Genomic DNA, 140,518 nt, shown 5'->3' on the forward strand with positions numbered 1-140,518 from the left:
TGATGGACGGATCCCAAAGGATCTCCTCTATGGAGAACTCGTGTAAGGAAAGCGCCCTCCAGGTAGACCACAGCTGCGATACAAGGACATCTGCAAGAGGGCCTTAGGAGTGGACCTCAACAAGTGGGAAACCCTGGCCTCTGAGCGGCCTGCTTGGAGGCAGGCTGTGCAGCATGGCCTTTCCCAGTTTGAAGAGACACTTGGCCAACAGTCTGAGGCAGAGAGGCAAAGAAGGAAGGCCCATAGCCAGGGAGACAGACCAGGGACAGACTGCACTTGCTCCCAGTGTGGAAGGGATTGTCACTCCCGAATCAGCCTTTACAGCCACACTAGACGCTGTTCCAGAACCACCATTCAGAGTGCGATACCATAGTCTTTCGAGACTGAAGGTTTGCCAACAGCAATCAAACGTTATGGCCAATTAACCAGAAAACAAAAACACAACTGCCTTAAGGAACAAAAAGTGGATTTCTTTAACTCAAAACTGACCTATGAGACTGACAGGCAGCCCAATCCTGAGCTGCCTGGAGCTCCCAGGCTCGGTGGCTCCGTACAGGGCTCCTGCTGGATCGTGTGCCTGCCACGCTACCGAAGGAGGCACCTTTGGAAAAGAGGACATTTGTCCCCTTCCCACGAGTAAGGGAAGCAGCCCCGCAATTGGGCTACTCTCTTTAGTGCCAATCAAAAGGTCGGCGCTAAAGTAAAGGCGCTTGTGTAGGGCGCGCAGCCCTGCACGAGTGCCTGGGATCCTGTGGAACTCAGCTTCGTGGATCCGTCTCTCTCCCTCCCCCCTGACACACCTCCTTCCCGCCCCCTGGCATGCCTCCCGCCGGCCTCCCCCACGCCCCTGCCTCCTGTTCTGCAGCCCAGTGGTCCAGGCGACCGCCAAGCTGCAGAACCCAGGCCACCACCGCGCACTAGCCCAGCTCTGGCTGGCGCTGGGCTAGCTCCAGTGGGAGCCCAGCAGTGAGCCCCGCAAACGTGCCTTACAGCACGTTTGCGACTGTGGTCCATGCGCGCGGAGCCGTGCCATGGACCTCAGGATTGGGCTCTGAGCCAATAAGCTGTTATTATGATACAGCATGGAACCAATAAGGTGTTGATGTGAGTCAGCTTTCATTTCCATGTATCATAATACAGCTACTCCCACTAATTGGTAAAGAGGCACTTTTTCGAGTGGTGCTCCTCTTATATTTAGCAGGAAGAGAATAACTGTTCTTCTTCACCCCAGCACAGTGTCTCTAACCAATAAGGGGTACATTTTTTATTTATTTGAATTAATTAAATTCGATTTTAATTTGTCAGGGAGGGGGGCTACAAAATCTTCTTTGATTCCAGGTAGCAGATAGATGCCTTAGCTATGCCACTGGCTGGGGGAAGTGGCAGATCAAGTGGTGGTGGTGGACTGCTGGGAGGAGGCTACAGGTTTCCCTCCAATCTGCACTTTTTAAAAAGCCCAAGTGTGATGTCACTTCCAGTTGTGACATCACTTCCAGGGCATCATTTTGAGCTCCGCACTGGGCTACATATTCATTAGCTACACCACTGATGGGACTTACTTCTGAGTAGACATGCATAGGATTGGGCTCTTCATCTTTGACTCATGCTGGCCTTCTTGCCTGTCCTTGTCATTTGTCTCCTCAGGGCCAGTGTTGGGGTTCTGCAACATTGGGCATATAGACTCAGCCGAAGCGGAACTGGCTCTGGAAATAGTACTGCCCCTCCTCCTTATTTGAGCATGTGTGAGCAGTGGGAATGGAAAAGGTGCAAGAGAGAGCGACTGAGATGATTACGGGGCTGGGGCACTTTCCTTATGAGCAAAGGCTACGGCGTTTGGGCCTCTTCAGCCTAGAAAAGAGGCGCCTGAGGGGGGACATGATTGAGACATACAAAATTATGCAGGGGATGGACAGAGTGGATAGGGAGATGCTCTTTACACTCTCACATAATACCAGAACCAGGGGACATCCACTAAAATTGAGTGTTGGGCGGGTTAGGACAGACAAAAGAAAATATTTCTTTACTCAGCGCGTGGTCGGTCTGTGGAACTCCTTGCCACAGGATGTGGTGCTGGCGTCTAGCCTAGACGCCTTTAAAAGGGGATTGGACGAGTTTCTGGAGGAAAAATCCATTATGGGGTACAAGCCATGATGTGTATGCGCAACCTCCTGATTTTAGAAATGGGCTATGTCAGAATGCCAGATGCTAGGGAGGGCACCAGGATGAGGTCTCTTGTTATCTGGTGTGCTCCCTGGGTCATTTGGTGGGCCGCTGTGAGATACAGGAAACTGGACTAGATGGGCCTAAGGCCTGATCCAGTGGGGCTGTTCTTATGTTCTTAGGCACCTTGCCCCACCTCTACCCCCCTTTTCAGCTCTCCTGATCCTGCTTCCAAGATTCTCCATGCTTGGCCTCTTTTGAAGAACCCACCAGGCAGTGGAGGAGGTCAGGAGGTGGAGGTAGAGATGGCAGAACTAGCTATGAAGATCTTCCCTCTTCCACCTGGCATGTCTTCAAAACTATAGAAGCTATCATTCAGGCCACTTGAAATGCTGGAAAGTTCAAGATAACATCTTGGAAAATAAATTACCAACCACCCAGTGCCTGATGACTGACTAGCTGAATGGGACCATATAAGGGGTTTCAGTCTATAAGTCTTACAGCATCCTTCCAGTTGTATTCTGTGACTATTTTTCTTTCTTTGGTGTGAGTCTTTCTTTTGCTACGTATCATTAAGATTCAGAAATCAAGCTCTCAGAAGTCAGTATAAACCTCAGCTTTGCTGCCCTTGGCCTGGTGCCATGGAATAGAATTTATTTTGTACACATTTATTGTTACTAATAATCTGCGCTACAGTAGTTGTTCGTGGGCCAAATCAGCTTTTATTGTGCTCTCTGCTATTCAAACACGGATATAGGTGTTGTCCTGGTTCAACATTTTAAAAATGTTATTACAAGGACATCTGCAAGAGGGATCTGAAGGCCTTAGGGATGGACCTCAACAAGTGGGAAACCCTGGCCTCTGAGCGGCCCGCTTGGAGGCAGGCTGTGCAGCATGGCCTTTCCCAGTTTGAAGAGACACTTTGCCAACAGTCTGAGGCTAAGAGGCAAAGAAGGAAGGCCCATAGCCAGGGAGACAGACCAGGGACAGACTGCACTTGCTCCCAGTGTGGAAGGGATTGTCACTCCCGGATTGGCCTTTTCAGCCACACTAGACGCTGTGCCAGAACCACCTTTCAGAGCGCGATACCATAGTCTTTCGAGACTGAAGGTTGCCAATACAAATAGTCAATGGGGCTTACTCCCAGGTAAGTGTGGATAGGATTGTGGCCCAAAGCCACTCTGAAAGGCGAAAGACAAGGCAGAGAGGGTCGCTTTGGGCAGCTGCAGGCAACTGTAGCAGGAAAGGGGACTTTCATGGACCATTTCGCCAGGCCAGAGTCTGGTGGCCTCAGCAGACACGCTCCCTTCCAACCTGCTTGCCTGCTCCTGCCTCCCTCGGGCGCGTCTCTGGCTGCCCAATCAGCTGCGGGGCGGACTTGATACCCAATCCTAGGCTGTCTACTCAGAAGTAAGCCCCATGAAAGTGAATGGGGCTTACTCCCAGGTAAATGAGGATCAGGTTGCCGCCCTGGCTGCTCCTTTTTCCCTGGCTGCTGACTGAGGGTCAAAGCAGCCGCTCTCCCTGCAGTCTGCTGCCGGTCTCCTCTGGCCCCTTGGCACATCTGAGACAGCCTTGTGGCAGACTGGTGTGCCATGGCACAGTGGTTGAAAACCGTTGTGCTAGAAGTTCAAGCTCATCTTTTATTTCCCATGCTCCGTGCATTTGTATGTATACAGCGTAAACCCTGCAGGTTGCGACTCAATGTCCCTTCCTCTTCTTTAGTTAAGATGGGCCTCTCCAAATATTCCCTAGTTACAGAGGCACCCCGAGAGTTCCCATCTGGAGCACTTAATTGTGTAGTAAGCTTCTGGCTGACGTCACCCTCTTCATTTAGTTTAAAGCCCTCGTGAACAGGTTCGCCATGCTTCAGCTGAAAACATTCTTCCCCCTCCTCATGAGATACAGTCCATCTCAAGCCAGTACCCCTCATTCAGGAAGTTCAATGAGCATAGCTCATTGTCCCTTTTTGTAATTGGCTTTTCATTTCATGCAATAGAAATGATGCAAAATACTGTATGCTCGATTGGCATAGAGCATGACACCAGGGGCTGTTTCTGAAGGTGGCAGAGATCATTGCATCTCATTGGGCAGCTACCGCCCACCAGTAAGGTGTTGCCTCGCCACGGTCTGTTAACCTCACGGGGTGTGTGGGGTTTAGGGTGAGACTGCACTTGCTCCCAGTGTGGAAGGGATTGTCACTCCCGAATTGGCCTTTTCAGCCACACTAGACGCTGTTCCAGAACCACCATTCAGAGCGCGATACCAGAGTCTTTCGAGACTGAAGGTTGCCAACAACTAACTTTTCATGCTATGTCATGCAAGTGTGGTTTGCAATTTCACAAGCCTGTGGCTGTAGCATGTAATTCCACAAATATTATTAGTGTGTTTAAAGCATTTCACAGTCTTTATGGTAATGATTGTGTTGTCTTCTCTGGAACAGTCCAGTTAATCTTTGGCTTGTAAAGGAGATTTGGCCTTTGTTTAAAGTTTCTGCTTCTGATATGGAAGTTTTCTTGCATGGAAGTTTCCCTGCAAGTTTCCTAAGTACCTTCCCATATCAGAAGGTGCATAGGACATGTACACTAGGCTTCTCCCTGGTGTGTTAGTTTTCCATATGCAGGACCATTTCTGCATGGCTTTTCGAGCAAGTGGTCCCTGTGTGCATTGTGAAGTGGTACAGGCATGAAACAGGGTCATACCATATGCCTTCCTGGGCATTCAAAGGGGCTCTTGAATTGGACCATAGTGGTAGATTCTCTGCATTAAGCTATGGTGACTATAGGGTTCAAAATCATGGCGTGCTTCCAGATAATGGGCTCTTAGCACTATCTGTTGGTCACTTTTCTCTGTGAAAGGGGCAGGAGGCTCTGGGGATTGGCTCCCTCTCCCTCCAGCCATCTTGGAGGGAGGGAGTAGGAGCTTATGCGCTGACAAATGCACAAGATTTTTTTAATTTGGGGGTGGCGGAGTAAAGTGGTATGTTGCAGCTGGCTCTGGTGTCACAGGAGTATTGGCCAGGCCCAATTAGGAAAAATTGTAGCCTCCCAAAGCAACAGAGAAAGGCACTGGGGCAATGGTCTGCCTCCCAGACCACTGTCTTTGAAAGAAGAGAACATCTGCCTCTGCATTTGTTAGTTTAGCCAGCGTCTTTCACTAGTGCTTAAGTTAGTGCACTAGAAACAGAAGAGACATGACATCCAGAAAAGCAGGAAAGGGTTTAGAAGGAAAGTGAAAGCAGGTAAGTAAAAGTTAGGATTAGGATGTTACTCAGCTGGAACTGTCAAAAAGGACCTGGAATAGCCCGAAGGCTTAGAGCTAAGAGCTGGTGTCAGGCAGTGGTGGTGCTACAAATCAAGAAACCCTGGTGCAAATCTTACTTCTTCCATTAATTCTCTAGTTGGCCTTGGGCAAGTATCAGCTTTCCCATCTACAGTATGGGGATAATAGTACTTATGTTAAGGTTGCTGTAAGGATCACAACAAGATGATACATGTGAAGCTTTACAAATGCTAAGTGTTGTTACTCAGCTTTTGACTCACCCAGTCACGTATTGCATGCAAGCAAGTAAGCAAGTGCCTGAGGGGGACATGATTGAGACATATATGTAAAATTATGTATGGGATGGATAGAGAGAGGTTCTTTTCCATCTAGCACAACACCGGAACCAGGGACCATCCACTAAAATCAATTGGTGGGAGAGTCAGAAAAGGAAATATTACTTTATCCAGCACATTATTAAACTGTGGAATGAATTGCCACAGGATGTTGTGATGGCACCTGGCCTAGATGCCTTTAACAGCGGATTGAACAGATTAATGGAGGAACCATCCATCAGGTTACAAGCCATGACTGACTATAAGTAACCTATATGTTTTAGAGGTCACATGTCTCTGAATGCCAGAGGCCAGGACATGGCAATAGGATGCAGGTCTCTTGTCTTGTGTGCTCCCAGAGGTATCTGGTGGGCCACTGTGTGATACAGGAAGCTGGGCCAGATGGCCTTTGGCTTGATCCAGCAGGGCCAAAGACTTAATTCTTATTAAGTCCTGATTTATCAGAGGACAAAATCTCATCAGTGAATGAATGAATGAATGAAATGCTACCCTATTTCTCAATCAAGGCTCCCAACCTGGCTGCATTAAGGTGCATAGGGAGGAAATCTCAGGAGTGAGTAAACAAAAACACCGAAATGCTTCAGCGGCAGAGTGCTTCTTAAATAAATATCGAAGAGAGCAAGCCTCTGAGCTCATGGAATGTTTTCTGTAGGTCTGGTGATTTATGTATGTATGATAAGGCTGTGGCCCTCTTCTTCTTCAGCCTTTGGTGGTGAAACATGTTAATCCCCTCTGAATGCCTCCCATTCCATTCACATTCTTCAGATGCATGAGGAAACTTGAAGGCAGGAACCAACTGAAAGCTCACCATAGAGTCTAGAAGCTGCAGCAGGAGAAAGCAACACATACTCTTTGGGACAGGGAAGCAGCAATGGTTGTCCTGGGAAGGCTCTTCTGATGTGCTGTTTCTGGAGAGCAGGTGCACAGGGCAACTTCCCTCCACCCTGCTCCCTCCCATCCCAACACCTCCTCACTGAATGACAACTCTGCAGACTCCACAGCTAAGGCTAGGTCTGTGCTGGTTCTTGTCACCCTCTTCAGGTGGACAGAGTGGAGGCTAGCAAGGGCCAAAACACCTTGCAAATCTATATTCAGCAGGAATTGGAGCCTCTGAATGGGTACCCAATTCCCAGATAAGATCCCTGCAGAAGTCCCTTGAGTCTTTTGGATGGAGCTCCACCAGTTCAGTCCTCTCAGGCCTGTTTTTAATTGATATTTGGTAGGCAAGAGACAGGGACAGTCAAGGATGATCCAAGACCTTTCAGAACCCAAGGTGGTGTGTCAGATGCCACCCTACACTGATGTACTGGTGCTACCTCTGCTGCTCCTTCCTTCTCTCCCCAATCCCTGGACTAAAAAAAAAAAGGCAGAGAAAAGGATGAAAGGGAAAGTGTAGAGGAGAGGTGAGTGGTGACTTCTGTACCATCTGAAGTGGTCCATACCAGAGGTGTGACACTGGACCTACAGCCCAGTCCTAAACAGCCTTTACACCACAGGTGGCAAGCAGCCAGGTCATGGTGGCCAACATTTCCTCAGAGAAAAGAGCATCAGAGTTCAGATACCTGAGTCTGCATGTAACATATCACTAGGCCAGTGGTTCCCACACTGTTAGCACTGGGGCACACTTTTTTAAAATGACACTCTGTCGGGGCCCACCTGGCTTTATGAAACTTTTAAAAAGTTTCACTTTACTAGCTGCTCAAGTCTTTGTTTTTATTCTTTTTGCTATGGCGGGGATCTTCCTTTCTGGAGCATTTGTTGAGCTCCATGTTCATCAGATTGGGACTGTTCTGGTGGCCTTGTGTTCCCTTTCACCTGGCCTTTGATAAGAGCCAAGCCACAGTCATCTACCTGAGAGTAAATGTGCATGTGTTGCTCAGTTTCACTTTTCATAGGGTTCAATTTTATTTGTCAGACTGGGGGGATACTTCCTTCTCCAGAGCTTTTAGGGACCTGTGTTCATCAGATTGGGATCATTCTGGTAGTGTTGTGTTCCACTTGGCCCGCCCTTCAAAGTGGATTGAGGCACAGTCACCTTTACATGAGTAAACAGCACATATGGCTCAGTTTCATGTTTCATAGTGCTCAATACATTTTCCTTTTCAGCTTTCAGCTTGTCAGTTTCATGACCCACCAACAATCAGGTCATGACTGACCCACCATTTGGGAAACACTACCCTAGGCCAGGGGTGGGCACATTTTGGCAGAAGAGTCACATCGTCTCTCTGACACTGTGTTGTGGACCTGGAAAAAAAAAAAAGAATTAATTTACATTTCAAATATGAAATTTTTTTTTATATAAATTTACATAAATGAATGCATATGAATGAATGGATTTTGCTGAGCTTATTTATAATGCTCATGAGAACTATAATACAGGCAAGTAGAACCACATGAGAACTATGAACTGTTTGCCACACACCTCTTGACAGTGAAGACATACAGACCAAGCCAGAAACACATGGAGACATAAGTTGTTCAGAGGCAATGAGGGGAAGGTGGGTTACAATAATGCCAAGGGAAAAGCAGAACACACATGGAGCCTATAAAAGTGCTTGCTCTAACTTGGCCCGCAGCTTGCCTCTGGCTGTCATGACCAGCAGTTGTGGGCCAGCACAGGCTCCAACAATCTATGATGGGCCAGAGGTTCATTGGAGACTGGGGGCTTCCTGCTGACCAGATTGGGGGTCCCCAAGGACAGCAAATGGTCCGTGGGCCGGGTTTGCCCACTCCTGCCCAAGGCCATCAGGGCTGGACATGACATGAAGCTGCAGTTGAAGACAAGGCCAGAGACAGGCAATTGTTTCTTCTCCAAACAGTGGTTTATCTGAAAGAGGGAATGTGGCTTGTGGTATGTACGTCTTTCTCACCTTGATTTCTAGTAAACAGGTTTTGTCTGCAATGTTTTCAAAACCTGTTTGAGCAAAAGTGACAGTGAGACAGAAGAAAGGAGTGGTGTACAGCATGGGAAGCAAAGCTTCTTTCAAACCACTCTGTTTCCTTAAAAAATTGTTTGTTTCCAGCTTAAGGTGTACTAACAATACTGGGATGGTTTGACGCTCCACAACAGATCAAAAGAGGAAACCACAAGGAAGGGAAAAGGCAGAGCCCAAAGATGAAAGCTGGAGTAATAGTGAGTACCATTAATCAGGTTTGGGGCTTTGGTTGGAGGCAGACAATAGTGAGGTGAAAGAGTAGTCTGAGAGCAGCTCTGCTCTTCAAGGCGTCCCCATATATGATTTCTGCCCCACTGTCACCTGTGGTCAAACTGATTGTTGTGTGTTTTTGAAACAATACAAAAGCCTGATGCAAACGTGGGATGAGTGTGCACAGTAATTCATTTTAAAATCACCTTCTACTCTTTGAAAATCACATGTACATTATTTGTCTCCCTTTTTCATGTATCTGTTTATCTACTACAGAAATTCTACTTAATTACAAATCTGGCCAAAGATGCCAGAACATTAAGGCCAAATATTCTTGTACACGATGCTGCAAGTTCCTACAATTTCAAGGGCCCTCCAGGCCAGGTGTGCTGGGGATCTGTTTGCCCAGGAACCTGACAATTGGGGGAAATGGTCCATGTTGTTCATCTCCATTGCCGTGTGCATTGCTGTTTGTTTCTGTCACCAATAGCAGGAAGTTTCAGGCAGTTAGTCACCCCCAGCTGCACTCAGCAAGAACAACACAGCTTATTTTTGTTGCTGAGACCTATAAGGTATATTTGGATTACAAATGGGGACAGCCTAGGTCAGCCTTGCCCCAGAGAATATCAAAATTGAAGGCAGGACTGATTAGGGACAAACTCCATAATACATTTTCTGCTCAACACAGGCATGCTGTAAAATACACTGCTATCAATGGGAGCTTTTCCCTTGGGGCAAATAATAGACCACAGGGCAGCATGATTTGATATACATGGAAAGGTTTTGTAGGTGTAAATTTATTTACAGAGATATATTGATACTCCCAACAATAGGACATCCTGAGTTATACATCTTATGGAGTCTGGGCAACACAGGTACTGTATAGAGTTGTTAATTTGTTTGTCAAACAAATGGCGCAATCCTAACCAACTTTCCAGCACTGGCATAGCTGTGCCAGTGGGGCACGTGCTACATCCTGTAGTTGGGAGGCAGTCATGGAGGCCTCCTCAAAGTAAGGCAATGTTTGTTCCCTTACCTTGGCGTTGCATTGCCCTTATGTCAGTGCTGGAAAGTTGGTTAGGATTGCGGCCTTACTCTGTACATTTGTGTCAGGCGGACTGTGTGCCTCACTTAGCCAGGTTAAAAGATAACAACCTTCATGGCCCCCTGCCAGTTGATTTTTTGGTGGATAAAGACTCCTTTATCCAAAGACTCCTTTGGTGGATAAAGTTGATTGACTGGTGGATAAAGACTCCTTATGAAGTTCCTAGGGCTCAGGTAGGTTTCCAGGTCCAGATCTGGAAAAAGCTCTTACACATTTAAGAGCTGCACAGGATGAAAATCTCCATCAGATGTAGGCTTGCCCATCACTACAACATTCTCCCCTTGTAGGATAAGAAGCTCCTGGTGAAATCCTGCCTTCTATAACACTTTTAAAGGTCTAGAAGTTCTATAGCTTTGGACCTGGTAGCCTTGGTCCCGAAGAAGGGTCACTTTTTACCACAACAATCACTGTAGGGTACTCATTGCCAAGAGCAGTTTGCAGTGCAGACAAAAATTTTATTGCCTGTTAATCTCCATGCTGTGATGAACTTCTTCACCAGCAGATATGTGCACTTAATGCTGCTATTAAGACACAATAGCAGGCCAGATTGGGAGAGGAGAGTGTTGATCCCCTCACTGCTGTCTTATACACCTTGGGCTCATCCCATGACTGGGATCTCAAAAAGATGTGGGGCAATGTCACAAGGAGAGTTTGCAGAAATCTCCCTGCTGTCTCTGACCAAGCAAGTCTCAGAACTGCAGCAGAGGAAGGTCTCTCACCATTATTGTGGACCCTGTGAATGGAGTTTGGCAGCCTGAGAAATTCTAGTTCCCATGGCAATTTGGCTTAATCGGCTGCAGAGTCCTGAGCCTGAACAAAAACAAACAGCAGGCTCCAGATGCCAGCTAGCAGAGCAGGGCTGTTACCACAGCAAGAGCAGACTGAGGGTGTCTGGCAGGACTCTGTTTGCAGTGCCGTCAAACACTGCATGCATGCACACACATCCTGCAGCATGTGCAGGAGGGCAGCTGTCACAGTGACGCACACAGGGAGCAATCCAAAGAGCAGCCAGGCTCTGCAAGGGATGGAGGGATTCCGCTTCACTAAGAAGTAAACAGGCATTCCTTTTCCCCAAATGATGCAGGTGCATGAAATTGAAGGATGTAAAAAACTCAGGGCTGAGAGTCCTCTGCACAAAAACATTAAAATGCTGTCTCTCTCCAAGTAGATCTCTGGCTTTGCACATTTCCCCCACATTTTGGACAGTGTAAATTGTGTAAATAATGCACATTGAACATATTGGCACAGTTTGTTTAGCATCATTCTGAAATGCTTGCTGATTGCATCATTTATTCTGGGTTCACTTGTCATGAGGAGCTCTGTGGGACACTGAAGTTCCATTCCCATCACTGGAAATTTTAGGCCATGCTACAGGTGACATTATATACATAGGTTGGTCCTATATTACTGTTTTCTAAAAGTTGTGGAGGGTCTCTCAGTCAGACACTGTGCCACATGGAGATGGTTCTGCTCAGGCTTAAATCTGGGAGATTCTCGTCCTGCCAAGTCCACTTGCCTATTCTGGGAGAGAGTTTGTTGTACAAAGGCCAGAGGGAGTACCTGCCATTTCTCCCTGACAATGTGGCTATTGTGTAGCTTCAAGAAAGCTCCCACCCAATGTGGGGAGAGAGCCAAGGATTATCCAAAAACTGATCTGAGTGAGTAGTGGGCACTGTGCACTAATCTGCCCTTTCCTTTTAATTCCTGCACCCACCCTTCCAGGTGGAAATAGTTGATATCCACTGTTTCTAGCCCAGGCTACAGAAACTCAATAGTCTTGTGCCCCCAATTTGGCACCTTTGTTTATCATATGCACGCAGCTGGCTTTAGCAGACATAATAATATTGACCCAGAACAAGATAACAGGGAATGTGTGCTAGAGGAAATTTGAAGGGATGTGGAAGGGGGAGCAAAGGGTGGGTGCAGGAATAGAAAGAACGATTTGAAGGGTACAGATTTACAGGGGGAAATACATTTTTATTTGAACAAAAAAAAAATCAAGAATGCATATTTGCTGTCAAATCTTGGTGGCCACAGTGTGTGCTTGGATCCTATCTTCCCTTTCCTGGCTCATCCCTGTCCCTGAGGCTCCTTGTACTTTCCAAAAGATGAGGGATCCCAAAATATTGTATTTTTCCTTCCGTAGGGGGAGGCATAAGCTTATTCTGCCATGCAAGTAGCCTGGCAGTCGGGGAATAGCTTCATTGCTGGTCTATGAGAAAGAAACACCTCCAAGAAGACATGCACTCAAAAGTCTTGTTCACACTTTACAATGAACTCACATGAGGGGAATGAGATCACACAACCCTGCCCTCTCTCCCACCCACCTTCTCCATGACTGTGCAGCATAAATTGTGAAAATCTTGCAGTATTTGTCTTGCATCATTGTGTGTGCATACAAGCTACACTGAGGAGCCCTTCAGTTGCCTGCTCCTGAAGACATTGTGAGGATGTGCCTTGCTACAACACAGCAAGCCTTTCCTCCAAAGACAGTTCCCTACTCCAGCATGTAGAGGTTATATCAGAAAGCATGTTACAGTGGGCAGCCAAAGCAGAGAGGAAGAGAGGGAGAGAGGAGGATGGACATGGAAAACTGAAAAGAGGAAGCAGAAACTTAGAAAATTACATCATGGAGATGATTTGTGGCACTTCCAGGAAAAAAAGTCTCATGTGGGACATCCATTTGTGAGACATCTGTTCAGTGGAACAGCCACAGCTGTATATAATGTGAATGGATCACTGTGTTTGCAATATAGCTGCTTGCATCACCCTATGTACCTCATGCCCTCTCTTCCTTCTCTCTGTCCCATCTTCGTTCCCTCCTGACATTCTTCCTGCTCTTCAGTAGCCTTTGGGCACAGGCTCTTGTGTAATACCCATTATGTCCTGAACGTCATTTCTTTCCCTAATAGTAGTTGGATGCTACTTGTGCCCAGAATGATCACTCTCTTATATAGTTAGACACTACTTCTAGGTGGTACTGCACTCCCCTTTAATGGAACAGTTAGATCTGGCCTTACTTATGGATGCAGAAGTGACATCTATGTCTTGGAGCACTTTTTCTAACTGGTTGCCCTAAGTTTGGCCCAAGCTCTTTTGTTGCCTAGCACTAGGCTCTGAAATGCAGTCATTTTCTTTTTCTAAGTCCTGGGCATACAAAGACACAGATCCCCCAGCTTTCTCTCCCTACCCCTTACTGATAGCTGACTTTTCTAGCAACCATGTTTCATGGCTCCTCCACAGGGTTCAATGCTAGGGCTGATCCAGCAGCTGCAGTGATGCTAAAGGGAGGAGGGGGCGGCTGTGATTTTCTTTCAGCTTGCTCTAAGCAAGTCAGAAGAGGATCAGAGCTCCTAGTGGAGCAGCAGGCTGGAGAGGGTGGTGGACAGGCAGGTTGGGGGCTCAACCATTTGTGGCCCTTCAAGAATGCTGCTCCCCATGACTCAGGTCACTTCATGGCAAGGCCAACCCTGCAGGACGAGTCCGTTTCAGTTCCCATTGATTCTTGCATACCATAACAATCTTGATTTTCATTACCTCTCTCGCAACTATATGCATGCAGCAGTTGCACTAGAACAAACATGTCCTATTCGTTTGGCTGAAGTGACAACATTTTGAGTCTTGATTGCTGGAAAAATGCAAGAGAATTGCAAGACTGGGGGGGGGAGCCACTCCTGGTGCACACAACGAATGACAAAAGATTTATTCCTTCTGTGCTTCCAACTGATTGGAAAGGACCTTGCAGTCTGGTATCTCTCCTTCTCTTGCCATTCATCTCTCAGTCAGTTCTGTTTATTTGATCAAAAAATAAACAAGCAGATAGGTGGGGAATCAAATTTTCCGATTTTCAATAACATTTTGGGTTTTTATTCCACAGGTGTAAATGATGGTGCATTGTGTGTGGCAGAAACTTCCCTGGTGGCTGTGGCAGAAATAGATGAAAGATTTAATGGCAGCATGGCATTATCTGGGTCACGGAGGAACTCAAGATCAACACCAAAGCCAGGCACATGCCCAGAGAAGCGCAGCAGCAAGTAGACCACACCAGCAATGTGGTCTAGCCAACCTAGCGATGCCACTTTCTGAGATTATTTTTTTCCATTCTGCAAACTCTGCCAGCACAGCAGATTACACAGCCTGGGAAAAGAGTGGGACCCACTTATAAACTGACCTTTACTGTTGTTGCCAATATAGCCAGTTAGCGGAAAGCTCTTGGGACACACAGGCTCCAACTCTGGGAAGGCAGCCTCTTGTGCAGTGGATAAAAAGGGCTGTCTAATTCAAGCTAAATCTCTGTTAAGGGAGGGTGATGGTGTGATTTCTGCAGAATAAAAATCCAATGAGTTTAGGAGCCTGAACTCATCTCAGCCCCTCATCAAATTTGAACTGAACTTCTCCTCATCTGTTTCCTGGCCACACTCCATATCTTTTCCTGAAGATGGTGGGTCTCTCTCTTTAACTGCACAAACTCCAGAGCCTTCAAATTGTTAGATGTTAGGTTTAAGTCTGAGCTTCCAGCCAAAGGAAATTGGATGTGCCTCCCCACTCCCTGGGAATTAAAGGGAGAGGAGGAACAGTTCAGAGTGTCTCCACGGTGAGGACTCTTTTAGCTTCTGCTGCCTAAGCAACACCCTCCATCTTCCAGCAACTGCAGAAAAAGGAACTGCTTTTGGCTTTACCAACCCAACCTTCCAGGTTGCCAGGAATGGCTTCTTTCCCATCCGATTTGCTTTGGCTCCTGAAGTATTGCTCTGTCCAAAATAAATCTCGCATTTTCCCCACAGAGACTCCTTCCTGCTGCTGACCACAGACCATGCATCCCTCTCTGCAGCCTCATCATACAGACTCCTCTGGCTTCTTGTTGCTGCTCCCACATTCGACCCCAGTGTTGCTTCTGTTTCCGATTCCATGGTTTGTGCAGCTGCTGACTGGCTCACACCTGATATCCCCACCAGAAACTTGCTGATGACACTAGGGCTGTTTGTTTTCAACCAATATATGAAATTCAGTCTACCATCCCCAGCAATATGTAGACTGTGTCAGGGGGTGCTCAAGACCACCTTGTGTCTGGGCAATGCTGCTCCCCCCTTACCTGGCAATGTACCAATCTCTTTTCCTCCCACTTCCTGGATTGGAAAAGGAAACAAGGGCTACGTTCTTTATCTTGAAAAACTGCAGAAGTGACGTTTCCAGCCTGCTACTAGCATGCTTCAAGCACAGTTATTGTAAAAACAGCAATATAAGAAACATAACATAAGAAACATAAGAACAGCCTCACTGGATCAGGCCATAGGCCCATCTAGTCCAGCTTCCTGTATCTCACAGTGGCCCACCAAATGCCCCAGAGAGCACACCAGATAACAAGAGACCTGCATCCTGGTGCCCTCCCTTGCATTGGCATTCTGACATAGCCCATTTCTAAAATCAGGAGGTTGCACATACACATCATGACTTATAACCCATAATGGATTTTTCCTCCAGAAACTTGTCCAATCCCCTTTTAAAGGCGTCTAGGCTAGACGCCAGCACCACATCCTGTGGCAAGGAGTTCCACAGACTGACCACACGCTGAGTAAATAAATATTTTCTTTTGTCTGTCCTAACCTGCCCAACACTCAATTTTAGTGGATGTTCCCTGGTTCTGGTATTATGTGAGAGGGTAAAGAGCATCTCCCTATCCACTCTGTCCATCCCCTGCATAATTTTGTATGTCTCAATCATGTCCCCCCTCAGGCGTCTCTTTTCTAGGCTGAAGAGGCCTAAACGCCGTAGCCTTTCCTCATAAGGAAAGTGCCCCAGCCCCGTAATCATCTTAGTCGCTCTCTTTTGCACCTTTTCCATTTCCGCTATGTCTTTTTTGTGATGTGGCGACCAGAACTGGACACAATACTCCAGGTGTGGCCTTACCATCGATTTGTACAACAGCATTATAATATTAGCTGTTTTGTTCTCAATACCCTTCCTAATGATCCCAAGCATAGAATTGGCCTTCTTCACTGCCGCCGCACATTGGGTCGACACTTTCATCGACCTGTCCACCACCACCCCAAGATCTCTCTCCTGATCTGTCACAGACAGCTCAGAACCCATCAGCCTATATCTAAAGTTTTGATTTTTTGCCCCAATGTGCATGACTTTACACTTACTGACATTGAAGCGCATCTGCCATTTTGCTGCCCATTCTGCCAGTCTGGAGAGATCCTTCTGGAGCTCCTCACAATCACTTCTGGTCTTCACCCCTCGGAAAAGTTTGGTGTCTTCTGCAAACGTAGCCACCTCACTGCTCAACCCTGTCTCCAGGTCATTTATGAAGAGGTTGAAAAGCACCGGTCCCAGGACAGATCCTTGGGGCACACCGCTTTTCACCTCTCTCCATTGTGAAAATTGCCCATTAACACCCACTCTCTGCTTCCTGGCCTCCAACCAGTTCTCAATCCATGAGAGGACCTGTCCTCTAATTCCCTGACTGTGGAGTTTTTTCAATAGCCTTTGGTGAGGGACCGTGTCGAACGCCTTCTGAAAGTCCAGATAGATAATGTCCATGGGTTCTCCCACATCCACATGCCTGTTGACCTTTTCAAAGAATTCTATAAGGTTCGTGAGGCAAGACTTACCCTTACAGAAGCCATGCTGACTCTCCCTCAGCAAGGCCTGTTCGTCTATGTGTTTTGATATCCTATCTTTGATGAGGCATTCCACCATCTTACCCGGTATGGATGTTAGGTTGACCGGCCTATCGTTTCCCGGGTCCCCCCTCTTTCCCTTTTTAAAAATAGGCGTGACATTTGCTATCCTCTGATCTTCTGGCACCGTGGCCATTTTGAGGGACAAGTTGCATACCTTAGTCAAGAGATCTGCAACTTCATTCTTCAGTTCCTTAATAACTCTTGGGTGGATGCCATCAGGGCCCGGTGACTTATTGATCTTTAGTTTATCAATGAGGTCTGAAACATCTTCTCTTTTAACCTCTATCTGACTTAACTCCTCGGTTAGGAGGGGCCGTTCGGGCAGCGGTATCTGCCCGAGGTCTTCTGCCGTGAAGACAGATGCAAAGAACTCATTTAATTTCTCTGCCATCTCTAAGTCTCCTTTTATCTCCCCTTTCCCTCCCTCACCATCCAGAGGGCCAACCGCTTCTCTGGCGGGTTTCCTGCTTCTAACGTATTTGAAGCTTTTATTATTCCCCTTAATGTTTCTGGCCATGCGTTCCTCATAGTCTCGCTTGGCCTCCCGTATCACCTTCTTACATTTCTTTTGCCAAAGTTTATGTTCCTTTTTATTCTCCTCATTAGGGCAAGACTTCCATTTACGGAAGTCCAACACCCAGGCCTTATGTTTGACACCCCTGGTCTAGAGAGCAACACCCTAGCCAACCACTCTCTTGTCCTCCACATCCCTCTTCTGCTTTGTTTCCAGTCCAGCGTGTGGGGGAGAGGGAGGAGCAGTGGAGATGAGTGAGTGGATGGAGGTGGGAGCCCCCTACCAATCTGCTGCCTGAGGCAACTGCCTTGGGGCCCAATCCTATCCAATTTTCCAGTGCTGGTGCAACTGTGCCAATGGGACATGCACTGCATCATGTGGTAGGAAGGCAGTCACAGAGGCCTCCTTAAGGGAAGGGAACATTTGTTCTCTTACCTTGGGGCTGCATTGCGGCTGCACCGGTGCTGGAAAATTGGATAGGACTGGGCCCTCAGTCAGCCTCATGAATGGGCCAGCCTTGCCTTCTGTCTCTTTGCCTTGCACAAACTTTCCTTCAATCTTTACCTGCCTCTTTGGAATGAATTAGCATTAATTATAAAAAGTTAAAAGTATTGTTGAATGGTGTCTGGTTTATTGTGGTACTGTTGTGTGTAAACAATAGTACACTTTCTCCTGTGATCCAAAACAGTGGTAGTCATATGGGATGTGCAAAAGTGTGCACAAGAAACCAAGTTAACATGTTACTTGAGCACATGCACAGGCAAATGAGAGACGATTCCTTTCTGTAGTGAGAGAAACTCCTGGACCACTTGGGATGCCTGGGATCATTAGAAAAGGTATTGAGAATGGCTAATATTAAAATCCATTATGGGTTACAAGCCATGATGTGTATGTGCAACCTCCTGATTTTAGAAATGAGCTATGTCAGATGCAAGGGAGGGCACCAGGATGCAGGTCTCTTGTTATCTGGTGTGCTCCCTGGGGCATTTGGTGGGCCTATGGCCTGAGTGGTATAGCGGTGCCAATGGGACATGTGCTGCATCCTGCAGTTGGGTGTTATTCACGGAGGCCTCCTCAAAGTAAGGGAATGTTTGTTCCCTTACCTCAGAGCTGTATTGCCCTTATGTGCTGGAAAGCACTGACATAAGGGCAGTGCAGCTTCAAGGTAAAGGAACAAACATTCCCTTACTTTGAGGAGGCCTCCGTGAGTGACACCCAACTGCAGGATGCAGCACATGTCCCATTGGCACCGCTATGCCAGTGCTGGAAAGCACTGACATAAGGGGTTAGGATTGCGCCCTAAAATGATTACTGGGCTGGGACACCTTCCTTATGAGAAAGGCTACAGCCTTTGGGGCTTGTCAGTCTAGAAAAGAGGTGGCCAAGGGGGACATGATTGAGACATACAAAATTATACAAGGAATAGAGAGATGCTCTTTTCCCTCTCACATAACACCAGAACCAGGGGACATCCACTAAAATTGAGTGTTGGGAGAGTTAGGACAGACAAAAGAAAATATTCCTTTACCCAGTGTGTATTTGTGGAACTCCTTGCTATAGGAAGTAGTGATAACATCTTGCTTAGATGCCTTTAAAATGGAATTGGACAGATTTCTGGAGGAAAAGTCCATCATGGGTTACAAATTATGGTAGGTTACAAGCTCCTGGTTTTAGAGGTAGGCTACCTCAGATTGCCATTGTGGGCTCCCTGAAGCATTTGGTGCACCACTGTGAGATACAAGAAGCTGGACTAGATGGGCCTTTGGCCTGATCCAGCAGGGCTCTTCTTATGTTCTTACCACCTGTTCTCATTCTCCATTGAAACAAAACTTAAGTACAAATATCCAGATGTTTGTTCACATCCTTTTCTTGTTACTCCTGCCTTCCCTTTCTCAGTGTTTCCCCCACTGTTGAAATTTAGACTGGAGGCTCCCTGGGACAAGGATGTTCCTCTTTCTTTTGCTTCAAAGTCCATGTGCATTGTTTACATGACATGAAATAAGAATAGTATTACCAATGACACATACAATTCAGCTTCAAAGGAAATATACATTTGTTATCAAATTCCATTTATAATATAATCCATGTTTTGCTGTCTCTGCAAGATTTATGGAGGAAGGGAGAGGAAGCAGGCAACTTGTGTCTAGAAGGAAGAACTGACTCCTTCCTCTTGCTGCCTCACTTCTCTCCCTTCTGCTTCTTGAGGGCATTTGGTGCCAAGGTTGCAATAACCTTCCCTGGGAATGCGCCAGATGGGTTTTCTCAGACAATTTATACTGCAGCCGCCTCCCCCAGCTGAAATAACAACTTCCTTGATCCAACACCGATGCTGCCGCCAATAGGATGGATGCTAGACATGAGGAAAAGAAAAATGTGGGGACCAGGACTGGAGACGACTCCAAGTAGCATCCTATCTGCAAGGCCAAGGGAAACTTCTCAGAAATGAGTGCGTTGGAACAAACCCAACCAATCAGAATCAGGTTGCAGACACCCAGGAGCTGAGCAGGAAGCTCTCCATGGACGTGTATAGGAAGGAGCACGACCTCAAGAACGGCTCATTCACATGAGCAATCGTGGGATTGTTGCTCTTTGGATCAGACACTCACCAAAGGGGCTTATGGGTAAAAAATAACAAAGTTCCTGAGAGTAGCCAAGATTAAGCTGTGGGTGGGAGTATAGCTGAAGACTCATCCCACTCTTTCCAAATTTGCTCTGCAGAAACTTATCTCGCTGGACAAAAAAGGCTCCCAGAGGATACAGCCCTTCTCTTACTCCAGGTTACCAACTGCTTCTGTTTTGCAAAAATCTCGCTTCAAGTCAATATATAGCACTACGGAAGCAACAATGAGCTGCCACCATGTTCACCTCAAATCTTCAGCTCATATAACTGGAAGTATTTTCTGGGATCCTGGTGATAAATGTTGCCCATAATACAGACCTCATCCTTTCATGATATATCAGTACACGTATCTTGAAAAAGAATGTGCTGACCATTCCCCATAATTGATAGTGTCTTTTTAATGTGCAATTTTATTATTGCCCAATTTTGGTTTTATACAGTTTTAATTGCTGTAAGTCACTGACAGGATATACATTTATAAAATAAATGAACATGGAGTTGATATGATGAGATGGGGAGAAAGTGGGAGGGGAAAGTGTGATTGAATGAGCTCGGAGGGTTAAACTATATGTTTTGTGGAATACTGATTCTTGTTTTGTTTTCAAAATACTCTGTAATGGCCAATGGATGCTTTCTTCTATGTAACTCGTATTTAACACCCTTACCATGGGGCTGCATTGTGGCTGCACTGGTGCTGGAAAATTGGTTAGGATTGGGCTGGAGGGAGGCTGTGAAATAAGGCATAACTGGCAGCAGACGGGGCAACTTTACGACTCTGCCCTGATCACAGTTCCGATCTCAAGCACGCCCTCAGTCCTTTGCACAGCTGCACTGGCACTGGAAAATTGGATAGGTTTGGGCCCTTTGTCACTGTTTTAAAAAACCACACTGTTCCACGTTAAACCAAAATGTTCCACGTTTTGTGCCGTATGCAGTTTCAGAGAGAGAGGCTTGTTTGGGACCATGCAGAGCCAAACTAGGCATTATGTTAGAAGCACCTGGTTGGGGACATACTTTCACTTAAAAATAGCAGCTGCACTGGGCTTGACCCAGACTGGAATAGCAGTGGTGAGGGAGAGGTGCTTAACCCTTACTTCTGTGCCATGTTTCCTGGTGAAACTCCCCCACCTGCAGTATGTCTATTTAACCCCAAAGTGCTATCTGCCGCTTCTGAGGGGGGTGATTTATCAGTGGGAAAGTGGTGCAAAGTAAAGGGTTAAACACTTTTTACCTCCATGATTCAACTGGTCTTTGGTGGTTGCTGTTTTTAAATGAAAAGAAGCTCCTTACGAGACAACAGTGCACTTCACACCTTGGAAAAGGTGGGATATAAATTTCTCAATCAATCAGTCAATCAATCAATCAATCAATCAATTAATTAGTCAGTCAATCTGTCAATCAATTAATCTGTCAATTAATCTGTCAATCAATCAGTCTATCAATTAATCAGTCAGTCAATTAATTAGGCAGTCTGTCAGTCAGTCAGTCAATGCATTGCTAAGTCTGTGCCAGGAGAAGAGCAGCATCCTTGATTTTGGAACCACAAAGAGCGGGGGAGGACCTCATGGCTCCTGACATCCCAGGCAATACATAGAGTTGGAGCCTAGGGAGGTTCCTAGAGAGGCCCCACTCCTTTCTCTCACACCATCACGACACAGCCCCTCCCCCACACCCATGAGATAAGTCCCGCCCCCTCCTGCCATTCCTGGCTCCGAACAGGCTGGGCCGTTGGGCCAATGGGAGGGGACTTGGCCGGAAGTGGGTCCGAGAGGGTCCGGCCGCCCCTGGTGTCCGTGGTTCCTTTCGTTCCGGGAGCGAGCAGTTCCGGCCGGCTTCTCCGCTCCCGGTCGCCGCGATGTCGGCGGCGAGGAAGGAGTGTGAGCTCTCCGGGCAGATCGAGGACTTCGTGGCGTTGTTGAAGCGAGGTCGGGATCAGCCGCGCTCGGAGGAGGCTGCCCGGCACACGGTGGGGCTGCTGCGGAGGATAGTGGCGAACGGGCGCTGGGACAACGCAGGTGAAGAGCGGAGCCTCCGTCGCCCCCAGGCTGCTGCGGCGCCTGAAGCCCCCGCGCAGCCCCCGCGGGAGATGAAGGGTGGTAGACCCTCGAGGCCTACGTTGGGTCGCCTCACCACGTTGTCCCTGAGAAACCAACCGCCGCCTGCTGAGTCAGGCTGCAGTCCTGTGCTCACTTACGTGGGAGTAAGGCCCTGTGACTAGAATGGGTCTTACTCCTGAGTAGACATGCAGAGGATTGGGCTCTCTGGCTGCAGTCCTATCCTCACTTACTTGGGAGTAAGCTCCATTAACTCTAATGGGACCTGTGTCTGAGTAGACATGCATAAGATTGGGTTCTGAGACGGTCTTTAAACGTTGTCCACACTGAGTGGTATCCTTGTGGGAAATCGTGCAGGGGATGGATAGAGTGAATAGAAAGACACCCTTTCCCCTCTCACACCAGAACCAGGGGACATCCACTCAAATTGAGTGTTGGGAGAGTTAGCACAGAGAAAAGAAAATATTTCTTAACCAGCATGTAATTGGTCTGTGGAACTCCTTGCCACAGGATGTGCTGATGGCACCTGGCCTGGATGTCTTTAAAGGGGTTTGGACAGATTTCTGGAGGAAAAGTTCACCACAGGTTACAAGCCGTTTTGGGAATGTGCAACCTCCTGGTTTTGGAAGTAGGCTATCTCAAGAATGCCAGATGCAAGGGAGGGCACCATGATGCAGGTCTCTTGTTGTTTTGTATGCTCCCTGAAGCATCTGGTGGGCCAGAGATACAGGAGGCTGCACTAGATGATCTTTTGGCCTGATCCAGCTGAACTTTTCTTATGGTGGCAGCAGCTCACCCACGTTTCAGGCAGGGCTCTTTCCTTATTCCTATCTGGAAAAGCTGGGGATGGAACCTGGCTAGGAACTTTTGCATGCAAAGCATGTGCTCATCTGCTGAACTACAGTCACATTCTCAAAACACTGGTATCAGCATCCGAAACTGCTGTAAACAGTCATACCACTGTAGGGATTTGTACCTTGGTCTTCTTCCCTAGTCTGGCACACTTTTCTACACTGGCTTTTAATATGTGATCCCGCTACACACAATTTTTCTTTCCACCCACAATGACCAGATGCAATGGAAGCATAGGTATTTGGTGCCTTTTAAGAACTCGGTCAAAGCTCTAATTTTTGCAGTTATATTGCAACTGTAATTTCTCTTGCCCCATGAGGCAAATTGCACCTGTCAAATATCTCTCTTCTACACAGTTCTTAAAAAGTACAGAAGCTCTGTGCAGGAGCTTATTTCTAGGTGTGTCACCTAATTCTGATTTGAACATTTTGATGTAAATGTAAGAAATTTACTAATTTGAATTACTGATGCACTGTATGCCCAGCCCTCCCCCCATGACAACCCCCATGCAAAAAGTAGGAAGGCAATGCAATACACCACACAGCCTGTGTGAGTCTGCCAACTGCGTTGAGCTGTGTCAAGCAGCAAATTAACAACTATGCTGAAATGTTTTATTTACCATATTCTTGTCCTTCCTTTCTCCCCCTAAGGTTCCCAGATTGTGAGCTGTGGCTCCCTGGGCAGCATTGGAAACGAGTCAGGGGAGTCACAGACTCCTCATGAAAAATCCGCCACCCTAAACAATGTATAGAATTGTAGCCCTAATGGGAAGCCATGACCAATGGTCCAGTAGGTCAAGAGTGCTGTCAGTCAAAAAAGTATGGGAACCACTGTCCTAAGGGGACCCAAGGGGACCTGAAGATGTGGTGTTGTGGGAGGAGATATGATGTTTAGTGAGTAAATTCTGCACTTTTAAAGAGAAGAGTTCTCAGGTCATCTTCTGCTCATTTCAGGAGAGTTGATGGAACTAATCCGTAAAGAAGGGCGGCGAATGACTGCAGCCCAGCCCTCTGAGACCACTGTGGGTAACATGGTGAGACGGGTGCTGAAGATAATTCGTGAGGAGTATGGCAGGTAAAGTTGGTTCTGTTTATCATGTGTTTTTATACCCTTCTGAGAGGATTTTTTTTGGTAATGTAATTTTTGCCTTTCATCAGTCTTCTCAGCTCTGTTCCCCAGCTATTGAGTCCAGGCAGGATGGGATGGGAAGTGGAAAGCTTCATTCTCCTCCTAATCCAGCATGGTGTTGGCTAGACTTCAGTTGGGGCAATGTTTTCTTTGTTTCTTTCTCAGTTTGAAAGATTCTGTTCTTTCCACAGACTTCGAGGACGTAGTGAAGAGAGTGACCAGCAGGAGTCACTGCACAAACTTCTGACTTCTGAAGGTCTCAATGAGGATTTCAATACCCACTATCCTCCACTCAGAGCCAATATAATTGAAGCAATTAGTGAGCTGTTGATTGAACTAGGTGAGATAAACCAGCACAATACTAGAAAAAATTGTAGAAACTCTACAGTAGCTAGTAAACCAAGGAGGAAGAGTTCCAGTAGAGAATGCAGTGTTGCATTACTATGTGGAGCGGTCTGCAGGAAGTCAGTAGTGAGAGGCAACACATTGGTTTCTACTAGAATGATCTAAGAGGACACCTGAGCTCATTACATCATCAGTGGCACAGATGTACCACTGGCACAGATGTACAATGTATCAGTGGCACAGATGTAGCCTTCAACTTATGACTGGAAGCAAGGGAGCTACCATTTGTGGGAACGCAACCTGAAAATTTTGCAGCTGTGTTTTGCAAGAACTATGAGGCTACAGTAGGCATCATGCCCTCTCAACCTGTCATAACTGCAGACCTTCGATCTTTTCCCAACAAATAGTGTGTGTTCCATGCATGTGCTCTCTTCCTTCTTAATGCCCATAAGGCCCAGTCAGTACATCACAGATTAGAGGTTTAGATGTGATAGGAAATGGTGAGAATTTGCACCCTGTTTTGGCAGTTGGCCTTGTATCTAGTTAATGCAGTACTCTGTGAAAGAAGTGTTGGGCCTGCCTCTCCTCCCGTGACCGAACTATTTTTCCCTTGCAGAAGGGACTACTGACAACATTGCCATGCAGGCACTGGAGCACATTCATTCCAATGAGGTAATCATGACTATTGGCTATTCACGCACAGTAGAGGCCTTCCTGAAGGAGGCAGCACGCAAGAGGAAATTCCATGTCATTGTGGCTGAGTGTGCGCCCTTCTGCCAGGTAAGAACCTCTTCCTTGGCTTCACATTTGTGTTCAGTGCTTACTGAGGAGCTCTGTCTTCATGTATAAACACAAAATAATTTTTTCCCCACTATGGGGGAATGTGTGGGCTGTGGAAAGAGTGCTAGGAAAAGTTTTCTGTCTTTCCTAACAGGTGGAAGCTGCTTCAAACAATTACCTCCAGAGCATTCCTTTGTGCGTTGCTTTGCCAGTTAGGGTAATTTTCTTATAGTCAAACAGCTGGGAAAATCTTAGAAAAAAGTGAACTATAATTATAGAATTATAATGTAATATTAGAACATACTGTCATTCACAGACAAATTCATGCTCATCTACAGGAACTGATAGGCAATTATAAGAAAGCATTTCTTCATGCAGTGCACACTCTGCCTGTTGCCACAAGTTCCTGTAATGGCAATTAGGAAGAAGTTTGTTTTTTTTAAGTGTTAGAGATGAATGAATGTCAGTGATAAGCCATGATAGCTGAAAGCACACCTCTCTTTTCAGACTTCTGGCTACCAGATACTGGGATTAAGAGATTTATTGCTATCATGCTTAGGTGTCTATCTGGGTACTGTTGATAAAGTGGTCATTAGTATAAGTAGTTTGATTATGTGAACTGTGTGTCTATGGAACCTCAGAAAAGCTCATAAACTTTACTTGCCTGGCCCCTCTTATGAAAATCTTCACTTCTTATGCAGGGTCATGAAATGGCTGTCTCTTTGGCTAAGGAGGATATAGAAACTACTGTCATGAGTGATGCAGCCATCTTTGCTGTCATGTCTCGAGTTAACAAGGTTGGTATGATGGGGCAGCTGGGCTTACCTCTGTCTTAAAGAGAAACCAATACACAGTCATTGGCAGTTTTGAAAAGGTATGATGGATGTAGGAGGGACTCCAGTCTAAGAGGAATTTTAATACTTATTAAGAAAATTTCTATAGTGTTGTTCAACAAAAAAATAGGTTCATAAAGCTGTATATATATCAAAATAAATAAATTTACATGTAGTATGTCACAAAACATGTTGAGTTTAATAGAGTCATAGGAAAAAATGTTTTGGTACAACTACATGCAAATAGGAATTAGAGCAGTTAAGCACCCTCAAGACTATTTTCACTCTCTATGACTTAAGACTCTAGATCTCCTTTTTCTGATTTGGATAATGAATGAAAACTGGGAAGCTGAATTGATGCAATGCTTAACTGAAAAACATTTCCTGAGTCCACTAAAGACTAGTGTCTGAATGAATATGAAGTTTCTGTTTTGGAGAAGTCAATGTTTTTATTGTGTAGATTAGAATACACTTTAAGTTGGTTTTAGTGACTTCTTAAGAAACAGCTTCTCATACTGCTTTTACCTCCTAGGGAGGTGGAAATAGGAGGCTAAAGTGGGATGCTTGTCTGCACAAGGTTCTGGGATCCAAATGACAGTGAAAACATTCTGTCGCAGCCAAAATTATTTTTCTTTTCTTCCTAGTAAATTGTTCAAGCTCATGTAGTTGTTAGGAATACTTGTCAATCATTTTCATGTTATCTCATGTCACCAGATTGGAAATGTCTAACTGCCAGTGATACTCTGTTTCTTAGTATTCATTTGTATTTTCCAGGTTATCATTGGGACAAAGACTATCTTGGCCAATGGTGCATTGATAGCTGTCAGTGGCACTCATACCTTGGCATTGGCAGCCAAACATCATTCTACACCGCTCATTGTTTGTGCACCCATGTTCAAGCTCACACCACAGGTAATTCCAGTAACTGTTTGACCAGTATCTCTGTGATCAGAGGGTGCCAAAATTATCAAAAGGTGCAGAGATACAGCACAAAGATAAATCAAAATCTGTGTAGACTACTAAATATCTTTTCTATGAGTAGCAGAATTCCAGCATGTTTTGGAGAGGAGATAGGGGACTTCACGGTAGCAGTATCAATGAACTTGTCTTCCTCTGTTCTACTGGCTGCTATTCATATCACTGTTTAGGGCCAAAACTACACAAGCTGTTTAAAGCATTATGGTTCTAGTAGGCTTAGTTTTTCTTTAGTTAATAGCAACTGGATTAGTGGCAGGGACACAGAACATGGGGTGGGTGGTTAAGAGAGCTGGCACAGTTCTGATTTGTGGTTATGGTGGGTATGGCTATTTATTAAACCAAAACTAAGCCCATCAGTGCTAATGTAGAGTCCAATCATGGGCTCGGTGCGCCGGCTTACCGTCAGTGTGCACTGCTGCCAACATGCCTTATGGCACATTTGTGGACCCTACCGCTGGACGAGTGCTAGCGTTCCAGCGGAGAGGTAAGCAGGGGCATGGGGGGAGGCGGGCGGGGAGGAGGTGTTACAGGGAGGCAGGAGGCGGGGAGAGGGTGGGGAGGAGGCATGCCAGGGGGAGGGGGGAGGGAGGGAGGCAGGACCAGTGGAGCTTCGCTTCATCAGATCTAGAGTCTCCGTGTTGGGCTCACCGCCCGACATGAAGGCACTTGATTCACCACTGACCTTTGGGTTGGCAGTGAATCAAGGAGCCCCATTGCAGGGCTACTGTGCTTACCTGGGGGAAGAGGACAAAAGTCCCCTTCTCCCAAGGTGCCGCTGGCAGCTGCCTTGGGTGCACAGGATGCGGCAGCAGCCATTTTTGGCCCCACCACAGCTGCACACCCTGGGCAGCTCAGGATTGGGCTGGCAGTCTGCTATTTGCTTTTAGTCATGAGGATTATAGGCTGTCTTTAGATTGAGGTGGTATGCCTCTGAAGTCTAGATGCAGGGAAACTGCAGCAAAGGAGCATTACTTGCCTTCATTTCTTGCCTCTGGGCTTCCTGGAAGCAGTTGGAGCTACAGTGGGAAACAGGATACAGGATCAGGTGGGCCTTTGGCTTGATCCAGCAGAGCTCTTCTTACATTTTTGTGCATAGTTTGCCTGGACCATTGAGAGAAGCAGCGCAGGACCTAAACTGTGGCTGTGCATAGCTTACAGGGAACAGTGGGTGAAAGGACATATACCCTGTTATGTCTCTTGGATGATGTTGCATTTGCTGTTTTTAATTCCAGTTTCTTAATGAAGATGACTCATTCCACAAGTTTGTCTCTCCTCAGGAAGTGTTGCCTTTCACAGAAGGTAAGAATCCTTTGTTCATAAGGGATTTTTAAGAGGAAGCTATCTTGTAGGCCCCTCCTAAGGACTCTGGAATTCGGAGGTATTAAGGTCTCATACAGAATGAGCAGCATTATAATTTCAGGCTTATATTCTGAAACTACCTAGAGAATTACCACTTGTCTGCCTGAAGAAATAGCAGAGTTTGCTCTCTGCATGCTCTCCTCTGACTCATGCACTTGGATCTGTGCAGTGTGTTTAGGCTGGTGGAATGTGGACACAGCGTTCCATCATAAAAGTGTGCTAAAGTTTCTAGCCTATACTGGTTTTAATGAGATATTACACAGCTGTTGAAAACAACTTCTATTTGTCAGGTTTCCATTCAATATTTTTCTTCAGGGAAAATGTAAGAACTTTGATATCAGGTTAGACAAGCAGCTTGGCATCCTGTATCTGAAAGTAACAACTGCTACTTGAGAAGTTGTATACTGCACATGTAGTAGGAATGTATGGAATTATCAATGTTTCTCTTATTGTTTATTTCCAAGATGGACTGATTTAAATCAAGGCAATTTAAATTGCAAAGTAAAGGGCTCATTGAAATCATTAATTAAAATAAAATTTCCACATTTCAAAATTATAACATGAACTATGCATACTAATCAGTTGTGATTAGTTAATTAAAAATTAAAATGTATCTGTTTGCAGTTAAAGAGTCTTTCTGCTACCCAGAGCCTAATCAAAAAGCTCTGTTCATTCAGCCCACATGCCTTTTGTAGCACACAATTTACATCCCCCAAATTGAAGATTTTTAGTTTCACTCTTTCTGTATGGGTGAGGACAATAACCGAGCTCATCTACTTGAAGACAAAAATGTCCAAAAATAAGGGTTACTGGATGGAACAGTGTTTTGCCATGAGAGGAAAAGTAAGGGCTCAAGCATATCCAACTTTTTAGCACTGATGCAGCTATGCCAAAGGGTTGTGCACTGCATCCTGCAGTGAGGGTAATCATGGAGGCCTCCTCCAAATAAGGGAACAAATGGTTCCCTTATGTCAGGGCTGCATTGATGCTGGAGAGTTGGATAGGATTGGGCTCTAGATGTCCAAGCTCTTTGGTTGACATAATTTAATATCCATAATTTGCATAATCATAAACACAGCCTGTTGTGTCACACTTTTGCCCCAGCTTCATACTGTTGCTTAGAAAAGCAGCTTTAACGCAATGTGTTTGATAGAAAATCATGAATTCAGCTTAAGAAATTGAGTGTAAACTTTGATGGGTTCTATATTCAGATATCATTTTAAAGGAACACAGCCCCTTTATCTTCCCTTCTCAAGGATATTATGAATGAGGAATTATTCTTTTTCTCATGTTTGCTACTTTTTTAATGCTCCAATTCCTGTTTTCATAAGAACCAGTCCATCAAATTGCCTATTTAAAGGAGGCTGTGTCTTTGTCTAACATTCAGGCTAAGATTTCTGTTACAGTACATGGAAGATTTAGTTTGAGGACCTGAAAGGACACTACAGAACACTTAATACTTAAATCCTAAATTATTCCTATTGATGAACTCTGTGAGATTTTCTTCTGAGTAAACAAGCTTAGGAATGTGCTTCACAACTGTTCTATATTTCACCTTTCAATAATAAGTGTGCAACTGGAAAGCTTGGTTGCTATCAGTTTTGCTGGTAGCTACAGGGTGTACTGAACAACAGTTCTTTCACTGATGGTTATGTGTCATAACACTGTGTAATGTGAAACTGCTTTTCATTTTCTTCTACTGCTCACTTTTCAATTGTGTGAATATTTTTCTTTCAGGAGAGATTCTGTCAAAGGTCAATGTTCACTGTCCAGTCTTTGACTACGTTCCTCCAGAACTTATCACCCTCTTCATCTCAAACATTGGAGGCAATGCTCCTTCCTACATCTATCGTCTCATGAGTGAACTATATCACCCAGATGACCGTGAACTTTAAGCTGCTGAGTTAATGACAATTTATAATCACAGAATAATGTGTACTTTGTTTTCTATGAAGAAACTGCTAAATAAATATTAAGCAGGAGAACCTGGAATCTTCAAAAGATTCCTGGAATCTTCAAAAGAGATTTTCTCTGAGCAGGCTTCTTACATTACGCAAGAATACTCCTTCTGTATGTTCCATTGAAAGAGGGGATAATTTTTCCCTGAGATGTTTCTTTGTGAGCATAAGTGACGGCCTGAACATAGAAGGAAATTTGCAACACCTAAGTTACTTTCAATCTGTTATGACCCATTTCCCTATAGCTCTTTGATTTTTCTACTTTGTTTTTCAAAGCAAGAGGTAGAAGTGAAAAACAACAAAGCTGCCTGATCCAGTCCAAAAGCAGCCATATACAGATCTAGGTAAATTTCTTTACAAACAGAGGAAGGGGGGCCTGTTCCCATTTTTGTTTTAAGTATTGTAATCTTAAAGCATTGAGGGTGCTGTGTGCATTCATGAACACTGCAAGGGAAGGTAACCTATGGTGCAAGATAGCATCAGACTGAAAAGCATTCAGATCATAGAAGGCCCTTTTGTTCTTACAGCAATTCATCTAGAAGCTCTGCATTATAATTTTCCTAATCCAAGTCATGCTACAAGGTGGTATCAAAATGTTAACACACAACAATAATTTGGTTTAAGCAGCAGCCCTTGAGCACTGTTGTGTTGCAATATGTGAAACCACTACAGGCTGCTGCTTTGTTCAGTTACTAACAGTAATTTAAGATGTGAATTTTTATTATAATAGCCTTTCCAAAATGCTTAGCTAAAGTCATTCCACTTTCCCCAGGAGAACAGAATGCATCTTCATAGGAAGCCAAAGTTGTATGAAGTATAAGCTACGGGCTTCCTATGCTGCACTGAAAATACAGAAGTTCCTTCTGCTGCTGTGCTTTCAAAGCAGATCCTTGGGACACAGAGCAGAAATACCTGGAGATGTGTGGTATAAACAATACTACTGAAGTAGCGCCAGTATTCACTGAAGTTCTGGAATCTGACTCACTCTGTCACATTGGAGTCCTTTTCTTTCCCAAAGAGTTGCCAGGCTTTAGCCATTCTCCTTAGTTTCACCAAATTAGGTTTAGGCTAGAAGAAAAATAAATAGTATTAAAGTCATGAATAAGAAAAGCCTTTCTGGATCAGGCCCATCCAGTCTGGTTGCCTCTGAGAAACCCACAAATAGGAGAAAAAGGCATCCCTCTCTCCTGCTGTTGTACCAGTGCAATTATTATTCAGAGGCATCCCACTGGTGAACCTGAAGGTTGCACACAGCCATTATGACTGTTAGCCATTGACAGACCCATCCTTTATGAATTTGTAATTCAGTGCTTCCCAAACTGCTACAAGGGAGTTGGGAGCACTGTAAGTGTGTGCGGCGAAGTGGGGAAGGCAGCAATATGATCCCCAGGATTGCACTGCTGCCAGGGATCAGAGAGGGTTTTTTTACTTACTAGCAGCCAGCCCTGCAGACCTGGAACCCCCTGGAGGAGTCCATACCTGCCAAAGTCTTAAAAAGAGTAAAAAAGAGGGGCACTTCTAGTTTTTGTGATGAAACTGGAAATACTCTTTTTTTTAGACTTTTGCAGGCATGGGGAGCCCTGCAGAGGGCCCCCTGGACCGCCCAAGACTGCAGCACTGGCTGCAGTAAGTTAAAAAAAAAAACACCCCTACTATCCCTGGCAGCAACACAATCATGGGGATGACGTTGCTGCCTTCCCCCTCCCTGCCCCTTAAAGAGGTAGGGACAAGTGCTTTCCTGGCTGGTGGGTCATGTCCCACCAGTTTGGGAACCACTGGTCTAATCTTTTAAAGCTATCTAAGCTAGTAGCCATCACTGCACCTAGTGGCAATGAATTCCACAGATTAATATGTGCTTTGTGAAGACATATTTAAGATTTAAAAAATAATAATCCAGCTACCTTGCCTGTAATTTCCAGTTAATCCCACCCCCCCACACAAAAAATTAAAGCAAAAGAATCATACAATAGCACAGGTGTTCATCACTAATCATGCATCTATAGGCAATATGTTCTCATGCAATTCAATTTTTTTTGGTTATCACTTCCTACTGCATGGAAACAAATGAATTTCAAAGGTGGTATATGTGTATAAGGCTCAAATCCACAGTGCTGTACAATTATGCATAAAACATTTGTTTCATCTTACTGGTAGCCCTTATTGCAAATTCTTAATTCAGTATTGCCAACATGCCTAGCTGATTTTACATGGTCAATTATCTTTATAATTAGACAGGGGGAAAAAATTCAATGGACTGAAAGGCTAATGTAATGTTTGCTTTTTCCAAGAGTATTCTTACTCACTGAAAGATCTATGAGTAGTGTACTAGATTCTCATGGATTTTCAGTTCTACATGTATTTTTTTGCAAAACTACTTGCATAAAAGAAAAGGTAATTTTGAAGAGAACCCAAAGTTTTCATGCAATTTCATATGTATCTAATTTGTATGCAAATCTAGACCAAACCTTACACAGATTCTCTTTTTAAATTAGAGCTCAGATACTGCTTACACTTTCATTGCTATACATTCAGAAGACAGGGTTGGAGTATTACAAATGGCACAAATCATAACTGAAAGATAATACCAGCATTGTTGCCTGTGCCATACCTGCTTCAATAGGGGAAGGAGAAGCAAGTTGAGTGTTCTAGGGAGATGTATGTATTTTATTTTCAACACTATATGCGTACCATCTTTCTTCTAAAAGGACTCAAGTAGGGTCATAATAGATAGATGAACTTAACCAACAAATATAATACTAATACAGCGCTTTTGTAGGCAAACTGCTTCATGTGCTTTAGCTGTTTTGTATTGTATGTTCATTCTTTACAGTTCCATTTTATACATAGTAAATAGAGGCTGAGGGCATATGATAAGGGGTGGCCAACCTACATGTGCCATTAGTGGCATGTACACTTCCAAAGTAGCACACACAAAATTGCCTATCATGGCCACGCCAGCTGACACAGGTCTCCATGGCTGCAAGTACACAGCGCTTCTCCTGAGGCAAGGCCCAGAAAGGGAGTGACAAGGTCCAGGCGGGGGTTATTTACCCAAGCTGAGGCTCAGCAGATCATGTAGGTCAGTGAAACCATGTGAGCAGATCAGGAGAGGGCCAAAATAAGGTGGAGTGGCATATTCAAGATTTTGTACATAAAAGGTGGCACATGAGCTGCTACAGGTTTATGATCTGCCCAGCACTACCCAGTGACACATGGCTGAATTAGTATTTTAATCCAGTTTGCCCAGGCCTAATTCCAACAGGTTGGCAACCTTCAGTCTTGAAAGACTATGGTATAAGCCTACAGCACCCGGTATTCCCAGGCTGCCTCCCATCCAAGTACTAACCAGGCCTGACCCTGCTTAGCTTCCAAGATCAGACGAGATTGGGCCTGTGCAGGGTAACAGTTGCCCTATCCACCGGGTAGATGGGACTCATTAGCCTGGGAAGGCAGCTCATCTAAGAGAAGGAAAACTCTGATCCCAAACCTCCAGTGCCTTGTGGCTACATCCAGTTATGGAAGAGGCTTCAGGAGTCAACCTCAAGGCAAAATCCGGAGCCAGAGTCCCTGAGGCAGTTCATGGCTGAACACAGTCACGTTCTGGCAACTCCTGCGATGCCGTTGAAACCAACCGTATTGGCTTCTGCCTTTCCATTGGACCATTTCAGCGATGTGGAGAGGGGGGATTTGCTGCATGGGTAACAGTCTATCCTCCATATCTACTCTACCCAAGCTTTGCGCACTGGAGAGGACACTCTGTTCCAGAACCACCATTCAGAGCACAATACCATAGTCCGAGACTGAAGGATGCCAACACCAGAATTCCAACAGTCTACCACTGGACCATAATTACCATCATAAATGTTATGACAAGTGTCATAACTGAGGGCCCAATCCTATCCAGCTTTCCAGCTCCGGTGCAGCCACAATGCAGCCCATAACAAATGTTCCCATACCTTGAAGAGACCTCTGTGACTGCCTCCCCACCACAGGATGCAGTGCATGCTCCATTGGCATGGTTGCACCAGCACTGGAAAATTGGATAAGAAAGGGCCCTACGGCTGCAATCCTATACACTTACTCAAGAGTGTCTCCCTGAACTTGGGGCTCTCAGTAAACATGTACAGGATTGTAAGTAAGTAGCTTACTTATACCATGAGAAATAGGATAGGATGTTTTTTATACTAACATGAGCACAAATTCATGTTTCAATCAGAAACATCAGACCTAGACCTAATCAGACCTAGACCAAATCAGACCTAGAAGAGAAGCAAAACTCAAATTGTGTATTCTACGGAGATCCAGTTATCAGTGACTATGAAATCTACATAGAACAGATGTTAAAAATGGCCCAGCTCATTTTTCCTTGCTCTATCACATACCTGATTTTCCTGTTGCAAGTGTTCTATATCTGCAAGAGGCAGCATGGAAGGTCTCCCATGAGCACACTGGAAGGGTAATTGACAACAAGACAAAGCTTCCATAAGGTGGCAGCTGTCTTCCAAAGTCAAACTGTCATTAAACTTAATAGCACCTGAAAAAGAGAAGAGTGTAGAGTTGTAACCTTTACAATCACGAACACAGTTTCCACCTGGTTGCAAAAAACAGGAGGAGACCCCATTAGCACCTATTCTGTGTTCATCATTATTCACCTGGTTTGCAGAAGTGCTTTCTCAGTAATAGAAGAGCCACAGATCTCAAGCACAAACAAAAGCCATATAGTATGCTCCTGGATCTTCAACAAGGGGCATTATGGTTCACTGCTACTCTGCTTTTAAGGGGATTTTTCTTCTTGACCTCTCTGAAAGTGCTTAATGTCATGCTGTCAAACAATAAGGTGACACAAGATAATCCTTTCCTTACCATGGCAAGCCTGGGAAGCCAGCACTTTCAGAATGGTTAGTGGCAGGGTCCCTCGTGCTCCTCCAGTGGTCTGCAGTAGCTGAAAGCAATAGAAGGAGATTGCCTCAAATGAAGATTTATAGTAATACAAAACTTTACAGCAATTGGAGACAATGAGAGACTATTAGAACCCTGGAACCCTTCAGATGTCTATATTTTCCTCATTATATTTTGGATTCTCTGTTGTGGCCAGCCATTGGATGCACCCCACATAGTAGGGGATTGGGGTGTGCTCAGTAGGTCATGGTAGTTGTGAGCTCAGGCATCTATCTGGTGTTACTCATGAACCATTGACTTTCAGTGGCCTATTCCAGTTATTATCTGTCTCTCAGTTATTACATTCATAAGATGTGAATCAGTCACATCTTACTTGGACTAAGGTCTGATTCACACACTACCTTCCTAGTGGGAAAATAGGTACCGGTAGATCTGAATTCCATTCTCCCTCTTACAGAATCCTGCATAAGAAAACAATCTGTGTGCAGCACAGCACATTTTCTTTATTCCCTTGATTTAAGATGACAGTTATGCATACAGATTCCCTAATGAAAGACCATTTATTGCTCAAAATGCACAAGGTTTTGTTTATTAATATTTGGCTTTTCTCTTGGATGGATTGTTCTTGTATTGCACTGGTTTCGAGAGCTTCCCTCCATGCTGAATCTCCTAAGTAGAGAGCGATGATCTCCCTCCTATCAGTGTTCTATGTGACCAAAGTACTGCTTTGAAACAGTTGCCCCATGCTAAGGAAGATTTGTTGTATGGCTCCTTTTCCTTCTCGCATTCTTGAAGGAAGGGCAAGGAGTAAGCCAGATCTGAGTTCCTCTCCAACATCCTCTACCTGTTCTGGGTAGCTACGATGGGAAACCACCCAGCAGAGCAGAAGGGAACTCAAATATGCTCCCACATTAAGAGGGTAACATGTGAATCACCCCCAATTCACAGTCTTTAAAAAACAGAACACACATACCTCTACTTGCTCTCGAATGAACTCCTACAAAATCAAAAGGCAAAAATGTACAATTAAATCAAATGCGATCCTTTCTTGTCTTCAAACAAAATATCTGCCATTCAAATGAATCATATGATTGTCAAAACTCCCAACAGCAATAATTTCAGGATCCAAAAGATCTAAACATGCTGCTTCCAGAAAACTCTATACTGAGTACAATGCAACAGATGTGTCAAGAAAAAACACTGGATGAAACTAAGAAGCCCTCCATATTCTGAACACAATATTAAATTGCTTTTTATCTTATCATGACCAATCTATGACCTCAGCAAGTATCCTTCCTATAAGTAAGAATTATTATCTTTTTTTCCATTCTACCTGATCAAGATCTGTATGCAACCAAAGAAAACTTTCACAGACATAGTTGCAATGTATGTAAGAGCCCTGCTGAATCAGGCCAAAGGCCCATCTAGTCCAGCTTCTTGTATTTCACAGTGGCCCACCAGCTGCCTTGGGGAGCACACAAGAAAACAAGAGACCTGCATCATGGTGCCCTCCCTTGCATCTGGCATTCTGAAGTAGATCAAATGGTAGATCAAAACAATTTTAATCTGGAAGCACCTCAGAACAAAATGTTACTTGCAGTCCTGTCAATGTTTTGATTCTACTCACACTTCCAAATCTTCAAAAATCTACACCTAAGTCAGTGATAGCATTTCCACAAGGAAATCCCCACAGAAGATGCACACTAGGCTGCTGTGCAGAGGGATACAACTAGTAACAGGACAACACATATGCACTTCCTAGTGCTTCCAGAGTAACTCAAACTTGGGCAAATAGTTACATTCATTACACTTTTGCACAGCTGCTCTCAGTTGAGCAAAAACCCAAGCAGTAGCACCACAAATTTTGAAAAGTGATAACTAGCAATGTCAAAAACTGAATGTGCTCTTCTCCCAAGACAGACAAAAAGTATGTGTGCAAACAAAAGCAAACCAATTTGGGGGAGAAGCAGCAGACTATGTACTTCTCTACTACAAATAATAGAAAAACACCCACCCATGTTCCTTTTGCATAGTATGCTTATTAACATTAATGATTTAAAATGTCAATACAATTGCTTCTTTCTTTTTTAGCTTTGATGGTTTTATAAAATTGAATCAAGAACTTCTAGCTCAGGAAGCAATGCAGTTCAAAGGACTGAAAAGCATCTGCACAGGGCCTTTTAAGGGAGTGCATATGGGTATTTTTTTTTTCAAATGATTTCCATAAGTTCTGCAGACCCTGAACGAAGCTCATGTTGCACAGTAAAAATGACCCACAGTATGGAGGTATGCTTGGAGTTCTTCCACACTAAATAGTTCTGGTTTCAATATTACTTCAATAATTTTTGGTTTGATACAAATATGATTTAGAGTAGCCATATTATCTGTGTCCATAACTGACCTGCACAATACTCTTAGCCACTGTCTGTCTTCCCCGGCGCAATTCATTGGCCTCTCTCTCCACAAAACACAGCGGCAATTTTCCAACAAGAATCTGAGAGGGATTGTTCTCTGGAAAGGATATTTCAAGACCTAAGTCCTCCAACTTCTTGTGGTAGCACCTAGCAATTAAAATGTAAGAATAAAACTCAAAACCGAAAAACCCAAAACATGTCTTTTTCCTGCAATCTTCCCAGCTATGACTACTGCATTTTCTCAAAAAAAGAAATATAGTGTAGAAGATGCCCATCACTATTTGTGGAGTTGTCCATTCTACAAAGAAATAAAGAATAATTATATGGTGCCGTTACAGAGTATTTTCCACAGGTCAATTCAACCAAAAAGTTAATTTATTTTTAAATAGCAATACTGTACTACCAGAAAGGCAGCTTCTTTTGCTTTTGTGGTGGCCCGCATATGGCAGGAATATTTTGAAGCAAATCAATGGATTTTTTAAATGACAAGTAAATATTGGTACCTAACCATTTTTATTGCAATTTAATTATGATTTATGGTGTAAACAAATTTTCTGAAAGTTACAATATAGAAAAAACAAGAATGGATATTTGGGGCAGATGAACAATTTTTCTGTAAAGCAGCAGCACAAAGAGGTTGTTAACTCATAAATTCCACTAAGAAGTATGTGCCTAGTGGTCTACAGTTCCTGCATGAGGAATTGCCAGCCCTCAGTTGTGCCAACTGACAGACCTCTCGCTGAGTTCTCTGAGGAGGAAGGAGGAGGAGGGACCATGACATGCACTAATGACCAAGTGTGAGCTAAACCCAGCAGAAATCCTGAAGGTTTTCACTCAAGGCTATTGTTTCTGCAGCAATACCAGGCAGTCATGGGACTTCAATATACGTACATTTGAAAGAGAAGACTATGTGTGACCCAGAGATCTAGCCAGAATGGAGGCTGCAACAGGCTGAACACCAGGTAAACCTCAGTATACTCAGAGAGCTGTCATTTAGGGGGGAAAGGGGGATGTTCAGGAGAGAGGTTCTTGTTCGTCACACCCTATCTCTCTCCCCATTATTGTCTGTGTCAGTATCTATTCTGCAAGCCCTTTGTGGCAGGGACCTTTCTCTTCACTCTGTGTAAAGCCCATGCATACTGGTGCTGCTACATATAAAACAAAACATAATGTTATGAAGAAAACATCTTCAGGTGAACAATTATTCCCCATCTTCTTCTGACTGACATCCTTTTAAATGTGAGAAAGCTGGCAACATGCTCACGCCCACCCACACTTCCCTTTTAATAATTTCTTCAGGTTAATTGTATCTATCTTGTTCCCAAAGATTAGATCCCTTGCCCTAATAATCTTTCTACAACTGCTGCTTGGTGGTTTGACTCAGTCTGATTGCTGTCCCTGCAACTACACTTGCTGCTAGTATGTTTCCAAGCACAGTTCGAGGTGCTGGTTTGAAGCCTATATGGCTTGGGGCCAGTGTACTTGAAGAACTATCTCCTCCCATATGAACCGGTCTGTCTGGTAACAACTGAAAAGCCCTACTGTGTATGCTGCTCCTGGCAGAAACCAGGTTGGTGGTGACTAGGTGCAGGGCCTTCTCTGTGGTGGCACTCTCTCCCAGTAGAATTAAGAAAATGCCCTCCTTGCTAGTCTTCTGATGAGGCCTCAAATGTTTCTGTTCCGTTATGCTTTTCCCTCTTGAATGTGTTTCATGTTTGGATTCTTTGTCACTTCTGGTTGCATTTTATACTTTTTGGCCTGGCAATTTTAGCTGCTGTATTATTGGTATTCTGCTGCTACTGTTTTTTTTGTTTTTTTTAAATTTTTGTAGTTTTTATATTTTTTTCACTGTTAATTATTTTTTTATTGTAAGCCACTTTGACTGCCCTGTATTTCAGGAGGAAAGGCACAGGGACACCATGTTCCACACACTGCCTGAATTCCCAACCAATGCTGCTTCTACATATTTGCTTATGCATGTGTACCCCCCAATGGATGCGGGGGGGGGGGGAAGGCAGATGGGTGAATGAGCAGTTGCTCCCCCATCCCTCCCTTCTCTTTACTTACCCAGCATCCACTGCTTCTGCTCATTACCAACAGAAGCAGTGAGGAGTTGTGGAGCAGAGAGGCTGCACACTGTGGTCTTTGTAAGCAAAGGAAATGGGGGTAAGTGGGCAGGCTCTAAATTACTTCTTCCTGCCTATTTGGCAATCATAGGTACCAAGAAGGTGGTACAGAAGCAATTTGGAGCCGTGGCAGCTTTCTTCTTCCTCCAGCAACACTGGAGGCAGGCTACCACTGCAGAAATCCTCTTCTAACTTGCGCTCAGTATGTTGGAAGAGGATCAGAGCCCCCAATGGAGCAGTGGGATGGAGAGGGCAGCAGAGAGATGGCCTGGGGCTCATCCATTTGCTGCTCCTCCAAGGATGCCCCTCTATGTGTTTCAAACTGCTTCATGGCAAGGCCAACCCTGCAAAGGTGGGAAATAAATAAATAAATCTGAACTGCATAGTCTGCTTAAGAGAGAATAGATATTCCAGCTCTGGCTATAGGTAAACCTATCTTTTGAAGACATAGTCAATACATTACACACTCTGGCTAATACTGACCATAAGAGTCTCCTCTGCTCCTCTGTTACCTCAATCTCCAATGGAGGACACACAGTGGAAGACAACAATTTCTTCTTGCCTGATGCTTCAGGATGCTTCTCATAGGAATCTGATGACAGAATAACAGAAGCATTACTGAATGTTTTCATTATGATTTGGTTGGGGTATAGGACTCTGGTCTTGCTGCTGTTTATTGTCTGAATGTTTTACTGCAGTGGTTCCCACACATTTAGCACCAGGACCCACTTTTTAAAATGAAAATCTGTCAGGATCCACCGGAAGTGATGTCATGACCAGAAGTGACATCATCAAACAGGAAAATTTTTAACAATCCTAGGCTGCAATCCTACCCACACTTACCCAGGAGTAAATCCCATTTACTATCATTGTTAAAGGAACATACATAGTTGGTTGTTAAAAGTACAGGTCTGTAACATTTCCCCAGATGCAGTCACATACCATGGTAGCATCAAGTCTAATATATTAAGAATAAAATATTGAAATGAATGGGGACCAACCTGACATTGGCTCATGACCTACCTAGTGGATCCCAACCCACAGTTTGAGAAACACTGTTTACTGTTAATTGTCCTTATTGCTCCCTTTGTTACAGTTGCTTATTGTTTGGTTTGATCGAGCATCACAGTTCTGCTTGTGTGTCCACTTCTCTTCTGATAATGATTTTTATTACTACACTTCATTTGCTACTTTTCATTGCTCTCGCACGATGGTTTTATGTGTGCTGATGGCTTTGTTCTATGCACTGACTTTTAAAAGTTGTTTTAATGAAGTTTTAGAACATGTCCTTTGTTAAATTTTTAAATTTAAACACAATATTTAAATTTTAAATACATATTTAATTTAAATTAATTAAAAATGATTAAATAAATAAAATTACTCTTATAGTTATAAACAAGAGTTATAAACAAGAACTATAATCACTGTCTGATTCTACAGCACTAGGGTTTGGAACACAGCTCAAGCATGCAAAACTAAATTACCACATTCTCTTTTCTCCAGCCACTGATGCTATTAAAACAAAAGTATTCTCTGTGCTATTTGTCTTGGCAACAGGTTTGTTAATTGATACACTACAATTCCCAGCCATAGCCAACTTAATAGGCAACATTTATTATAACATTTCCTTCAACAAATGCCCAGCCCACAAAATAACAGAGCAAATTGTTAAAAGTATAGTGACTCCATTTAAACCCTTCAATAAACACTTCTCACAGAAGGCTTTTCACATTCTTGAGCAATTTTTGCTGGCAGGCCACAACCAGAGAAGTTTCTTTTGGGCTCTTCCTTTTAGGAAACACATAGCTCTTGTTCATGAGGAGGTCAATGAACTGTTACAAGCATGATGGACTGCTGCTGTGCCTTCCGGAGATGCAGCCAGAATCCAGTGAAGCTTCAAAAAGTCATATCCTTTCGGTAAGGAAGTTAAGCTGGCAATTCCATGCACACCAACCTGGGCATAAGCCCCATCAAACTCAATGGAATTTCTTTTTGAGTATACATGTATAGGATTGTGCTATAAGAGATGCACATTCTGCTTCAAATATAGTATCTAACAAAAAAACAAACAAACAAAGGAAACTCACACACTCTAGGGACTCATAGATCAGTGACAGAGTACAACCTTTGCAGGAAAATAGTCCAAGTCCAATCCCTGGCATCTCCAGGTAAGATTTGGAAGGATTCCTATCTAAATCTTGAGAGCCACTCCAGTCACTATAGACAATATTGAGCTAGATGGACTCCATGGTCTGATTTGGTAAGAAGGCAGGTTCCTATGTTCATAAGCTCTTTGCCATCATTGGGAACAATCACATGATCAAACTAAAGCCATATTTTTGGTACCTACAATTAATTACCTATACATCACTGGTATAGTTTGTACATCCCCCACATTATTCTCCAAGGAAAAATCCACTTTCCCCGATGATTTGGATCTGTACCTGTGATAAGTTGCTCAAGGCGCACACGTTCATGGGCTGCATGCTGATCCACTAGCACAAGGAGGTTTCCATCTGGAAATGTAAAAAATATCATCATAACTTCTACAGCATTTTTTGGCATACATCTTACAATTATCATCTTATTTTGCCCTCACTTTGTGAGATAGGCCAGTGACAGTGATTTGGCTAAGGTTACCCAGGGAGCTCTTTGGTTGACTAGAGACCTAAATCTGAGCCTGTCCACTATACTACAGTACACTATGCTGGCCCAGTTCAACTGAGACAAGATTAGAAGGAAAATTGTTCTCATCACTATATCAGAGACATATTCTTTACTAACAGGGAACATGCTATTCAAGACCAAAGTGCATGAGTCAATATTTAATCAATCAATATTGTCAGCTGGACAATAATCATAATTTTAAAACATGTATTTTCTTAAACCATTTTGCACAGATATGTGCTGAGTAAATTTACCATGCACAGAACTGATACCATCAACGCATCTGGAGGACTGCATTCTTTAATTCTGAATATATAAATTTTTTGAGTTAGTTAATAAATTGGAATTTCTGTAGCACATTTGGAAAGCTTTAATTACTCTTGATTTCACTGGTATTTGGTTTTTTGAACAAAGTACACTTCATATTTTTTTGGAGTCAGCTTACTCATGTAATCATTTTAGTACACAGTAGCCTTAGGAAAAGTTTTCCTAATTTTGGTAGTTTCCCAGCAGTATAAGTCAGTATCAAACTTGTTACACCCATGTGCCATCATGCACAGGATTCAGCATTTGGTACACCATTGCAAATGCTCCAAAAGTGACATCTGGAGTAGTGTCATTCAGCACAAGTCAGCAGTTAGTATATTACTGTCCCATAAACAGCCAAGTTTAAAATATTTTTAGTCAGAGGATGCAATATTCTTACCTTTATCTCTATTTGCATTTTCCCCAGTGTTGATTAAACAAGCAATAAATTTATTGTCCACTTGATTAAGGACCTGTAACACAAATGATGCCTAGTCATTACAAAAAGCCTAAATTACAATGACTGTATAATCATGCAATACAAACAATTAAGATTTCACTAGATGTCCAACAACTTGTTAATATAGCATACTCATCAAGAAAACATTATTTGCAGATTATAAGTATTAACTGCTTCCCTGTCTATATCTTTCAAAATCAACAGAACAGTAGACAGACAGACAAGTTGCAATACTTACACTTATGCAAGTGCTAGAAAATTTACCTTAACTGAGTCAATCATCTCTTTGGTGAATCGATAAGGATACAGAATGTTATGGATTTTCACAGCAAGGCTATCAGCCTGCTCACTGCTCACATCAACAGCAACCTATAAAACAAAGAATCACAAATAACTTCTTAGGACACCCACCAGAACGACCTGCGTCAGACTACAAAATCATACTGACAAATATTTTGAAAAATCTTTTCCTAATGGAACTCAAAAGCCAATCCAAATAGATTACTCCCTGTGTGATTCAAACAACCTATATGGGAAGCTAAACACATTGTCACATCAGCAATGAGGATCCCTGACGGAAGTGACTATCAGCAGTAATCAGTAATTGTTGTGTGTAGATATAAAACTACAACCTCTTATATTGAAATTAGCTGTCACAGTGCATACATATCTAATGAGAGCATGCACATCATCCTGCTATAATTCATCTCTTCATAGTGAAGGAGACTTGTTCCAATGCTTTATTCTCAATTAAGCAGCAGCAATAGCAGCAGTGTACTGTACAGACATGTGAAAGTATGCTAGCATATCTTCTTGGAAGCAGTAGTGTTGTCAATAATTTTGAAGTGTAAGAGCTCCTCACGATATCCCAAATAGCCATGCTCCAGTAACAAAAGAAAACAAAAATAAACTTTAAATTTCATCAAGAGTCTTCTCCTGTCCTTTATTCCTACATTGAAACTTAGGATGCATGAATCAAAAATCCAGCTCATGTCATCCCAAATTTGTGGAAGGGGTTCTAACAGCTTAAAATAAAGGTATAGAAGTTGAAAAATGGAATTAAAAATATTCTAGTAATTATTAAATGCATTTTAGAGTGCTAGTCTAGGCAGTTAAATACATTTTATTCAAAAGTAAAGTCTCATTGTGTGCAACAGAGGACGTACTCCCAGGTAAAATGTATTAGCTATATGATCCTTTTTGTTGAAGAAAAGCAGTAAATAAATATTAATCATAAGTTACGTACTATCTCTCAGGTAGCCCTTGGAAAAGAGATATTATATATTATATAGAGCCTAGATATTATATCCCCTAAGCACTTTTCTCAATTTGCCTCCTATTGGCCTGATTGTTCTTCTTGGCTAGGTCTTTTCAAAGGTCCTTTGAAAAAATGTTCAAAGGCAGCGCTCCTGCCAATGGCATCACAGCTCCTGCTATAGGACAAGTCATGGAGCTCTACTCCCCCTTGCTTATGCATCTGCTTGGAAATAGTTTCTATTGAGTTCAATTAGTAACTAAACAATTAGTAAATAAACTTACTGAGTTTAATTAGTAAGTAAATATATTTAGAATAAAAACAGCACATTTCCATAGGTGCAAAATAACTCAATTTAATCCCATCACATGCTAGAGTCCAGTTAACTCAACAGGGTTAATCACTTTGCCACAAAATAATCATATTGTTATTGTTATGCACTGTTTTAATCTGGTTTATAGGATGACCCTTCTACTGCTATTCTTTAATGTTGTCCTAATATAACAGTTGCTTCATGTTTTAGCTGCCTCAAGAGGTTTCTCCTGAAAAGTGGGACATAAATATAAAACAAACAATTCAAACACAGAAAGAGCTAAGAAACATATTAACATTTTCAACTGCCAGATAGAGCAGAAGACTGCCCTATAAATTATTTCCATGGTTAGTGCCTTATCCTAAGTCAAGATTGTTGTGCTGGTCACATACATGGGGCCTACAAAAGCATTTTGAATTCCAAATAAAACAGGATAAACTTTTGGGAAATTACGAGCAGTACTACTGCCAACTTCCAAATTGCAGTGTGCGATATAAAAAGATATTATAGAAAGACACATCAGTGACAATTCTCTGTGATTATTATAAAACTATGACTTAATGCAACAATTTTGTTTTATTGTCTAGCTCCAAAAATCACAACATATCATAGAACTGATGCAATTCCCAACAAATATTGGCTTCATAGTACAACCCACCTCTGGATAGCGAGCAAACAGAGGATTGTCCCACTCTGCAAACAAGGACTGAAGAGACTCTCCTTGAGTATCTAGAAGAAAATGTACATATAATCTTGAAACTCTAATTAGGGAAAAGTGCATTCATTGCCTAGTATGAAGTTCAACATAAGAGTTTTTATTTTATAACTAAGTACACAGATTAAGCAGTCACTGCACTATTTGTGCAGAAGAAAATGAAGTAGAGTTTAATTAACACCACCCATTACCTCCCCAAATCTGTACTTAAGCAGGTCTGTGCTTGTTGGGAAAAACTGTTAAAATGGATAGTGGATCTCTCCCCAATGTGCATTTTGGCACAAGCCACCATGCCCTGAAATGTTAAAGAGGGCTTACAGTCAGCTGCCCATTCTAGCCCCAGAGGGAAAAAATGCACATACCATAACAATGATTCAACTTTCCTTGATTGATAAGAATCTCAAAAATTAAATCACTGGCGTCATTTCCAGACTAGAATGAAGACAACCAGACAAGGGGATTAAGTAATTCCTCTTCAAATCACTGTTTACATAGAACTGGGCACCTCATGCTATTCAGAATTGCATGGTAATTGACTTTGACTCTAAACAAGTTATTTCTGATTCCACACATCAAGTGATTCATACAAGTCCCATTGTTAAAAGACTTTGAGTCACTCCAAGTTCCTGTTGGGACAGCTGGCAAAATTCTTTGGTTTGTTATTATTTAACATTGTACTCTGTGTTCTGGCAAACTGGGCCTACCTCTGAAATCTTGGCTTGCCAAATTCCTCTCTTTCTGAGGTCTTGGCAGGAAGGGCACAATAAGTTCTGTTCTAAAGGGATGACATCTGAACTGCAACCCTAAATACCCAACAAAAAAATTACTTCTGTATGCACTCTTACAGGGAGAAGTCTTCAAAAACGTACAATTGTTATGTTTACTATTAAAGGATCAAGAGTAATTAGCACTGTATAAAAAAAACACAAAACACTATCACACCATGTTCAATGTTAAAATGGAGAAATAAAGACACATACAATGCAATATGAATGACTAAAGAGACTTTAGCAAGTTAAACCTTACATTATCTGTACAGATATAATAAAACATGCCACATAAGTGTTCGAAAAGATATTGTGTTCGAAGTGTTCGATATTGGGCAGGGCACAATACTGCAGAGAGGGAGAAGATTCTGCAACAGGATGAGCCAAAAACACAGTCCTCCCTGCAGTTAGAGTTTGGCATTGTAGCTACCAAAATTGCTAACCTAACCATGGAAACAGCAAAAAAGGCAGAGAACATACAAGAGCTTCTGACCACAACTGTTCCTCCCTCTTTCCATAGCTCACTGATTTTACAATGGAGATTTTCTTTCTGATCTTCTTCTAATGCCAGTGTTGGCATTAATGCCCCACAAATCTTCATATGGTAGTTTGCAGGCATGCTATACGCAACAATTCTATGTTCTGATTTATCAAAGCGACAGAAACCCATTGGTTGAGAGATTCAAGGGTGCAGTGAGTTTAAAAGGTGGCTTGGTTTCAAATAGTTTGAGAAATACCGTAATACAACTCCCATTACCCTAAGCCTGCAGTTCACAAACTTCTTATCTTTGCAACCCACGTTTGTGTCCAAGATGGATGCCCAGTCCTGCTGTGACCAAGGAACTGCAGGGCAATATGGCAAACAACCCAGAAGTGACTTCCATGTCATGCCAGCACACGACCTGCATCATTGGCTGTGTCGCGCTGTGTTTCCAGGTGCCATACTGCCCTGTAGCTCCCCGGTCACAGCAGGCCCACAACCCATCAAAAATCAGGCCAAGACTCACAATTTGGGAAACACTGCCCTGAACTCCCTATTATTGACATTTACTACCAATCCTTCATATGGATGCAAACTGAGCATACTTTGTGTAAACAGAATTTGATTTAACAACGTTTTTAGTCATGCAGATATTTGGACGCCCTTGGATCAATATTGACAGTTCAGGAAACAGGGTATATTACTTTTATCTGTCTGTAGAACAAGCACACTTTCGACAAAATCGTAGCTGTATTGACCAGGTGTTGAACTTGACAAGCTATGTCAAGGCTGGCTTTCAAGGAGGTTTAAAAACTATAGTTGTATTTATCAATTTAACTGTGGCATATGACACCATGTGGAGGGAGGGTCTGCTATTTAAATTGTATCACATCATCCCCTGTAAAAAAACTGTATCAATTAGTGAACAATATGCTAAGTGAAAGATCTTTTCAGATCATAATGGGGGACAATGCAAGTAAGGTAAGAAGGTTAAACAACGGCCTCCCACAAGGCTCTGTAATGGCACCCACACTATTTAACCTGTACATCTCAGACTTGCCAGTAACAAGGGGATGTAAATTTGGATAAGCCGACGACAGTGGCGTAGCTAAGGGGGTGCATGGAGTAGCAGTTGCACCAGGCATCAAGCTTTAGGGGGGCAACAAGCTGAGCTTGACACTAGTGACCAAAATTGTGAAAATCTTGGTATATATGATTAATACCATCACGTTATATATCACGTTATATATCACCGGGTAGGTGGGACTCGTCGGCCTGGGAAGGCAGCTCATCTGAGAGAAGGAAAACTCTGATCCCAAACCTCCACTGCCTTGTGGCTACATCCAGTTATGCAAAAGGCTTCAGGAGTCAACCTCGAGGCAAAATCCGGAGCCGGAGTCCCTGAGGCAGTTCATGGCTGACCACAGTCACGTCCTGGCAACTCCTGCGACGCCGCTGGAACCAACCGTATTGGCCTCTGCCTTTCCATTGGACCATTTCAGCGACGTGGAGAGGGGGGATTTGCTGCATGGGTAACAGCCTATCCTCCATACCTACTTTACCCAGGCTTTGCGCACTGGAGAGGACACTCTGTTCCAGAACCACCATTCAGAGCGCAATACCATAGTCTTCCAAGACTGAAGGATACCAACAACCATATATCATTGGAAAGGTAATTTAATGTAGAATGCGATGAAATAAACCCCATTGGAATATCTGTATTCTATCAAAAGTTATGGACAATTAACCAGAAAATGAAAACACAATTGCCTTATAGAACAAAAAGTGGATTTTCTTAACTCAAAACTGACATATGAGACGTATGAGACCATCAATTGTTCAAGAAGTGCTCCTCATATATTTAGCAAGAGAAGAATAACCATCCCTCTTCACCCCAATACAGTGTCTCAAACCTATCAGGGGCACACTTTTTTTTATTTAATTAATTAATTTGAGTTTTGTCTTGGGGGGGGGGGGCTACAAATCTTCTTTGACCCCAGAGAGTAGATAGATGCCTTTTCACTTCTGAAAAAGCCCAGATGTGACATCACTTCCGGTTGTGACATCACTTCCAGGGCAACATTTTGAGCTTTGCAGCGGACTACACAATTATTAGCTACACCACTGGCCAACGACTTGGCTCTAGCAGTGCAGGGAAAAAAAACATGGAGGTGCTGGATGTCCTCCTCTCAGAAGACCTCAAGATCCTGGGAAAATATTTTGCTGACTGGAGGTTAATACCCAGTATCAGCAAAACGGTGACTACATGCTTCTACCTTAACAATAAATTAGCTAATGCAGTCCCGAAGGTCTATCCAAATAACAATGTACTCCCTTACAATCCTCATCCAAAATATCTTGGAGTAACTTTGGACCAACTCTTTCTTATAAGTCACACCTCAAGAACATGTCCACAAAAATCAATACCAGGAACAACATACTCCAGAAATTAATAGGAACAAGATGGGGAGCTTCAAGTCACTACTCTCAGAACATCAGCTTTATGATTATGAACATCAGCATTATGATCTACTCTGCAGCAGAATATTGTGCTCCAGTATGGCTTAACAGCTGTCATACTAGCAAGACTGATGCCAGATTAAATGAAACCATGAGGATCATAAGTAGCTGTGTAAGACCCACTCCTGTCTGTTGGCTCCCCGTTTGGGCACCACCAGCCCTACAGAGACACATGGCACCACCAGCCCTAAGGAGACAAGAGGCTTTAGTGAAAGGATATAGAAAAATCACCAACAACACACTTTTACCAGTACATGCTGAACTTCTTCATCTATCAATCAGTAGGTTTAAATCCAGGAAGCCTTCTCTGGCAATTGCACAACATCTGCACAACAATTTTAACATCAATGCCCAATGAAAAGCTAAATGGACAGTTGAACGCCCAGAAAAGGGTAGATATATAGATGATCCTACACTTAAGGTGCCAGGTTTCGACTTACCTCGCCAGCACTGGAAAACTTTGAACAGGATCCATACCCTACGTGGTGTTAGTCAGGACCCATTGTTTAAATGGGGGCTAGTATCTACCCCACAGTGTGATTGCGGGTTTTCCCACCAAACCATATACCACGTTGTGTCTGGTTGCAAACTGAAAGCGTATACTGGCCCATGGTCTGACTTTTTCAATGAAGGTAACTGTCCTTGAATGGCTGACGAACTGGACATTGACATTTGATCTAGTCTAATTGATATATAAGTCCATGTATTAAATGCCATATGCTAAATAAATAAAATACTTTTATTGTAGCAAAAATATTTAGCCAACTTGTTAGAAGAAAACTTAATTAATTTTTTGAAACAAGAGTGCAGATTGAAGCCAGGACCATGTTCATACCATTAAAGGGAAATGCCTGGAAAAAGCCTATTGGTACCCAAATTATTGGATTACCATTTAGAGATCTGCAAATTGATTTCATTTTTGACTCATTCATTGTCATAACACTATATGGAAATACAAAATGCTATACTGTGAACTTACCATTCTCTGTGACAACATTTACAGCCACTGTAGTTATATCTTTCGTACACACAGCATGAGGTTCTTCACTAGGAGGAGCACTGTAGCTGCTCAAGCCAGTCATTTTGTTAATGTAAACTGTCCTGCCCAATGACCCATCAAATTGAAGAAGCCACTCAGAAGGATGCAACAGCTCATTCTCAGTTGTACCTGCATTACCTGCGGCACCTTCCATGTTACCGCAGTGAGGTGAGCTCACACATGTGAGGTCGTCATTTTTCACAGCTTGCTTTGAATAACCATCCACAATACCTATGTTTTCACGGGTGCTTTCAGAACACACTCCTGCACTGGATAGTGGCAAACTTCTATCTTGGGAGACTATATATTCCCCATCAGTGTCAATGAAAAAATGGCTGACAGTATCTTCACCATCCTCTACTCTTGTCCCAGAGTTTTTTGTAGGTTGACCTGGCTCTTCGGAGGAAAAGCTGTGACTTTCTGATCCTATTTCTTCTGGAGACGATTGAGCTATCTGAGAAGTATTCAGCAAAATATTGTTTTGAGATGCTAGCTCCCCTCTGCCTTCATCTTTTTGGCCTGAATATGCTTGGACTTGTTCAGAAGGTTGCTCTATAAGTTCTGGGCTTAAACATGGTTTAAGGTTTCCCTTCATTCTAGATACTTTAGAGGCAAGTGTTCCTGTGACTTTAACAGGTAGAGCTGTCTTTTGGATTGCAGCATAATCTGCCAATATCAGCGGGCTCTCTCTAACATTCAACACTTTTTTGCTTAATGAACTTTCTCTGGAGGAGTGTCCAGACTTTTCTAAGGGAAGAAGGCAAACACAATCACTTTCATTAGACACAACACACTCCTTCGTTGGAGTTTCACAAGTACTAGAGCACAAAAGATCTTTATTCTCTACAGACTTGACATGAACTAAGGCTCCATTCCTCTTTTCCACATCAGTTATTGGAGGTATATTTTTGATATTCCCGTAATGTCTCTTGAATCTATCCAACGACCCGAGCTTTGGATGCAAACTTAGCTTTGTAGATACACAGTGTGTGGACCTAGCTGAAAAGTGAACCATTTGCTTCCTCTGTATTGCACAGTCTATATTATTAACAGAATCTGAAGGACCTACAGAAATCAATTCTTTGGCCTGTGATGTCACAAAATCTGTACTGCCATGAGCAAGAAATGAGGGCACTTCATTCTTTTGGTCAAACACATTCTGACTCTTCATCTGTTCATTTGCAGTGCATATTCTTCCACTGGTTATTCTCAAACATTCTCCAGTATTTGCAGCCTGTCCTGAAAACCCCATGTTTTTTTCAAATATATCCTTGGCACTAACTGGACCTAGTACACGCTGACCATTTGATGAATGATAAAGTTCTGTTGTTTTTTGCAATTGTTGATTTTGCATCAGGTGCGTTACAAGACCTGTGGAACACAACATCAATGGTTCTTGTCCCATTGCCACCTCTTCACTAGTATTTGAGTCTCTAAGAGGTCCCTTGCCCTCTTTCACTGCCTTATATTTTCCCAGAGCCTTTCCAAAAATAAATTCACATTTAAATTCATTACCATCAATCCCAGTTTCAAAACTGGGACTACTTTTCTGAAGCACTCTGTCTTTCTGGCTGTTCGCATCTTTATCACAGTTCATTGTACAAAAAGAAGCTGCAGAATGATTGTCTCTTTCTAAGACAACTAACTTCTCCTGCCCACAAAGTTCTTCTTGACATTTGGAATTTGTGACCTTTATCTGTGGATGATCAAATACTTCGGGCTGTTGGCTCAGAATACTCAATTTTGGAAGATGGGGAGTAAAACCATTTTTGTCAGGTTGACTATTCTCTACATTATTGCTACCAAGCTCATGAACAGGTTCAGCACCAGTCAAATCTGGGTGAATATCTGTTTCTTCTATGCTGTTAGAAGGTCCAGTGTGATCAGATGTCTTAGCTAGGGTTATTTTCCTTCTAACAGATTTTGATTGCAGAGTAAACATTTCACAAGAATCCACAATATTATCACAAGCTCTCTTAAAACTTTCCTGCAAGCCTTTCTCTTGGGGGAGAGAAAGCTCTAAAGCTACAGCGTTACCCAAACAAAAGTCATTGTTTTCATTAAATTCTTTAATGTCTTCACCACACAGCTCAATAAATAGATGTTCTTGTTTTAAGAATGCTTTTACTCCTTCCTCAATGCAAGTTAGGAGACTATCCCAGTTGCGAAATTCTATTAAAGTTTTTGCAGGTTCAAAACACACATCATATTCATTATATGGACATTTCACATTGATAACAAAGATACCATAGAGCTCTGAGCCAGAACGATGATGAGCAGGACTGGAAGTCATAGGTCCGCTTTTTGGCTTACATATAATGCTTTGCTTTCTTAATAAAAAATCAATAAGTTTGTGCAATCTTGTTTTCAATACCAGTCTATTATTCACATACAAAAACTGAATATTCTTATTATAATGCCCTTCAGAACTGATAAAACCACAGATTTCAAATCCTCTATCTTTATAATTTATTTCTCGTAATTTCTGTGATTTACCTAGATTATAAACCTGAGAAAACCGAGAGTACGTATCTCTTGTCTTGGGTAGCTGAAGCACCATTGAACAGGAAGCATCATTCCTCAAAGAAAAGGACACAGAGGGATGCATAAGTGAAAGAGCCTCTACCTTATGCCTCACTCTCTCAAATTCCAATATCGTATCCATGGACTTTCTCCTCACAGGTAATTGGTGGAATAAGTTGTACACAGTTACTGTTGTTCCTGCACTTGGTCTATTCAATTCTGTTTCTGAGACTTCCAGTCCTTTTCCATTGTGAAAAAGTTTCTGGAAGGTTCTTGCTGTTTTAGTGGTCTTGGATGATAATTCCAATACAGTGGCCATGTCTGCAATACTCGCCAAAGCTTCTCCACGAAAGCCATAACATTTTAAATTTTCTAGGTCTTCCACTGAAAAGCATTTACTAGTAAAATACCTACTCCCCACTTTGTTGAGGTCTTCTTTTCCCATTCCACAGCCATTATCCACCACCTGGATCTTAAAGGTTTCCAAGTCCACTCTAATGGCGATGCACGTTGCATGAGCATCTATGCTGTTGAGAACAAGTTCCTCCACACATTGACCCAGTGAGCTGATAGCCACTCCAGAACGCAAACTAGCTTGCACTTCTTCAGTCAAGCATTTGATCATTGCAAGAGCAGGATGAAAAACTCAGGCAACTGGATATGCATTGCACTTTCTCTTTCTCTGAATTCCTTGTCAGAAATAAAGAAACAGAAAAGAATCAAGCTTAGTTTATTTTCAATGAAAAGTTTTCAGAAAATCCCTTAATATTTCCCTAACTTGTTTCTATGGTCATTTTTGTGGCCTATACTATACATAGTACACACACACACACACACACACACAGAGAGAGAGAGAGAGAGAGAGAGAGAGAGAGAGCTTTTGTCAGGGAATTAGAGGACAGGTCCTCTCGTGGATTGAGAACTGGTTGGAGGCCAGGAGGCAGAGAGTGGGTGTCAATGGGCAATTTTCACAATGGAGAGAGGTGAAAAGTGGTGTGCCCCAGGGATCTGTCCTGGGACCGGTGCTTTTCAACCTCTTCATAAATGACCTGGAGACAGGGTTGAGCAGTGAAGTGGCTAAGTTTGCAGACGACACCAAACTTTTCCAAGTGGTAAAGACCAGAAGTGATTGTGAGGAGCTCCAGAAGGATCTCTCCAGACTGGCAGAATGGGCAGCAAAATGGCAGATGCGCTTCAATGTCAGTAAGTGTAAAGTCATGCACATTGGGGCAAAAAATCAAAACTTTAGATATAGGCTGATGGGTTCTGAGCTGTCTGTGACAGATCAGGAGAGAGATCTTGGGGTGGTGGTGGACAGGTCGATGAAAGTGTCGACCCAATGTGCGGCGGCAGTGAAGAAGGCCAATTCTATGCTTGGGATCATTAGGAAGGGTATTGAGAACAAAACGGCTAGTATTATAATGCCGTTGTACAAATCGATGGTAAGGCCACACCTGGAGTATTGTGTCCAGTTCTGGTAGCCGCATCTCAAAAAAGACATAGTGGAAATGGAAAAGGTGCAAAAGAGAGCGACTAAGATGATTACGGGGCTGGGGCACCTTCCTTATGAGGAAAGGCTACGGCGTTTGGGCCTCTTCAGCCTAGAAAAGAGACGCTTGAGGGGGGACATGATTGAGACATACAAAATTATGCAGGGAATGGACAGAGTGGATAGGGAGATGCTCTTTACACTCTCACATAATACCAGAACCAGGGGACATCCACTAAAATTGAGTGTTGGGCGGGTTAGGACAGACAAAAGAAAATATTTCTTTACTCAGCGTGTGGTCGGTCTGTGGAACTCCTTGCCACAGGATGTGGTGCTGGCGTCTAGCCTAGATGCCTTTAAAAGGGGATTGGACAAGTTTCTGGAGGAAAAATCCATTATGGGGTACAAGCCATGATGTGTATGCGCAACCTCCTGATTTTAGAAATGGGTTATGTCAGAATGCCAGATGCAGGGGAGGGCACCAGGATGAGGTCTCTTGTTATCTGGGGTGCTCCCTGGGGCATTTGGTGGGCCGCTGTGTGATACAGGAAGCTGGACTAGATGGGCCTATGGCCTGATCCAGTGGGGCTGTTCTTATGTTCTTATGTTCTTATGTCGCAAACCTGTATATTCTTACATGGGAGTAAGCTCACTGAAAACAGTGAGACTTCCTCCTGAGTAAACAAATACAGCAGGTACCGCATAACATCAAAGCCCAGTTCCCTTGTTAGAAAAGCTCAATTGCAGAATACTATTCTTTATAAGTTGATTGATCACTTTTATACATTCTATCAAAACCTTATGAATATCCACAACAAAATTCCCAAGCTACTAATACCAAAAGTAAGTTGTGACAACGGATTTTAATGAATTAAAACATACATAGGTCACCAAAGGAAAAGCAATCCGTTCACATGTCTAATTACTAGTTTAAATGTACAGGTGTGCACCACTTAATGACAGGATACTTCTCCAATCCCCATTGTTATGCAATTAGGTTATTAAGTGAACATTCAGTCCAATCTATTGCTTTTGTTGTGTAAACAGATACTCCCTGCCAGACCCTAGCTGGGTGCACAGGCTACTGGGGATATATTGCCTCCTCTTTGCATCGAGCCTCTCTGTTGTGTAAACAGACACTCTGCTGCAGACTATGAGAGACCTGACTGCCTTGTTAAAAGCCTCTTTATTGTTCTTTGACCACCATCATATATATGATCCTTGTTAAGAAGTGCTCACCTCTATTTTGTTTTTTGCCTCTGTGTGTTCAAGATACTCTCCCCAACTTTGCTAAGCCAGTACTGTGCATTAAAACATTATTATAAGATGCAGAATGCCATAGAAATTATTGAGCTGGCACATGGATGGTAATAACAACTACAGATATGGAAAAACTGCCAGCACAATTCTCTAAATGTGTAAATCCCACTGTGTCCAGCGGGACTTACTCCCAGGTAAGTGTGCCTGGAATTCCAGCATGCATTTTACTTTACTCACTCACTCACACTTCTTCTATTTATTGCAATCAGGGCTGGCCTGAGACATTCTGATGCAGCATGTCAAATACTGCCCTTCCTTACCAGATGATGTGCCACCTTCTGCCCCCCACCCACTTTCCAATGTTCTCACTCAGCACTCTTTGTCCCCTCTTCCTTTTGCTATGAAGGAGTGGGAGGTGGAAGAGGAGAAGCGGTGGAATCAAGTAGGCAGACAGAGATGGGCAACCCCACCAATTGCTGCCTGAGGCAACCGTTTCAGTTGGCCTCATGGATGAGCCAGTCCCAATTGCAATTATATTCTTCTCGGATTTATTAATCATTGCCACCAGAAGTTTTAGAGGTGTGCGAATTCCTGTGCAGTTAAAACCCTACCCCAGATAATGAATAAAGTGTTGTTTGTTTTTACCCTTTGTACGTTTCCTTCTGCCCTGAGCCAGTGTAATGACAGCTCCTTTAGCTGTAAACAAAACCTACTCGGGGCCCAATCCTACCCAATTTTCTATTGCCAGTGTAACTGCGTCAATGGGATGTGCACTTCATCCCGTTGTGGGGAGGCAGTCACAGAGACCTTCTCAAGATATGGGAACACTGGTTCCCTTACCTTAGGGCTGCATTGTGGTTGCACCAGTGCTAGAAAGTTGGATAGGACTGGGCCCTCAGTGAGCCAGTGCGAGGCACAGTGTTTAGGACTCCACTGAGCCATGCTGCTCAGTGAGTGGCTACAAGCCTCTTTGCTGTTTTTGCTCCACAGGGAACCATCTGGAAGTGGGTTACCTTGGGTGGGTGTCTCTCTGTCTCTCTCAGGAATGTGTAGTGGGTAGGGAGGCAAGTGAGGCAGAACCTCCCAGCTGGAGTCCTTCGAAAAGCGCTGCCACCTGTGAGGCACATGGTGGGGAGGCAGGTGAGGCAGGTGAAGCAGAGCCTCCCCACCAGAGTCCTTTGGAAAGTGCCACCGCCATGTGAGGTGTCCAAGCACCCACAACCCATGGGCAGCGCATCACACAGCAGCTGAGCTTTCCAAAGGACTCCAGTGGGGAGGCTCTGCCTCACCTGCCTCCCCACGCACCACACACCCCTGTTCTCTCTCTCTCTCTCTCTCTCTCTCTCTCTCGATGGCCTACCATACAAGGTTGTCGTGAGGATTCAATGGGGTAGCCCTGAGCTCCTCAGAGGAAGGGTGACGTATACCTGTAATAAATAAATAAAAAAACACTTCCAGGCATGTCAGTTGCTCTGCAACTGCTGTACAAAGCACCCCAGGACCCTCATCTTCCTCAGACTAGTTCTGGTGAGAGACACGGGCAGTTCCCCCTCTTTTCCTCCAGGGTCGGGTCAAGGCCAGATCCAGAGGCTCAAGTCAGTGACAGCCCACACCAAAGGCAGGCAGGCAGGCCGGGCGGCCCCCTGAGTGCTGCTACCCGCCCGTGGCTCAGCTCGCGCAGCGACCGCCGCGCCCACAGCCGGCAGGGGCGAGCTCGGTCCCCTTCGTTCTTCCCCAGGTGCGGTGGCAGGCAGCCCCCCAGCCCACCTGTCCCTCGTTGCTCCGCCTTCCCTCATCAAAGGGCAGGAGGACACCAACGGCCCCCAACCGACTAGTAGTTGCCTCCGCTGCAAATCACCTGAAGGCTAGACCGCGGCAGTAGCGATGACAACGAAGGCCTGCTCAATAAGGGGGTATGAAGGGACTTCCATTCCCAGCGTGCCTTGAAATATACTGCAATGCATTATGGGAACTGCAGTTTCCCCCCTAAACTCCGACTGTTCTTGTAGGTAGGAGCTTTGTTTTCTGTGTCTGCAGCAACCTACAGGCGTCTTTATGCGCACGCAGGTCAAGCCACCCACACAAGGTGTGCTGATGCGGCCGTACTCCGCAGATGCTCATTGAGACTTAAAGGGTGAAGTGGAACAGCAGCTCTAGCAAATACAAGCTCACTTGAGAAACGGAATATGTAGCATAAGGATTTGCCTTGGAGATTTGTTGATTTTCACACACACACACAAGACTGGGCCTATATAGGATATAAATAGGATAGAAGAGATATGTATATATATGGTACACTATATACAGGTAGCTGCTTTACCGATGCGCTTGTTTAGCTCGGTATCGAGAGAGTGTCGGAGATCATTGAGCCAAGGTACACAAAGTCATGGACAACCTCCAGTTCATGCTCAGCGATTGTAATGCACGGAGGTGAGCCCACATCCTGAACCATGACCTATGTTTTCTTCAGGCTGATTGTCAGTCCAAAATCTTGGCAGGCCTTGCTAAAACGATCCATGAGCTGCTGGAGATCTTTGGCAGAGTCTGGTCCAACAAGAAGCTGACAGAACATACCAAGATCCAGGTCTACAGAGCTTTCGTCCTGAGTACACTTCTGTACTGCAGCGAGTCATGGACTCTTCGCTCACAACAGGAGAGGAAACTGAGCGCTTTCCACATGCGCTGCCTCCGACGCATCCTCGGCATCACCTGGCAGGACAAAGTTCCAAACAACACAGTCCTGGAACGTGCTGGAATCCCTAGCATGTATTCACTGCTGAAACAGAGACGCCTGCGTTGGCTTGGTCATGTCGTGAGAATGGATGATGGGCGGATCCCAAAGGATCTCTATGGAGAACTCGTTCAAGGAAAGCGCCCTACAGGTAGACCACAGCTGCGATACAAGGACATCTGCAAGAGGGATCTGAAGGCCTTAGGGATGGACCTCAACAAGTGGGAAACCCTGGCCTCTGAGCGGCCCGCTTGGAGGCAGGCTGTGCAGCATGGCCTTTCCCAGTTTGAAGAGACACTTTGCCAACAGTCTGAGGCTAAGAGGCAAAGAAGGAAGGCCCATAGCCAGGGAGACAGACCAGGGACAGACTGTACTTGCTCCCGGTGTGGAAGGGATTGTCACTCCCAGATTGGCCTTTTCAGCCACACTAGACGCTGTGCCAGAACCACCTTTCAGAGCGCGATACCATAGTCTTTCGAGACTGAAGGTTGCCAATACAATACAATATACAGGTACAATATGACTGACTGTTATATATCTATGTACACACACACACACACACAAGAAAAGATGAATAAGTCTCCAGTATGAATAGCTGAATCTCTAGATGTCAGAGATGACTAACTTCTAGAAATTATGAGTTTATCATTCTGTGACTTAAGGTATGAAGCAAAAAATGTTAATGCCATCACTAAGCCCTTACTAGAAAAGGATTTCAAGCAGTTATATCTTCCACTCTTTATTCCAGGAAGCCAAGAACGTGTACTATAGTCTCTACTATGCATACATCATGAATATTGGGTTTGAGAATTCTGACAGATGGACGAATGACCCACTTCCAGGAGAAGACAGCTTCATATGTTCTTTTTATGCTTTAAGTTCACCAAATACAATCGTCAGTCATGAACAGTAGCCTTAGCAAAGCAGCACAGCTTGGTAGTACAAATATTTCTCAACCACCATGTAAAGTACAGGATAGGATCAATCATTCATGTTACTTTATATACTGAGACTGTAGAAACAAGTAATATCCACCAGTAGTGAACCAGTAAGAATTGTGGCATTGTACTTATAAGCAAAATAGCCTTCATTATAATGGACAGGATGTACATGGATGGAAGACTTGTTTATCACATGGAGTTCAGAGCATGTGGTATAACTATGCTCTACATTAGGTTTCAACCCTCACCTAAATTGCATTCAAAACTCAGTGCTTTATTTTGTTGACATGAATGAATAGCATCTATTCACTTGTGTGGGGATAAACCCATGGATTCTACTGGAGTAATGGCTGAATCTGTTTCCTATCCCCACTGACTCCAAGAATCAAGTCTGCGAGGGATGAATCTGCTTCCCACCCCCACTGACTCCAACCATTAAGAATCAAGTCTGCTCTAATTTTCATAGCACTGTCTCTTCATCTGTATAGCTACAGTTTGAGTTCTTAGTCACACTGAACCATGACAGATTGTCAGGAAGTGGCTTTTATATATAAAAGAGATTAAACTCTAAGAAACACAGGTGCCTGTCCTATAGTCACTTCTTTTACAAAAAAAATGTGGCCTTCCCTATCATTCGTGCCACATACTATGCTGTTTTACACAGCACACAAAACTTACAAAATAAAGAACCACAAAAAAACTCATTCTACAAAACAAAATAATTTCTGTGGTGGGGACACTAAAAACACCCCCCTCATTCACTCTATCGTTTCCTCACTTGCAACCTTTCAAAACTTCAAACTTCAGTACACAGCTTTTGATGCTAAATACTTAATATAATATAAACAAATAACAATATAATACTAACAAAATAAATATCTACATTTGAACACATGTAAAAATAAAGGGAAGGATTCCTGCAGGTTAGCTTATGGGTGTTCTCACAGATCTAGGGCTTTCTATTCTTGGACCTTGTTATTTCACAATACAAAAGTCACTATGCTCTAGATGGACAATCTTCTTCTCATTGCGGAATTCGGCTTTATCAATGCGAGATTTAGGACTTCCGGTCTTCCAAAGCCATTCCTGAAGCTGTCGAACTTGGACACTAGGGCCTTGGATCTGTCCTTGCACAGTGCCATAGTCAGTGTTCTGGACCCAGCCAACCACACCCAGCTTTTTTCCTTGAGTCTAAACAAAAAGAAAAAATGCACACCAAAATCATTTAATTGATTTACAACACTCAAGGCAGCTTAGATTTAAAATGATGCAACATATATGCATTAATGTAAGTTCATAAACAATGCAATTTGTCTAAAGAGATGGGAATTATAGAATAACTCCGTACAGAAAATGATACTGAAAAATTAGCTATTGCTTTTAACTCAGATTTCTGATAGTTTGCTTGGAAATGCAAAGTGAGACCATTGGAGAGAGTGAGTGTGTGTGAAATGCAAAGTGAGACCATTAGAGGGGGGGAGTAAGAGTGTGTATGTGTGTGCATATGTGTGCGTGTGTGTGAAATGCAAAATGAGACCATTAGAGGGGGGAGTAAGAGTGTGTGCGCGCATGTGTGCGCGCGTGCGCATGTGTGTGAAATGCAAAGTGAGACCATGAGAGAGAGAGAGAGATGCAAAGTGAGACCATTAGAGAGAGAGAGAGAGAGAGAGAGAGAGAGAGAGAGAGAGTTTCAAGCAAAGCTTAAGATATTCTCCAAGTCAAATTCCCAACAATCAGAGGCAAAACTAGTCCCAGTGCCTAGGGCAGTCATGTCACAATGTCACATGTCACATCTGGGTTCTCCCTGGAGGAGGAGGTGCTGTCAGCTTCAGGCCCCTCATTTCTTCTCCTGAAGCGGAGCCCCCACAGCAGAAACAGCGGAGGCATGAAGCTGCCAGCAGCTCCTCCTCCAGGCAGAACCCAGAAGTGACTGTCTTGCCCCCTCAGTGCAGAAGGGCAGACAGCCCTGAGCCATAGAGAAGAGGCGAATGGCTGAGCACAACAAAGGAACAAACCAAGTGGACCCCGTACAAGAAAGGCAGACAAGAAGTGACTGGAGCAGTGCCAGAAGTAGCAACTGTGTGCATATTGCTAAGCAACTGCGATAAACGGCTGTGCTGGGCAGTGGAGGCAGGTGCCTCCACCATATACCTTTGCCAACACTACAGAGCCCAGATAAGGAAAGACACAGAGCTGGCACAAGCGCTGTCATCCTAGTCCTTCCTGCACCGGTGACACACCCAGGCAGGGCTCACGCACCTGGGTGTGCTTGCGGAAAAACACCCCTTGGACCTTGCCAAAGACCTCGTAGTCCACCGACAGGAGGCCCTCTCCCTCGGCCATGGTCAGCGCCGGTGCCTGGAACAGGAGCAGGGACACGGTTAGCGGCACGAGGAGGCCCCGCGGCCACCCCTTCAGAGACAGGGGCGGCCATGCTCCCCAGCACCCCAGCTGCAGCATGGGGGGACCGCTGGACCAGCGAAGGCCACAAGCAGGAGGGAAGGGGAAGTCGGCCCCGCCCTCATCTGCATCCTCATGAATATGTACAGTGTCAGCGGGGGGGGCACCTTAAGGCAGGCCAAGCCAGGGGCTGCTCAAGGGCCCTTCAACAGCCCGAAGCCCCCGCTAGTCCCCCGGCCAGGAGACCAGGGCCCGGCCCCAGCGCCCTCCACAGCTCCACGCGCTTCGGCCACACCAACCGCCACCAAAGACTCCGGGGAGCTCAGGGCGGGCTTAACACCGAGCGGTCCTCCACGCCGGTGGCTAGAAGGGCCCCAGCAAGTCCAGTGGAAACGTTCTGGGCGCCTCCCCTCCAGCAGGGCAGGCAGCCTGGAGCCATAGAGAGGAAGCGACCGGCTGAGCGCCGCACGAGCCATTCCTAATCGGAAGGGCACTGCACGAGACCGGAAGTGACTGGAGCGTCGCCGGAAGTGCGTGTTGCTTAGCAACCGTGACTAACAGCGGCACTGGGCGGTGGAGGCTCTTGTGAGAGAGACAGGTGGGCCTGGTGTGGCGGGAGGGGATATGTGGAGCAGGCAGGCCTCGCGGAGGCGCCAGTCCAAGTAAGGGGCGACCCCCTGCTGGCGTCTTCCTGGCACTTCTGGTGGAAGAAAGGCCGGTTGTCCCCTTGCCTTGTAGGGAACTGAGCGGGCAGGTGCCTGGGGAGCGGTGGCAGGGCGCCTCGCACCGCTTGAGGCTGTGTAGTAGCCTGTCAACTCCTCCAACCCCCCCGGAAGGATGGACCTGAACAGTGAACATTTACAGCCCAACCCATAAGAACTTAAGAACAGCCCCATTGGATCAGGCCATAGGCCCATCTAGTCCAGCTTCCTGTATCTCACAGCGGCCCACCAAATGCCCCAGGGAGCACACCAGATAACAAGAGACCTCATCCTGGTGCCCTCCCTTGCATCTGGCATTCCGACATAACCCATTTCTAAAATCAGGAAGTTGCGCATACACATCATGGCTTGTACCCCATAATGGATTTTTTTCCTCCAGAAACTTGTCTGAGTACGTTCCATTGAGTTCAGTGGGACTTACTTTCAGGAAAGTGTGTATAGGATGGCAGCCTCAGTAGGGCCTCAGGTTACTAGAAACCAAAGGTTTCAGCACCATCCTATGCAGCACCATCCTATGCATGTCTACTCAGAAATAAGTTCCATTGACTTCCATGGGGCTTACTCCCAGGAAAGTGTGTACAAGATTGGGCTGTCAGCCTTCTTAAGGATCTTGGTTCTTCACAGATAGTGTTTGAGTTTTAGAGGGAAATGTTCAAAACATATTGTTCCTCTTCAGATTATAAAAAGGCTCCAGTCTGACTGAGGGCTGTCAGGTGTTTATACCAATGCAAGAACATGCTTACCAAGATGCTGAGTTCTGCTTAGCTACTTTTCACTATTGACACTTAAAAAGCTGCTTTTCATCATTAAAATGACATAGTTGCATCTAGTGTAACAGTTACTAGTTAGTTGATTTGTTTGAATGTGGAGAGTAACTGTCATTGTTTAGAAGTGTGTATTCTTGTCAGGATACCCTATTTTTCTGAAATTTTTGGTTCTTGTTTTAGGTCACAGTGCAGATCTTACAATTCAATGATTTCATTCGGGGTCTGCAGTTTCATTAGTATCTGCAGTCTATTGTCAGGTTTGCATTCAATGAAAATTAACTCGCAGCCCCATCCTAACTTGCTTGGAGCAGGCGGGCCAGCGGGCCTGTGCTGCATCCAAGGCAGGGTTGGGGCTGAAAGCATCTCAGCCCAGGGCAAGGGGAGTCACTTCCCCTTAACCCTGGTAATGCCACAGAAGCCCCAATGGGTCTACTCAGATCTGCGCCACCTAAAGAGGCCTGCGCACGTCTGTATGCTGGCCTCCAGAAACGGTGCGAAAGTGCTTTATGGCACTTTTGCAACAGGCTGTTGGTGAAAAGAATGCTTTTGCCAGAAGCAGTACAGATGCTATACAGGAGGTCATACATATGGCACAGTGGTGACCTTAATTCCTTGTTAGTAGTCCTGGATATTCTGCTGCTGCAGTGGGAAGTGCTCATGCAATAGTTAAGTCATCCTCTCAGTATGCCAGTGACATTGTGTTTTGTAGATCATTCTTGGAAAATAAACCCCCTGCTCCTGCTTTTTTTATACAGGTTTATTAATCAGTTGTGAATGCATTTCCTTTCTCCAATATCACAAGGGGAAATTGAATTATGGAATGATAGCTCCAATCATAGCATGTGCTGTATTTCTGTAGGCTTTACTTCAGATGCTGAATGGCTCAGCTGCAACTGGCTGTGTGTTCACATATGGATCCAGTGTTGTCCAATTCCAGTCTTCCCGAAACAAGCCAAGAGAGATGTTGTTCTGAGGCTGTTAAGGAACAGTCCCAGCTAGAGCACTTAAGGACTAATATCCAGCAGCAATTCCTGGGCAACAAGGATAAGAAGCTGAAGGATCTTCATATCTCAATAGGCCGGCATGCTTCTTATTCTCAGTCTGCAGAGAGTAGTCAGCTGTCCTTGGAAAAGGCAGGCTTCTACTCTGCTGGCCCCCATAATTGGTATCTCAAGAGTCAGGCCCACATTCTACCTGCACAGTGGAGAGCCAAGCGGAGAGAAGGTGTGGATAGGGCATACCCACTAAAACCAGTCCTTCACCATAAAGCTGGGAATTCTGCTTTGCCTAGTTCTCAGCAACTTGGGAGCCCACCAGTTACAGAGATTCCCTCCAGCTCACAGGAAAAAGGAAAATCAATTGCAGTCAAGACCCAGTCTGTTGGAGTCCCTTTTTCAGTGGAGGAATCCAAGAGAGCAGCTTCTCATTCACAAAGGGCAGAGCCAGGCTACATTCAAAAACTTGAGGCTGCTGGGCGAAGCTTGGAGGAAGAGATTCAACGGAAGGAGGCTCTTCTTAAGGAAAAACTTAGACGAACAGAAGAAGAGCTCCGTAGGATCCAGTGGGAAAGGCAGCAGGCAGAAGCAAAAGCAAGAAAAGGACAAGGAGAAATATGGACACCTGAAAGAAAAGCAGCAAGTACTACTCAGGATTATGTTTCCAGGTCTACCATCCAGCCAGGTGATGGTCAAAGGGTAAATGTTCCAGAAAACTCTATAGTGACTGCCTTATTTCCCCAGGCACTCCACATGGAAAGGCTCAAAAAGCAAAGGTTGGTGGCTAGCAACAGTAAAATTCGAGCAAATGTATCCCAGGAGACTCCAGCCACTCAAAGCCCAGAACTGACTTCCAGCAATGGTCAGGTTCTTCTAGCAGCAGTCTCTTTAGGGCAGGTTGATTGCATAGCAGCAGAACCACCACATATGGAGACTCCAAGCAGCACAGAGAATTTGGGAGAGTGTAGATTCTGTGGACGGAAGCTTTACTGCTCCAGGTTGAAGAAGCACATGAGTATCTGCAGCAGGAATCATGGCTCCAAGAGAAAAGTATTTGATTCAAGCAAAGCCAGAGCAAAGGGCACTGAATTAGAAACATATCATCTCCTGAAGGGCTCAGATACCTCTCAGGTAACACATTTACTTTATTAGGGCATCCTGCTTTTCTTTTGGAAAACAAAAAGAAAAAAAAGGTTAACAACTGACTCTCAGGCAGTCTCTGATCCAGATGCTGACCAGTTTAGCTTTCAAAATGTAGTCTTTCATTTGCTCTCAGACTATTCTCTGGTCTTCACCTTGTCTGGCTGGAATGATATTTAGGCTGCAATCCTATTCATGCTTCTGTGGGAGTAAGTTCCATTGAATTTAATGGGTCTTATTTCTGAATAGACATGCATAGAATTATTTCTGAATAGACATGCTGTTCGTCTTTTTTCCATGAAGTTCCCTCCTCTGAAGCTTCTAGAAACTCTAGTACCTTTTAATGTTTCTTAACGTACTTTTAACTTCCACTTCTTTGTGTGTTGTGGACTGTCAGAAATGTTGTAGACAAAGAGCTCAGAAATAAAGGTGGAGTTTAAACATGGGCTTGATTGAAAACATCAAAACTTGGTCTAGAAAGAATAGGCAACATGCTTTTTTTTTTTTACTTCATTTCACAGAATAGGAAAAAATTGTGAAAAATTGTCAGGTTATGGGTTTAGGGCACAATCCTAACCCCTTATGTCAGTACTTTCCAGCACTGATTTAAGGGCAATGCAGCTCCTAGGGAAGGGAACAAACATTCCCTTACTTTGAGGAGGCCTCTGTGAGTAACACCCAACTGCAGGATGCAGCACACATCCCATTGGCATCGCTATGACATAAGGGGTTAGGATTGCACCCTTAGTAAAATTAACTAGTCATAATTACTTAATTAATAATTAATAACCCATAATTAATCTGCAGAAGTCACTGCTACAAGTCAGCATTCATGTCAGAAGTTTAGCAGGATCCAGTGTAGGATCATGGGGTGAAAGAAAATACTTACATACAATTGCAGAACAGTCTGGTGAGATTAGAAACCCTCAAACAACGAAACAGCTGATTAGAGATAGTTTTAATTTCCAACATGTTTTGACTGTAGACAGTGTAAACAGAACGTACTGTTAAAAACACTTTTAAAATAATAGAAAATGTCACATCACACTATACTTCTATAGAAACACAATAATTTGCACTAAGCTAATTTGAAAGTATGAAAATAGTTACATAATAAATTACTAATGTAAATCACATATGACCAATTAAGATTACCCTACTGTAAAAACTGTAGAAAAGGTTCTGAGAACCTCATGCAATTACAAGATGCCATTTATGTTTATAAGGAACTGGTTTTCCAAGACAGCTGAAAATTGCTTGAAAATCACAAGCACAATTGTTCTAAACATTTTCTTTTCAATATATGTAGATTGTGTAGATAGTTGTGTAGAATAATATGTTGTGTAGATTATGTAATTTTCATGCATACATGAACATGCAGTTCAAGGGTTCCATATTTGTAATGCAAATTGTGTTTCTATAAATGTATAATGTGATGTGATAGTTTATATTATTTTCAAAGTCCTGTTATTGTGTTTTACAGTAGAATTCCTTTGAGAACAATTTTCTGCAATCAAATGTGTGATAAATTAAAGCTAGCTCCAATACAACTGGCAAGTTTTGTATTTTGGCAGTGCAAGATATAGTTCCTGTCATCTCCATTTTTTATTTCTTTTGGAGGTCAGAAATCCTATTTCAGATAATCTGTCCAAATTCATCATCACATTCACTCTGTTAAATTCTACCAAGGGATTTCATCTGCACTGCTGCCACAGTATTTAGATGATCTGAGTGGTAACAGTGAATTAAGTAAGAAGCATGGCAGCTATGCAGTGGACTTCTGGATAAGCCGACACTTTAAGAATCAGATAATATGCTTATTGTGTTATTGCAGCTTGCTTGTATGTATAGTTTGGGTTTTATTTAATGTAAATAGCAGCCAGGGTGTATGAGAAGTCTGACCTGGACCCCCCCATCTGCTTTGAAGAAAAAAAAAAAAGTAGGACCCCCACCCTTCCATCAGAGTCTCCTCTAGTTTGGTTTTTGGTCCTGTTGTTTGCATGGTATTCATGTGTACTATGCAGCTCCTGTTGTCTAACTGTCCTGAAAGTCTAGGGAACTCTGCATTTAAATACTCCACTAGTATTCCTATGACAACTGAATTGTGTCTGTAACCAAATAGTGACAGGAAAGATCATACTGTGAGCTAACAAGGTTGTGCTAATAATTTATCCTGCTTCCCCATCTCACTTCAGAAAAAATCTTTCAAGCAAAGCACTGAAATACCTAAGCAAAGCAACTGGAGACAGAAGCATGAATCTTTCATCCAGACACTGCGCAGGGCCCGTGAGGTGCAGCGAGTAGTCTCCAAAGGAGGAAAAGCCTCAGATCTTCCACCAGTGCCTGCCATGGAGAACCCAGACTACAAATTGTGCCCATATTGCACCCGTCAGTTTGCACCTAAGGTTGCTGAGAGACATATTCCTAAGTGCAAGAACATTAAGAACAGACCTCCACCGCCACAGCAGAAGAGACATTGCTAGATATGGTGTTCCATATAGTCATGTCACGGCCCCTGTTTTCCTCACTTTGGTAACACAAGAATTGCAGGCAGAATGCCCAGTTCTTTTGCTTTATTTTTTAAAATACAAAGGTGTAAAATCAATGAGAAGTTCTGCAGCTGTGAAGATTATTTGTATTTTGTGTTGTCAGAGCCTCTTGTCTAAGGTAGTGCCATTCTGAGTCCCAAGTCTTTTCTCTGTGTAGTTCTTCACAAGGATGTTTTGCACTATAGGCAAAAGCACTACCTTTTAGCAAATGGAATTAATGTGTTAGGGCAGGGGTCTCTAAACCCTGGCCCGTGGGCCAGATGTGGCCCACAGCAAGCCTCTGTCTGGCCCACAGCCAGCCTCTGATCCCGAGAGCTCTGGCCCAGTTGACCAAACACAACCAGAGTAGTGCTTGTGGGGGGGGGGGGAATGGGGATCCTATTAAGTGTGTGCTTTATTTCTTGGGCTGTATTAATGCTTGAAGAAGTCCTGGACATTTGAGCCCATTCATTTTTTCATTCATCTTAAGTTCCATCTCTAATGTATTTATTTAAATTTTATACTTAATTATTTTTTCCGGCCCTCGACACTGTGCCAGATATTTGATGCGGCCCTTCAGCCAAAAATTTTAGAGACCCCTGTGTTTGGGTAAGGATACATATCGCATCCATATGTTACAACTGAAACATATCGTACCATCAATGATAGTAGCAGATACAGTCTTCAAAGGCCTTCAAAGTATTCAAAATGCCCAGTTTTATTCTGGCTACCACAGGGGGGCAAAATCCTTGTTTTTCAAGTCAAACTTTCTGAATATGCTAGCATAACAACTGAAAAAGGGCAATATCTATTTGATATCAATATTGCATGCTATCCCATACACCTGGCTAAGGAGTTATCATAGCCATAGAGTTTTCTTGTCCATTTATAAATATTGTCAACCAAATAGCTGAGTTGTGGCAGTCCTCCAAAGCAGTATATAAGAAAATAGCCATAGGAGAAAATGGAAACAACCATTGTGAGATGGATTGCCAGAGCATAATTTGAAATTTCTATTGATTCTCAGCCTTGTATGCAACCACAAGTTCAGGAGAAATGGAACCAGGTGCTTCTGGAGGGGGGGTGTTTGAATTTACCACACTTTTACTGTTGTTAATGGTTAAGAAGTTTGGAATTTTGCCAGTCAGGGCAGTACCTAGCAATCAAAGAATAGCTAGCATATGTGTATATATACACACACACACAGTCTCCCAGTTACAAGTTCAGAATAAATTAAAATATGTGGACTATGATAAACTTGGCTAACATAGAAAAATGTAATATGTTGAAGGTAGGATTGTAAACAGTGCCATATTACTTCTGCGTCACAGCTTCTTCCCAAGTACCATTTTTGCTTTATACAGTGCAACACTTAGATCTGGTGGTTCTTACGTTTAGCTAGTTTTTCCTCCAAGACTCATATCCTCAAAATGCAGGATTTAGTGGTGAGCTATACTGATAACTGCAATTATAATGCAACTGAGCTATTGCAATATAGTAAATTCTAAATTGGTGGCATCCATAGGGTTCCCCCCCACCCTACGTATCAGTGGCTGAGAAAGAAGGGGGAAAGAATACTGAAGGGCCTGACCTTGAGAAAATGAAAGACAACATTCAGGATGGTGTCCACACTGTAGTAGGAATATGAAACTACTATTATAACACTCCAGATTTTCTCTTACTGATAAGTTTTCTCTATTGTACAAACTACTCTTGTCACCTTCCCATTTCTATAATCTATGTACTTTCAAGTCAGATAATGCAGTAAAGCAAGGAGAATTATTTTTTGTTGTTCTCCTGTAGCAGAGCTTAGGGAAAAGTTTAGATTCAAAGGAATTCGGGTAGTGGCAGCTGAGAAATTACTCAGTAAAATGAGAGTTTGTCTTTACAAGTGTAAGAGGTAAAAATGTGCCTTACAAAAAAAAGGGGGGGGGCAGCTAAAATTATTCGAATGCTGAAATTTAAAACCTGGGTGGTTACCACTATCAAAAAGGTTCTGTCACATCTCCACCTCAGATGATTATGGAACATAGAAGGTTCTGGTAGTGTCAACTGGCAGGCAGGTTCAGAAGCTGATCCTTTAGATATCTTTGCCCCTATCATATCACAAACTTCTTTCAACTTCCAGGAAACTTTGAAAAGCAATTTGTAAATGACATGATGATCTGTCACTCAAAACTAATAAATGAAAGATTCTACTGGGCATGCGCCCAATCAGCTCTTTGGATCTGCAGGTGTTTTTATGTCTAGCAATAGAAAGAATTCAAATAAAAATTCAAACATTATTGGGAGGATTCCAAAAGAAATACAAGGGGTAAATTTGTCACTGACAAGACTCATAAGAGCCTTTCTGACAATGTCAGGTGTAGACCAAAACCTCAAAAGGAAATGAGCAAGTCTGTTCCAACTGAGCAAGATCAGATGTCCAGAATTAATAATGCCATTAGAGATCTGTGATTGAGCTACAGGTAAGATTGCATCATCATACTTCTATCATAAAGAGTCAGGACACAAAAGCAAGTGAGTGTCAACATTTATTTAAACAGAAAACTTCAAACCATTCCACCACTGAACCTTTCAAAAGGTAGATAATGACAAACTAGTTTTCAGCTAGAGTGTCAGTGTAGGCATAAGTTGTGTTCCACTATAACAAATCAACAACAATGCTAGCAGGAGACTGATATCTACAGAACTAGCACAAACTGCTCAAGGCACCTTGGCCCACTTGTCCTTCATCCTCTAGCCCAGGACAAGGTTTGTGTTTAAACTGCTTCTTTGGTTGCATAGCAGGGCTAGAGCATATATCGTGGTCTGTAACAGGCACAAGTTGGACTGCGTGAATTCTTTAAGGCACACGTATTGCCAGGAAGCACAGGTCACCTTGAGTGTGGCAATCCGAAGATTCCACGATATCCAAGGGAACCCCTACCTGTGCATTTTGCTTTTCAAAATTGAGCACTGAGAAATAAAAGATAGCAGTGTGCTGCAGGAGAGTGTCTCCATCAGGCTGGCAGTTCTTTCCTAGATATTACCCAGGTTTAATTGCTCTCTTTCTTTCCTATTGTACAATACAGGATTGTCCATACAGTACAGGATTGTCGCTGCAATTGCAACAGCATTCTCATTTTTTTTAAACAAAACAGCTCCAATACTTCTAGAAGATAGTAGGTATCAAGAACAATCAAATGGCACAATAATCTGCTGAACATTTGATATCTTACATTCAAGTTCTCCTTCCCCACCCGCCCCACCCATAATGAAAGGCACATCAGTATCTCATTCCAGGGGCTAAAGGAAAAGACTTGAATTCAATCCCAAGAATATATGTAGAGCGAAAATAGGTAAGGCAATTCCTTTACAATGCATTATTCAGAGCAGAGTGCTCTGGCACCCATCTCTAGTTAGAAAGTATCTTTCAGCCTGAGATAGTTCCATAAGAGACAAGTGCACAAGGAGAAGGTAGGTTTGTGTATGAGAATATGATTACCATTTAGGACTACCAATTTAAACATAAGGGTCATTAAGATACAAGTAACTGTTCTAGCAACTTGAAGTGATGATGTTCTTCAGTAAGGATCAGTGGAACTCCCACTCAATAAAGTCACATACCAAAAGGTGAAAGCCAGTTGGGAAATCATTTAACAAAAATACCAAAGTAAAAATGGGAAAAGTAAAAACCTTGTCTTCAAAGTTCCTTCACATACAATTCAATACTGATAGTGTAAGAAATGCTTTGAAGTGAGACATGGCTGCTTGGGTTCATTCTACTGAAGCCTATGCAGCTGTCCTCTAGTTTCATCAAGCACTGGACAAAAAACAAAAACACTGATTGGAAGGGGGGGGGCACAAACTAAGAAGCTTTCAACAGGTCACTCTGGAAACCAGACATGCAATCAGAGAAGCTCTGGTACTCAAACTAAGCAGAACAGATAGAACAAATAATTGGGTGTCTTTCAAATTCTACATACTCCTTGTCTAGCTTCAAAAACAGCTGTTGTGAATTAGAGACCCTTCTTGGTCAGATTTTAAATTCAGACAATTTTTTGTATCTGAACAGTGCTTGATGGGAAGTGCTAAGTAAGGGTGCCTGAGATCCTCTCTCAAGCATCCACTAAAGCTATGAACACCTGTACAGGCTGGAGAAATTATGGCTATAAGTGCATCTCTGGGAAGACATAGTTTCTCTGGGAGCTCTCATCCACATTCAGAGTAGTATCTTTAGGCATTCCCTCTGTCAAACAACTTCCCCAAAGACTGGGGTCCTGCCCCTTTAACTATAAGCATGAGAACGTGTCAATTTGACTGCAAATGTTGGTATTCAGTCAGTTTCAAAAAACATATTTTTCTCCAATCAAATACCTGAAGATTAAGGGCCTAATGTTCAGGGTCCAATGCTCATCGCAGGAAGCAGTGAAAGAATAAAAGATGTACTGCTATTAGAGCCACCTGACCTCAAGGGGAGGCTGACAATGTATACAGAGAGGGTTTACTGTCAACATGTCTGAGTAGGCCCCCGACTTGAACTTGGGGCTCTTCCTCTCCCTAAATCATCTCCTAGATTCATAGCTTAAGGGAGGTATGTCCTCCCATGCATACATGGATGCTGTTCTTAAGACCCTGACCTCCTTGTTCATGAAGGACCTGAAGTCAGGAAAGCTGCTCTCCACATTCAGTTAGTGTGCTGTGAAATTGGATGGATTCCAGTGGGCTCAAAAGACTAGAGGCTGAAGCGGCACGAGTCAGTTCCCAGGAGACACCAGGAATCAGAATCCAAGTCAGGTTTTGGATCCACTTCCATCTCTTCCTTGGTTGTTTGCGTGGCTTTGGAATGAACCTCCAGCTGTCCAGACAAATAAGAAAATCACTCCAAAGTTACAAGTGACATATTACAACATGAATTCAACAACTGGATATCCAGTTTAGCCAGTTATGTTGCATTCCCGTTTATTCAACACAGAAAAATGTACAAAGGATAAAATGGGGAGATGCAGGGGCTAACAGCCATCTGCTCAGACTACCAAGGAAGTATTACTGAAAACTCTGCTGCTTCCGAGATACCTTCTCATCTGGAATGTATTATATGGGACCAATCTCTATTATTGGCTAACAGGATTCATGTTAATAACTCTGGTTATGTGTTGAGGAAACAACAGAGAAGCAAGTGTGCTGTTACCATCATAACTGTATTATGATTATCCCCAGAGATATACATGCACAGGTAGAGGAAAAGGAAAAAATGGGAGTGATGGAAAAAGAGGGTCCAATCTGCTTCTAGTTCAACCTGATGTTGGTATATCAGACTCCCACTGACAAATAGAGTCCGACAGCCTATTTTATGGGTGGGGTGAAGGATCTCTACACAACAATTTCAGGCAGTAGAACTTCAACAAGCTCAAGATTATTTGAAGTCACTGAGAGCCCAATCCTGAGCTCCGCATGCCGGCTTACTACCGGTGCACATTGTTGCAAATGTGCCGTAAGGCATGTTTGCGAGCCCTAGCGCCAGGTGGGTGCCCAGTCGCACGGACCACCAAGCAGCAGAGAGAAAAGCGGGGGTGTGGGAGGAGGCATTCCAGGCAGGGGGGAGGCATGCCAGGGGAGGGGGTGGGGAAGGAGGTGGAGCTTTGCTTCACTGGATCCAAAGCCTTTGTGTCAGGCTCGCTGCCTGACACGGAGGCTTTGACCTCATCGTCGACCTTTTCTGGGGCTACTCCCTTTACCTGGGGGGAGGGGACGAAGGTCCCCTTCTGAGGTGCTGCCCGCGGCTGTCTTGGTTGCGCAGGATGTGGCAGCAGCTGCGCACCCAAGCAGTTCAGGATTGGGCTCTAAATCACTGCAGTACAAGTCTGGCTCTTGGCATCAACTTATATTCAGTGTTATTCTAATGATTAATTTCTCATCAAAATTCAGATCTCAGCACCAGTTTTCAAAGAACTACAAACATACCTAGAATTACTCTGGCATGTAAGCTGCCCTGACACATGTAGTTTCCCCTAAAGGAAATCTTACCTGCTGCGTTCCTTCTGTCCTTCTGGAGAGACTCTGGAGTTGGGCACTGAGACGGGTAGTTTCCTGCTGCAGCTTCTGCTGGTCAGCCAAGCACTTTGATATCAAACCATGCAAGTTTTCTACTTCAGCCTGCAGCAAATTGCACTTACATGCTGTTGGAACCCCAGACATCTTTTCCCCAGTACAGGGCTCTGCTGAATCCAAGTGGAGCTGTTACACAGAACAGGGATTCAGGAATAAGTTTGCATGCACTTGAGTACAATGTGCAAAACACTCAAAAGTCCTGGTAAGTATCCTTGGGTGGAAAATGAGAACAGAGCTACTGAAAAGGCAGTGATTTAACAAGAAAATACTGGCATCAAAATTCCTGACAGGTGCAGCAAAATATTAGTTTATACATAAATCAATGTCAATTCTTGGCTGTAACATTGGAACATATCTTGTGTGGGACATCCTTTTAATAGCTGTTCCTGCTGATTGGTTTTTGTTTTTTTAAATTTTATCAGCCCTGATCAGATCTCTTGAACTGAAGAATGAGCAAAATCCATCTTGCAATTGATGCTCCTTGGGATAGGGTGAAGTGAAATACAGGCCCATGGGACAGAACAGAGCTTAAAATAAACATCAATAGCACTGGCACCAGTGGTCTCTGCACCATACTAAATTAACTGGTTTGGGGGTTAATTTTTCACCAACTCTTAACCTAGTAAAAAGACTAGAACATAAGAATAGTCCCACTGGATCAGGCCATAGGCCCATCTAGTCCAGCTTCCTGTATCTCACAGCGGCCCACCAAATGCCCCAGGGAGCACACCAGATAACAAGAGACCTCATCCTGGTGCCCTCCCTTGCCTCTGGCCTTCTGACATAGCCCATTTCTAAAATCAGGAGGTTGCACTACTTCCTCCCTTGTGCTTCTTTTTCCTTGCACAATCTGTTTATAGGCCAATCTGAATTTCATTACCTTACTGGGCATTGCAAATTGGTTCCATTATGAGCTTTATTTATTATGCCTCTTGCCTCTCTTTCTAGATAAACATTCACCTTAAGCCAATCAATGGCACTTTATTTCTACTTTCAGTCTCAAATTGCTATGGAAGGGTTCTACAAGTTCACAGAGGTTCACATTACCCAGAACCCTGTCTTGGACTTGTTGTTAACGTCAACAAGAGTGGGTGAAGCCATGCGGAGTTCCTTCAGTTCTTTGTAGGGAAGAGTCTCCTTGTCAGATTCTGAAGAAGTTAGGCTCCCAAGAGAGGGGGTCTCAGGCATAGGAATGAACTCTGCATTCTCCAACTCCTAGTCACAGAGAAAATAGCACTTTCAGATTTTCTTTACACTTTTACCTTTTCTAATATTTTGTCTGCCAACATTTACACTGCACTGCTCTCCAAAACTTTGATTTGAACTGTTTGGATTTATGTATTTAATTTGGTTTAAAAGCAGGGTTTGGCAAACATTAATTTTTCATTTCCTCTTGTTTACACACCACACCCACATAACCTGTTGTTCTGTTTTAGAAGGGAGCAAAGCAAAATGTAACCTATGTATTTGACTAATTTGTGAACCCCTAAGATAGATACAGTGGTTTTGTATGATGCTTCCTAAGGCTTCAGTTCTTCATGAAAACTCCCTGAAATGGCTACTGCTTTAAGCAGTGTAACAGAACCTAATTGTTTTTTAGTATTATAAAGCAGTGGACAAAAACAATCTAAGTTGCATGAAGGATTGTCTAAGATACAAAAAAAGCATTCACTTCTTTCAAGTTTTTTTTATTTTTTATTTGATGTTAGAGTAGAAATGGCTTTCACTCTGATTACGCAGTCCTTCAAGCACTGGCCCTGGACTTCTAAGGACATAAGAAGAGTCCTGCTGGATCAGGCCAAGGGCCCATCTACTCCAGTTTCCTGTATCTCACACTGACCCAGCAGATGCCTTTGCGAGCACCTAAGACAACAAGATATCTATACCCTGCTGCCACTTGCTTGCATCTGGCATTCAGAGATGGGCTACTTCTAGAACTTGGAAGTTGCATGTAGTCACAATGGCTTGCACCCTGTGATGGGCTCTTCTTCCATAAATCTGTCCAATCTCCTTCTAAAGGCATATAAACTTCGTGCCATCACCATATTCTGTGGCAAGGAGTTTCACAGATTAATTACATGCTGGGTAAAGAAATATTTCCTTTTCTCAGTTTAAACTCTCTCACCAATTTTAGTGAATGTTCCCCCACCTTGGTGTTGTGCAAGAGGGAAAAAAACTTATCCCACACATTTTTTATGTGTCACGGGGCCCAGTTCTAACTAACTTTCCATCACTGATGCAGTCATGCCAATGGGGTGTGCACTGCATCCTGCTGTTGGGGGAGGCAGTCACGGAGGCCTCTTTGAGGTAAGGGAACATTTGTTTCCTTAATTTGGGGCTGCATTTGGCTGCATCAGAGCTGGAAAGTTGGGGAAGATTTGGTCCTGAATCACATCCCCTCTCAAGTGCCTTCTTTCTAGATAGGACAGCCTCACAGCTTTTCTAAACAGTTGTAACCTTTCCCTGTTAGGAGGGTGCCCATGCTAGGATTTCAATCAAATCATCCTTGTAATTGAGAGTTGTTTAATTTTTGGTGGTATGAACAAGTTAACTAAAAGCTCCATATGCAGAGCAATTCTACCCTAGAAAATTACTGAAAAGTTATTTTGAAAGAGAGACCTTTTCCCACAGTTATTTTAAGAACTGCATATACAGAGCACTCAAATTTGGACAGAAGTCTCTCGGCTACAATTTCAAGATAATTGTTTGAGGAAGGTTATTGGTTTTTGCTCTACCTTCTACCCAGGATGTCAGAATTTGGAAATGGTTACCTTGCGCAGCCAGCTAGGACAGGAACTGCTGGTAGCACTACTCTCCCCAACAGCTTCTGTTGCAGTAACCCGATCCCCCATTCCACGGTCTGCTTCCATGGTTCCCCGGAAACCTCGGCTGGGATCAGGGGTTTCAGATTCTCGCTCACTTTCTTCCTCTTCTCCTTCAGTTGTAGAGCTCTGAGCCACTGGCAGAAAAAGGTTTTGGAGTATTAAAAGATTACATATTTCCCATGCTTACTGAAAAGAGTTTCCATTATGTTCGGCCACCGAATACTGGTGGCAATGTACTGGGAATATAATTGCACTGTGAACTAAGGACCCAGAACTTTAAGAACACTACACAAGGTGGCATTTGACCGGACAGTATATCCACTTCAGTGGCTAAACTCTGCAATCTATTTCCCAGTGAGGCTATATCTATCATCAGTTTGTACTCTGAAATCCAATCTTCCACTCTCCAGCAAATACACACCTCTTCCTCAAAGCTATCTTCTACAAGGGGCATTGGAATGACAAGAGTATGAATACATGAAACAAAATTGCTGAATCTTTTTTCAACCCATCCACTGCATTCCCATTTCAACCCAGCTTCCCATCTCGCAACACAGAGATTCCACAGCTGTTCCCCAGAGATTTGTCCTATAAACTATCTATATGTAAAGGCGCCACCAGTAACCTGGCACTTATTAGAACTAAATTTTGCACAATCTAGCTTTTCCTCCCACTGAGATATCTCTCCCCAATTCTCTAATCATTGTAGTCAGTTTATTAGTCATAATGCTCCTATTGCCTTCATAACAATGACTAGTTTTTCAATGTAACAGCCATACACATCATTTCCCCTGTCCCCCTCTTTCAGGTCTGAACTTTCTCCTCTTATGTATGATCAGCCTGCATTTTTCAAATACAGTCTCATATTCCTGTGAAAAATCTTGCAATAGCAGAAACACAATGTCATAAGGGTTACAAGCATTAGCTCATTTACAGCCCAATCCAATCCCTGACAGGTCTGCCAGATGCAGCAGTGCCAAAATGGCAACTGCTTCATCCTGAGGCCCCATGGGAGCCACCAGAGGTCTCCTCAGGGGAAGGGGACATTCGGCCCCTTCCCCGGAGTAAGGGCTAAGGCCCCACAATGGGGTTACTTGAGTCTGTGCCAGCTGTTTTGCTGCACAGACTGGAGAACCTCCACGTCAGGATAGGGTCTGGTGGAGCAAGGCTCTGCTGGTCCACCTCCCTCCCAGGTCAGTCACTTCTCCTACCTTGCTCTTCCTCCACCCGGAACACCTCCCCCCACCCTGAAAATCTGCACTGCCACCTGATGCTCCTACAGCATCTCCGCTCGGCGCTGAGGCCCAGTGCCAGCAGCCCCTCCTCCTCAGGCGCTGCAGACGTGCTGTATGGCATGTTTGCAACACCCAGCACTGGAGCTCAGGTAGTATGTGATTGGCTCCTTAGCTCCTCAGCATTCCCATGTAGGATGCACAAATGTGGGTGGGGGAGGAGATTTCTTGGACCTTTTTTCCCCAACTTCACATTGTGTGTGAAGAGTTGCTATTTCCTAACCACTGAAAACTTCACAAAACTCCTTCAGATTTCTTGAAATTTAAGGAGAAACTCACCATATATTTTCAGGCTTTTTTCCATCATCTCAAACTCAACACAAAGACAACAGAATTTAACCCACTTCCTCCTAAACATTTTCTCTTAATGGGAAACATTAGTTGTCGGTCTGGTCAGCAAATTAAGTTCCTGGGCATTATCTCTGATCCATTTCTTTTCTTTCAACATATATTACTGCTTTAGGTAGGTTTGTCAGTTCTCACTCTGCATTTCTAAAATATATTCTCTCTTAGCTACTGATTCTGCCAAAACTCTTATTCAAGGTCAAACAATAAATGTTATACTGAATGCATCTTTGCATTTATAATTAAACTGTGGAGAGGCCCTGATCTGGATCAGGACTGCGGGACAGAGAAAAAATCCTCCCCATCCTCTTTCTTTCCTAATGTCATGGCTTCAGGAGAGGATGGTTGAGCTCTCCTCTAAACATCTGCAGGTCGTGAACGTCATCTCTATTCTCAATTCTTCGTTCCACTTCAGTCATATTATATCTGTGTGTTTCTCCAGTTACTATGGAGCAGTAGAGGAAGTAAGTTTCAACTACTTCTATAGCTCAAGTTTTTGATCCCACCACTTGGTTTTCTCCCTGTTCTCCTGTAGTCATCTTCTTACTAAATCTTCCAAGTCTCATTTGCTATTTCTCACCTGCTTGCTTTCTCCCTGGTAGTTCCTTATGTGAGGACCCCTCTCCTCCTTTAAATATTCAGCTAACCTTGTCCTTCTCCTGCTTTAAAAAAATTAAAATTCATCTCTTCACTCTTGAGTTCCCCTCTAATTTATTCAACTCTTTCCTTATTATTAGAATCAATACAATAATTAACCTTCCTGCTTCCTTTTAGTCTCCCCTAGAAAGTGAAAAGTTTTTCCCCTTCCACCAGGTCCCTCCATTTGTCTCATTGGGTTTTTATTTTAATTTTTTAGACTGCAAGCCAGTGTTTGGGGACTTTATTCATGCATAGCACCTACTACATTTTAGGCACTTTTATAAATGTATTACAGTTGGCTATATTGGGAAGATGTGCTTTTGGGCATGAAAGTGGGAATTCTCAATATACATGCAAACTACCAGAATCTACACATAAAGGGATCATATTTTGCAAAAGGTATAAGAGTGTGGCCTTGCAGACACCATGATTCATATCAAGTAAATCACAGTGACTATTCAGAATGTACAGAACATGGACAGTGTAATTTTATTACACATCTGATTAAGTAGAAGAAGACACTGGCAGGAGCTACTATAATAATAGTGTCTAATTTCCACAACTTTAATTGTATGTTATCTTAGATCTCCTGAAAAGATCATTAAGCCTCACAATCTGCTCAAGTCTCACCTCTTTCTTCCCACAAAAAAATGACTTTCATAAATAATGCTCAATGTATAATAGTAGTTTTGTAGTACCAAATCTGATATATTTTATCATTACATGAGGCTGGTAATGGGAAATACCCTCACAACACTGCAGTCTTCACAATTACTTTCGGAAGTATAAAATAATTATCAAAAACTAGCCACAATCTATCAGAAGGATAGATTAGAACAGTGGTTCTCAAACTTCCCAGAGTTTTACTCCCTGGGTAAGTATTTGCAGGTGAGAGAGTGAGGGCAGCAACATAATCCCCAGGATCACATCACTAATGGGGGTGGAAGGGGGGTGCTTTTACTTAAAGTTGGCTGCAGGACGTTGCAGGAGGTGCGGGGAGCCCCACACAACCGTCTGCAGTGCTCCCCAATGCTTAGAACATTGAAAAAGGGGGTAAAAATACTTCCTAGTTGTGAATGCAAAAAGGAAGTGCTTTGCACTTACTTTTTTCAACGTTCTAAGCATCGGTGAGCCCTGTGGAGGGCTGAGCGGGGCTCCCTTCACCTAATGCAACCACCGGCAGTAAAAAGCCATCTGTAGCCACCTGTAAGTAAAAGCACCCCACTTCTACCCCCATTAGCAATGAGATCCCAGGAACTGTGTTGCTGCCCTTCCGTCATCACTTAAGGGGACGGGGGACCCTTTCCATGAACTGGTGGATCACAACCCACCAGTCTGAGAACTACTGGATTAGAAGATCTACCAGATCCTTTTAGGATCTATCAGAGCAGAAACAGTACTGAAAGGGGTATATCAAGATTTGGTCTTGAAATTCTTTGTAATTAACATTTCCTGCTCAGTTGTTCATTATATGCCCTCATAACTGCACAGTAACTTCTTACTAACAATTTAATTACTTACCAGTCCCAATGGAAAGGCCACTGCTGCTAGAACGGAGAATGGTTTTAGAATTAATCACTTTCTCTGCAGAGGAAAAAAGGGAAATTTTCTCAGACTTTCAAAAAAGAGCAGGAAAATTGATACAGGCTGACATATTTCCCCAGAAAGATTATCACCAAATGAATTCCAACTAGACTTCATGAGTCAATTTAGATTTCATTAGAAAAGTAAAATACTGTTGATCAGGCTTTGGTCCCGCAACATTTTAATACTCACCAACAATTATGATGGTGTGCCAACCACGGCAAGATAAATCTGGGACATAATGAAGGGAACCAAATATGGGCCGAGGCCATGATGTACAAATATCAGAAGTATGTGCTCTCTCTGTCGGTGTCATTGCTAAGCGACCATTCCCACCATTACCCCAGGCAAAGATATGATTATCTGGGAAAGAGAAAAGGCTGGTCAGTCTGGTTAGACACACCACAGAACCTGCCATCATGCTGCATTTATTTCCAGTCAAAGGACTATGTTTTGAAAATCTAATAATCAAGTCCACAGGAACATTGTATACTACTGTATTCCAGTCATCAGTATGTTTTGTATACCTTTATTCATATATACCGTGTGCATGCATATGTGTGCACATGCACATGGGTTCTCCCAATTACAATCTTTCTGAAAGTTGCTCTCCTCTTATTTTACCCTTGTCCAAATCAACAAGAATCTGCCCTGAGCACCCTCCAAAACCAAGCTCACAGAAATTCACTGTCACCTTACCGGAGCCCACACTCACCATTAGTAGCAGCTATAGTAAACTCATCTCCACAGGAAACCCTGATGACCTGCTTTCCTCCAAGGGGTCCTCCTAGCAAATTAATACCTAGACGCTTCTTATAATCTCCAACACCCAGCTGTCCACACTTGTTAGAGCCAAAGGTAAGCAAACGGCCACGCTCTGAAAGAAGAAGCACTGAGTCACTGGGAATACCAGGCTGCTGCAGAACATCATTTACAGTTAGGCATGTCTACTCTGAAGTAAGCCTACTCAATTCAAAAAGACTTACTCCTAGGTAAGTGTGTTTAGAATTGCAGCCTTAATATTTATCAGTTAACTGGAATTGTTACATCAGTGGTAGTTGTTAGGCTTTGGACTGCCTTACTAGGTTGGAAAGGAAGGCGAATACATAGCATTAGAATCTTTTTATCATATCGCCTGGGAAGATAGGCCTGTCCTTGACTGAAAAATTCTGGTTCCATTATAGCTGACTGTCCAACAATTCACAATGTAAACAAAATTCCTGACCTTTAGGAAAAAGAAAACATACCAGTAGCAGAGATCATTATCCCCTCCCCTTTATATGTCCTACTACAAGGCATGTCAAAGTTAAAGTTCAGAGTTCTACTTCCAATACACAGTGTTAAAAACTAGACCCACTGTACTCATTGAAATAAACTGGATTGGTTTATATAGCTAATTTTTAAAAGGATAGATCATTTTAAGGTATGGTGGTAAATTAAGGAGCACCAGTTTCAATGAACTTGCCCTTAAGGCGGTCAGTGCACTTATTTGGAAATGGTTTTGTCATGGGGTGAATACAGCACAATTAGATCTCACCATCTATGGCAGCTGTGTGTGTCTTTCCTGGAGCAATGGTACGAATTTTGTAGAAGGAGAGTTTCTTGGCCAGGGTGAAGGAAGTGGTATATGGAATTTCTTGGTAAGCCTATGGAAAGAGAGCAGATAATCTGACAAATCTAATGCCAGGCTCTTATAAGCACTCACAAACTAGTTAAAAGTCAGCCATGCAGTTTTTAAGGAAATCACAGGACTGCACAAATCCTTTTCAATGCAGACAGTTTCTGCTTGGGTCAGGTTTTATTTTTCTTGTATGTATTCCTCACAAACATGCAATTATACCACAAACAAATGAAATGAACCTATTGTGCAAAGTGGCAAATTTCATAGTCCCTTTAAGGAACTGATGACATAGTCTGTACAACAGCCTCCTCACCATTTCCAGGAGAACTTCACTGCCCATGCAATCCCAGAACTGTCACTCACATCATGATTAATGATCCCTGAAGTGCACTGGTTCAGTCCTAGCTTGTTGAATTCATTCAGACCACAAGCCAACACTTTGCCAGCCTGTGTGAGCAGAAAGGTGCCATCACTGCCACACTGGACCGAAATAATATTGGATGTCTTCTGAATTTCCACCTATAAAGAGAAACATCAAACACTATGGGAACTGAATACCAGCTATTGAAGAAGAGGATTTTGTCTCTGCTTTTCCAAACCCTGAGCCAGTCTTGGAATACAGGGATCACTGAACTATGAAAAGTGATCAATCCACTCTACTTCAAAAGAAGAGAATAATGATACCACATTGTAAGGAACAGGTGTTAGAATTATATTCTTTTGGTAGTTGATCCCTATTAGTTATTTTAATTCTAAAAGGATTTGTAGTCTTAATACATTGTGGCAATAATGACTATGACTTTACAAAAATGTCTTGAGATGACAATGTGAATTTGTTAACGGTTTTCTGATTCCCTTCAGGCAAAAGTGCTCTAGAAGAAAGAAACAAATGTGGCTCTTGCCCATCATGCAAGGCATCAGGCAACCAGTTTACCTTCTGTGGGATGGAGTGATCCTCTTCTGAATCCAAACCTAGGCGGCCTGTATTTGAAGAGATATCATTATCATTATCTTCAGAATATACCACTTATATACTGCTTTTCAACAAAAAAAGTTCACAAAGCAGGTCACAGAGAAAAATAAAATAAACAAAATGGTCCCCTGTCCTGAAAGGGCTCATAATCTAAAAAGTTACAGCAAACATACAAGCAGCCAGCCATAGAAAAGATACTGTGCTGGGGTAAAAAGGGACAATTGCTCTTCCCCTACAAAATATTTGATAAGTGCCTCTTTCCCCAGTTAGCAATAATGAGAAATGACCATATCTTATTCCTGGTGCTGAAGTGAAAAGATTATGAATTTCTACTGCAAGCAGCATACCATGTTCTGAGGAAACAGAACTGATTCCATTCCTCAAGGTGGAAGATAAAACATGTTAGGTCCGAAGAAACAATTCTAATGCTCATCTTTTCAGAATTAGATGTCAGACTGAACTGAGATTTCTATTACAACAGAAGTTTTGTAGACTTGTATCACCAGTACTTACTAAAATAATGTTTCTCAAATGTTGGATCTATTGAATGACACTGTAGTTACCTTCTTTGTAATGAGAAACTGATGTGTATTGTTTTCTTTTGAGGACTCTATTGTGTGTACTTTGCTTCAGTCCCTTGAGATTAGAGGATACAGAGAAAGGAAACCACATACCATATTCTCCACAGCCCCAGGTATAGACCTCTCGATTTCGAGTTAATACTGCCACATGGTTATCTCCACAGGAAACTTGCTCCACAGGGATGTTGAGGAAGAAGTTCAGCTGCTGGGGTTCCAGCACTTCAGAGCCAAAAGCTTTGTCAATGCCTATACAGCCATAGTAGTCTGAACCAAAGGCAAAGACCTGACCCTCATCTGAATTAGAAAGAATAATGAGTCTGTTTATTTACTGGATGGACCTGCTTAAAATACTGCCTGCTACTAATGTTCATCTTCATTTTTAGTGCAGGAAGTAGAATGCAACCTAAATACTGTGATCAAGGTGGGCCAACTGTATGCTAAAACTTATGCGCCTCACACCTCTATTGCATATACACATAGAAGTCACTATTCAAGATCTTCAACAACTGCATAGTTATTTGGAAACAGCCCTACCATTAATTTTAGAATTGTACTACAGTTGTTGCAAGCTTATCTTCCCCTATTTCATTTTATCAATAACAGTTTCACGCTCTCTTGCCAGCAAAAGTAATTTGGTGGGCCACTGTGAGATACAGGAAGCTGGACTAGATGGGCCTATGGCCTGATCCTTATGTTGGCCTATGGGGCTGTTCTTATGTTCTCTTCTAGTCAATATTTCATCGTTACTACAGCAAATAGATTTCCTTATACTTTTAACCTCTCACTCACCTGTGATGCAGACAGTAAAGTCATCTCCGCAAGACACCTGGCGAATTGCCTTGCCCTGCAGTTTTTCCACATGTTTAGGCTGTCGATAAGAAGCTTTGTCTCCATGTCCCAGTTGGCCATGCAACTTGGTGCCCCCCTGCATGTTCTGTAAAACACAAGGACATGGTGAAAAACACATTTTTGAAACTCAAAGGAGTGTTGCTAGTAACTTAACAGTGTTGCTACTGAACTTAAGTAGGAGACTACAGTTCATACTTTGATCAGGGTTCTAGAGACTCCCAAATACGTACATATACACACGTACATCCATATACACACTGTACTTCCACACACTCACAGCAGCAGGATCCATTTTTTAGTAGCATCCTCTCACAACTTGTGCTGTCCTTAGGTAGGGCGTTTTTTTCAGGAGGAAAGGGGGCTGCCGTGTGGAAGAAGGAAACTGAAAATCCCTCAGGTACACATGAGGGTGCTTTGGATCTTGGCCTTAAGCACTGAAAGGCTGCACCCTCAGAATGGGTATAACATCTGTTAATGCTTCTTGCAGGCCAACAGGCTGCAAAAGTGGTGGAGAGAGGCAGGGTGCTTAGTCACATCAAATCTCTACTTATCAACCTGGGCTGTGCAATAGTGGTATGATGCCCAATTTCAAAATAAAAATAAAAATGAGAGAAAAAAATAAGAGGGAGATAAGGAAAATCCATCCTTGACATTGACTATATTGGAAAATACTGAGAATAATATCCAGTTTGTACTGCCTTTATCCATATAATCTCTTAACAGCTCTCTCCATGTACTCAAAAAAACCACCTGATCTATCTCCTGATTTTATCTGATCAATAAAAGTAATTTAAAAATAATGACTCATTCCACTACTTCCTACCAAGCTTCTCAGGTTCTTGCCATGCCCATCACTTACCACCCAAGTGTAGAGCTCCTTCTCCACTGTTACCACTGCAAAGTGAGTGTTTCCTGCACAGACCTGTCGCGCACTGCAGCCACTTTTAATAACATCCAACTTCTGAGGGGTGGACTTCCCACCCCCCCACACATATACTTCACTCGTGCGTGAAGTCACTACTGCAATGGGAGCCTCATTCACTGTGCTTGATCTATAAAACACAAAGGTCAGTATGGCAGCATTAACCATCATAAATGTTTAGCACAAATCACTCTTCCAAACTCTGGAAAGGAATGCTGGGAAAGAATTAAACATACTGGGAAAGAATTAAATTTCCAAGTTTTAGGCAAAAGTGCTTCATGTAAGGCTTGATGGGCTTCTTTTAAAAAAAAAAAAAATGAACCACTATTCAGAGGTTGAACAGAAAGCCTGGGCAAATGTTGCAGAAAATGTCTCCAACTTACAATCAAACAACAATCAGAATCCAGTTTGGTGACACATGCAAAGTTTTTCAGTTTCCACAAACACAGCCAGCCCCTCAGCATCTGCGAGGGTTCCGTTCCCAGAACCCCTGCAGATGCCAAAACCCACTGATAAACTGAATCCACAGATTTGGGCCCTCACCTGACATTTCCAGAGGTGAGGCCCAGAGAGACCATGTGTGGCCTCCCCAGACCTCAGAAAGCCTCTAAGATGTGACCAGAATGTATTTCCGGTCGTGTCCAGGAAGTCAGGTGGCACCTTTCACTGAGGATTTAGAACACGCAGTGAGTTAAATCTGTGGGTTCGAAACCTGTGAATAAAAAGGACTCATCTGTAGCGACATGGGAGACTATTCCTTCTCATTCATGAAATGAAGATTTCAACAATCTTATCTAGAACATTTTAGATACAGGCAAATGTTACAATTTGTCATTATTAAGTTCAATCTTCCAGCAAGTGACCTTCTCCTCAAAGGAAACAGAAGTATCCAGCAATACAGCACTATGCGTCTCTGAGACAAGTATGAAATGAAGGCAAAGTGTTGATAATGGCATCTTTCATCTAAGACTACACAGTTCTGAAATTCATATGCAAATCAGGCAAGATACTATTTTTGTATATAGTACAGACAGGATATAGGTAAAACCGACAACAAGAAGTGGAAGCTGAACCCATATCAATAGGTTTCCATATCAATGTGTAATTCTAACATGAATGACATGTACACTGGAAATATCCTAAGCATAAAAATAGCTTCACTAGTACACTCGAATAAGTAAACATTGAAGAAGTCTGGGAAGCTGCTCTGTTCAAATCCACTCTGGAAGACAGACAAACCCACACATACTTCATTACCTTGGTCGTTTGTTTGGGCCATTAAGCAGTGCAACTTTCTCCTCCATCTCCCTGCCAGAACAAAGAATAAGCAATAAGAAGAACAGCAACAGACTGTTACTTGCTAAGAGGCCAAAGTGCTTTAAATACTTCAAATGTAATGCAGAAGAAACATTACCACCAAACTGAAGTGCACCACTGTTAGTGGGGAAATATGACTGAAGTGCTCATATTCTGCATCAGAAAACAAGAACTTCAGCACTAAGAAAGACCTCATCTAGTACTTATAAATAAACTATACATATAAATGACATGTAGATGAACCTATTTTGTATAAGCAAACAGCATCTCTTTACAGGGAAGTGCACTGGATCAGTATCCGACACAAATACATTTTAATATACTTGTGTCCGATACTGATTCAGTGCACTTCCCTGTAAAGAGATGCTGACTAGTAAGGGTTAGAACAAGCACATAGCCTGAGAAAGTTCACTGGAAGCGATAAGAGCAGAGTGGCAGAGCTATAGGAGAGAAAGTGCTTTAAAAGTGGAGCTTCAAGAAGGGGAGGTCAAGATAGTAAAAGCCTATGAAGCATATAAAGTTTACTTTCACAGTTTTAAAAAAAATCTTTGGGATTGCAAGACCGTCAAAGTGTCAATGAGAATACAATGGAAGACTGCTGAAGGAAGCAACTGCAGCTGTTTCAGTTTTCAATTTTTGTTGATAAGATATACCTCAGGGGTTCTCAGACTACTTACCCTGGCAACCCACTGCATCATCAAGGGTGGATCTGGGGCCCAGTGAAGCCAGGAGGCTGCAATCTAAAATGGCATGCAATCTGGAAGTTGCTTCTGGGTTACAACCGGTTTCGGTAGCTGTGGCACACTGCAGTTCTCAAACTGTGTGTGGCAACCCACCGGTGGGTTGGGACCCAATTTTTAGACTAGGAAGTGGTGGCCAAGGCCACTTAAGTGGGTCATGTGCTGGCGCAACCCAGAAGCAACTGCTGGGTTGCGCACCATTTGGGGTTACAGCTTCCTGGTTGCAGGGCCTGTGACCCACCGAAGATCCACAGTTTGAGTTACGACCACAGTTTGAGAAATACTTTTCTACCTTGTATTAGGGGTTGCCATTATACAGAATTTCTCAAACAAAGCTAATGGTAAAACAGGTACTTGATAGGTAACTTGTCAAAAGGAACTAAACTTGTTGGTCACCAAGAGATGTTGAATCTATGCAATTATATATGATTGGAATTGCTTTACTATCTTTTAGTAAAATAATGTTTTTGATAAACATCCCTAAAAACATTATGTACTTCTTTTTTACTGTAGAATCTAGTTTTTAATATTTGTGCTCACTGTTGCTTAGAATTTTCAGGTAGTTTTCATCACTATTCTTCTTTGCAAAAGAAATATTCAAAGAAAAACACAGAAATAAAATGTTTTGCATACAACTTCTTTGCAAAAGATGCTGGAAAGATATCAGCACCTAATCCATTTTCTCTTTATTCCATCAGAAGAACTGTGTCAAAAATGATTTCATAACTAATCAACCAACTGAACTGACATGAGTTTGGGACTTGAGGTAGTCACCTGAATTCATATGTGAAGCTACAGGACAAAAAGTAACATTACAATCAGCCTCTATATTAATTGATAAAACCACAAATATTTTAGAAGGTGGAATTGTTAACGTGGATAAGTATCTCTTCTACAGACCACACAGCAAACAAAGCATTATCAGCGATGTGGTCACTGCCTGGTCACTGCCCAAAAACCATCTGTACGAGTCTTTATTTTAGACAGCTATCATCTCAAAGGAGAAAGCATTTCAACCAACTTATGTAGAGTCAACTCGTGAGTTAGTGAAGTTCAACAGAAACAGAATTAAATGAGTGATGCTGTATTCACTAGCTCCAGGAAGTGGAAGCCTAAAACCAGTCAGTCAAAAATGGAGAACCTTAAATACACAAGCACCATCTCAAAGTCCTGCGCCCTGTACTGCTTCCTAACTTTCCAGGCTGTTGCTTGACATTTTGAGTAGAGAAAACTGCATGAATATCACTTTATCTTGAGAAGTTGAATCTTTCATGGTGTACATGAGCAGTCTTGATTATGGAAAACTTGTAAAGTTGATGAGCAGTCTAAATTACGGAAAACTGAATTTGGGTAGCACCAGTATTACTAAGGCTGTGAAAGATTTTGTTGTCCCTCCTAACTCATGGGACCTAATCATATCCAAGGCATTTATGACTATTTACCTCCTGCGCTTGCTGAGAAGGGGACTCTCAAGCAGCTCATCAGCAGTAGGCCTCTTCTCAGGATCCTGAAAGAGGTGAGTGACAGGTCACTCCCTAATGAAATCTTAGGGCAGAATAACTAACCACAGTTTTGTGATAGTTTCCCATTTTCCCAAGATTTAAAGAATCAAAGGGTTATAAATTTAGGAAGAAGCTCAGAATTAGACAAGATATTTAAACTGTGGATACTACATACTTAAAATAAAGGCATTTTAACAGCTTTCTAGATGTTGGAGTTCTTGGGGCAGCCCAGACCATTAAATCAAGATATGCAGAACCCAAAGACAAAGAATGTTGAGGAACATGGAACATTCCCAATTTTGAAACTTAAAAAAGAAGAAAAGTGGGAGATAGGCCTTTTTTATAAATCTCCCACTTTGCCCTGAAGCTATGCAATTGAAGCAACAAACCTGAAAGAAAATCATCTTGCACCAACCTGGTCAAGGCAGGAGTGCACCACCTGGATGAGATCTAAGGAATAAACACTGGAATCAACCTCCATGGCCCTGTTTCCTTGCACAATCTTCACACAGAGGTTCAAGGGATTCTAGGAAGAAAACAGTGAAATAATCTGATTGGCACTGCAAAACCTGTTCAAGAAGAAAAGGGCATGTGGATCTCTAAAAATTATCTCTCTCATTTTGGTTCAAATATTACTTGCCATTCTAGATAGGCCCAAGGTATTAACAAGGGACTACAGAACCAAACCAAAAGCACTATCACACCTAAAGAGGAGATATTTACTCAACCCAGAACACACGTTTTCAAAAACTGGGTCAGTCTTACTCTTTTCACAAAGTGTTAAGAAAAATATAAGACAAAAAAAAAGCCATGCAGTGTTAATGGCTGGCATATTTGTCCCAGCATTGTGACTTACCGTAGCATCAAAAGTTCTCTTTAGTGTGAGGAGCTCAAAGATAACACAGCCAACTGCCCAGATATCAGATTTGAAGTTATATTTTACTCCCTGGCACAGCTCAGGAGACATGTAATATGGAGTTCCTACCAACTACACAAACAAAGCAAAGACATTAGAAATAGTCTACCCAGCTCCTTGATAATGAGACATTGTTTAAAGTTTCCCCCGCAAATCTCATTTTCTAAAAAACTCATACCCAGCACTCAAAACACGGCCCTGACTTTGATTCAGTACATACTCTGAAAAATAACTACTAGAAACTAACATCAACTGCCCTGTTCACAATCTTGAAATTGAAGGCAAACTGCATTTAAGGCCAGAGTATTTGTGCCTTTCCTCCAGCAAATGAAGAGCCACCGCTGAACTACAAAACAAAAATAAATGATAAAAAATTAAACAAAAGGAAAGAGTAAAGGCATACAGCAGCAAAGAGGGCAAAAACAATTAAGTTAAATGAGCGAGATAAATAGAACAAACAGCCCTCTCCACTGTTGCTTACCAGCAATTGGTGCTCAAATGCATGCTGCCTCTGATTCTGAAAGTAGCACATGTCCATCATGACCAGTAGCCACTTATAGGCCTGTTCTTCATGAGCTTGTCTAGTCTTCTTTTAAGGTATTCTAAGCTAGTAGCAGCATCTTATGATAATGAATTCTACAAATGTACTTATATGCTATGAAGTACCTCCCTTTGTTTTCAAGTCAACAGCTTAAAAAATCATGTTTTTTTGGAGAAGCAAAACATGATCTAGGTGTATTAATTAAACAATGGATCTGGTCCAATATGTTTTGTTTCTTTGACACTGGGAAGATAGTTCAGAAGGGTAGCAAGAAGCAAACAGTGCAACTGGTAGGCATCAATGATCCCAGGCTCTTGATAATGTACAGAAAATCCCAAACAGTGGAGGGGAAAAACAATTATCTCAAAAGAATAAGACACTTAACAGTTTCAGCCATGGAATACTCTGAATTCAGTTTCTTTGCCAAACCATAATCACCCAGTTTTATAAGGTTTGCTTTGGTGAGGAAGATATTCAGTGTCTTTATATCTCTAGAGGAAAAAGAAAAGAAAGAGTAAAGCTTGATGCAGTTCTTCCATTCATCAACTTTAGGACTTACTATGCTGCCATTTATTAGTTTTACTCTGAACATCTGATTGATTCCTCCCTGTGCCTCATATCTCAGATTATCACTACAGTAACTAGCAATTAAACTGTATTGCATCACATGCACATTCACAAAAAAGCCTTAAAACACCTCATGCTTCAGTTTCAATTTTATATCAAGAACATTATCTTGATTGACGTAAATACTATTTTTTCAGTTTCAGTTGACTGTTTCTGCTTCTGCCTACTTAGAAAAGTGCATTGTCATAAGGAGAGAAAAGACTATCAAAAGGGTTTTACCTTCACTAAAACCCTTTTACTACCTTTACTAAAATAATCAAACAACTCTAGCTTCATTATCATATCTACCTGTGAAGGATTCCTTCTCTGTGGATACAGCTCACTGCTGATGCAATCTGAAATAGGTACCACACCACCATCTGCAGAGAGAGTCACAAATAAACAAAGGATTTGTCTTTTCCAGGAAAAGAAACAGAATGCAAAGAGTAGCACGAAATAGCTGAAGCCTCTCCTAGAATGTATTTAATCTGTTTGTCAAGTATTGATAGCTTAACATTTAGATATCTGTAACGCACTTTGTGGGGATACCCTCAGAGAAAAAGCTAGTTACCCTCTTAACTAGCACATGCAAGGTCATCTGCTAACTTTACGACAATAAAAATGAAATGGATATTCAGATCACTAAGCACATGAAACAGGACTCTGTTTTACTACTTCTCAAATTCAAATTACCTCTTCCTCAAACAATTTGTCTTTCTGCCGCAGGATCTTATCATAGAGGTTTCCCCCTGCAATTCAGAGAGAGAAATGCTTAGTTATGAATGCTCTGCCAGTATTTATTAAAACTCCATCCAAGAATTTACTGTATTTCTAAAATGTCTTCTAGGGAAAAAGCCACCTCTTCTTCCATATCTTTCCTGTTGCTCATTGTAATCCATCCTGAACCCATGATGAAAACAAAAGAGGAGTTCAATAAAATATCTGTCAATATCAGCAAGGTCTTCTCCTAGAAAGCAACAGTTGCTCTTGCAGATTTGTATTCATACATGTTTCTCTAACGAAGATAGACCAGGGATAACTTGATGTCACCCAATGGTCTTCTAAATCTTGCTCTTCTAAATTTAAGGAGAGTTTATCTGAGAATATTTGTGAGTAAATATAATATTTATTTGTTAGAAAGTCAGTATAAATTATTTTGAAGCAAGTTAAAAAAAATATAACCTGAAAGCAAACACTCATGAATCAATGAGAAAAAACAGAGAAAACTTCAAGAAAAGCTGCTATGCCAATATGTCACCTATTTACCATTTGAGTTACTCCTTTTGAGTCAGGTGGTTTTGCTATCACTAAACACAGAAGTAAGGCATAAAGGTGCAACATGATCCTGACAATCCAGGCAAAGCAATGCCTGAAAAATTAATATTGCATCTTAGGCAAAGAAAGGCTGCTTATTTTCTATGCACCATATGTGCTCTTTATTTACGCTGCATCTGCTGCCCATTTTTCACCTCATCTTTCTTGTAACTATTTCTGTTTGGCAAGTTTCTTCTTCCCAAGTATGTTTTTGATTATATATCTGTGAAACATAAATGGCAGTCTTCCAAGATGAATCTGGTTTGTGTTTCTAGATCTGACACTACAGCCATGCATCTATAAACAAGACACAGCTTCTCTGCATTTCATCTTTCACTGTAGAACCCAAGATGGAAGAGGCACTTGCTGTTTACAAGATAAACTACTCACCATTACAGTACTCCAGTTCAATCAGCAGTGTAGTGTTATCCATGAAATGATTGTAATAGGCAATGATGTTGTCATGCTGCAACAGAGCAAGGATAACAATCTCATTCAAAGCATCACGACGTTCTTTTTCTGACAGTCTGGTCAGATCGACTTCCTTCCACACGACAAGTGAGTCATCCTGGAATACAAGAAACCTAATTAGTGAAATGTGCAGTTGTTAATTTAGCCCCTTAAGGTTAGTTCTTTTTTCTTTTTTAAGGAAAAATAAACATTCTTTGCTTCACTTTCCAAATACAAGGCCAACAATTCTCAATGGAATTCTTATGGAGTTTCCCTACTTCTGATGCCAAAAATCACTATCTGCAGCTGACACACTCTTCCTTTAGAATCAAATGTCATAAGTTTTTTCAGGAAAGGAACTGTGTTTTTCTTTCACATACAGCTCCACCCAAATACAGCCTATATTCCATAATGGAAATCTAAGCTCACAGCAGATACAAGTACTCCAGCCAAAATTTTATATAGAAAAGGAACAAAGAACTAAAGGAAACTTTAATATTAAAAAGTCATCCTTGCAGTAAGACTCCAGATAATTCTGCTGATTTATCCAGCCAGTCCATTAGGTGGGTTGAGTCCTTGGGGTGATGACAGAATATGCAAATTTATCAGCTCAGCAAGACATTCAATCTCAGAATATATACACTATACATGTCTGTTCACTTTGAACTAACTGCCCCCACTAACCTTTTCTGAGGAAATCAAAGAATGGGATTGGGATAAGGCTGGGCAGGCCTAAGACCTTCTGGCACCTGAGGCAGTGAGCCAAATGCTACCCACCGCCCTTACCTAGTGATGTGCTGACCATTGAGGTTCCTTGACTTGGTAAAGGAAGCAGGAGATGAAGCAGACATGTGGAGTGGAAGGGTGGGATAGCAACACTGTAGCTCACCCCTGATCCTCTGCATTTCCTTTTCCTAGCAGGGAATGGGAAGAAGAGCAATGGAGGGCAGTGGGCAGGGGCTCCCTAAGGTGACTGCCTCAGTTGGCCTCACAGATGGTCTGACCCAGAGGCAAGTCCAGGTGACACTTCTGTTTCTCATAGGAATGTCATGGCATGCAGATGCATCAATGACCCTGTTTAAGATGTTTTTCATTTACATTTAGCTTGAACTGCTTTATAAGTCTGTAAGTAGTCTTTGTTATCCGCCTCTGTACTATAAATGATATACAGCATCTGAAAAACCTTGCAGTAATATGAGATGACTCTACAGCTGCCCAATTCCTCTTCCATCCTGTCATTCCTTTTCTGCCTATGCAGGAAACTGTTGGGAAAGGAAGCAAGATTCCTACATTCCTGTGAAACATTTCATTTTCATACACTCAAAGCGTTCTAAATGTCAAACTAGTTCAGAGTAACTGAGCAGAACTTCCTGAGCTCTCTCCCGATGCTGCATTTAACATCATCATCCACCACAATTTATCAGAAAGACAGATTTCTTCTGCAGGAAGCAGCAGCTGCTTGCTTCCACTGCATACTTTCCAAAGTCAGGAATGGCTTTGTCACTACTGGCTTCCAATGCATTTGAGAACAATCTCTGGAAAAGTTTGTGCTTAGTACTAGAAATCCTTTACTTCAGTGTTTCTCAAGGTTTGTCCTCCGCCATACCACTTCACATAGTCCATCTATTTGAAGTACCATCAGAAGTAACTGGTGATATCACTACCAGTTACTTCTGCGTTGGGAGGCTAGATGCAACGTGACAAACACCAGTAAGAGGCTCAGGGTGGACGCAAGGGCTTTTTCAAGCATGGAAAAGCATGCTTTGGAGGTCTGCCACCAAGCTGAGCCTCCTACTGCTGTTTGTTACGCTACGTTCCTGGTCTTGCTTCTGGGCGGCAAGGGTTCAGCAAGTAACACCAGACACCATCTCAAATACCACTGGTGGTACAGGTTGAGCCTTATTATTTGCATGGGTTCTGTTCCAAGAACTCATGTGGATGGCAAAAAACGCACCGGAGTTTAAAAACTCTAAGGTGTCCTTAAGAAGACAATCCATCAATCAGTCCTCCTCCAAGTGCTTACAAAGAGCTGAGATCTTACACTCAGCCCCTCCCTTCACCAATGCAAAGCGATCATCTTTCTTTCACCTGCTCAGGGGGAAGGAAGAGAGAGAGAGAGAGAGAGAGAGAGAGAGAGAGAGAGAGAGAGAGATTGATGGATTGTCAGCCAGCTGCCCTCTCACTCTCATTAAGGAGGCTATTATTAAAGAACTGTTCAGTTTTTCAAACTGAGTTTAAAGGGATGCATTTTCCCCTTTTCCGGGGATCAGCACATCCCTTCTCATTGGAAGTGGCCATTCCTGTTGAGTCAAACCCATGTATAACAAGGCTGGACCTGCACCTGTAGCACTGGGTAAGAAGCACTGCTTTTACTTGTTCACTGTGGAACTGGGGACCACCTTTCCCCCCTGGCTGTTCTCTTACATCTTTAGAACCTGATGCACAATTTCAAAAGGGGCAGCTTGCATCACCTCCACCCATCCCGAGAGCGTGTCTGGTTACCCCGTCAACGTTCCTGCCCATCTCAGGCCACCACACACCATGGGTGACAGCCTGTTAGGATGGCGAGGAAGGGAGGAAACAGATGGAGACTGCAATTCTATCCACACTTTCTTGGGAGAAAGCCCCATTGACAACAGTGGGACTTCTTCTGAGTAGACACGTGCAGGAGTGGGCTAAAAGACCGCAATCCAATACACACTTACCTGGGAGCAGGCCCACTGACTACAATGGGGCCTGTTTCTGAGGAGACATGTGAGGATGGGGCTGACAGTGCCCACACATGCCTGGGAGCAGGCCCACTGACTACCACTGGGCTGGCTTCTGAGCAGACGCATGTGAATAGGGCTGTCAGTGCCACACGTGCCTGGGAGCGGGCCCACTGACTACCACTGGGCTGGCTTCTGAGCAGACGCGCGTGGATGGGGCTGTCAGTGCCCACACATGCCTGGGAGCGGGCCCACTGACTACCACTGGGCTGGCTTCTGAGCAGATGCGCGTGGATGGGGCTGCCAGTGCCACACGTGCCTGGAGCAGGCCTGCAGACTACCATTGAGCTGGCTTCTGAGCAGACACGCATGGATGGGGCTGCCAGTGCCACACGTGCCTGGAGCAGGCCCGCTGACTACCACTGGGCTTGCTTCTGAGCAGACGCGTGTGAATGAGGCTGTCAGTGCCACACGTGCCTGGGAGCGGGCCCACTGACTACTACTGGGCTGGCTTCTGAGCAGACGCGCGTGGATGGGGCTGCCAGTGCCACACGTGCCTGGAGCAGGCCTGCAGACTACCATTGAGCTGGCTTCTGAGCAGACACGCATGGATGGGGCTGCCAGTGCCACACGTGCCTGGGAGCGGGCCCACTGACTACTACTGGGCTGGCTTCTGAGCAGACGCGTGTGGATGGGGCTGCCAGTGCCTCACGTGCCTGGAGCAGGCCCGCTGACTACCACGGGGCCTGTTTCTGAGCAGACGCGCCGGGCTCACCTCGGTGCGGCGGTAGAGCGTGGCCTCCCCGAAGGCGCCGCGGCCCAGGATGCGGATGGGGGCGTAGTGCAGCTCCTCCTGCTCGCCGCCCAGGGCCGGGCCGGGCGGGGGGGCGCCCCTGCCGGACGAGTCGCTGCCGAAGTCGGAGTTGATGGAGTCGCAGTGCCGCTCGTACTGGCCCAGAGACATGGCTGCGCCGCGCCCGCCTGGTCCCGAGCGAGCTGGGCGGCCCCGAGGGGCGACGCCGGGCTGCTTCCCGCTGACGACGACGACACCGCGCGGGCCCAGTGCGCGTGCGCAGACCCCCCACGCGGCCTCAGCCTAGCAGGCGCAGGATCCCCTCTGACGCCCCTTCACCGGCCTCCCCGACGCCCCGCAGCCCCCGAGAACTCCATGGCGGCCACTTCCGGCACCACCCGGAAGCACTTAGGTCTGCGGGCACCCGCGGGGGGAACCGGGAGGAACGAGGCAGGCCGGTGCACAGGGAGGCGGAGCTTTGAGGGGCTTGCTAGGGCCGCAGTAAGCCCTCTTACTCAGGCGGCAACAGCTCCAGCTCCTCCCCTCCCCACGCTGGCAGAGTCAGGACAAAATGTTTCTTTACCCAGTGTAGTTAGCCTGTGGAACCCCTTGCCACGGAATGTGGACCTCCTGTCTGTGGAACCCCTTGCCACAGGATGTGGCGATGGCATCTGGCTTGGATGCCTTTAAAGGGGGATTGGACAGATTTCTGGAGGAAAAGTCCATTACAAGTCACAAGCTGTGATGGGTATGTGCAACCTGATTTTCAAAGTGGGTGACCTCAGAATGCCAGATGCAAGGGATGGCACCAGGATTCAGGTCTCTGGTTGTCTTGTGTGCTCTCGGAGGCAGATGGTGGGTCACTGTGAGATACAGGGAGCTGGACTAGATGGGCCTTTGTCGGAACCAGTTGGGCTCTTCTTGTGCTCTTATGTTAAAGCTACCATCCTCTGGGCGTTTACCTGGTAGTCAGCCCCAATGAATTCTAGGGGCCTTTCTTTAAGTAAGCATGCAGAGGATGGCACTGAAGTGCTGTAAAAGCCATTGGTTTTGTTTGTTCTCCTGGGGGCTGATGAGGTGGAAAGCCATTGGTTCTGTGATGGAGATGGAGAGTTGACAGCTGTAGCATTCTCAGGCTTTCTAGGGGATTTTAAATCCAAGCTTTCTAGACCAGATGCCAACGAAGTAGTGACTAATCAGTTCAATACTAATCACTGGTCCTACCTGTTGTGTAAGATCGGAGACCCTTCCCCCTTCGATAGACTTTATTCTTGGCAGCAGGGGCACTACCAGCCCTATTGTGAATCACCATACTTAACTTGTTTTTTGGCATTTCCCATCACTATAATTAAAAATGTCACTAGAATTTATACTTAGAATATATATTTGATTTCAAATTGACCAGAGGCAATTTACATCGTTTGAAAGATTCTCTGATAACTACGAAATCCATGTACTATGCTGATTTGTTTATATAGACATTGGCACAGCTTGCAGTCATAGCTTCAGCTGAAGACCACAGTATTCTTTAATAGCTGTTGTAGAAGGTACTGTTACTTTGTTTAGTTGCCAGTTGCTTTAGGTGTTAAATTTTTCAAAGTAGGAATTAACACAATCTGTATCTAGATTATCACATGATAATTGTTCACACAAGGGTGGTTTTATAAGTGCTAATACATATGTTAAGAAACCACAATTAGCTGCAGCCTCACTCTGTGGACAGGTGACCACATGTACACAGCATGCAAAAAATCCAGCAAAAAAACCTCTATAGGTAAAGCTGCTCCAAGTATATGATTTCTTACTAAAGTAATCTTATCCTACAAACTGTTGTTATAGTCCCAGCTGTCTACTTATGCATTATCATAGGTTGTAAATCAACTAAACTTTAGTAATCAACCAAAAAATGCTTCTTTTGTATTGGAAGAAAGGAACTTTTTATCTGACGGTGTCATGAAAGCTGGCACAGTAGTAAGCTAGACCAGTGTTCTGTCTAAGATTCAGTGCTTGCAGCACTGTGTGGAGTCCTTCTGTGCTGTGTGGCAGCCAGCGGCATCTTCCTGGCAGTTGACAATGTCATCATGCCATTGTCAACTTCTGGGTCAATTGAGCTCCAAGCTGTGTGGAGTTTGGTTGAGAGGTGTGCACCTGCACACCTTGGGGGGGGGGGGGAACCAATCTAGACTAAGCTATGAATCTAATTTCTGCCATGAACTCACAAGATAACCTTTCAGCGTAATCCTATCTTGTGCTGGAACAGGGGCCACGAGGCCTGTGCTGCATCCAGTGCAAGATTGGCACCAGAAATGACTCAGTCGGAGGCAAGGGGAAACTCTTCCCCTTATGCCCGGGTAAGCCTCCACGACCCCAATGGGTCTCCCAGGACTTGCAGCACCTCCTGAGGTGGCACAAGTCTGAGGAGAACGGAGTGGCTTCAAGCCACTCCACACTGCTTGGGGAACAAGGTTGGGATTCGGCATAACAGCTGGGTCCCAGCCACACCTCCCGCTCCCTGCCTGCCCACCCCCAGGACCGCCCTCTGCCTGCCCTCCCCCGCCCTCCTCAGACCCCAGTATCTGCAGACACAACCCTCCCTCCCCAATTCAGTGTGGAGGCTGAATGCAGCCTCCGTGGGCCGGCGTCTGTCCCTGCGCCAGCCCAGCCAACTCCCAAGGAAGCACAAATGTGCTTTATGGCACGTTTGTGACCCTCCTGGGCCGGCACAAGGGACTTGGCCGGCCTAGGGTGCAATTAGGATTGCGCCCTCAGTCACACCACTCCTCAGCCTCAATCACAATAGGGGGATAATACTACTGTACTTACTTACAGCATTGTTGTAGGGTTTTCATCAAGGTAACAAGCAAAGCACTTTTTGAACACAGAAAATATTACCTGCGTCAAAGGCCTCATAAGACAAGTTCCTCTATTCCGATCGACAAACAGGCTGGAACTTTGATAGAAGCTTAATTGGGTTCAATAAATTACTACTAGAAACATAGAAGATTTCAGTGGATATCAGCAAGTAAATCAGAGTTCAGTTTCAAAGCCACTTGTACTCCTCCTCAGAATAGTGAATAAAATATGGAATATTCCCAAAGATTATCCTTCATTACTATTCTGGAAATTCAGTCTAGTCGTTCATTGCTAGATAATCTATGCATCTGTTTAAGAGATGGCCCAGGCCTTCATGAGAGTGGAAGAAAACACTACATCATCTGTGTAGAGCCCAGCTTTGGAGGATGGCCATCAATTTGGGACAGAAAGTTTAGGAAGAGGGAAAACATGATAGAGGCCAAAAGGCAGCCCTGTTTCACACCCTTTTTGACAGGTATTTTGGGGGTCAAGTCACCTGAAGGAGAGCAGTAGATCTGACAGATAGAGCCTGAGTAAGGACTTTTAATTAGAAAAAGGAGCCTTGGGTCTATGGCAAGCTTACTTAATTTTTCCCATAACAACTCCCTGACCACTGAGTCAGTGGTCATTACTGTACGTTCTCTGTTAACATACTCTGCTAACCCTTACTAAAGACAAGATATTCTGAAAGAAGTGCGAGAGCAAGAATGTAAAAAAATTGATGCATACATAAACTTTCATTAGTGTCTCTAAAACAGAATGCAATTAAATATTGATAAAGAATCTCTGAACATGTTCCACAAATGTCTAAGATTGTAGTCTCTCTAAAATGTCACAGATTAGTTCATGTACAACACATCCCAAGATTTAATTAGCTAATCCTTCATATCTGCTGTTCCAACTTTTAATACTTAAAGTAAACCTATAATTAACATTTTCTCACAAGTTTTAAGTAGTCAGCATTGACATCCTTTAAACAAACTGCTGGTTAGTCTTTTCTTCACCTTGACATAGGCTTCTTTAAGAGGAAGTCGCTTGAACTATTCACTAAGGGCCCAATCCTATCCAATTTTCCAGCTCCAGTGTAGTCGCACTGCAGCCCCAAGGTAAGGGAACAAATGTTCCCATACTTTAAGAAGGCCTCTGGGACTGCCTCCCCATCACAGGGTGCGATGCACGCTCCATTGGCATGGCTGCACCGGCACTGGAAGATTGGATAGGATTAGGCCCTTACAAGGCTATGCCATATCTCTGAAACTAAACATGATAGAGCAAAAACTGATGCCATTTTTTGAATCAGCACCCCAAGTACACCCAGGATTAGAACCAACGTTTTAAGACAGCAAAATGTATGTTGGTTTGTGTAATTACAGTTTTTATTCGCTATCCCATGTAACCTGCTGTTTTTTTTCTACATACTAAACATGTCCCCAGGGGGCTCACACAATCTCAACAGGAAAAAAAATGGTTTGAGAGATTAAGGGCTCAATCCTAACCCCTTATGTCAGTGCTTTCCAGCACTGACATAAGGGCAATGCAGCTCTGAGGTAAGGGAGCAAACATTCCCGTACTTTGAGGAGGCCTCCACGAGTGACACCCAACTGCAGGATGCAGCACACGTCCCACTGGCACCGCTATGCCAGTGCTGGAAAGAACTGACATAAGGGGTTAGGACTGGGCCCTAAGAGAGGTCAAATTAAATTCTAAAAAAATGACATTACTAGAAGTTTGAAAACTTATTTTACTCAGAAGTAAGCCCCTTGTGTTCAGTTAGACTTAGGGCACAATCCTAACCCATTTTCCAGCACCGACATAAGGGCAATGCAGCTCCAAGGTAAGGGAACAAACATTTCCTTCCTTTGAGGAGATAAGAACATAAGAACAGCCCCACTGGATCTCCATAAGTGCTAGCCAACTGCAGGATGCAGCATATGTCCCATTGGCACAGCTATGCCAGTGCTGGAAAGTGGGTTAGGATTTGGGCCTTAGGCTGTAATCCTATTTTACTCACCAGAAACAAACACCTCTAGACATTGCAAATATCAGATAAAAAGACCCCAGGCCTAGGTGTGATGGATACAGCTCAGGTTTTTGTGGGATCAGGTATACTGCTAAAGTAAAGTCCTATATAGTTTGCATGGTCACTTCAGAAGCAAGTAAATTATTGCTGATCCTGTCTGATCTGTCCTTAAGCTAAGAGGAGTAAAGGCAGTTTCACATACCTCATGCATTGACAAACAGTGCAATTCTATGCATGACATTCACTTTGTTTTATGAGTACTCCCACATGAGTGTGTTCAGGATTTCAGCCTAAGCATGTATGTTACCTTTTCAAAGGCCACCCTACCAAATTTTTTCTGCCCAAGTCATTGGTAGTTACAGTATTTTCCTTTTCTAAAAAATCTATATTTGCTCTTTTGGGTATCCGAAGGGGAAAAAAAACAGGAGGGTGGCTGATTTCCAGCAACAATTTAGAAAACTATTGTTGGTTACAAAAGGCATTTAAAAACAAACTTTAGTGATGCAAATGGAATTAGATGTAAAATTCAGTAGCTGAGCAACTCTTAATCTAGTTTCTTTTCCCCAAGTGGAACAAAAGCAATATAAGGAATCCATACTACATATAACTCAATTCATACTCCTGCTTCAAATTAATCACAATTAGAGGATAGCTTTGAAACATTTACGGTACATGGTTGAAAATATTCAAGCAAGAACATGTGGAGAAACTGGGATACTTGAAGACACTGGGAATTTCCTTCCTTAAAAAGATCTGACAGGTTGTGCTTTCAAATTCACTTTGTTTGCTTTAGGCTAAAACAGCCCTCAGCGCCAGTTTGATCTATGCTATTCAAACATGGCATAAGAACAGCCCCACTGGATCAGGCCATAGCCCCATCTAGTCCAGCTTCCTGTATCTCACAGCGGCCTACCAAATGCCCCAGGGAGCACACCAGATAACAAGAGACCTGCATCCTGGTGCCCTCCCTTGCATTGGCATTCTGACATAGCCCATTTCTAAAATCAAGAGGTTGCACATACGCATCATGGCTTGTAACCCATAATGGATTTTTCCTCCAGAAACTTGTCCAATCCCCAGTTACTGAAGGTAGATCTAAAGTAGGCTAGTTATAGCCTGCCATACAATCTCTCTATGAAACAAGACTGAAAGGCTCCAGAAGTGTGAACTTTATTGGTGATAACCACCTAGTAGCAAGTTATAAGACACTCTAGACTAGACCAGAGGTGACAAACATAAGGCCTGCAGGCCAAATGTGGCCCCCATAAGCTGTTTATCTCCCCCATTATAATTGGGTAGTCCCAGCTTGATAATTGGGCTTTTAACTAGATTTGTACATTTTTGTTTGTCATTTGCAGCTAATGAGTTTCAATGTGAGAACAAAGTGTTATTTTTGGCCATCATCTGCTTAATGATAACTTCTGCTTATTGATGTCACTTCCAGCCCTCAGCAGGCACCATGAAAGCTAACTGTGGCCCTCTGTATGAAATGAATTTGACATTCCTGCTCTAGATATCCTATTGGAAAACATTTTTATTCTTTAGCTTCAGGGGAATTATTGGGATTGAGTGGGGTGCTATACCAGGGAAATGCCCTATTAACAGTGGCCATTCCCCACTCATTTTGTATCCACATAGTTGCATTTTGTAAGGTGGCACAGTACAGTCTAGCTATCACAATCCCAGCAAGAGGGTTCCTTCAACTACCACCACTTTATGTCATCTCCATATAGGAAAGCGTGTGTATAATTTTAAGTGCTGTGCAATTTCTTTTTAAGAAGCGAATAGGTTAGAAAACAAACACAGTGGCTTTCCAACACCAACCCATGTATTGGGGGGGGGAATCAAACTGGTGCTCAGCATCACACTATATTTATCTCTACTTTGCCCAAAATGGTGGAGATTCCATTCCCATTGGCTTTCATAAGTCTTGCTTGTAGCACAAGCACCCTAGGCTCAAGCTGCCAGAATTAACTGCGTGGCTGATCTGACTTGGGAGGTAGAGACCAGCTAGCATTAATTGGAGGGGATGGTAGCAGACTGCTTCCCTAGTTTCTCCCTAGCCCTAATCCTTAGACTGGAAGAAGCAGACAACACAAACAATCCGCTAAAACAAACTGCATCTTGATCCCCTTGAATACCCTTTTCATGGGAGGAGACAGGCACAGGCAAAGAGCCATCACTATTTTAGACATCAGGCACAGTTTACCCCCAGCAAGTGTCAGTGCCTTGCACTTCTATAGCATGCTTCATGATGCTAAGTAGAAACAGTGCTTAGAAACAATTGGGAGCAGTGAAACCATTTCATGAATGATGCCCTTCTCCTTTTGTTCATCTTTTATCAAGTAGAAGCTGGGTGTGTACAGACACATATGCAAGTTCACAAGAGCTGCCATTCTTATTCCAGAAATGGCTAATTTATTTATGGCCTACAACAAAATGGCTTCTTTGTGCTGAATCTGACCCATTATAATCACACATCCACACTCAAATATACATTTCCTACCATGTCATGGTGAGAAGGTTCAACAAATAGTGTCTGTTGTTCCATGCCAAGTGTTTAGCCTATGCCTTGGTGTTTGCTAGAAGAGAAACATTGTATTGGAAGAGGTACAGCAGCTTTATCCTGGCATGCCCTTGGAACCCAGCAAACATATAGCACAAAAGTGAGACCAGCTGAACACTACACAAAGGATTGACATGGGGCATATGTGTCAGGTGAGGTTAGCCTGCTTTACCCCATTCTTCAGCTGAGGCATTTCTTGAGAAGTTGCATGTCAAATGCATATGGGTTCTGCAAACGTGTGTGTCAGACTTATGTTTGGAGAACATGACTGGCTCAACTTTCTGCCAGTCTCTACTATACCAACGTTTCTCAAACTGTGGATCAGGACCCACTTGATAGTGATTCTGGCCCCTGTGCCACCCAGGGCCAGGTCTGCAAAACACTGTCCCCCCTGCGGCAGATTGACTGTTGCCCCCCCCCCACCGGGGGCTTTTTGAGGACTGGAGAAGGCCACACATGGCCTCCTCTGGCCCTCTGAAGGTCCCTGGGTGGGGCAAGGAAGGTGGCGCCCCCCTTTAGGCATGGCGCCCCAGGGCATTTACCCTTTGATTCCCCCCCCCCCGTACATCAGTGTGGTGATGAAGAGAGCAGATAACTAATTGTCAAGTTCTGAGGCGATGCTAACTGTCCTGCAAAGAGCTGAGCTCCTGCAGCTTGCAAGCTTGTGTAAATATAGGAAGATAAACATTTGGGCATCTTTCCCCCCCCCCAAGTCTGTCAATGACAAGTAGTGGGGCCAGATGAAAGCTGGGTTGCATAACTAGGCCCCTCAAGCCTTGAGGCTATTCATTTAGGGCTGCTTCGTTATGGGAAATGGATTGAGTTTTTGCAAATTGTACTTGTAAAAAAATTTATTTTTAGCATTTTTACCCTGCCTTTCTTCCCAAAGGGACCCAAGATTCTTTCAGTATCACCTTTTTTTTTTTTTAAGTCTCATAAAGCTAGGTGGGTTCTGATAGAGCAGGGTGGTCCAACTTTGGGCAGCTAGGGGGTTGCCTGACCCTTGACACCTGGCTGTGCCAACCTAGAAGTAATTGGTGGGTAACATGATCACATTGCCAATTATTTCTGCATTCTGAGCTGCCAAAGTCATTTGACAGGTTGAGAAAGCAAGTGGCGGAGGCAGCAGCAGGTGTGGTGGGGCTTTTCTATCTCCCTGCTGAACCATTGCAGTTTCTCTCCAAAGGAGAAGCTGGAACAAAGGAGAAGGCAGGGAGACCAAAAAGCCACAGGAGGTGGGAGCAAAGGACCGAAGGAGGTGGTGGTGGTGATGGGGCTGCATCCAGGCTTTTGGGGGCCACCCCAAAGGACTTCACAGGCCTCATGCACTCTGCCTGTTAGGACCGCCAGGTGCTAGAGTAACATTTTAAAAAGTGGGTGCCAGTGCTAAAAAGTTTGAGAACCACTGTATATGATGACTGTACTATGTTGTGACCACGGATGGCTGACAACTTAATGCTCATTACAATGTATATACAAGTTCTCCTAGACTGTCAGCTCTCTGGAGAACCAGATAGCAGCAATAGCTAGAAATGCATTCATCCAGCTTCAGCTGTTGCGCCAGCTGAGACCATAGAGCTGTTTAGATCTGGCCACAGTGATTCATGCTACAGTAACTTCAGGTCTAGACTACTGTGATACCTTCTACATGGGACTACCCTCTAAGATGGTTCGGAAACTACAATTAGTGCAGAATTTGGTAGCTCAGGGTCCAATCCTATCCAACTTTCCAGCACTGGTGCAGCTGCAATGCAGCCGAGGTGAGGGAACATTGAGGAGGTGTCTGTGACTGCCTCCCTACCACAGCAGCACATGCCCCTTTGGCACTGCTACACCAACACTAGAAAATTGGATAGGATTGGGCCCTCAGTTGGTTATGGGGGGCTAGTCAATATGACTCTGCCGGACCACTACTTCAGCAGCTACAATGGCTGCCCATTTGCTTCGGATCCCAACTCAAGGTGCTAGTTCTAACCTTTAAGACCCTCCATTATTTGAAAGACTGCCTTCTTCCACACATTCCAGCTCGCCCTCTTAGGTCATCTTGAGGGGGCTCATGTACAAGTGCCACCACTGTCCCAAGGGACAGGTGGCAGCTCAGGGCAAAGCCTTCTCTGTAGTGGTGCCACAACTACAGAATCCCTTCCAGGAGAATTGAGAACTACTCCCTTCTCATGGCTTTTTATTGAGGGTTCAAAACATAGTTTTGTCTGGTATTTGGTTGCTAAAAGGATATCTGTCCTCTGTGCCTCTGAAATACTATTGTGGCATGACTACTTCCCTGGACTAATTTTGTTCCCCCAGTGGCTCAATGATGTGTTAGGTTTAGCTTTGTTTTATGTAAATATTAAAATCAATGTTTTTAATGCTTTGATGTTTTTTCTTTTTTAACTGCTGTGATACTTGTATTTTTCTTATGGAGCTTTCCTTTGCAGATTGGGCATTTGCTTCAGCATGGGAAAGGTGGGATATAAATTTCTCAAATAATATTTTGATTATGCTGTAATTAATGCATAATGGCTAATGTTAATCATTCCTCATTGCTCCTCCCCTCTTCACTGAATGAACCACACTGCAGTCATTTTGGGATTCAATTAAAGTTAGCTTTGCCAGATGTGGATTCTGTGTTGATTATTAAGTGTCCGTTGGCTTACTTAATAATGTTAGGGGGCCCCTTCTTTTAGAAGTGCTGGTAATTAGAAGAACAAAGGGTATGAGAGGGGAGTGACCACAGGAAGTGCCAAGTCTGATGAAGGACTACCCTGAAGAGAGGTAGCAAAGACACATACAGGATGTAGTTTGTTGGCAACTTTGCCTGTTGCAAAACAAAGCAAAAGCTCTTCTTCTGAAGAGCAGGGTGTGGACCAAATTTCTGCTAGAAATAACTGCACCATTCCTACCAGCTATCTGAACCAGCCACTGGGAGGTCCCCAAACCCAGATGTACTTCATCAAAGCCAGTGTGATACCAGGGTGAAAGGGGCACCCAGCCAACAGAAGATCTAGCAATAATTCAAGCCAACACTGGGCAGGAGCAACAAGTGGGAGAAACGGCCTGGATTACAGCTTAATTCTGTAAGAAACAAGCCAATCCGGGAGTGGAAATTTCTCATTCAAGAGTAAATGGACTATCCCATGTAGATAAGAGACAAAGTCAAGGAGGCAGAAAATTTTCCCATCCTTTTCCATAATGGACTAGGTAATGTCCTTCAATTGATTTTTGGCTTGCTGAGAAAGAGGAAGGTGCAGTCTGTCACCACGTTTTTCCAGCCCAGGTGTAACATATAACTTGCTGGCCAGGGGTGTGTGTGTGGCGTGTGCAAGACATAGTTTAGAATTATGTCTGTCATGTTACAATCAATAATGCTGATTTTAATGGATATTTAGAACAGCGATTTTCAACCTTTTTCATCTCATGGCAAACTGGCAAGGCACTAAAATGGTCAAAGTGCACCATCAGTCTTTTGACAATTGACATGATACACGACGCTGCCAGCAGGTAGCTCACATCCCCCATTGGCCCTACTAATAAATGACCTTCCCCCAAATTCCTGTGGCACATCTGTGGACCACTCGTGGCACACCAATGTGCCACGGCACAGTAGTTGAAAATGGCTCATTTAGAAGCTATTTTCAACCTCAGAATGGATAAGGTTTCCTTACCAATCCCCCCTGGTCTGGGAGTGGAAGGGCCTGATCAACCCTCCCCGTTCCTCTTCCCAGGGCAGACCTAGAATTAGACTTGGGGCTTGCCATAAACCTAACAAATGGGCATTACTGACTAAACCAGCAGTTCCCAAATTTAGGGTCTGTGGCCCAATAGTGGGTCACGATCCAATTTTTGGTGGTTCACAAAACAAAGCAGATTGGGCCATGTGCATCAAGGGTTAAATGACCTGCTACTTGGAGGGAGCACTGCTCCCCAATCACCATTGTAGCCATAGATAATTGAGCTACTGGTAAAGTGAAACTTTTTAGGTGGGTCCCAATGCTAAAAAGTTTGAGAACCACTGGACAAAACATTTAAAAAGTATAGTATGTGGGGATAAGGAAAGTAGCAAAGTCAACTGACAAATGACAACCCTGCCTACCATGACATTGCTTCTTCAGAAATAAAAATAACACTTCTCAACCTTTATACAAGTGACTACTTAAAACTGTATAAGACAACTGTTGAATGCACAACTTACATTTTAAATTCTTTCAAAAACGATCATTAGGGACTTACCAGAATGGAAAAAGCTGTTCAACAGTAAAACCACCACATTGATACAGTAGAAACAATTGTGTGCAATTATTTCAACCACCACAACCAATCATCTCAAGAAGCTTGCCTTCACCAATTTTATATAATTTTCCTTCAGCTGAGGTAAAGCTGAAAGGGGATGATATAAGGTTTTTAGGTAGTCTCCACCGCAGGCACAGCTCAGGCAAAGACCTAGATGTCTTTAAATATGAAACTGTTTCATTACTGTTACACAGTTACATAAGCATGCTTCTTCCTGTACTCTAGAATTTTATTTATCCCACTTAGTGACAAAGCTGTTGTCACACTACAGATTTGGAGAGAATTTAATTGAGGAGCCAAGTCTTGCTAGGGTCAATATGACATTCTGAATTTGAGGTTCAGTGCAGGGTTCCCAGGTTCAAGTTCCTACTTAATCATAAAACCACTTCAGTCAAGCACATAGTTGAGGTGCAATTGTTGAGTATTTGTACACTGAGAAGTAGGTTATCATTAATATATCACTTAAGTCACAGGTGCAAGAAGGAAAGTTACTTATGAAAATGAAGGTATAAGTTTGAGAGGATCAGATACACACAGACTGTTCTGGAGGATAATTTTCCCCAAAAAATTTATTGAGAAAAAGTGATAAATCCCCAACCCGGTTGTTACAGAAAAATCTATACAAGTTTCTACTGCCTGTTCAAATTGGCATCAATTATACCGCATAAGAACCAAGTCAGGTCACACTACACCAATGCCACAAAGGTGAAATTCTCATGGACATTAATACATCACTTTACCAGTTAAGAACGATTACCTTTTTTGGTAGGTAAAGAAGTGGCACACTGAAGAGAAGAACGAGAGGATACCACTTCCAAATAGATGTTCCCTCTCTTTAAGTGAAAACCTGCTAATATATTCAGATAAGGGGAGTTGCAGCAACTTCTAAATGTTCAAATAGATGAAGCAGGAAGGTCTTAGAATCTGAATTTAAAGGCAGCACAGGACACCTGTGGACAAAACGCATGACACTGATTTTGAGGGAAGGAACAAAACCAAAGAGGGGCCTTTTGAAAGTTCCAAAGTTTTACATCATTGTAGTTTTTATGTGCTACAATGAATCAAAATCTGGCATTAGGGAGGATCTCTCCGTTTTTGCCTCATCTTTTTTGGGCAATATTTAGGATCAACTTAAACACCAAATAAGAGTAGTGATGTGCAGACAGGACAGGATTTCTATTTGAAAGCAGCACTTTTGCCTAATTAATTCCCCCCTCTCCAATTAGTGGCCTGTTCAGCAGTGTCATACTGCTGACACTTAAAGAATTACAGAGAAAGGTTTTTCTACACTGTATCAGATTTAATAATAATGTATGGGAACTGGAAACCACACAGCATTTTAGAAGCAGGACTCCATTTTACTAATTAGTGAGCACCTTTCATGCAGAATCAGATGTGATCTAGAACTACTATGTTCAAAATATTTTTGCCATCATTATAAGCCCTGAAACTGGTTGATGCCAGGAAGGGTACACAAATCTTAAATTTTAGAATGGAACTACATTCATTCCACTTGCTCATCTGCCGGCAAATATGTATAGATATACGGCTTCACATATTTGGCTACAACTTGGATTGGTCTGTTACAGTGCCAGTCTGACACCAATCAAATAGAAACTTTATTTTTCTCTTAGGCAGATGACAGGGCTTTACACAGGCAAATACGGGGGGGGGGGGGGAAGAGAAGAAAGACATATCCCACTCCACCAGGCCACATATTTCAAATATGCAACTGCAGCTGCAATATGCAGATGTTTATCATTACAAAAAAGGCCTTTCACAGTATCCAAAGTGCTTTCAAGAACTGTTGTACCAATTCAGAACAAGAGAAACAATTTCCTCAGAAAATGGGACAGGATGAAAACAAGAAAATGAACAGTCTGTGTATCAAGCATTTTTTCTTCAACTTAAAGCAATATGACCCATTTATTTCCCTTGTGCGCTTCCCACCTGCGGTAACAAAAATATCAGCTAACTGACAACTACCATCAGTAGTTTCTTCCCGACTCCAGATTGATCATTTTTGCAACCATTACCTGCTTCTATGAACACCAGCTCCTAGCACATCTGAACCATTTCCTCCCTAAGTGGTAACTGATAGACTGCTGCACACACAACAAATTCATCATCTTCAAGTGTCTTTACGGTTCAGTTGGTGACATGTAGGAAGAAGTCACCTAACCTTAGCCGCAAGGGACAAAAAAAGCACATAAGTCCAACGCAGCAGTCCGAGACAGTTTTATTTCATCCCTGCCCAGGAGTCCTCCAAATCCCCTCCCAACTTTTAGTCAAGAATAATTCAGAAGCCTCCTCTTGTCTTCTGTGCCAGCATTTCCCTCCCTCCCCTTGGGGGCCAATTCTTGAAGGAATGTTCCATTTGACAGGTCAACACTAAGCTGGCGCTGCACAGTCATAGCCGGGTTTCTGTGTTGTTCTTGCTGGGGTTTTAAAAACAGCTGAAACTGCCCCTCCTGCTACTCAATCAGCTTCTTGGCCTTGAAGAAGCGACGCAGATAGAAGACCTGCCAGGTAGCCAGTCCAATGAGGCAGAACATAGAAAATATGCTGAAGTACAATACCCGGATGTTGGTTGACTCTGAAACAAAAACAAGCTTGTTACTGCAGTCTTGTAATTAAGTCCTTTTAAACCTGCCTGCCTGCTTGGTTGCCTCCTTGGGTGGAGGTTTGCTTACTTGTATTTTAGACAGTGAAAGCAGTAGTGGATCTCCTCTTTATAACTTTTTTTGTTGTTGCTATAGGGAGAATAGTGATGATTTTGCTATCCTGATAGAGCAGGTGTTTTAAGAAGATTCTCAATCATACCTCTTTGGATAGAAGCTTCTCAGCATGTCAGTTCTTACCAGTTGCCACATTTTTTTCCTTTAGAAGGTGCCAACAAGTGACCCTACAAGCCTCCCAATTTTAAAGAGGGGAAACAGTGACTGGCGAAAGGCTGCCATTGGGAACTGCAGCAGTGCTTGAAGTGCTGCTGAAGGTGACGCTGCCTTGTGAAGGCACAGCAAAAAAAAAATTTTTTTAAGACCGGCCTCCCTGTAGTCATTTGCCTGACGATTAATTCAATGTTGACTGGACAGTGTTATGAATAAAAAAAATACCAAGAAACCCAAACCCACTTTACTTCAACCCCATAAACAGACTTAGGATCTCTTCATCCTCATCTAAAAGCACTAAACTAAAAACGAGACACGGGGCTTACAACAAGTTAAATGCACCCTTTGAGGAAACAGCACTTCCTAAAAGACTTTCATTCAATAAAAATCATAGTTGAGAATCCTAGCCCTTATTGTCAGAGAGAAAACCATGCAGGCCATCTCTGCGAAAGGCTTCAGCGTTCAGTAGTGAGAAGACTTCTGCCTTGCATGAATACCTACTGTTCTACTGTGGCATCCAGCTCCATTATATCATCCCTACACTCTGTTGCCACTCTCATACCTGTAAGTCTTCTTACAGGTATCATACTGCTGCCTAGGAAAAATACAGATTCTACAAAAACTAATCAAATTAAAACACGAACACGGAAGACAGTTTTACAAAGGAGCACATCTGCATATATATTTTTATTTTGTCCAATGTATTCTAAACATAAAATTTGTTTCTGCTTAGTGTTGAATATGAACTACTGTGGTTGTGGGTAAAAGAGGAACTTTACACTGTCATGTACAAGGAGAAAGATTTGCTTTGTTTTCCAGGGAGTGCTTTTGTGCCAACTTCCTCCAACATGTTTTACAACTGATCTGCAAAGAATGAGTGCAAAGACTGAGAATGGAAGATTATCCTACTTGCAAGGGCTCAGAGAGCCTTGCTTACAAACCAGGCATCAAGCAAGAATTGACTGTTCTGTTGTCCCAGCCATGTATCCTTTTGAGAAAGACACACTAATCATGCTAGTTCCTAACTCAGAGGCACAGAAGTATTTACCATTTGTGTCTCTCATCTCCTCCTCCCGCTTCTTCATGTAGATGAAGTCATTGACAATGGACTCTGAAAGATCCTCTAGACGTCGTAGCTCTAGCTCCAGTGGCTTCAGCTTCTCCACTTTAGCAATCTGACAAAGGAAAAGATTGTAAGTCACTGAACCAGAAGTGGTATTGACCCCCGTTCTGAATCTAAACTAACATACTACTAGGACAGCCCAAGCATAGCATGTAGCATTACTATTCCAAAGAAGCACCCTAAGCCTTAGTCCAGTGGTTCCCAAACTTTTTTGACTGGTGGCTCCCTTGACCTCTGGCCAGGGCTACAATCCTACATTGTATCACGTTGCGGGTTTTTTTTTGTGAGGATGCTGTGGATCCCCTGGCTGTGTCCACAGCTCTGCAGGGAGCCACAGCTCACAGTTTGGAAACCACTGCTTTAGTCCCATTAAGATGGGTTTTAGAAATGGGCTATGTCAGAATGCCAGGTGCAAGTGAGGGCACCAGGGTGCAGGTCTCTTGTTATCTGGTGTGCTCCCTGGGGCATTTGGTGGGCCGCTGTGAGATACAGGAAGCTGGACTAGATGGGCCTATGGCCTGATCCAGTGGGGCTGTTCTTATGTTCTAATGTTCTTATGTTTCTTGCCAGCACAGAATATTTTGAATACAGTTCTAAGAGATGATCATATAAATACCACAGCTGACAGAATGACTCCATATCTCTATAAAAACATCTACTTAGTTCTAAATTGATTCTAGATTAATTTAAAGGACTATGATTGTAATCATACTGCAAAGGGAAAAAATAAAACGGCTTTTAAGATAATGGGAACATAATGGCTAGAAACAGCCACCCTATCCCTCTGTACTTTCTTGGGCTTCTGTTGTAGCTGTTTGCCAGTTTTGCTCCAGGTTTCCATAATGCCATTTTCCTCCATGTGAGAACACTAGTAGACACACTGCATTTAGTTTTCTATCTTGAAGAAGTTTTCTGGATACCAAGTATTTATTTTTTTAATTCTGTTAAAATGATTTAACATGTTAAATTTGAACATATTAATCTGTAACATAGAAAACCAGTCTCAGCATCAGAAAAGCAACACAGGAGCAGCAGCTTGATAATAAAGTAAAGGAGTTAGGATCTTCATGTTCAAACTGCAGGGTGATTTAAAGCAGTAGACTAGAGAAAAGATATACAAGACTATGAGTCCAATTCTATCCTCCCCCAACTGTTGCAGTCGTGCCAAAAACATTGGGATGGGGGAATCTGGCCTTTTACATCTGGCCCCCCCTACTGGTGGGGAGGAGCACATGGAAGCTCGCTGTGACGTGTTTGCAAGACACTTTGCAGAGAAAGTCGATCAGATTCGGCATGACTTGGACGTCGCTGTGGGCATGTCTAGTGATGTTCCCGGGGCACCTGTCTATCCTGCTATTTGGGATTCTTTTCAGCTTGTAGAGCCTGAGGATGTGGACAGCATTTTCTGGAGTGTGAGACCTGCTGCTTGCCCGCTCGACCCATGCCCAGCATGGTTAATTAGGGCTGCCCGGGAAGGGCTGGCCGAGTGGACGGGGAGGGTGGTGAACTCATCTCTGAGGGAGGGGGTGCTCCCGCCTGCCTTGAAGCAGGTGATGGTTCGCCCCCTCCTGAAGAAGCCCTCCCTGGATCCCACTAATTTAAATAACTTTCGGCCGGTCTCGAATATCCCATTCCTGGGCAAGGTGATTGAGCGGGTTGTGGTGTCCCAGCTTCAGAGGGTACTGGAGGAAACTGATTATCTGGACCCATTCCAATCTGGCTTCAGGCCGGGGTTTGGGACGGAGACTGCCTTGGTCGCCTTGGTGGATGACCTTCGCCGGGGGATGGACAGGGGGAGTGCAACCCTGTTAGTCCTGCTGGACCTCTCGGCGGCATTCGACACCATCGACCATGGTGTCCTTCTGGGCCGGCTGGCCAGGTTGGGGCTTGGAGGCACTGTTTTGAAGTGGTTCCGCTCCTTCCTGGCTGACAGATCCCAGAAGGTGGTGCTGGGGGGTGCCTGTTCGGCACCCCGACCCCTGAGGTTTGGGGTGCCGCAGGGTTCCATCTTATCCCCCATGCTTTTTAACATCTACATGAAGCTGCTGAGAGAGGTCATCCGGGGGTTTGGAGTGGGTTGCCACCAGTACGCTGTTGACACCCAGCTTTATCTCTCCTTTCCCCCTGATTCTGAGGAGGCGGTTGGGGTCCTGGATCGCTGTCTGGAGGCGGTTAGGGACTGGATGTGGGCGAACAAGCTGAAATTAAATCCGGATAAGACAGAGGTGCTCTTGGTTCGGAAATCCACAGCTCGGGTGCTGGACTATCGTCCTGCTCTGAATGGGGTTGCACTCCCTCTGAAGGAGCAGGTCCGCAGCTTGGGGGTTCTCCTGGATCCACAGCTGCTCCTGGAGTCCCAGGTGGCGGCAGTGGCCAGGGGAGCCTTTGCTCAGCTTCGGCTGATTCGCCAGCTGCGACCGTACCTGAGCTGCGCGGACCTGGCCACAGTAACCCATGCCCTAGTGACATCTAGATTAGATTATTGCAATGCGCTCTGCGTGGGGCTGCCTTTGAAGACGGTCCGGAAATTACAACTAGTACAGAACGCGGCTGCTCGTGTGGTTGCCGGGGCACATCGGTTTGACTCTGTCGAGCCGTTGCTCCGGCGGCTACACTGGCTGCCGGTTCTGTTCCGGGCCCAATTCAAGGTGCTAGTTTTGACTTTTAAAGCCCTTTACGGCTCGGGTCCAGGGTATTTGAGGGACCGCCTCCTTCCCTACAATCCGGCCCGTGCTCTTAGATCTTCTGGGGGGGCCCTTTTGACTGTGCCGCCGCTAAGAGATGTGAGAGGGGTGGCGGCCAGGAAGAGGGCCTTCTCAGTGGTGGCCCCCGAACTGTGGAATACCCTCCCCTTAGAACTGAGAACTGCTCCCTCGTTGCTAATGTTTCGGCGTGGACTGAAGACCTTTTTATTTCAAAAAGCGTTTAATTGTTGACAGGCTGGCTGGCATTCTTGCTTTTTATATGAAAATCCACGGGGTTTGTTGTGTTTTTAGCTTTTTAATCATTCTAAATTGTTTTTAACTGTTTTTCATGTTGTATTTTTAAATTGTTTGTTAGCCGCCTTGTGTGCCCGTTGGGCAAAAAGGCAGGGTATAAAATCATCATCATCATCATCATCATCATCAGGAGACTTCAGAGGGAGAAAAGGGATTTAAATTCCATTACCCTTCTGAAAGCTTCCCAAATGGCTGCCGACAGAGCACTCTGCACATTGTTGGCAGCCAACTTGCAACAGAGTAATCCTGCACACAATTGGGCTATAGATTTATACAATGATCGCTGTTTAATGTAAGGCCACAAGGTGGCACCAAAACCTTGGTGGTCCCAAACATTGCAAAACATTTTTTTATATTTAACAACTTTACAGAATCAAATCAAAAATTTTGGCCAAAACTTTAAACTGGGAGAAAATATATCCAAAGCCAACACATGGCATTGATGTAGTTACACGTACTACATGAACAAGTCCACTACAAATAGAGACAAAACAATCTAGCGAAAACAGTATCTAAAGAGGGCCACAATGAGTTGAGCACTTATAGCTGCTTCATCTCTAGGACATTTTCCCTAACTCAGTGTTGGAACAGATCTACCATTATGTATACACAGATATATCATTATGTATGAAGTGCAGTGTGAGACTTTGTTGTGACTAAATTGTTTTAGAAGCTACAGTGCCTGCCCAACTCAAGTAGCAATGGCAAAATAGACTCAAGCAACACTTCAAATTTGGTGATGAAATTCTTCTTGCACTCTCACAGCACAGGATAAATTTTATCAAACAAGATTGAAAGACACTTTCCATATTTCTTTTCAAAATAAACATTGCTCCTACCCCCAGACTGTGTAAGGAAGGAATATGAACAGTAGGAGAAAGGTGGGAGCATAGGACTCAGGTGCAAATATTTTGGTCTGCACTATAAGAACATGATAGGCTGCCAATACCAAGTCAAACCCATTTATCCCATTACTCCAACCTGTAACATCCTTTCATGACTTCAAGTTTTTCCCAGAACACCCTTTAACTGGAGATGCCAGGGATTGACCCTGACACCTACGGCATAAAAGCACATGCCCAACCACTGAGCTATGCTTCACTCTTGGCTTGTACAACAGCCAAGGTTCAATCTCTGGCATTTTCAGTTAAAGGATCTTAGCAGGACTGGGAAAGACTTTGGAGATCCATGGTCAATCACAATATTGGGCTAAACACATCAATCATCTGATACAGCATAAAGCAGTTTTGTACACATGCCGGCAAGAAATGACTATGTTGATCAGCTGCAAGAGATAACATCTGAAAGAAAAATATTAAGTCCAAAACATTCTGCCATGTGGTGTAATATTGTATGTGTCCCACTGTGTTCACTGGGGCTTACTTACTCCATGGCAAGTGTATTTAGGACTACAGTCTCAGGCTACTGGTGGATTCATAGCGGAACCTTCCTAATGCAGGAATATACATTTGTATTTTAAGGATTTACTTTTGGTTTTTTATTCAGTGGTGTCATTTTAGAAAACACAACTAGGCAAACAATACCTTGCTGTCTAGCATTCTGATGATGAGAGAGAACTAACTGTTCCCTAAGTATATCTAGGTCGCTTGCTGAGAAAACCATTGCCAAGTATCAGATTTCTCCCCAAAAGAAATAAAATAACATTTTAAAACTCCATCATATGAACTAAAGGACATTCTAGGCCAGCTGTCAAAAGAACAAAAAATAGCATCCCACTGCAAGCCCCAAGGTCACATACAGCATCACATGAGTGCTAGGAAGCAAATCAGGCAGCAAAAGCAGGGATGTACCTCCTCGTAGTTCTTTGCTTCCACTCCGTGCTTCATGTTCAAGGTCACGAGCTGGTCTGGCATCCGCCCTGTTCCTGGAAGTGCAATGAAAGGACTCATTGTATGCAGCACTAAGCCTGCCAGGAAATTCCCAGCTTCCCCCCTCCCCACTAGGGAGGGATTTGCAGCACCCCTCCTATACAAGTCTCTGAACAGCTGAAAAGGCAGTTCAGCTATGTCTAAAATCACTGGGAGGGGGAACAAGCCAACAGGATTGGCTGGATAAAAGGAATAACAAGAACAAGCTAAAACGAAGCACATGGTGCTAGACATTTGGATTTCTTGCTTTTCATTCCACCCCCTAAAAACAAAACAAAACACACATACAGACCATTTCAGGCAAGACAAGCTGGAGAGAGCTAAAAAGCTCCAAATGAAAGAGCTAGTATGAACCAAAATCAAGGATGGAATAGGTGAAAGAATGAGTCATAAAAAGATTTTAAGTTCAAAGTCAGCTAACAGATTACATGGGACAATTATCCAAGTCTTTAACTTAATAGAAACTAGCACAGCATGAAAGAATTTGGAAGTGGAAAAATCACACTTGTGTCATTGCCATAATTTCTGCCTCACTTGTTTCCTATCCAATTTCTTATTCTCTTCATCTTGGCTTATATTACTTCTTACCTGGTAACTTGAAACAGTATAATTCAAGCAAATAAATCTAATCAACAGTCTTTCCTTTTGTAATTTATTTTAAGCATGGGTTTTGCTCTTTAAAAAGAAAAAAAGATATCCATAGCTCTGAATGAGCTTTCAGTATCAATGTGAATGAATGAGTTGATATTTTCACTTTCACACCTGAAGCCTCTTTGTTGTACAAACAGTGCAGCTGTCATGTCATTCTTTGTACTGTTTCACACCTGATAACCCATAATTATTTGAGTCCATGATTTATCTTTGCAATTTCAATTCTGCAAGCTTAGCTTCTCCTTTTAACCTTCTCCAACACAGCCAGAGGCTATGTCATTCAACCTTCTAGTTGTTCTTTTCTTGCTTGTATTTGAAAGAGGTACTGTTTAACTTTTAGGAGAAAACAGACTTGAAAAATACTTTTTGGATGCAGTTTAATCCTAGTGTTCCCCTAAATGTATTGGGTTGGTTGTGGATAGGCTCAGATAGCCTACCTACTCAACAGGTAGGTCAAACTAAAGAAGAGGTGGAGATTCACCTTCAGTTGGTGATTCATCTTCCCAGACATGTTCATGAGATGCTAGTTTCTATTATATCTGAAAAAAGTAAAAAGCAACTGACTTCTCAAGAAGAACTGGGCAAAAGGAAATGCTATGATATCTTAGCTGCAGGCAACTAGTTTGAGACAGAGGGCATGAGAAAATTTACCAACATATATTCATTGTGTGTTTCAACAATGGTTAAAAGGTGATGTTTAAAAAATAAAAGCAAAGATCTCCAAGTTTACAGCAGCAGCCCATGGAATGCACAGAAGAACTTAAAGATAATACCTCCCCCCAGGCTATTAGGAAAAAAACAGGACAGCCACACATGCCGAAGTAGATTAATTATATATATTTCAATGATGTTCTCAATTCACTTGCAAAGAGATTTATGACTAGCAGGAGAAGGGCACATCCAAAAAAGAATTACAAGGCAGTACTATACTACGAAGGTGAATAGGATGTGCTAGACATATATTAACATGACTGCACCTGCCACATACAGCTTTGTCTGTCCAATGTATTGCTTGCCTTGGTCAATTCACTCCCACACTATGCAATTCAAACTACAACTGGGACTGCTGTGGTTCAGCCTAGGTTGCAGCTTTTTGCAAACGTCACCTCCCATTTGCAAAAACCAAAATGCACTTTGCTACACAGAACATATTTTGCAACTGCCTGTTCAAAAGATTTCATCAGACTTGTGAAATACACAAAAACAGATGATTTGCATAGCAGCAAAAACTGATAACCAGATACATTTTTCTTGCCTGTCTCAGCATACAGTGCAGACTGCCTAAATTCCAAAATGCCTTTCTCAAAGTCTTTTTCATACAGAGCTATACCTTCTAGCTCTCTGGTACTAGCATCAAATTATAGGAACCTAAAATTCTGACCACTGGATTAAAGGAGAGAAGGGCAGAGATCATGTCTAAGGGCTCCTCTCAAGTTACATTTTGATAAAACAGATGTGCCCCCCTATGGAAAAGCTGAGTATATGTTATTGCCGCCAAGACACTGAATGCTTTACAAAAGGTGTGCACAGACAACACCCTGTGAAGAAATGTTAAAATCAAAACTTTAAATTTATGACAAAAAAATCAGATATTATTCCTAAAGGGAAAAAAGCTCAATGTTTCACAAGTGAGAGGTAGGGCAAAGGATGGCTCCAGTTCTTCCCCCTTTATCTGTGTCCTTCACCAACTCCCTGCCCAATTCACTACCAATCTTTCCCCAACTTCTATTTCCACCACATTCTCAGTGTTGCGGGAAACACATAATTCCCCCTTCTCTTCAGATTCAATGTTATATCCTGCTTAAAACACTACAGTATTTCATTTCCCAGCACTCTGTTTCTTAGTCCTACTCAGCACAACACCAACAGAACATTGGCAAACAATATATTTCCTAGGTCAAAAAATGATAAAAAAAAGTAATCTTTCCCCACCTCCCTGGCTATCCAACACTGTGATCCTAATCACACATCAGAATAGTCTACAAAAAGATAGGTATGCAGAATGTGGGCGTTTTATGAGACGGTAGCAACTAAGTCATATTACGTTAAACAATATTTAAGAGCAATCTTGGAACAAGGCAGAGGTATGATTAAAAGTTCATGGAAAGGGATCTAGTTCAGGGGTGTCTAACTCGTTTCATACCGAGGGCCGAATGGCATTCATGATGCCTGCTAAGGACCAGAAGTGATGTCATTAGGCAGAATGTATTGTCATTAAACAGGTCATAACAAAAAATAAGCACTTTTTCTCACTTAGGAATTCATTAGCTGCAAATGACAGAAGAGAAAATACATAAATCTTTATCATATTTCAAGATATGGGAGAGCCTAATTTTTGTGCGGGCTGCCCTTTCAGCAGTAACATCTCAGCACTGCTCAGCATCTGAGAGGTGAGGGCCAGATAAAAAGCTTCTGCGGGCCACATCCGGCCCCCGGGCCTTATGTTTGACACCCCTAATCTAGTTTATCAGTCATGGTGCAACCACAAAATCCTCAAGATTCAGATGGGTTAGACTGGGGGCCAGCCATCTTCAAGGAAATGGGAGGCACTAAGAGTTGGCATGGTTACTACAGTAAAGCTGCTCCACTTTATGGACTGAGTGGCCATGCTATAGTGGTAATGCTTGGATCCATTTGCCAACTCCATTGAGCCAGCAGGTAGCTGCAGGTTTTACAGCCATAAGGGCACACACCCACAATCTCCCCAGGGAGGGGGAAGATAAGCAGTCTCCAAGCAGAAACAGTTGGGTCCCCCAATTGCTGGTTCCATGGCAGAGGGACCCAACAGAGACGACAAGGGAGGGGAAAAGTATGTGAATTTCCTTCCTCCCTCTACCTACAAAAAAGTCACCATGTGTCACACTTGGATTTCATATAAGGTACACCAATTACTTTTCTTCCTCAATCTAAGAATTGGTTTCAGTGACCCATTTCACAAGTAGGTGGCAGCATAGCACAGGAAATACAATGCGGGGATGGAGAACAAAATATTCTTCTCTGGAGTGTGCAAGATGAAAATAAGAAATTGCTTCCCGTGATGCTGTTCCCAATAACTTCTAAGATGCCTTATACAGCAGTCATGACAGCATAGAAGCAACGTATCCCCCCCCACACTACGTAACCAAGTTGATATGTAAGCCCTAAATTCTCATTATATATGCAGATTATAGCCACATCTACTTCAGTGATAAATAGAACCGCTTAAACTGTCAACAACTTTGGTAAAGGTTCTGGATCTTTAAGCTGAGAAAGACTGAAAGAACATCAACATCTGAGCCATGCTGAACATGAGGCAGAAACAGAAAACAAATACTGTACTGTCAGACATTGGATAAAAGGCCACTCTGAACAAAAACTGGAAAAGGAGCATACAAATGCTGAAATACTTAACAGAAATAAAATACCAAAATGTTCCAATGATCTGCAAAAAGGTAGAGAATAGAGAGATAATAACCCCTGCTAACTGGGTAAGAGGCACTTTTTAAGTAGGTGCTCTTCGTTTACTTAGCAGGTGGAGAGTAACTGACCCTCCTCACCCCAGCATTGTCTTTTCTAGTGGCTCTCTGCTGGCGTTCTTTTGCACCTTTTTAGATTGTGAGCCCTTTTGGGACAGGGAGCCATTCGTTATTTGTTTGATTTTCTCTGTAAACCGCTTTGTGAACTTTCTGTTGAAAAGCAGTATATAAAAACTGTTAATAATAATCTATACCAGTGGTATTCAAACTGGGGTGCTGTGATGCCCCAGCCTGAGGGCCCTGGCCTCTCCCTTAAGGGGCAGGGGGGAAGGCAGCTGCAGGGACTAGGATGCACTCACCAGTCCCTGCAGCATTCATCCTGAGGTGTGGGGAGCCCTGTGTTAGCATCTGCAGGGCCCCCCAGCCTGCAGAAAGTGGAAGTGGAGTGATTGCGCTCCACTTCTAGTTTTGTGTAAGTGGAGCACGATAGCTCCACTTTCACTTTCTGCAGGCTGGGGGGCCCTGCAGACACTTGCACAGGGCTCCCCATACCTCAGGATGGCTGCTACAGGGACTTGTGAGTGCATCCCAGTCCCTGCAGCCCCCTGAGCAACACAATCCTGGGGATCTCACTGCTGCATTCCCCCCAGCCCTGCTGCCTCCTTCCCCTCCCCTGTAAGCACTTACTGCGGCTTTCCAACTCCAAGAGAGTTCAAAAACGGAAGATCTATACCATCAACTAGATAGATTTCCAAAGTAACAGTATGCTTGGTTGATTCAGTATGAACAATTAGTATTTATAATAAATGTGAATATGCAAGGAAAGTATGTCTGACAGACAAGATTTTATTATAAACACACTAGTGGTCTTTTCCATTTCAAATATCAGCAACTTACAAACACTATATATTCAATTTCTTGCCTCAACAAATTGCTGACTTTGCAAAAAGAAAAGCTTATCAAAACAGGACTGCAGGTTTTATAGGAAAAACAATTTGCACAACATTCTTGCTACAAATTATTATGGTAACTGCCTTGGAAGAAATGAGCCATATACAAATAAATACAGGATCACTGCACACACAAACACCAGATAATCCTCAGATCTGCAGCTGTAGGGGTTAAATTATTTCCCTTAGTTCCAAAACAACCAAAGAGCAAAATCTAATCATAATACTTGCTTAGAGCATTGGATTCAAAAGTAAAACCATCAGATTCTTTTGACCTAGCAACAAGATTGCAAAGTGCGCTCCAGTCGCATTTATAAACACTCATGCAACTGAAGTTAAAGTTTAACAATTGCTGGGTATAGGTTCAGTGAGATGGACTTTTTAAGAGATCTCTTTGAAATTGTAGGCAAGATATAAAATAATTTTTTTTCTTTTGAAAGAGAAACAATACTCCAGATTTGACTCTGTACATATGCTTGTAATTTTAAAAAGCAAGGAATACATTGTTACACAATGGAAATTTTACAGTGCAATCCTATGCACATCTACTCAGTATTTCCCACTGAGTTTCATAGGACTTACTCTCAAGTAAGTGTATTCAGGACTGTAGCCTTAGAACCCAATTCTGTTCAACTTTCCAGCACTGATGCAGTCATGCCAATGGGACATGCACTGCATCCAATAGTGGAGGGGGTAGTCACAAAGGCCTCCTTAAGATAACGTCTGTTCCATTATCATTGGGCTGCATTGCAATTTGGATAGAATTGAGCCCTTATTAATCTCTAAAAGACATAAGCCTGCACTGAAGACAAATGAACAAAATATGTCCCAACAGAAATGTCTGCACATGCTATCCATTTGTCCTGGGCCTGTCAAAGTGCAAGACACAATAATACCTCCAAGCAAAGAACTACACAAGAACAACCCTATGGCCCCAAGTGCTAATTGATGCAAGGGAAGAGCTTGGTAGTAGCAGTACCCATTAAGGGGTTATCCTATGCTTGCAAGTTGGTTCTTCCCCCTTCTGGTATTTCTGCGCAAAGAGCTGTGCCTTTCGCTTCCTCTTCCCTATTTCTGTGGCTAAATGCTTGAGAAATCCCAGTTGCTCAGATCCCACCTGGCCCAACGGCCCCAAGTGTCTGTTGTCCTGGCTCTGCCTCTTCAAGGCACATGCAACCCTGCAGCTATCATTGCTACAGCATCCTGAACTATTTCCCTGCCAGCATGTCAAAAGATCTGCAGCAAAGAGAACTGAAATGGAAGCTACTGAACTTAACTAAGCTCTTAGGGTTCAATTTACTTTTCCACGAACATCTCAATATCAGCTGGGATCTTCTTTCCAGAAAGCTCAATTCCCACAGACTGATGATCCTGAACACATGGCAAGACTCTCACATACATTCTACAGGTGCTTAAATCAATGCTTCTTAGAAAGAAATGTGCCAAGTAAAACCAGGCCCTATGACACTGGCTAGGGTAAATAATGGAGAGACTGGACAGATACACTGGCTTCAAGCACAAACTCAAAAGAGAATCCCATGCTGTTAGATAATATGCACAGCTTTGAGGTCACTGGTGCCCATCTCAACTCAACTATCCCAATGAAGGTGACTAAATGAACTGATTAGATACAGGAACAAAATGATGAAACGACTCATGCAGGTGTGCTCCGGTATCCATGCAGGTGTTCCATTCGGGGAAACCCCCCCCCACCAATAGCTAAAACTGTGGATACACCCTCCTATGCACCCTCTGAAAACCAGACAACCCCCCATGCACCCTCTGAAGGTGGGGGAAGCTGTGCTCCCCTTGCCTTTGGAAGCTCTTTGAAGCCCCACAGAGACTGTGAACATCCACCCACAGTCATTGTTGGCCTCAGAATGGCTGTTTAGGCCGAAAAACATCACTTCTGGTTTTACAAAAAACCAAAGTGATGTTTTCGTGCCTTTCGAAGGCATTATGAAGGCCCAGGAAGCCCTCAGAATCACAGAATGAGTTGAAAGTTACCTTTGAGGTCATTTAGTCCAACCCCCTGCTCCACGCAGGTGACTACAGCATCCCTGACAGATGGCCATCCAGCTTCTGCTTGAAAACCTCCAATAAGGGAGAGCCCACAACCGCATGAGGCAGACTGATCCAGTACTAGACTGCTCTTACAGCTAAGAATGCCTTTCTCAGGTTTAGCTTAAATCTACTTCCTATAGTTTCAAACCATTGGCTATAGTCCTGCCCTCAAGAACCAGAGAACAAGTCATCACCTTCTCCTCTGTGACAGCCCTTCAGATACTTACATAAGTCAATTATATCTCCTCTTAGTTTTCTCTTCTCCAGACTAAATATACTAAGTTTCTTTAACCATTGGTCATAGGACTTGGTTTCCTGACCTCTCACCATCTTCATTCATCTACTCTAAATCCACTCCAGCTTATTGCTCCCAATATGTGGTGCCCAAAACTGAAAACAATACTCCATCCCTCTTGCTCGGGATCACAGATGCAGATCTGTTGCTTTCATATCTTGCAGGGGTCTGACTGACGCTTGAGGGAATATTGTTTCCCATGTCTGTACTAGAGGTCCTGAATCATATGCCTTCTGTATTATGAACCCACAAGGTGCATGGGTGAAACAATCACAATGAATAAAGTTCTGCATATAGGTACAAGTAGAGGACAGGCAAAATGTGATTTGGTGGTGCAATCTGTGCAAAAAAAAAAAAAGTCTAGGTATTGTGCAGTGCAATCCTAACGTGCTGGAGACAGGCAGGCAGGCCAGTTGGCTTGCGCTGCATCCAGTGCAAGTTTCAGGTGCTTAATGGTTCAGACCGAGCAAGAGGAGTCACTTCCCCTTACCCCAGAGAAAGCCACTACAACCCCAGTGGGGCTACTCAGATCTGCACCACCTCTGGAGGTAGTGCAAATCTGAGCAGCCTGGGGCCGGGCTTTGAGTCAAAAGAAGCAACTCAAAGCCTGCAGGTCTGTGGAGTATTTGCCCTGAACTTCAACCCAGATGTTCACCAGAAAGAGGGGCAACTGCGTCACTCCAAAGGAAATGTCAGCTCTAAGACATATTATGCAACAGTTCCTCAGGACTGGGTACATAACCGACATCTTGCACACTTCCCCTTCTTCCTCAAGACAGAATGCACCAGTGCTTGGCCTTTGTAACCATGTTGCATGCTTCTACTGAAAAGGGCTTACTGTCTGGTCCAAAGATGCTAACAAACAAGAAATGAAAAGACTGTGCTTCATCTCTAAGAAGCAAACAGTGCAGTGTTGAACTAGCAATGCCTACTGTGGACCAGCAAAGGATGAGCAAAAGTGTTAACAGTAATTTTAAACAAAACTTCCAGCATAAAGATCCCATGTACCAAAGAGAGAACACTGAGCAAAGGACTAGCAAGGAACAGATAATTCCTTCCCATGCCACTTATACACAAGTGTCAGTGTACAGAAAGTGAGAGGTATCTCATATGTGTATAGTAAGTGATCAAGGAACCAAGGTGTCATTTGCATTGTAGCAGAAAGAAATCAAAATCAGATGCAGAGTGAGTGTCCTTTTCATGTTCCTTCTGTTGGTTACAAATAGGAAGGGATAGCTGTGGCCATGCTTGGCAATGAAGATGCCACATGCAGCCAGGACTAAATCCTGGTTTTGATCAACATCCCCTAGAAACAAATGCACACACTCCCCCCTCCCAATACAGGAGTGGAGAAATGATCTATTTCCTGTCCTGGCTTAAAATAAGTCAGAATTTGCCATGGTGCCTGAAATGAGGTGATCCTGGTTTAACTGAAAGTTACAAACAAGCCATACTCTGAAATCAGGATACAGCTAAAACAGGATCACCTCATTCAGATGCCATGACAGAACCTGCCTTTTTCCAATACAAGATTGAATGTAGAATCATTCCTCCCCAGATGTGCAGAGGTGGAGTGAAGAGAAGCACATGCAGCAAGGAGACAGTGTGCAAAACCCGGATTCAGTCCTGGCTCTGGATAACATCCAAACTGGCTCACTAAGAACATGTGGGCAAAGCTTTTAAGATTCTGGGTCCCCTCAAAAATGAAATTCCACCACATCGTCTTATAGCAAAGACAACATTTCTTTGCCATAACAATCAGAGGCTGGTTTCATTCAGAGATCGGAGGTATTCTTTACAGCTGCAAGTCCTTTTCCATAACCCTCTTGTGGTGAAAATCCTGGATGTTTCAGGATTTGGGATCCTCCTATTACCTAGAGAACTCCTGTGTGGAGTTCAGTATCGTAAAGGCCTGCTTTGTAAGTTCAAGGTAGCAGCCATTACTGCTTTACTGTTGTTAATTGTCTGCCCATTGTCTTCTTCCTGACCATTAAAAAAAGAAGCCTGATATCAAACTAGTTCACTGGACTCCTAAAAGCAGAAAAATCAAGAGCTCAGGCAATTCCCCCACCCCACAGGTATCCAATCCCACTGATAAAACCTAGAAAACACCCACAGCTGATAAAAACCACTGTGCGCTGTATCTATTCATTCACCTACAGTACTCTTCTTCTTGTTCTTCATTTTGGATTATAGACAACTTCCCAGTCCAGACAATTTTGACTTCACCACATCTCAAATAAAAGCATTACTGGGAAGGAATTGAGTACCTAGTCCTCACCAGTCATTTTAAGAACAAAATACATTGGGATTGTTTTCTCACAGTTCAAAAGATCCTAAACACTTTGCAAAGCAGATACCCCTGCCCTCACCCAAACAATATCTTTTTAACTGCACTCTACACAAAGGCATGTCAGAAACATCCAACAAGGCCTTTCATACTCACCCACAGGAAGTTTGCTCTCAAAGCAGGCCTCAAACATGTCATAGTCTTCTGTGGTAAAAGCAAATTTGCCTTTCACAGCATCTTCCTTAGCATAGAGAATGTGCCCAGCTGAGTCAGTAATCTGTAGAGAAAATGAAAAACATAAGAGACAAACTGGTTAACAGGCAATTTCTATAAGGGGGCTAGGAAGAGGAAACAAGAAATATAACTTTCCTATAACACTTAGGAGCATTTCATTTCTGGGCCTTCTCCCATCACAGCTGAGAGCATTGCCACAATGAGTTTAATTTCAGATAATTAAGCTTGTCAAGAACCTCTTCACCTAGTCTGTTCTAACATTAATTCAAAGACATTCTCATCAAAGCATGGACTGAAACAGCAATGAATCTCTGCCTTCTAAAGAGAGACTATGGAGGCAGGGGATGGTATATGAACTCGTTCACTTCATTAAGTGTAAATTATCAGAAGCTCTGAATAGTCAGACTGTGGGTTATATGACCAAACAATTGCATAATGGGACCCACTTACTCAGTGACATTTGCACATTTCCTATATTGACAGATTGACAAACCACACAAACACAATAGTCTTTAAGAGCCCCTTTTGAAAGCACTGTAAAAACCACTTGGGGGCCTCACTTATGTCTGCGGTTTGTAATGATTTTATTTGTTAAATGCTATGTCTTTAATTGACTGCTATTACAAAGCACATCAATATAAAAATAATCTTGTTAGCCACCTTGAGATCACCATGCAGTAAGATGCCTAGGATGCTAAACAAATAGTTGGAGGAGCTTGAAGTATGGTTCATTCAGACAGCAGGCACTGATCCCCCCCCCTCTGTTCATTCTACCAGCTGAACCATTTCCAAAAGCTGCTCCACTTTTTATTCATCTAGCAAGCATCAGGTGACTCTAGCCTACATAACAGCCAAACACACTGCCCATCTAACTAGGTCCATATAGGAGCAAACTGCTTCAAGTCAGCCTACACAATTGTGGGGGAGCAGCTAGCCTGAAAGATGTTCCACAGTGCTTTGGCATTATGTGCAGTGACATCACCATCCTCCACAAGCACAGTTCTTTTCCCCACACTGCTGGCTTGAACAATAAGTGCCCACACATGACTGGGATCAAGTGGGATGACAACAATTAAAGAACCTCCACTATGCAGCCAACTGGCACATTAGGTACATTCCTTCAGAACAGAAAGCATAACTATTAGTGCTGGAATGTCGTGATCAGACACAACACTGAGCCATGATGAACACAGCAACAGCAGCAGCAGGGTGACAAAGAATAATTGTAATTAACCATTTTAATCCCAGGCAGCTGCTAAACTGAGACTGCAATCCTATACAGACTTTCCCAGAATTTGGTTCCACTGAATGTGATAGAACTTACTTCTGAGTATTATTAATATTTATATACTGCTTTCCAACAAAAAGCAGTTCACAAAGCATTCATATAGCAAAATTGTAAATAGTTCTCTGTTCCCAAAGGGCTCATAGTTTAAAAAGAGGTGTAGAAAAGTCAACAGCACTGGAGAAACACACCACGGTGGGTTGAAGAGGGACAGTTGTTCTCCACCCCCCTGGTAAATATGACATCACTTTAAAAGGTATCTCTCTGCCCAATTAACAGGGGTACATGTACAGGATTATGTCTGGAAAGGAACCTATGTGTAGAGAAAGGAGTTTGAAAATGGAGTTATTTACCTTACTCAGAAGTAAGCCCACTGTGTTCAGTAAGGATGTAATCCTGTTTTACTCACCAGAAACAAACACCTCTAGCTATGTGTGATAATTTAAAACTGGGGTACATATCCCCCAGGAAGTTAATGAAAACTGTAACTGACCTGAGGTTAAGGAGGTTAGATCATGACAGAAGGTTAGATGGTTCAAGAGGACCATAGCTAAGGAGGTTCATGAAAACTGTTACTGACCTGGGGTCAGTTCAGACCATCTTCCTACAAAACCAGATCCATGTAGCTATGAACTTGTGCACTCATGGTATGCACATGTCCTGGTCCCACTCCTCACTTCCTAGTTTCCTGGACTGTATTGGGTTTAGTTTACAGAGCATGCAGAGCTGTTGTTTTGAATGAACTACTCCACCCCACCCTGTGCAATTCAGGAAACTGAATGAGAAGTGAGGGGAGGGGTGAAGATATACACATATTGTCAGTGCACACATCTTTAATTGTGTGGAGTGGCTTCTGAAAAAAAAAAAAGCATTGCACCCTGAACTTGCTCATTCTGAACCTCCCAATAACAAGAAAGTTGATAATTGGAAAAGTAACACATCTAACAGCCAAACAGGAATGTGGCCTACTTGAAGGAGATGTACAGAAATGGTACCAAGCGTGCCAGTGTTGAATTATATGAACAGCTCATAGCCTGGAGTGGACTATGATTATCCTAACAGCATAAGAGGTGAAAGTGGTGTTATGGATAGAATGATGAGTTTACACATGATTTAGAACTTCTTCCCAATTTAAGATAAAATATTTCCCAAAAAGCACTGGCCATCCTATTTTCTCATATTGACTTCCTTTTGATTGAGAGAATCAAAAAGTATCAAAGAATCCAAAAAATGGAAATTGTGTTTCCCAACAGTGTTTCTAGTGCTGACACAATGCTCTTTTGTTGAATGGGACAGTTCTTATTGCTTGTGTACCTGTTCTTCCTCTCCCTCCCCCCACTAAGCCACCTCTAAAACTCACAGATATAGCAAGCAGCAAATTACAAGAAAGAGTGTTAGCTTGGATCTGTAGGGCAGTGGTTCTCACACATTTAGCACCGGGATCCACTTTTTAGAATGAGAATCTTGTCAGGACCCACCAGAAGTAATGTCATGACCGGAAGTGACATCATCAAGCAGGAAAACTTTTATCAATCCTAGGCTGCAATCCTACCCACACTTACCCAGGAGTAAGTCCCATTTACTGTTAAAAGAATATGCATAGCAGCTTGTTAAAAGTACAGGACTGTAACATCTCCCCAAACATAGTCACATATCATGGTAGCATCATGTCCAATATATTAAAAGTATAATATTGAAATGAATGGAGACCCACTTGAAATGGGCTCACAACCCACCTAGTGGGTCCCGACCCAGTTTGAGAAACACTGCTATAGGGATTGCTATAAGCTTGATTGTCTGATGAGCAATCTGCAATGTGATTTGGGCATGGCAGTTAATTTTTCAACTTGTGTCCTTCCACAATATGCACAGTACTACTTCACCATATACTGCTGCTTACTTTGGAGCATACTCCTATTTAGCCCTGTCACATGCGCTCAATAACCCACAAACTGAGTCCTTCACCATGGAACTTTTTCTGTTGAATTCTGCGTTTACATTCAGGAGTATGTGGGCCCAATCCTATCCAATTTTCACAGTGCTGCTATGCCTATGCTGCTGTGCCACGTGCCTATGGTGTGTGCGATGTTTCCTGCGTTGGGGAGGCAGTCACTGAGGCCTTCTCAAGGTATGGGAACATTTGTTCCCTTACCTCGGGGCTGCACTGGTGCTGGAAAGTTGGATAGGATTGGGCCCTGTGTCTCCCTGTAATGGAAATGCGCAAAATACCTCAAAGAAATAGGGTGAGGTGTCAGCAGTGACCCCTTTAAGGGTTAAGGCCTCGGCATTCAGCAGAGGGTGTGCTGCACAGCTGCAGCCACTTGGGCAATGGGACCCTCAAGCATAAAAGCACCTGATGAATTGAGAGGTTGGTGTGGGTAGTAGGAAAGGAGACTGGATTAATGGGTAACAGGCTACTGCTGGATTGATTGGTGAATGGACTTTGGAGACTGCTGGAGACACTGAGATTGGTGTTTAGCTGCTATGCCTAAGGCCTGCTGAGGACCAAAGTGCTGCTATAGTGGCTGGAGGAGCTGCTGGAAGGAGAGGGAGAAAGGAGGATCTTTGCAGGTGAGCTACCCTGGTGGTGGGGTCCAGCAGTGCTACCAGGCAGAATTAGGGTCATTTCTGGGCAAAGAAGGGGAGCTAATTAGTTGAAAGTGGGCATAATTCTCTAAGTGAAGTCTGGACTGGGAATCTAGCAAAACACTCCCCCCACAAGGGAATGTACTCCTAAACATTGCAATGTTTGCTGCACATTCAGATTGTCCCCCATCACTGCTATATTAAAAGGACACAAGTTCTGCTGGATCAGGCCAAAGGTCCATCTGGCTTCCTATATCTCACAGTAGCCTATCAGATGCCTCAAGACAATGAGATACCTGTATCCTGTTGCCACTCCCTTGCATCTGGCATTCAGATACAGCCTACTTCGAGACCTAGGAGGTATACCCATTACAGTTTGTAACCTGTGAAGGAATTTTGCTTCATAAAATTGTCCAATCTCCCTGTAAAGGCATCTAGGTCAGGTGCCATAGCCACACCCTGTGCCAAGGAATTCCACAGATTATCACTGTAGTCACTGTACTTCTCCACACTGTACTTGCAGCAGAATCTTTTCCTTGATCATGCAGGGCAGACCTAGAGATGCTGCCAAAGAGAGAAATCTCATTTTGATGTTCCCCTTCTTATCCAAAACACACCACTATATATTTCTCATCCCACATTCCTTGCTGCTCCTGCTTGTGGAAGAACACACAAGGCACTGATAACATGAGGTACAAAATGGGGTGATTCTGCCCTTATATACAAAAGCTCCTGCAAAAGCTAATCCCAGAATTCAGGGTCAGGGTTTTTGTGGTGTGCAAGTGATTTTTATCCCGTCTTTACAAAGTACAAGATCAGCCCAAGGTGGTTAACGGTCAAAATATGAAGACTACCAACAACAAAAAACAATAAGTACAGCAGCAAAAACAGTATCTTTCATTATCTAAAACACCTTGCACAATATAAATGCCTAAAGAGCCTTAAAGTCACAAAAGAGGGATCCCCTTGGCAAACAATTCCACAGATGGGTCTTTTCAGTGATGCTGTCCCATCTCTGATACTTTTGCCCAAAAAAGCTCTGATAATAGCAGGCCAAAGGGACCACAGATGGTGATCTAAGGCAATGGTTCCCAAACTTTTTCAACTAGTGGCTCCCCTGACCTAACTAGGCCACTGGCTGCAGCTCCCCATTGGGGTACAATCCTATACATTTTATAGGGCAGTGGATTTTTCTCAATAATTCTGGGGGCTCCTCTGGATGGTTGCCATGGCTCCCCAGAGGTGTTTATGGCTCAGTTTGGGAAACAATGATCTTAGGGATCAGGCAGCTTCATATGTGAGCAGCGCCTGAAGTAACCTGGTCATTTAGAGCTTTAAAAACCCAGACTTGCAATTTAAGTTTAACCCAGAAGCAACCAATGCAGGTGACTCACAAGAGGTATAATGGCACTGCCATTATACTTGGCACTGCCATATCAGCCAAAGGCAACAAACTTCTGTATCATCTCCATCACAGCATCTTTCCTTCATCAAGGAAACTAAACCACAACTCTCCTATTTATCTGGGATGCCAATGATACTTTCACCCTCCTGAGATCTGGGCTGTTAATTCACTTGGTGACTAAGGGCCCAATCCTATCCAACTTTCCAGCACCAGTGCAACTGCAATGCAGCCTGGAGGTAAGGGAACAGATGTTCCCATACCTTGAGGAGGCCTCTGTGACTGCCTCCCCATCACAGGATGCAGTGCATGACCCCTGGCACAGCTACACCAGCAATGGAAAATTGGACTGTCCATTAGAGCCCAATCCGTGTCTACTCAGAAATGTTCCATTATAGTCAATGGGGCTTACTTCCAGGTAAGTGTGGACAGGACTGCAGCCTTATTCCAAGGCTTCTCCTACCCTAAGAAAGGCAATGGGGAGGGCTGGAAGATTGAAGTCCAAGATTAACAGATAAGAACATAAAAGCCTGGCTGGATCAGGCCAAAGGCCCATCTAGTCCAGCCTCCTGTATCTCTATGTATCTCAATTCTATGCTTGGGAGGAAGGGTATTGAGAACAAAATGGCTAATATTATAATGCCGTTGTACAAATCTATGGTAAGGCCACACCTGGAGTATTGTGTCCAGTTCTGGTCGCTGCATCTCAAAAAAGACATAGTGGAAATGCAAAAGGTGCAAAAGAGAGCGACTAAGTTGATTACGGGGCTGGGGCACCTTCCTTATGAGGAAAGGCTACAGCGTTTGGGCCTCTTCAGCCTAGAAAAGAGACGCCTGAGGGGGGACATGATTGAGACATACAAAATTATGCAGGGGATGGACAGAGTGGATAGGGAGATGCTCTTTACACTCTCACATAACACCAGAACCAGGGGACATCCACTAAAATTGAGTGTTGGGAGAGTTAGGACAGACAAAAGAAAATATTTCTTTACTCAGCGTATGGTCGGTCTGTGGAACTCCTTGCCACAGAATGTGGTGCTAGCCTAGATGCCTTTAAAAGGGGATTGGACAAGTTTCTTGAGGAAAAATCCATTACGGGGTACAAGCCATGATGTGTATGCGCAACCTCCTGATTTTAGAAATGGGTTATGTCAGAATGCCAGATGCAAGGGAGGGCACCAGGATGAGGTCTCTTGTTATCTGGTGTGCTCCCTGGGGCATTTGGTGGACTGCTGTGAGATACAGGAAGCTGGACTAGATGGGCCTATGGCCTGATCCAGTTCTTATGTTCTTATCTCACAGTGGCCCACTAGATGCCTGGGGTGGGGGGGGGGGAGACATCGAGAGACCTGCATCCTGGTGCCCTCCCTCATAGGCTGTCCCTGAATGCCAGATGCTTCTAAAACCAGGAGGCTGCAAATACCCATCACAGCTTGTAACCTGTAATGGGCTTTTCCTCCAGAAGTCTGTCTAGGCCAGACACCATCACATCCTGTAGCAAGGAGTTCTACAGGCTAATTAAATGCACGCACCCATCATGGCTTTTGCTCATAAATTTGACCAACCCCCTTCTAAAGGCATCCAGACCAGATGCCCTCACCGCATCCTGTGGCAAGGAGTTCCACAGACTAAAGGAAAGGAAGCGGTGTGGGAGGTAAAATTAGGGCACAGAACGGGGGGGAGCAGCAGCCCTGGCGGCGCCCGGCCCTCCTCTGGCCCGGGCTGGGCCGACTTCCTCCTTCCGCGTCTCGGCCTTATCAGGAGAGCCGATGGAAGCTGACGTGGCGTAGGGGGCGGAAGGCCCAGCCAAGGCCAGCCGGGCCACACCGCCCCGGACACGGCTCCACGCCCCCTGACGGCGAAGAGGCGCGGGGAGGAGCGCGCCGCTCCCCTCCGCGTCCCTCGAGAGCCCCGCCGGGGAGCGGGGGGGCGCCCCCCTCTCCCCCCCGCACACCGCGGCCGAAGCCTCGCAGCTCGCCCCCCGCCTGCACCTTGAGATTCGCGGACGGGCCGCTGGACGAGCCCGGCGGAGCGGCGACCTCGTACTCGCCGGTGACGAGCGTGTCGCGGTGGATCTCCTCCCGCAGGCACTTGCTGGCCTTGCCCGGCAGCTGGAAGGAGATGGGCCGCGCGGGGCCCGGCAGCAGCGCCAGCAGGAGGGCGAGGAGCGCGAGCAAGGCCGGCCTCGGCGGGCGGGGGGGACGGCCGAGCGGCGACAGCAGCAGCATGGCGGTAGCTCCAACCGACACAAGGCCGGGCTTGCTGCTCCGCCCTCCCCGACCGCGTGACGCGCCGCCGCTTGCGTGAGGGGAGGGCGCCGCTGCTGAGGGCGGTTCTGAGGGAGCGGAGCGCGTGCAGGCTGAGAGCCAGCCAGGAAAAGGGTGCCTCTGGGCATGCGCAGAGGGCCCGTTGTGTTGACTCATGCAGTGTGGGGCATAGCCAGCCGCCCCTCTCACAGTGGTTCCCCAGAGGCCCCAGGGAGCACCCAGGACAACCAGAGGCCTCCCTCGCACCTGGCACTCTGAGGTGGCCTCCTTCCAAAACCAGGAGGTTGAGACCTTGATGGGCTTTTCCTCCAGAAATCTGCCCAGTCCCCTTTGAAAAGCATCCAGGCCAGGTGCCCTCACCGCATGCTGTGGCAGGGAGTTACACAGACCAATTACATGCATTGTGGCTTGCAACCTATGGTGGACTTTTCCTCCATCAATCTGTCCAATGCCATTTTAAAGGCATCCAGGCCAAACGCCACCAGGCCAAAGCAAAGAGTTCCACAGGCTAATTACATGCTGGGTAAAGAAATATCTTTTGTCTGTTCTAACTCTCCCAACATTCAATTTCAGGGGATGTCCCCTGGTTCTGGTGTTGTGTGAGAGGGAAAGGAACATCCCTCTATTCCAGTGGTTCCCAACTTTTAGGAGACTGTGGACCACTGAGGTAAACATTGGAATCCTTGTGGACCACACATGGCTGTGGGTGGTCTGGCCTCCACCTTGGCTGCTGGTCTGCTTTCCAAGCACTCCACTACAGACTGTCTTCTCTTTGGTAGTGACTCATCAAGACACTGGAAGTGATCCAAGGTGATTCTTTTTTTTTCCTGAGACCTCGCGGACCACTTCTTAGGGTTTCGCGGACCACCTGTGGTCCATGGACCACACGTTGGGAACCAGTGTTCTATCCACTTTATCCATCCCCTGCATAATTTTGTATGTCTCAAAATCCTATCCATGCTCAGTCATGTTTCATTGACTATCGTGGGGCTTACATCTGAGTAGAGATGCATAGGATTGGGCTCTTAGTATACTGAACTTTCAAAGGCTATAGTCACAAACAACAAGCTCCTCCCCAGTGCTTAATAAAACCATGCAAGTAAAGCTGCAGTCTTAACATTGCTTATAAAATAAATGATTGCATAAAATAAAATAAATGATGCATTTATAAAATAAATGAATACGATTGCCTAGGGGCTGAACTGTCAGGTGTGCAGTGTAATCCTATGCATGTTTACTCAGATGTGAATCCTGTTAGGTTCAATGGGAGTGGGACTTCCTTCCATGTAGAGGAATGAAGTATCAGACTGCAGTACTAAGGCCGCAATCCTATACACGCTTTCCTGAGAGTAAGCCCCGCAGAAGACTTACTTCTGAGTAAACATGTACTATATAGGCTTGCTCTGGCAATACACTCAGTATGTGTGCAGTTGCAATCCTGAGCACACTTTGGAATATACACTGAAATCAACGATGAAATATGGATAGTAGTACAGTCTGCTGTAAGGCTTAGTGAACTCTGAGACGCATCTGCATACACATAATTAGTCAGGATTGTGTCATCACTGATGAAGAGGGGCAAGATACGCATCTAGGTGTGCCCAGATTGTCTTTGTGCTTCGGACAGCAAAATTTCATTCAAAGCCGATCAGGCAGAATGATCCTATAGTTCTGCTGACACAGCAGTGGCAACAGAAGTGTATCTGAAGATACCATAGTGAAAGGGGGTTTCTGCAAAATCCTATGCTGGCATACTTGGGGCATAGGATTACTCCGCCCCCCCCCCCCATTTTTTAATTCAGCCAAAATAATATGATTGGGTTGTGAAACCCTATGGCTGAGATCGAAAGTTATATTTCTGTATATTTTATTTTCGTACTAATGGTAGCATAGTCATTAGAAGCAGTTTTGTGATAGGTTATGTTTCTGTGAAATGGCCTGAAACCACATGCATACACACATGCTTGCATTTGTAACATTGTTAGCACTGAAATAACATCTACAGAGAGTAATTAGAGATTGCCAGCTCATGACCCAGAAAAAGTAGCACGTTGCTTTAGCAAATCCTGCCTGGTACTGCAGCAGACCAGGCTCCTGTCCACCTGCCCACACAATCTGTGAATTAAAGTCCTGCTCATCAGAACAGGCAGAAGACGGGAGTGTGAGAAAAACGTGAGGGTACTAGGGCAGGAGTCACTGGTTATGATTAACATCTTGCTTTCCATGGGGAGACTTGTTCCATAAAACAGGCACCACCATTGATTCTTATCTTAAGTCAAAGTGTTTAGTATGTCACAATGTATCAGTATTCTTGCTTGCACTTTATAATGTCATGTTGCACAAGTGGCCACCTCTCTTACATGAGAGTATGCATTTAAAGCCACTGAAGCCATAGCTCAAAAGAATGAAACCAAGAGCCAAATCCTGTGTCTGACTACTCAGAAGAAAGTCCCATTAAAGTCAATAGAGCTTACTCCCAGGAAACTGTGGATAGGACTGCAGCCTAATAGTTTGTGCTAATAAAATTATATCTGGGTACAGTTTATGATAGTGTAACTGTGAATTGCTGTTGGGACAGAAGGCTAATTCATGTACTGCCCATGAAGGCAGATGAACTGTTTGGCACAGGAATGATCCTCATGTTTGTGCATGCTCCCTGAAGGAATAATGAAATGCACCTTGAACAATTTAAATATCCTTGTACGTGGAATGTATTGTTTTACTCCTACCTTGAAAAGGGAAGGTCAGGACAACTTTGACTGGATCAGTTTTCTGTGGAGCAAAGAGCACTGGAGTTTCAACCATCACATGAAGTAAACTGACGTCCACAAAACCTTATGCAATATTAATTTTTTCCACCCTTGCCACAGGATTCTGTTCTTTTTGGATAATTAGGAATTGTAAATAAATAACCTATTTAGGAATTTACAGTTTGAGAAAAGCTATAATTACCAGGCCTCTGTGTACAGCATCAAAACCAAAAGTCACTTTTTGCCCAGCACTGACCTACAATAAAATTGTACAGTAACTTCAAGAACCCTATGCATTTTAGGTTGCTGGGCAGTAAATAAAAGTTTCTAAGAGCATTTATAACTCCATCACACTGAGGGTACAATCCTAACCAGATCTACACAGAAGTAAGTCCTATTTTGTTCAGTGGGGCTTACTCTCTGGAAAGTGTGGTTAGGATTGTAGCCTGAATTGACTAGCACATACTGACCAGCCTGAAGAAAATTTATGGTGCAATCCTATGCCAAAGTTGCACCAACATCAATGCTATGTCAGTGCAACATCAGCACAATGTCTGTCGTATCCTAAGCCAAATCAGCACAAAAGGGAGAGGGAAACAAGAGCCCAGGCAACTCCACAGTGGCACAGACCTCCCAGTATAACTCTACAGTGTCCATGGAAGACCCAGCACAGCCCACTAATTGTGGGTTGGCAATTCAGTGTCAGCCTGAGGTCAACCCAACATGCCATTCACCACAGTCTATCTATTGCAGTGTTTCTCAACCAGTGGTACAGGTTATCACTTGTGGTACTTTAGGTGGTGTCTGGTGGTGCTCACAGGATCCATGGACCCCTACCGCCCAGCAGCAAGACTAGAAATGCAACACAACAAGCAGCATTAGGAGGCTTGGTGGGCAGAGCTCCAAAGCATGCTTTTCCACATTCAAAAAAGCCCTTCCACCCAGAGCCTCTTATTGGTGCTTGTTGCATTGCATCTGGTCTCCCCACCCAGAAGTAACTGGTGATGATGTCATCACCAGTTACTTCTGGTGGTACTTTGAATAAGTGGACCATGTGAAGTAGTACAGCGGAGGACAAATCTTGAGAAACACTGATCTATCGCTAACACCAGCAGCCAGAGAAGTACTGCCAGGGTGAACCACGTTGGGGACAGTGGCAAGTGCAGGTCCAATAAGTGGCCCCCCCTCTGGGACACCCCTCCAGCACCCCCCAGGAATGAGTAACACAGCAACAGCTACTGCTGTCAACTCTGGGGAGATGACACCAAGCACATGTGTGCACCACAGCACCCTCCCTGCAGGATCTACTCTGGAATGGACAACAAGGAGGCAAAATAAGAGAATTGCCAGGAATCTACCTGGACCAAGTCTCTTTATTCGACAAAGGGCACAATCCTAACCAGGTCTACTCAGAAGTAAGTCCTATTGCGTTCAGTGGGACTTACTCCCAGGAAAGTGAGGTTAGGATTGCAGCCTTACACAAACATCACATTTCCAATAAATACCATTTTGAGTGCAGCAAACAGAGCCCAATTCTATCCCCCACCATCTTCAACCATGCAGCCATGATGATGGAGCATGTACTTCATGCAATGTGCTTCATGCCATGGTGAAGGTGTGTGACTAGATAACTTGGAAAACGTAAGTAAAAATACTACCATTTCATAGGTCACCTGACTGTAAATGGGTCTCCTTGGATCCATGCCAGCTATTTTGTTGGCATAAGTCCAAGGAGAGGAAAGGGGTGTACTGAGCCAGGAAAACAGGAATAGCATCCCAGTGTTCACTACTGTCACTGGGATCCGCCTTCTCCTGTCCCCTGCCTTCCTTGCGCCTCACCCTGAATCACCCCTGAATTACCCATGACCACCTCTGCTAGTACCTTATCTGCTTCAGTGTGGACTGGGTTCATCTGTGGCAGGTGTGTGAAACTGCTAGCCATTTGTGCCAACAGCACTCATGCACATGGTGACAGCAGTGCACCATTTATGGTACTACAGAGGCATTTACAATGGCAGATCATAAGAACTGACATCATAAATGCCCAGTGTGATTGGGCTGTAAAGGAAGGAGAAGCTTCCCTGGGAGAAGGCAGTAATGAGAAATAAACCCACAAGTCTCTCTGTGGCAAGTTTTTTCCCTGTTGTGGAGTCTTCCAGCTAGGAGGAACCCTTTTACCAAGGAAAGCCTGAGGTGGAGCACAAGCAAAGCCTCAACACCACACAACCTGTTACTGGTGGTGTGTGAGCAAAGGACACTATCTCAAATGCTTATAACAGGCAGCACTGCTCAAGGCAGCCCTGCCTGCCCACATCAGCTGTCACCAGCAATGTACATCTGGACTATTTTCCTGGAGCCTGTGTATATGAATGAACTACAATATGAGTTATGGACATTGCCTTTCAGAATTCAGTTCAGGATTTTATTTTTGACCTCTATTTGCTACCAAGATGCTAGGTCACGTACTTGGGAGAAAGGAAAATGATGTTGCAAATTCCTGTCTCATGATATTGTGAAAACAGTCTCCTGGTGGTATCTTTCCTTCTGCCTGTATTTGTATTTTGGCTGTAAGTTCATTGTATGTCAGGGAGAACCATCAGTGTTTGAATGAATTCCATTCACACATCAAGTCACTTAGTAGCACACCAAGAGGGGACCCCTGAAACCTAATTAAGCTTCTAGTAAGAAGATTAAGGGGCCAATCCTATCCAACTTTCCAGCACCAGTGCAACCACAATGCAGTCCCAAGATAATGGAACAAACATTCCCTTACCTTGAGGAGGCCTCTGTAACTGTCTTTCCAGCCACAGGCAGCAGTGCACACCCCATTGGCACAGCTGCACTGGAAAATTGGATAAGATTGGGCCCTAAGGCTGCAATCCTATGCACACTTACCAGGAAGCAAGCCACACAGACTTCAAGGGGGCTTACTTCTGAGTAGACATGCATAGGATCATGCCCTAATGCATTATACCCACCCCAGAATTGCATGTAAGCAGAAGCCCAAATATTAGTGCATTTCAGCCAATCTGGTGTGGTGGTTCAAACATGGTGCAAGGACTCCTGTGTCCTTGTTCTTTGGATCTCCAGTTCAGTGCATACATTGAGTGTGGCAAGCTGTCTCCAGGAAGGTAGCCATAATTGTGCTTTAAACTCCCTTTCCTCTCAGCTATCCCTCCTCTTCTATTTGTCTCTTCCACCTCTTTCCCCTTATGGATAAAATTTATGGATATGGTATGGCATGGATAATGGTATGGATAAAAAGAGTAAGGCCCCCTTGAATTATTTCCATAAATATTGTTCCTTTTTCTTTCTCAGTGCACAGAACACATGCTGCAAACATTCATCCACTGCAAGTCAGGCAAACACACACATTTGTTAAGCTTGATTGGTATTTCTCACTGCATTTTTATGGAACCATTGGTGAAAGGGTATTTTTGGTGTACATTATTTT

General features: G+C 43.7%; 6 protein-coding genes across 10 annotated transcripts; 2 read left to right on the plus strand and 4 right to left on the minus strand.

Moving 5' to 3' along the window:
* The first annotated feature begins 21,639 nt into the window (after nucleotides 1–21,639).
* EIF2B2 (eukaryotic translation initiation factor 2B subunit beta) lies at nucleotides 21,640–30,200 on the plus strand. The gene is made up of 8 exons (XM_066627343.1): nucleotides 21,640–21,863; nucleotides 23,708–23,828; nucleotides 24,074–24,222; nucleotides 24,844–25,007; nucleotides 25,709–25,804; nucleotides 26,615–26,752; nucleotides 28,051–28,117; nucleotides 29,915–30,200. The coding sequence occupies exons 1-8, from the start codon at nucleotides 21,704–21,706 to the stop codon at nucleotides 30,070–30,072; spliced, it is 1,053 nt and encodes a 350-aa protein (XP_066483440.1). The 5' UTR covers nucleotides 21,640–21,703; the 3' UTR covers nucleotides 30,073–30,200.
* Nucleotides 30,201–30,837: 637 nt separating this feature from the next.
* Nucleotides 30,838–57,306, minus strand: MLH3 (mutL homolog 3). 3 transcript variants are annotated; one of them, XM_066627314.1, is made up of 13 exons: nucleotides 57,228–57,306; nucleotides 50,038–53,310; nucleotides 45,995–46,093; nucleotides 45,234–45,304; nucleotides 43,272–43,376; nucleotides 42,948–43,020; nucleotides 42,019–42,090; nucleotides 40,058–40,166; nucleotides 37,436–37,595; nucleotides 36,008–36,031; nucleotides 34,999–35,077; nucleotides 34,518–34,669; nucleotides 30,838–31,203 (listed from the first exon to the last, which is right to left on the minus strand). In XM_066627314.1, the coding sequence occupies exons 2-13, from the start codon at nucleotides 53,243–53,245 to the stop codon at nucleotides 31,117–31,119; spliced, it is 4,239 nt and encodes a 1,412-aa protein (XP_066483411.1). In that variant the 5' UTR covers nucleotides 53,246–53,310; nucleotides 57,228–57,306; the 3' UTR covers nucleotides 30,838–31,116. The 3 variants fall into 3 exon arrangements, with proteins under 3 accessions (XP_066483411.1, XP_066483420.1, XP_066483427.1); XM_066627323.1 differs by lacking the exon at nucleotides 57,228–57,306 and adding an exon at nucleotides 57,137–57,209; XM_066627330.1 differs by lacking the exon at nucleotides 45,995–46,093.
* A 1,517-nt stretch (nucleotides 57,307–58,823) lies between these two features.
* ACYP1 (acylphosphatase 1) lies at nucleotides 58,824–61,927 on the minus strand. 2 transcript variants are annotated; one of them, XM_066612079.1, is made up of 3 exons: nucleotides 61,741–61,927; nucleotides 61,301–61,399; nucleotides 58,824–60,232 (listed from the first exon to the last, which is right to left on the minus strand). In XM_066612079.1, the coding sequence occupies exons 1-3, from the start codon at nucleotides 61,915–61,917 to the stop codon at nucleotides 60,017–60,019; spliced, it is 492 nt and encodes a 163-aa protein (XP_066468176.1). In that variant the 5' UTR covers nucleotides 61,918–61,927; the 3' UTR covers nucleotides 58,824–60,016. The 2 variants fall into 2 exon arrangements, with proteins under 2 accessions (XP_066468176.1, XP_066468177.1); XM_066612080.1 differs by lacking the exon at nucleotides 61,741–61,927 and adding an exon at nucleotides 61,609–61,708.
* An 81-nt stretch (nucleotides 61,928–62,008) lies between these two features.
* On the plus strand, nucleotides 62,009–67,949 carry ZC2HC1C (zinc finger C2HC-type containing 1C). Its single transcript, XM_066612081.1, has 3 exons — nucleotides 62,009–62,039; nucleotides 63,790–65,056; nucleotides 67,261–67,949. The coding sequence occupies exons 2-3, from the start codon at nucleotides 63,809–63,811 to the stop codon at nucleotides 67,546–67,548; spliced, it is 1,536 nt and encodes a 511-aa protein (XP_066468178.1). The 5' UTR covers nucleotides 62,009–62,039; nucleotides 63,790–63,808; the 3' UTR covers nucleotides 67,549–67,949.
* A 2,165-nt stretch (nucleotides 67,950–70,114) lies between these two features.
* NEK9 (NIMA related kinase 9) lies at nucleotides 70,115–96,554 on the minus strand. 2 transcript variants are annotated; one of them, XM_066627355.1, is made up of 22 exons: nucleotides 96,187–96,554; nucleotides 92,644–92,821; nucleotides 91,633–91,688; nucleotides 91,249–91,319; nucleotides 90,719–90,824; nucleotides 89,733–89,864; nucleotides 89,292–89,402; nucleotides 88,817–88,881; nucleotides 86,575–86,625; nucleotides 85,255–85,447; nucleotides 84,336–84,480; nucleotides 83,640–83,840; nucleotides 82,927–82,973; nucleotides 82,356–82,511; nucleotides 81,909–82,017; nucleotides 81,087–81,248; nucleotides 80,564–80,734; nucleotides 80,309–80,371; nucleotides 76,458–76,645; nucleotides 74,734–74,901; nucleotides 73,603–73,812; nucleotides 70,115–72,433 (listed from the first exon to the last, which is right to left on the minus strand). In XM_066627355.1, exons 1-22 carry the CDS (start codon nucleotides 96,373–96,375, stop codon nucleotides 72,311–72,313), a joined length of 2,895 nt encoding a protein of 964 aa, XP_066483452.1. In that variant the 5' UTR covers nucleotides 96,376–96,554; the 3' UTR covers nucleotides 70,115–72,310. The 2 variants fall into 2 exon arrangements, with proteins under 2 accessions (XP_066483452.1, XP_066483461.1); XM_066627364.1 differs by lacking the exon at nucleotides 74,734–74,901.
* An 11,927-nt stretch (nucleotides 96,555–108,481) lies between these two features.
* Nucleotides 108,482–134,325, minus strand: TMED10 (transmembrane p24 trafficking protein 10). Its single transcript, XM_066627375.1, has 5 exons — nucleotides 134,039–134,325; nucleotides 126,694–126,814; nucleotides 116,755–116,828; nucleotides 111,870–111,996; nucleotides 108,482–110,526 (listed from the first exon to the last, which is right to left on the minus strand). Exons 1-5 carry the CDS (start codon nucleotides 134,273–134,275, stop codon nucleotides 110,405–110,407), a joined length of 681 nt encoding a protein of 226 aa, XP_066483472.1. The 5' UTR covers nucleotides 134,276–134,325; the 3' UTR covers nucleotides 108,482–110,404.
* Nucleotides 134,326–140,518: the final 6,193 nt, after the last annotated feature.

Source organism: Tiliqua scincoides, chromosome 1 (genome assembly GCF_035046505.1).
Source record: "Tiliqua scincoides isolate rTilSci1 chromosome 1, rTilSci1.hap2, whole genome shotgun sequence".
Classification (NCBI taxonomy): Eukaryota; Metazoa; Chordata; class Lepidosauria; order Squamata; family Scincidae; genus Tiliqua; species Tiliqua scincoides.

Bases quoted from the DNA above. Each gene is read 5' to 3' on its own strand.
- EIF2B2 (XM_066627343.1), top strand. From the start codon at position 21,704: ATGTCGGCGGCGAGGAAGGAGTGTGAGCTCTCCGGGCAGATCGAGGAC. The intron at 25,805-26,614 runs GTTGGTATGATG...TGTATTTTCCAG, and splicing joins TCATGTCTCGAGTTAACAAG to GTTATCATTGGGACAAAGAC. The intron at 28,118-29,914 runs GTAAGAATCCTT...TTTTTCTTTCAG, and splicing joins AGTGTTGCCTTTCACAGAAG to GAGAGATTCTGTCAAAGGTC.
- NEK9 (XM_066627355.1), bottom strand. From the start codon at position 96,375: ATGTCTCTGGGCCAGTACGAGCGGCACTGCGACTCCATCAACTCCGAC. The intron at 92,822-96,186 runs GTGAGCCCGGCG...CTTGTATTCCAG, and splicing joins CGCTCTACCGCCGCACCGAG to GATGACTCACTTGTCGTGTG. The intron at 91,689-92,643 runs GTGAGTAGTTTA...TCTGAATTGCAG, and splicing joins TGAACTGGAGTACTGTAATG to GGGGAAACCTCTATGATAAG.
- ZC2HC1C (XM_066612081.1), top strand. From the start codon at position 63,809: ATGGCTCAGCTGCAACTGGCTGTGTGTTCACATATGGATCCAGTGTTG. The intron at 65,057-67,260 runs GTAACACATTTA...ATCTCACTTCAG, and splicing joins AGGGCTCAGATACCTCTCAG to AAAAAATCTTTCAAGCAAAG.
- MLH3 (XM_066627314.1), bottom strand. From the start codon at position 53,245: ATGATCAAATGCTTGACTGAAGAAGTGCAAGCTAGTTTGCGTTCTGGA. The intron at 45,305-45,994 runs GTAGGCCCAGTT...ATTTTCTTCTAG, and splicing joins GGCAAGCCAAGATTTCAGAG to ATACTCAAGGAGAGTCTCTT. The intron at 37,596-40,057 runs GTCAGTATTAGC...TTTAATTGCTAG, and splicing joins GAGCAGAGGAGACTCTTATG to GTGCTACCACAAGAAGTTGG.
- ACYP1 (XM_066612079.1), bottom strand. From the start codon at position 61,917: ATGGCTCGTGCGGCGCTCAGCCGGTCGCTTCCTCTCTATGGCTCCAGG. The intron at 61,400-61,740 runs GTTGGTGTGGCC...CTCCTGTTCCAG, and splicing joins CCCCGGAGTCTTTGGTGGCG to GCACCGGCGCTGACCATGGC. The intron at 60,233-61,300 runs GTGCGTGAGCCC...CTTTTTGTTTAG, and splicing joins TTTTCCGCAAGCACACCCAG to ACTCAAGGAAAAAAGCTGGG.
- TMED10 (XM_066627375.1), bottom strand. From the start codon at position 134,275: ATGCTGCTGCTGTCGCCGCTCGGCCGTCCCCCCCGCCCGCCGAGGCCG. The intron at 116,829-126,693 runs GTGAGTATGAAA...TTGCACTTCCAG, and splicing joins TGAGAGCAAACTTCCTGTGG to GAACAGGGCGGATGCCAGAC. The intron at 111,997-116,754 runs GTACATCCCTGC...TTCCTTTGTCAG, and splicing joins AAGCAAAGAACTACGAGGAG to ATTGCTAAAGTGGAGAAGCT.